Below are 120,178 nucleotides of genomic sequence, written 5' to 3' on the forward strand. Positions count from 1 at the left end.
CCAAAATCTATAAGAAACACCTACTCTAATCCCAGTTGCTTTTCAAAAAAAATTTTTTGTGGTCCTGTGTTATTAATTGAGGAAAGCTATTTTTTGATTACTCGATTAATCAAGTAATCTGAATAATAATTTGTTTATTACTCGATTAATCAAGTAATCGGAATAAGAATTTTTTGATTACTCGATCAATCAAGTAATCAGAATAAAAATTTTTGGTTACTGGATTATTCAATTCTGATTACTTGAATTGAATAATCAATTGCTCGATTAATCAATAAACAGTGTAAAATATTCATCAACATTAAAACGAAACGATTAAATAAGATTAAATTAATAAAAATTAAAAGAGGAGCTTTATTAGACATAAAGATAACATTAAGTTAACCATTTTCATTGTTACAAGTGGTCTTCCACACTACCTATGAGGTGCCACTAATAGTGCGTTAGGTTTTTAACGTGGACCTTCGCCTGTAGCCCTATTATACCACATTTTTTTTATGTATGTACATATAGGTATAATCTCTTAACGTAAATATAGAAACATGTTAAAAACAGAAATTTTTAATTCATTTTTTCGTGCTATTGTGCTTAATTATACTGAGTGCGTACTAGTGCGATCATCCGAATTCGCTAATTGAAAGGCAAACTTAGGAATGGATACAGTATTTCAAATAAGTGAACAGTTTAAAATATTTTTTACATTACATTTTATTTAAAAATATAAATTCAAATTTCCATATTTCGGGGCCCGGTCACTCCAACCGCTTCGGCCGCCCCGACCGCTTCGGCCGCCCAAAACGCTTCGGCTGCCCCGACCGCCGCCTCGGCCGCCCTGACAGCCGCCTTGGCCACCCTGACCGCCGCGCCGCCTTGGCTGCTCCACTGGCGGTACCAGCGGGCTTGAGCTTGGCCCGCTCCCCTTTTTTTCATTCCTTAAAAAAAATATATATATAATTAATTTCATTAATATGCATATCAAGAGACACGGTAGTGTCTCGCGCCAAGTACACGCGGAGCGAGACCGACCGTGACTCTTTTACGCGACGCGACGAGTTGCGAGTACTCGAGATGTTGAGATCTCGATAACGAGTGAACGGATCAAGTTCTAAGTAGGCTTAATCGATAGCTTGGGGTCGAATTAGGGGGGGGTTTCTCTTATAATATTTCCGCTACGTGCCCTACGAGCGGAGATATTGCGACGCAAAGTCCAAATGTGAAAATTTTTATTTAAGATACGTCGTTCAGATACGTCGACCGTCTCTCATGCCATGGCATCATTTCATTGGCTGGAATCGCGTCCTTTTCACTTTTTCGACACTGGCGGTGCCACTAGTATCGCCAGTTTCTCGATGTATACGTGTGTATAAACTGCGCGCAGTGCAGCCCAGTGCAGACAGTGCGTTTAGCGCGCTGTCACCTGTCACAGTCAGTTATAACCTATAACACGGTATAGTGTCCCACGTCAAGTACGCGCGGAGCGAGACCGACCGTGACTCTTTACGCGACGCGACAATTAATATTTTTTCTGATTCAAGGTAATTGTTTTATTTACATGTAATTATCCTATTATTATACGACGCGAAGCGAAACCGCACCGTGACTCTTTTACGCGACTAAGTGCATGTGACAGGAATTATAATAGTTTACAACTCTTGATAAGTCAAAGAATAATAGTTTACGTTTACGTGAGTATTACTTCTGTAGTAACTTATACGAACGATATCATCGTAGTTACTATAAAATCTCCCGTTTATGCGGAGGAATTATCGTATCGTTCGTAAGTTACTACAGAATTAAGTAACGTTCGCGTAAACGTAGTATAGGTTAGATTACCGATTTCGGCGATTTCTTACAAAATTTTACATAAAACGCGAGATTCACTTATGGGAGCTTTCCAGCAAGCGACACAAGTCGACACAGGTATCGTTTTGTCTTTGTTACTCATTGCCAAAAAGGAAAGATAGAACGACGTTTGTGTCGGCTTGTGTCACTTGCTGGAAAGCTCCCTATGTATGCAAGTTTAACGCCTATTGAGTTAATATGAAATAATTTTCCTAAATGTAATAAAAATAACACGATGTTATATATGCGGTTTGCCGTGATTATATATATATATATACACATGTGATTTCTGCCCAGTGCTCTGAATGTTATGTGATTTTCGCCCAGTGCTCTGAATGTCATCTAGTCATACATATCATGCTTTGATACAAGGAACGTGAAAAAGAGCAGGAAAAGAAAAGAACAAACAGAAGAGACAGATTCAAGCTTTGTCTTTTAATCTGGATGAAGACAATGCCGAAAAATCCCCGCAGTCAGAAAATGAGCAATCTGATGGCCTCGCGATTAAGAAGATTAAGAAAAATCCAGATGTAGATACAAGTTTCTTGCCAGATAGGGAAAGGAAGGAGGAGGAAAATAAACTTAAGGAAGAATTGAGGCAAGAATGGGCTAGAAAGCAGAACGCGTTGAAGGAAGAAGAAATTGAGATCACATTCAGTTATTGGGATGGATCTGGCTATCGTCGGAGTGTTATAATGAAGAAAGGTGAATGTCTCAGTGATTTAGAGAATTTTTAAGTTATTAAAATACTCCAGTGTCACTTTTGGAGTAACATTGGCGTGATATATAATGTTCTACTGCATAAATTAAATTTTCACATACAGGTAATTCTATCTATCAGCTTCTTCAGAGATGTTTAGAAGTTCCGAAGCGTGAATTCAGCGAGCTTAAAACAGTAATGGTAGATCAGTTAATGTATGTCAAGGAGGATCTTTCTTATATTACCGCACCATTATACGTTTTACGATTTTATTGTAACTAAGGTAAAGATACTAAGTGATAAAACTTATGAAGCAATATCACAATGTTGGCATGTTATTTTAATGTATGTAATATTGCAATTAGGCACGAGGAAAAAGCGAACCTCTGTTCACATTTGACGTTCACGATAATATTCGTGTTATGCACGATGCTTCTGTCGAAACCGAGGAATCACATGCCGGAAAAATTTTACTTAGGTATATTTATCATTAAAAGAATACTTTGTATAATTCTCTTTTATGTTATTTCTCACTAGATCATGATACGAGAGGAACAAACACATTTTTCCAGCGAGTAGATGGGAACCTTTTGATCCAACGAAAAGTTATGACAAGTATACAGTGTCGGATAAAAATAGGAAGAAAGATAAAATCTGATAAACTTAGATTCAACGAATTGTCCAATTTCGTTTAAAAGATTCAGATTCAAATTCATTCAGTTATGTGATAATATTTAATTCATTTACTCGATTATGTAGCTTTACTAAATTACAGTCCTTTGAATCTGAATCCTTTAAACGAAATTGGACAATTCGTTGAATCTAAGTTTATCAGATTTTATCTTTCTTCCTATTTTTATCCGACACTGTATACTTGTCATAACTTTTCGTTGGATCAAAAGGTTTCCATCTACTAGCTGGAAAAATGTGTTTGTTTCTCTCGTACCATGGTCTAATGAGAAATAACATAAAAGAGAATTATACAAAGTTATTCTTTTAATGATAAATACCTAAGTAAAATTTTTCCGGCATGTGATTCCTCGGTTTCGACAGAAGCATCGTGCATAACACGAATATCATCGTGAACGTCAAATGTGAACAGAGGCCCGCTCTTTCCTCGTGCTTATAGATATCCATTAGCAGGTGGTACTTATGGTCGGCAGTCCAGACTCCGGAAAATCGCATTTTGCAAAGAATTATCTGAAGGAATACGGATACGTCAACAGAGACACTTTAGGCAGCTGGCAGAAGTGCATTGCTGCAGTCCAACAATACTTGAATCAAGGAAAAAGTATAGTTATAGACAATACCAATCCTGATCCAGCTTCGAGAAAGAGATATATTGAGATAGCCAAGAAGCGCAATGTCTCGGTCAGATGTTTCGTCATGACGACAAGTATAGAACACGCGAAACGTAATAATAAGGTAATAGAAAATTAACATTAACCGTCATCGTGTGAAAGAATCGTATGAAGTAATGTTTCCGAAAATTCTAATCGATTTATTATTATATTACAGTTTCGCGAGTTGACTGATCCAAGCCACATTTCAATCAACGAGATTATTATCAACTCCTACGTGTAAGTAGATTTTAGATATATACATCTCTACACTCAAAATTATTTATCTTTGGATATGTAATTATACTTTGATGTTATAGTCCAGTCAAAATACGATTAGACCTAGAAAAAATTGCAACACAAGGTTTTATTACGTCATTGTGTTCAGAAAAATATACTGAACAACATATTCAAATTCCGCCATTTTCCGCTATCCCTAAGTATGTTTTTTATTAACAATTTATAAACAAATTCGTTTTTCTCCACAAATACAATAAATTTCGAAATTTTTGTAGAGATCAAAGTTGTAGAGCAGACAAATATCTACAAAAAATGTTCTTATGAATTTTTTGAAATATCTCATATTATTTGAGATATTTGCAACAAGAGCTACTAGGCTACGCGCGGAGCGGAGCGGAGAGTTCTAACAAGCACACGGCAGTCTCTACCGGTCGCTGCTAGTTCTCTAGGTTCTACAAGGAACTTGAGTTGGTTCTCGATACTAGTATATGTGTCTATGTATATACACACACACACATATATATATATGTACATTCATATTATATATATATGTATATATATATATATATATATATATATATATATGTACATTCATATTATATATATATATATATATATATATATATATATGTATATATATATATGTATATTGTTACGTACGGAAATTTTATATTTTCGACGACGCACGTTAGAAGTTTTGAACGCTTAAACGACGCACGCTAGGTTCGGAATTCCGAGCGAACGCTCAGTTTCCTGTAAATGTTTATCTTATCGGACGACCCCTGGAGGGCTGGGGGCCAGATGGGGCCCAAAACTACGCTTCTAGAATGTTCTAGAAGCTTCTAGAAAACCTCCCCCCTTAAGACGCGATGGAAATGGCGGGAATCTCGCGCGGGAGATTCCGGTCTTTTTCGGGTATAAATAGGGCGGAAAAACGCCGCGGTAAACAGATAGTTCCGAGCTTCGGCTCCTTCCAGATAGTTCCGAGCTTCGGCTCCTTCCAGATAGTCCTGAACTTCACATACTCCTTCGGCTCTAGCATTCAATTGCTCAGCCATTCCTTCGGCTCTAGCATTTAATTGCTCAGCCATTCCTTCGGCTCTAGCATTCAATTGCTCAGCCACATAGTCTTAGATCTAAATCATTTTCCTAAATCTCACTCAATTCCTTAAACTCAATCTTGGGACTTAGTCCCTGTACTTTTATATTTTAAGACTGCGCCTCACGCATAACTTGTACTAAATTTTAAGACTAAAGGTAAGATAAGTTTGAAAAGGAAAAGCTCGAAATCTGGAATCTCATCTCATGTTAAAATTCTTAATCGATCACTTCTAAGATTCGACTCGCAGTTGTCGCTGACAAAGTGCGTGGCAATTGGTTCTGAGCGCTGACGAAGAGTGTGGCGAGCAGATACCCTTGCTGCCGAAAGCGTGGCGATTACGGGGTTGATCCTTGGAAATCATAATTAATTCCCGAAAGTGAATTTGGCCTTTACGCTGCCGATCTGAGCGCTGACGAAGAGTGTGGCGAGCAGAGTGTGGCGGATTGGCTTTTGAGCGCTGACAAAGAGTGTGGCGAGCTATAAAATTCATTTTCGAGGATTCGGACTAGATGACGAAAAAGGGAGGCAGACGAACTCAAATTAAAAGGATTAGGTTCCAGATTAAAAAAGCAGTAATTTCTAATCAAGATCCTCTTCCCCTCCTCCAGCGATTACAACAACTACAAAACGCACCTCCATTTAAACCTATTCTTGTCGACTTCGACATCGATTATCCCCATTATAATCAGATAAATAAAAGTGATCCTCGGTACAAAATTTATAAACTCAGATATCTTTTCGGTCCCGAATAATAACAACAATAATAATAATAGCCTTCACACGACTTGTCCAAATCCCTGGTAAATTGCTTAAATGCATTGACCAAAAAACGGATGAACAACAAACAGAACGTGACAGAACGTGACAATATATATATATATATATATATATATATATTTGTGTGTGTATACATAGACACATATACTATTATCGAGAACCAACTCAAGTTCCTTGTAGAACCTAGAGAACTAGCAGCGACCGGTAGAGACTGCCGTGTGCTTGTTAGAACTCTCCGCTTCGCTCCGCGCGTAGCCTAGTAGCTCTTGTTGCAAATATCTCAAATAATATGAGATATTTCAAAAAATTCATAAGAAAATTTTTTGTAGATATTTGTCTGCTCTACAACTTTGATCTCTACAAAAATTTCGAAATTCATCGTATTTGTGGAGAAAAACAAATTTGTTTATAAATTGTTAATAAAAAACATACTTAGGGATAGCGGAAAATGGCGAAATTTGGATATGTTGTTCAGTATATTTTTCTGAACACAATGACGTAATAAAACCTTGTGTTGCAATTTTTTCTAGGTACCCCCCCTTTTTTCCGTATTTTGACTGGACTATTACTCTTTTGCAGGTAAATGATCGACAGAAGCTTACAATGTGGTACAAAATTGTTCCTCAAAGGGAGTTGCTGCCCAAACTCAGATTGAAGGTCGCATTCAAACTAATATTTATGCAAATATTTATTTTATGATACAAAATTATAAGGTAAGTAGTTATTATTATCCAATCTTCGAGAATCTCTTTGCAGATGCGCAAATTAATTGAAATTAATTGATTTTTTAAAGCTAATTTCCCTTACTGAAGAACTGGTAATGAACGGACATGCTGAACAAGTAGGCATGGGACCAGATGAATGAAGCCAGAAACACTTGAATCCATCTGTACATAAGAGTTGTCAAGAAACTCTACAATTTTCACGCATAATCCGCGATTATTAGTCAGTATGGACTAGAGTTTAATACAATCGCCATTGATGATTCCCTTTAATCGCGTCAAAATTGATTATTTCGCTTTTTTACTTCGTTCTTTACTCATGTTGTAAAATAGTTTTCCGATTGTGTAGAATATTTTTATTTAGAAAGAAATTTATAAAGATTGTTATATTGATCGCAGAGTAGAGAAAACAATAAAACTTAACATTTTACAAAGTAGTGTCACATTTAAACTAGAACATTGTATCGAATAACTCAGACGAATTAGGAAATTCGTTTCTACGTGACTCATGTCTATTTCTGATTGGGGACGATTCGAGAACTCATTGAAATAATTTAATTTCTTTTCACGTTTAAATTTAGGTCACCGTAGATTAAACTTGTTACCTTAGAAGTTATTGTTAAATGGCGCATTTTATTTAATATTCCGCACTTCACTGTTGTGGCATAAAATTATTTTATGTTTCAAAAGATGGAGACTAAGCTTTCGGATTAATCCAGATGTACGCATATATACTGTATATATTTGATTAATTGTTTACTTAGATATCGATGATTCTTGCGCGATATGCTAATACATTTTTATCTATGCAAGATTTCAATGCAGTAGAAACTAGTTAACTGAGAAAAAGAGTCTATAAATGATTCGTAACTCGTGCAATTGCGCTCAACTGGAAACGTTTGGCAGTTATGAAATGTTAATATTTAATATTGTTGTTAAACATAATATAGAAATATTTTTCTAGGAAATGTATACAAGTAAGGTTACAATCATTAAATCGCTCACAGTGCTCACGTACATAACTTTGTCGCGCGCTGCGATTAACTCAATTTATTATAATTTATTATAATTTTTTAACAAAGCGAAAATATAGCGCAACGAACATCGTTACGTAATAATCATTCGTAATTCATTTTCGTGTATATAATAATTTTCGTGTATATAATAGGTGCTTTCCATTTACATCAAAACTCAGATAATTCTCACTTGTGACGTCGTTCTATCCTTTTTGGGAATTAATGAATAATAAAGACAGAATGACATCACAAGTGAGAATTATCTGAGTTTTGATGTAAATGGAAAGCAACTAATATGTAGCTGACCGCAATCTTTGACTCTATTCAAATTTTGTACAACACTTCATTTAGCATTGTATTAATCATTAAGTAGCTTTGAGTACATTTAGTAGCTTTTGTATATTCGTCAGTTTAATCCTTGAAGTTATTAAGACTTGCATGAATTTTTACCGCAAGTCCTCTTACATCTTTTATACGTCTTCTGTAAAATATATAAAAATATATCATAACAGAATTAACTCGCATATCTTGGTCTGTCTTTTTTTTCTCCATTGCTTAACTTCTATTCGCCTCCCGACTTGACGTATACGCTACTATACTCGGCCAAGACGTTATTCGCGACATTTACAAGCTCTCTGTCTTTCTCTTCAATCACTCTAAAAAAAATGTGTCGTCTTGAAGTGATTGATCTCCCTAAAGGATTTAAAAGTTACGCTTTGCGAAGACATAAGATATACGTTAGCTGGAAAATCGATTCACAGCGGGATTAGAAAAAGACGGAATGTTATGCGGTCGGTTCTTCAACAGTATAACGGGTGAACGTTTCGCGACTAGGTTAATCCACTTGCATATCGGTCATTGCGATCTCGCTCTTGTACATACTTGACTCATCGTCATGAGACTAGCTCCATTGTTCGCGAAGATACTTTTCTCTTGTTCTCTCTTCTGCTACCCTAAGGCGCGCGCGCGTGTGTGTGTGTGTGTGTGTGTGTGGTGTGTGTGTGGTGTGTGTGTGTGTGTGTGTGTGTGTGTGTGTGTGTGTGTGTGTGTGTGTGTGTGTGTGTGTGTCAAACGTTTTAACTATTATTAACAACTTCAGACACATTACATTTTTATTTTTAAGTAGTAATTTTTTTCTGTGGTATACATATGTATAGCATTAACAAGGTGTACAACTAAAAAGGTTACAGATTATTATTTTTAAAAAACTAAGCAAAATATTAAATTATTGTTTTCTTTAGAAATAATAGTCCGTAACACCTTTAGCTTCACACCTTGTACATACTGTTTATAAGATTATAAGATATATTGTTTATAAGATTAAGATGCGTAACACTACAAAAAGGCGTGATATCCGTACAAAATTACCTTTTTAAAAAAAAAGGTAAAAAAAGGCGCCAAGTACACGCATAGTAGTGTATATGTATTATGTTGTTACCTCGAAAAAAACAAAGTGGTAGTATAATACCTCCAAATAGCTTTACCCTGTACATACTGTTTATAAAATGCGTAATACTACAAAAAGGCGTGATATCCGTACAAAATTACCTTTCTTAAAAAAAAGGTAAAGAAAGGCGCCAAGTACACGTATAGTAGTGTATATGTTGTTACCTCGAAAAAAAAGAAAGTGGTAGTATTATACCTCGAAAAAACCTAAGTAACAAGTGGTAGACGTACTCTTTGTATCTCGAAAAATCTCGAAAAAATCTAAGCAGTAGTATCTTTATTTCCAAAAAATTATAACCCAAGTGATACACATCACAAAACTATGTTACCTTATCAAAGAAGAGTCGCGCTTCAAGTGATCTATTACAATTACAAAAAAGAAATGATATCTCTTTAAATTACAGCGCCAATTACAGTGAGAACATATATATTGCCTCAAAAAATAATTGTTGCACTACTTTGAAAAATCTTTACATGGTGTCAATTAGAAAAAGAATGTATGATAACAATTTTATAAGATTAAAAAATTTTATTTAAATTTAACAAGGGAATACAAGATATTTAAATACAAAGTTTACATGTGTATTTTTTAGTGGTCACAAAGAATTACAGAGGAACAGTACAAAATAAAAATATTTTATTAAAATATTTAATCCAACGAGGGAATACAAGGTATTTAAATACAAAGTTTATATATGTATTTTTCAATAGAATAAAATATTTAATCACAAAGAATTACAGAGATAGTACAAAATAAAAATATTTTATTAAAATACATAAATTTTTCTTGTAAAAAAACTTGGCGCTGCTAGACCTCGAAATTTTAAATAAATAAGGATAACAATAAATAAAAATAATTCATAGAAGAATGCGACGGGAGTAACAAAATGATTATCAGCGTGGTGTGTATGTGCGAGCGAGTGATATGGGTGTGCGTGACGACGGCGAATAATGCGGCTTATAATTAAGTATAGAATAAGTTTATTTATTTATTTAAAATTTCGAGGTCTAGCAGCGCCAAGTTTTTTTACAAGAAAAATTTATGTATTTTAATAAAATATTTTTATTTTGTACTATCTCTGTAATTCTTTGTGATTAAATCTTTTATTCTATTGAAAAATACATATATAAACTTTGTATTTAAATACCTTGTATTCCCTCGTTGGATTAAATATTTTAATAAAATATTTTTATTTTGTACTGTTCCTCTGTAATTCTTTGTGACCACTAAAAAATACACATGTAAACTTTGTATTTAAATATCTTGTATTCCCTTGTTAAATTTAAATAAAATTTTTTAATCTTATAAAATTGTTATCATACATTCTTTTTCTAATTGACACCATGTAAAGATTTTTCAAAGTAGTGCAACAATTATTTTTTGAGGCAATATATATGTTCTCACTGTAATTGGCGCTGTAATTTAAAGAGATATCATTTCTTTTTTGTAATTGTAATAGATCACTTGAAGCGCGACTCTTCTTTGATAAGGTAACATAGTTTTGTGATGTGTATCACTTGGGTTATAATTTTTTGGAAATAAAGATACTACTGCTTAGATTTTTTCGAGATTTTTCGAGATACAAAGAGTACGTCTACCACTTGTTACTTAGGTTTTTTCGAGGTATAATACTACCACTTTCTTTTTTTTCGAGGTAACAACATATACACTACTATACGTGTACTTGGCGCCTTTCTTTACCTTTTTTTTAAGAAAGGTAATTTTGTACGGTATTAATATACATAATTAATTCAATAATGTACTTCGATTTAGCAACGGTTGTTGCTGCTGCTGCTGGGGTAGCGGCTGTTGTTGCTGCTCCAGCTGCTGCTGCTGCTCCAGCTGCTGCTGCTGCTGCTGGGGCAGCGGCTGTTGTTGCTGTTGTTGCAGCAGCTCTTGGGGCTGCTGCTGTTGCTGTTGCTGTTGCTGTTGCTGTTGCTGCTTACACAAGCGGAAGCTGGATTTCTTGTAGGACCGTTGGCACGATCCCCTTAGAAGTTTCTATTGAAATAACAAAAAAAAAATAAAAAAAATTGGATAACAATAAAACTCTAATGATAAATATTAGTTAAGATTTAAAGAGGCTAAAGAGTCAAAGTCGGTTGTCTACAATAATGAATATGCTTCAAAAGTTATAAATAAAAAAGTATATAAACGTTGCACAAATTGCCAATTTTAAATTTAAAAAAAGAACTTGATTATTAGCAATTTTTATTAATTTTATTATATTCTTCAGTTTTTTCTACCCCTATTTCATATATAATTCGTTAAGATTTAGTTGATTAGTTCTGGAGTTATAGAAATTTCGGTAAATTTGGCACACACACACACACACACACACACACACACACACACACACACACACACACACACACATACATACGTACAGACATTTTTTAAAATTACAAATTTTCGACGTTTATAACATTCTGAACACATTCAGAAAAAAAGGACCTTTGATCGCGTATAAAGCTGGGTCTAATCAACCAAATCTTAAAAAATTATATATGATATAGGGGTAGGAAAGACTGAAAAATATAATAAAATTAGAAATAAATCGATATCTCCAAATTTGCGGAAGTTAGAGCATAAACGAACATTTCTACAAAAAGTCAAAATTTTATTAACAAAGAACCGCTTTACCGATCATTGCCAAATTCAATCCCAACCTTCCTTATATGATACTCTATCGATTAAAAAAAATGCACTCCGATATCTAAAAAATTACGGAAGTTAGAGCATTAACGGACAACAGAAGCGTTACATACATACATATACATACACACACACACACACACACACACACACGCACGCACGCACGCACGCACGCACGCACGCACGCACGCACGCACGCACGCACGCACGCACGCACGCACGCACGCACGCACGCACGCACGCACGCACGCACGCACGCACACACACACACACACACACACACGGACATTTTAAATAGAAGTGATTTTTCGACGTTTTAAAACATATTCTAAACACTTTGCCAAAGATACCTGGAAAAAAAAATTTTTCATGAAAACAAAGCTTCCTCTATGAGAAAGCAAAAGCTTTAAATTTATCAAATCTACTCTTTTACGGAACATTTTTACACGGATGTCACATAAAAATATTATTCTACAGACGTGAAAAGCAATCACTTATTTTATTTTGTTTAAGTAACAATTTTCTTCAGCAAAGAATATTTTCTTAATATAATGTAAGATATACTCTTAACAAGTCTAGAATGTTTTAAATAAATGTGATTATGATGACTTTAGAGTAGAATTTGCGATATTATTTACACTGAAAGAGGCTAAAAACGTTTATATAAATTTATTTATATCTTTGAAACGTATTTGTTAGCACGGACAAACGGTTTTGACTCCTTAACTTCTTTAAACTTTCTTAATAAAGAAATGAAAATAATTTGATGTATTACTTACGAGACGAATTGCTCTGCATAGCGTCCGCTTTCGTGGTCGAACATAAACTCAATAAGATGGAAACACAACCGACCGCGTATATATATATTTTCAAAAAAGGTAAAAAAAAGGCGCCAAGTACACGCGTGGTTTTTACCTCGAAAAAAACCAAGTGGTAGTATCATTAATTTTAAATTAAAAAAAATATAAAATCTATTCTAACCTAGGTGGTAGTAGCTTTAATTTTTCTTAACAAAATTATTATATTACAAAATTGTTACTTTATTCAATCCAAGTGATATCTACCTAAAAAAACTTAAATAACAAGTGGTATCTATTTAAAAAAAATATGTGAAATCTTTTAATACTGCGCCAATTACAAAGAGAGAATATATATAGGTATATATATATATACATATACACCTTAACAAAATTATTATTATATCACAAAATTGCGTTACCAAACTCAACCTAAGTGATATGTTATTTCAAAAAAATATATGAAATCTTTAAATTACGCCAACTACAAAGAGAATATATATATTGCTTTGAAAAATAATTGTAGTGCAACTACTCTTAAAAAATAAAAAAAAATTGTGTTACCTAACTTAACCCAAGTGGTATGTATCTTTGTATTCCTAATAAGGGTCTTTCTATCAACCCAAGTGGTAGTAGTTTTAATTCTTCTTGATAAAATTATAATATTACAAAGAATCATTTTAATCACAAAAAATTAAAGAGGTAACATTATAAAATAAAAATATTTAATTAAAATAAAATAAATAAATTTTTCTTGTAAAAAACTTGGCGCTACTTTTTTAAGGTGTATCCAGACAAACTTGCATAGGTGCATAAGCATATGCATAAAGAGATGGATTGGTCTATTTCCTTTTGCACATATATATAAACCAATCAATTTCTTACGCTTATGTTTATGCGCTATGCAAATTTGTCTGGATTGACTTTAAAAAAGCAGCGCCAAGTTTTTTACAAGAAAAATTTATTTATTTTATTTTAATTAAATATTTTTATTTTATAATGTTACCTCTTTAATTCTTTGTGATTAAAATGATTAAATGATTCTTTGTAATATTATAATTTTATCAAGGAGAATTAAAACTACTACCACTTGGGTTGATAGAAAGATCCTCAGGAATACAAAGATACATACCACTTGGGTTAAGTTAGGTAACACAATTTTGTTTTATTTTTTAAGAGTAGTTGCACTACAATTATTTTTCAAAGCAATATATATATTCTCTTTGTAGTTGGCGTAATTTAAAAATTTCATATATTTTTTTGAAATAACATATCACTTAGGTTGAGTTTGGTAACGCAATTTTGTGATATAATAATAATTTTGTTAAGGTGTATATGTATATATATACCTATATATATTCTCTCTTTGTAATTGGCGCAGTATTAAAAGATTTCACATTTTTTTTAAATAGATACCACTTGTTATTTAAGTTTTTTTAGGTAGATATCACTTGGATTGAATAAAGTAACCATTTTGTAATATAATAATTTTGTTAAGAAAAATTAAAGCTACTACCACCTAGGTTAGAATAGATTATATATTTTTTTTAATTTAAAATTAATGATACTACCACTTGGTTTTTTTCGAGGTAACAACCACGCGTGTACTTGGCGCCTTTTTTTTACCTTTTTTGAAAAAGGTAATTTTGTACTGATATCATGCATTTTGTAGTGTTACGCATCCTCTTCTAACTAGTCTTATAAAGAGTATATCTTACAAACAGTATGTACAGATTGTAAAGCTAAAGGTGTTACAGACTATTATTTCTAAGAAAATAGATTTTTTTAAATAACATGTAGACATGATACAAATAAAACAAATTTATTCTTTATGTTTTTTTGTACTTTTAAGTACTCTGCATTTAAAAATAATTTACATTATTTTCATCCATTTGTATCATGTCTATTTGTTATTTTAAAAAATTTGGCAATTATACCGTTCAATAAAGCAAAGTTTCAGCTTTAAGAATCTGTTTTTTGAATTGCAATACGATGATTTTTAAGGAAGTTATGAGCAGTCAAAGTCAAAATGCTCATTTCTTATTTAATCCACGATAAAAACTTTCAAAAGTAGAGATTTCAAGCTTTAAAATCCTTTTTTTAAATTTAAATTTTGTTCATTTTTAACAAAGTTACAGCTGCTTGAATTTTGCCTATTTTTAAAGATAAATTTAGTGTTCTTTTAAAATACCTGACACATTGAAGATAATGAAAGTGCTTTTAGCATGCTCGGATTTTAGATTTCGAATATGCAACAAAATCAATATGTAAGTATTTCTTCAGAAAAATGCATCAACATTGGTTAGCGCTTAAACGTTAAATTTTATTTTCCTGCGTTAAAAACTAAAGCTACGATTTATTTAAACATTATTGGTGCAATAACTAGGTAAAACATCAATTTAAACATACATGTGTAGTTTAGACAGGATATAAATCCAGGTCAGAATTACAAATTTCTTGAATGTACCAGCATTTAATTATACAGTAAATAATATATTTATTTACAGTTACAATAGATTATACATATTAAATAAAACTTGATTTGGTAAGTATGAAGTAAATAACAACAATATAATAGTTTTATTAAATGTTTATTTAGCAATTATGTTTTCATGTATGTATAAGAAACGTAGCATATTCACATATTCACTTTGTATGTGTGTGTTCATATGTGTATGGTCAGAGGTACGAATATATAATACTGACGGGTTATATTACTGCTTAAAAATACGGCTTAAAAATAATTATGTTACTGTCTCGGTCTTCTGCCTTGTCTACCCCAATGGTAGTTAGCTGACGACATCTTTCTTCTTGTCGTCGTATCTCCGCGGCTCTGCCTCTTGGTCTTCGAACTGTAAATATGCTCATGTACCATAGCGTTTGGTCCAAAGCGTTTGGTCTGCACTATGCGATCGTGTTCTTCTCTATTTTAAAAAAGGTAATTTTGTACGGATATCACGCCTTTTTGTAGTATTACGCATTTTATAAACAGTATGTACAAGGTGTTATTTCGAGGTATAATACTACCACTTTGTTTTTTTTTCGAGTATTATTGACAATGCGATCAAGTGCGATTTTTTGCGCATTTTTATTACAGACGTTCTTCATTACATTAACATAACAAAGTCTATACTTTCAAGGTACATGATGATCGTTTTAGAATGGTGTCTACCTGTGAGATCTTTAAGGATTATGCGCAGTGTTCAAGCTCCCGCACGGAGCACATTAAGCTAAATTAGTCTTCGTTATTTTATTTTTATCTTGCAAATTGTCTTTATTTGTTCTCTCTCTCTCGCGAGCTTACCGATTATTAATATCGAGTCGCCGCAAGCGCTTGGACACTTCTATAAGATTAAAGCGATCACAGACAGAGGCATTCCGGTAAACGAAACGCCGAGAACACCCCAATAGATACAGAGGCTAATACTTCTTTTCTTTTTTTTTTTAAGGATTTCTAATGATATCCGTACCGCACGTAGGGCGTTCCCGTCGTTGCGAAACCGTTTCACGACTCGGAGGCTGCAAATGTAGCGAGTCGAGTTTGTAACGCAAGCTCCGTGTCCCAATTCGTTCTAGATGCGCTCCTCTCTACCTAATGTAATACATTACTCGCGTAAAGTATCGCGCAATTGTAATTGTACGTTATAATAAATGTAGTACAAATAGAGAATATACCGCGCGCGCGTGATGTAAAATTGTAAGAGTAGACCTAAAAGGTAGTAAAATCGTAAAACGTAAATATCGTAGAAAAATTTCGCGAAAAAGCAAAGGCTCGTTCCAAAACAATAGCGGAAGGCTTATGAAATAGAATAAAAAGAAAAAATGATAAAAAATTTCCTCATACACATTCTCCGTTAAGCTCTGATATTTGTATGATTCTTCGTCCTTATGTTAGTTCGTCTATCGATTATCTGTCAGTAAGAAAGCATTTATACTTCTAGTAGACCGTCGTGTTATAGATCTGAAGGCACTGTTCAAAAGTTTATTACATTTCTTGGAATAACGGGTCTTCGCAAAACACCTCTTCGAATGGTGCGACAAGGAGAGTCGTTATAAACATCGACATGACCATTGCACACGCCTCCTTCGGTCTATATCACAAAATTCAAAATAGAGTAGTTTCAACTTGACAGCCTGTGCCACAATGCCAATGCCGTATTTGTCGGGTCTGTGATCGGTTAGGAATTATCGTGAGCTAGCAAAAATCGATGATCAGAATTCAGGCTTATGATACGCAATGGCCGGTGCATTTCCATTAATTATGTCATATCAATATCGTATCATTATATTACACAAACGCTTATTAATTTAGAGGCACATTGCTAAGGGTCTCGGTTTTTTTTCTTTTCAAGTTGCTCCCTACATTAATGAACTTATGACAATTAGCTAATTACGATTATTCAATACGACAGCGATTTGGCATACGATATTGGAAATTGTACAAAGATTCGGAGGATGCAATAGTATTTGAAAATATTGCTTTGTACATATATATATATAGAAGAGAGAAGTGTGTGTGACGAACGAACGGTGGATATCTTTCTTGAAAAGAACATCAATGTGTGTCAAGGTAGTTTAAAGACAATATTTGAGCTCGGAATTTCTTAAAATTAAGCGTAAAAAAATGTCATGTGCATAAAAATAATAAGACAACTCTCTACAGATGTTATAACGATCCTGCTATCGGATTTCCTTATCTAAGCAGGAAAACTTTGGCTACTGCTACACGCTATTTGTACTTCGGCGAAAAAGAGCCGAATTTACGATTCTTGCTAAGAACACCGATTGCGCATTTAGAAGAAAAAAGAACGGTACGCAGCACACACAGTACCTAACAGTACCAGCAACAGATCATTTATATGTTCAGGAAGACCTTAACAGTACTATATATGCTCACGCTTTAATAAACCTGAATTCTACGCACAACGATTGTAATGTCAGAGAAGCATTCACTGTACTCAGAGAGTGTACTTTTTGCCGGAATGTGTAAACGTGATATTTCTTTTCTTTTCTTTTTATATTCACACACAGCACTGGACTATTTGCGTTATTCGCGCTCATAAATTATTTAAAAGCTCTTAGTCTTTTGAACATTAAAGTCCAGAATGCTGCTCTGAGATATGAATGCTCTACAGAATGTACATAGTAGCAAAAGCGTCTAGACCACAGAATGTTCACATTTGCTCTGATGCAAAATATCGTTTTTTTTTCTCGAGCTACAAAAATCAGGCTGATGCAATGGCAGATACTATGTAGATATATAAAAGTTAGCTTTACAACATGTAAAACCTGATAAAGTTCTTAAAAAATCTAAAGAACATTCCCTGAATAAGATCAATCACACGACAATTCAGTCCTCTCTAAGTATCGTACTTTGATCGTAGAACGCATCAAATAATTTCTATTAAGGGAATCAAAATTTTCTAAAGTAATATGTATATAATCAGTGATATATTCTCATGAATCTGTGAGTCCGTCATGGTACCAGCCTGGATCCGGCCAATCAAATCATGTGATTCCGTAGAGTCTAGACACAGACATTTCTCTTCCGCATCCGTACAGATGAGCCACTAAGATAGATCACGAAAAGTACGGAGTGGGCGTTAGAGGTGGGATTACTCTCTCGGAATCAGGCACTGCCTGGAACAGCACGAGTGATCTCTGATCCACTGTCGTGAACTGCATGATACTAGCTATGTTACCACATCGATAACAATAATTTGGGGCTGACCACACTGTGACGAGTTTGTCATTAAACATGTACCTATAACCTGCACGATAAAAATATGCGTCATCAATACATACTTCTGAGATATTTAAAAAAATCTGCGACAGAAATATTTGAGCAAAGACATACCTTCCTGAACTAATTGGTGCGCCCTACAGATGAGTTTAAGATCATTCACTTCCATAAACATGTAAGTCACTTTGCTGCCAAACAGCCAGCCTGCACCACGCGGACTTACTGTCCATGTTTCTACATCTTCTGGATCGGACCAGACCAAATCACAGAAAGCACCTGTAATATGGCAATTAAGCAACAACATTTTATTATTATTGTACAATAACAGTAAATATCCAGTCATGTAACTTTTATTATTATGTAACTTTTGCAATGACATATCACTTTATACAATTAATACCTTTGTGTGGAATCTCTTGATTCCTTTCAATCGTTCTAATTTGATCTAGTGTTCTAATAGCTGGAGACAATCCACCGTGTACACAAAGAACCTGTTCATCAATTAACTAAAACAGAATTTTATTCGAGCGTAATCAAAAGTGAAGTTACAATTTTTAAAAAAATATTTTATACAAATACTCACGGCAGCAGCTGTGAGCAAGTCAAATACCCTACAACAGTACTTCCACGCATTAGCATTGCCGTACTTGTTTTGGCATTCATCTAGAACAGAAAATGAAGAGACCAATTACCGTAAAATCCACATAAACGTGCGTGATTTGTCTAGATTCGTGATTACCGCGTAGTAACGTTATCCTGTCGGACCATTTAGCTTTAAGTGTGAGCGGACGAGTAAACGTTTCTAAGCTATAGTAGCCCCGATCGACAAAATCTCCCAGGAATATGTAATTTGTATCTGGCACGGGGCCACCGTTACGAAACAGTTCCTCTAAATCATAGAACTGTAATGAACAATCTGATGTATATTAATATCACGATTGTGTACAAATAACTATACAGCTACAAAACATTAAAATCGAAAAGTTGTGAGGCAATAGATAATGGAAGACTAATATTGTTGCGACGCTAATTCGGAAGATTAAAATCCGCTAAAACTTTACGTCGATCCCGTAGCGGTGAACAAGGATGCTCCGACTTTGAAGTTAGTACAACATTCATCGCACGATACTGTTATAATTGCAAATCGGAAACGTACCTCGAGTCCAGCTCTTTTGCGATCAACGAAGTCGGGATCGAACGTGTCAGTCGTCACTTTCTGCCAAGCGTAGAGAACCTTCTTTTCCGGCAGCGGTGGTAACACGATGTAGGGATACGAAATCTCCAGATAAGCACGAAGCAATTCAAATTCAGTATATCGCCGGCACGATTACGGTGTTACTGCCGTTTCGCGTACGCGCGTATGCGCGCGTTGTCGCACCTTACCTCGCGACAGCGTGCGGCTCGTGCAAACGTTAACGCGCGGCCGCAATCGCGCGGCAGAAACGCCTCGTGTGAACGGGCTCCTTGATCTCAGTATCAGCTCCCTGCCGTCCCTGCCGTCAATATATATAGGTTAACCTGTATGTAAACACTCACGTAAACGTAGTAAAGTAAACAGTAAATCAATAAAATAAGTAACAGTAATATATAGAATAAGATAATTATAGGATAATTACATAAAACAATTACCTTGAATTAATCGTCGCGTCGCGTAAAGAGTCACGGTCGGTCTCACTCCGCGCGTACTACCGTATCTCTCGAAGATAGGTTAACTGATGTGTGACAGCGCGCTAAACGCACTATCTGCACTCGCGCAGTACACACACGTATATACATATGTGCATATCGAAACTGGCGATACTAGCACCGCCCTGGTGTCGAAAAAGTGAAAAGGACGCGACTCCAGCCAATGAAATGATGGCATGGCACATGAGAGCGTTAGTAGAAGTATCTTAAAATAAAATTTTCACATTTCGACTTTGCGTCGCAATATAATCCGCTCGTTGAGCACGTAGCGGAAATATTATAAGAGAAACCCCCCCCTAATTCGACCCCAAGCTATCGATCAAACCTACTTAGAACTTGATCCGTTCACTCGTTATCGAGATCTCAACATCTCGAGTACTCGCAACCCGTCGCGTCGCGTAAAAGAGTCACGGTCGGTCTCGCTCCGCGTGTACTTGGCGCGAGACACTACCGTGTCTCTTGATGTATCGTCTTGTGTTTTTCAAATGTTTTGAGTGAGAAGGACAGAAAGGACGCGCGATACAGATACGTATCGCGCGTCCTTCTCGTCTTTCTCACTCAAAACATTTGAAAAACACAAGACGATCGCGGATTCTCAGCTATTATATCCTCGAAGTCGAATCACTCAGTGAGCCGCATCTGTAGACGAAGGTGTATATAATTTTCGTCAGCTAAGAACACTTTCCTTGCCTTACTGTGAATAAAGTTAAGGGAAGTTAAGCTGAAGCAGACTGTGAGTTTCTTATATCTATATATTTTATTATCTTTTGGTCTTGAAATATATATATATTTTAATATTTCAAGAAAATAAATATAATTGAAATGTGCGAGCCATTAACAAAAAAGTGTAAGCGAAGCTTCGTAGAAGCTTGGCTTGATGATGATCAATATAAGTCTTGGATACGGAAAGTTCCGTCCAATGATAATTTTTTTCATTGTACAATATGTAATAAAGATTTTTCTTGCAACACGCGCATTTCAAGACATGCGGATTCTGCGTGTCACAAGAATAATGTAAGAAGTACATCTGATGAAATAAGTGACAATGTAAATGTAGAAAAAAATATGTCTAACACAAGAAAATTTCGAAAACAATGGTTAGATATTGAACAGTTTCAACCGAGGGGTAACTCACTCTAAAATCAGCGAGACAACGTTCAGCGTTACATAGACGTTGTGCTCTGTTTTTTCGATATCGGTGACGCTAAAGTAAGGAATCTGTCTTATGAGTCTGTTCGAATAGCATCAACGCAATAGGCGATCGTTATTCTTAACGTCGGAGTTACTACATATTTTTTGTAAGCTAGCGATAAGCTCGTCGTCGCTAGCGGCGCTAAAAGGGACTAGTCCGGTAGCTTCTCGGATGATTTTTTCCTTACCAGCTAAGAGCCGTCCCTTACAGGTTCGTTAACACCTCGATGTTGACGTTAATCGAATCTTTCTTCTTCCGTATGTCCATGTTTATACCTCGGTTTATACACAAAAGGTTTATTTTTGTTTCTTCGGGTGTATTCAAGTCATTAGTATTTTTCAATAAGGGATTTTGATAAACAATAAAAGATCATGCTCTCTCTCTCTCTCTCTCTCTCTCTCTCTCTCTCTCTCTCTCTCTCTCTCTCTCTCTCTCTCTCTCTCTCTCTCTCTCTCTCTCTCTCTTCTCTCTCTCTCTCTCTCTCTCTCTCTCTCTCTCTCTCATATATATATATATATATATATATATATATATATATATATATATAATAAAACCAAATATATATATGAAATAAAACAAAAATATGCGTTCCATTAACTGAAAGGGGTGGATTATTAAATACATTAAAATTGAGTGTATAACAAAATAGATTATACCCTAATAATATTAAGCGCCCGAATATATTTATGATCCGAGTGTAACGCTACTTATTTACGATTGAAAGAAAAACAATAACCAATCAATAAAGAATCATGAAGAATAATCATTTATTTTTATGAATTATGATTATTAACAGATACTGACTTTAAAATAATGTTATATATAATAATTAATGACAGTTTCATTCGGGGTTCATCAATTTTTCGATTTAAATGTTTAAGGAACAAAAAGTTACATTTTTTAATTATGTATTGGCTGAAATTGTTTCAAATATTTTAGAAGTAAATTTTTTGTACCCCATTTTATACCACTCTAACTTTTTTTGTGCTGCGATCATTCACAGATATAAATTTGCATTTGAACTATGCTCAATTTTCGGTATAGTAATTTCATATACACGTATTTATGAATAAAGAATGAACTTTATTTTAACGATCCTAACCTAAAAAACGTGCTAAAAAAAGTACCGACGAATTGAAATCAATTAATTATTGAACGTAAATGAAACTTACTTCCGTAAAGCAATTCAATGACGAGTTGCTGTACAGACGGCGTCATTAATGCCTGATCCCCAAAATTGGATGTGTTTCGAAAACTCACTCTTCGTTTCTTTCTAAGGGAGACAGTTAGAAAGAGACGAAGAGTGAGTTTCCGAAACGCATCTAATTTTGGGGACCAGGTATTAATGACGCCGTCTGTACAGCAGAACACTAAAGAATTCACGAAAAATTGATTAATTTGTTGCACTTGTAAATGGAAAAATTAATTAATTTACGTTGCACTTCGCGTTGCACCGGCTGATTTGTTTATATTGCACGATACTGGACCCTGACACGACATATTCCAAGTTTACCCGACTCGTCACGAAGAGTAAGATTGTACGCTGTACAGTAAGCGATCGAATGATTTTTCCTTATTCGATGCTTATCCCATGGTTATTTCTCTTCGCGGCGCGTTGCGTATGACTACGCTTGTGATTTCTTTCCTTAGCTATTGATTTTAATTTATTTTATTCGTATGCGAATGATTTCATTTTATAGAATAAGAAGCTTATGTTATACATAACAAATAAATTGTATGGGCAGTTACACTGCGTTAAACAGAATAAAGCTGCGCTTATTTTAACAACATCTACCGATTTTTTATTTTGAAAAATCATGATTTTAGAGTGAGTTACCCCTCGGTTTCAACCATGGTTACGCGAATCATCAGATGATGAAAAAATGTGTTTTTGCTCATTTTGTGAAAAATTAATAACAGCTAATTTGTCAAATATTGATCGTCACGCAAAATCCGCTGCACATATAACAATTGCTACACAAAAAAATATAGAAAAAGAGGAATCGGACCAAAAGTTTGTAGCCGATGAATCTCTTCTATCATTTGATGAACGAAAGAAAGTAGCAGAAATTCGATACACTGCGCTTATAGTAGAAAAAAATATTCCGTATAAAAACGTAACAGACATTCTCGCGTTCTTTCAACTAATAGGAGAAGGTTCTGAAATATTGCGAAGTATAACTATGAGTCGGGCTAAATGTCAAAAAATTATTTCGAACGTGTTGTCTCCAGTCGAAACAGATCGTTTAGCAAAAATAATTCAAAATAGTAAGTTTACTATTTTTATTGATGAAACGTCAGACATTGCTAATCAGAAATGGATGACGTTTCTCGTGCGGTTTGTTGATCCTGAAACATTAGATATTCGCTCGCAATTAGTCAAATTGATTGACATTGATGCAAAAGATAGTAGCGCGGATAAATTATTTAAAGCTTTTAAAAATGAAATGTGGAAATTAAAAATTCCATTTTTAAATATTATTGCTTTGTCATGCGACAATGCATCCGTCATGACAGGCAAAAAGTCATCATTTAGCACAAAGCTTCGGGAAATGAATAAAAATGTATTCATATTTTCATGTCCGTGCCATTCCGCTGCATTAATTGCACATGCTGCATGTGCTAAGATGCCAAACTATTGCGAGGAATTTGTAAAAAAAATAGCAAATTATATTAACAGTAGCCCTAAGCGATTTGCTATTTTTCAAGAATTTACCGAATGTTTTTCTCAAGTAACCGCAAAATTCTAAAATTGGCCGAAACACGATGGCTTTCTCGCCATTCGTGTATTCAAAGACTTCTTGAATCTTGGAACACTATTGAATTATTTTTGAGAGAAATAGTAGGCCAGTCATATTAGAGTAATTTAGGGGGTTAACCTTCCAATTACTCTTTTCAGGTTGCAACCACCATGAATCGCTTTGATTTAAGGTGCTGTAAGTGGGATTAATTTTGCTTCGCATAATTAATGCGCATTAAAAAGTTATTAACAATATTATCAACAAAATACGCAATTTTTTTTATTTTTTCTCAAATATCTCGAAAACTAAGCAAGATAGGGTAACTAACTATACGTACCTTTTTTGTAGAGCGTAAAATTATCTACAATAATGATCTGAACAACATTTATCGTCAAGTCAGTCGTTTAGGTTGCACGCGCCGTCAAAGTCCGAGACTCGGATCTCGAAAACCCTCGATTTCATCGTTTTTTTGATGTTGCGTCGGTGATTTTTTTCAGTCATTTAAAATGGAATTAAAAATTCCCAAAAAATCACACATCATCTGAGAACTACAAAGAATACTTTTCAGGGTATAACCGATTTTTTAGACCCTTTTTCTTTAGTTTGTAGCTATGTAAGCAAAAAATTTTGATTTTTTGGACTACTCTTAGTTTTTCGCTGTTTTCAGACCTTAGAATTTATTTGAGACGAATTTTATCGTATGCATCTTGTTGTGGACGAAATTTGCAACAAAAAAGGACCCTTGTATTTTTTTCGTACGACGAACGCTGATTTTTTTATTGACGCGCAAAGTTATCTAATATTGCGTATAGGTCGGATAACGCTCGTTTTACACTAAAATAATTATTTTTTATTAAAATTTACGTAATTTTTCGCATTATTATTGAACCATATTGCAAAGCCGTTTTCAACGCATTCTCTCATGTTTAATTATTTATTAACAAATTGTTTATTTAAAAATTATTATAAACAATTAGAAAAACATGTTATAATCGTTGCACTCGTCGTCTCATATCAACTCGAAAAATGTTTTTAAAAAATTTATTCATATTATTTATAACATTTATTCAAACATACAGACAGTGCATCTTTTGACTATTTTCCACACCACCTTTGAGGTAAAGTCAATGGTGCGTTTTTTTTTCTGTGGTTTCCCCAGTAGGCCTAATAACATGTTTTTCTAATTGTTTATAATAATTTTTAAATAAACAATTTGTTAATAAATAAGTAAACATGAGAGAATGTGTTGAAAACGGCTTTGCAATATGGTTCAATAATAATACGAAAAATTACGTAAATTTTAATAAAAAATAATTATTTTAGTGTAAAACAAGCGTTATCCGACCTGTACGCAATATTGGATAACTTTGCGCGTCAATAAAAAAATCAGCGTTTGTCGTACGAAAAAAATACAAGGGTCCTTTTTGTTGCAAATTTCGTCCACAACAAGATGCATATGATAAAATTCGTCTCAAATAAATTCTAAGGCCTGAAAACAGCGAAAAACTAAGAGTAGTCCAAAAAATCAAAATTTTTTGCTTACATAGCTACAAACTAAAGAAAAAGGGTCTAAAAAATCGGTTATACCCTGAAAAGTATTCTTTGTAGTTCTCAGATGATGTGTGATTTTTTGGGAATTTTTAATTCCATTTTAAATAACGGAAAAAAATCACCGACGCAACATCAAAAAAACGATGAAATCGAGGGTTTTCGGGATCCGAGTCTCGGACTTTGACGGCGCGTGCAAGCTAAACGACTGACTTGACGATAAATGTTGTTCAGATCATTATTGTAGATAATTTTACGCTCTACAAAAAAGGTACGTATAGTTAGTTACCCTATCTTGCTTAGTTTTCGAGATATTTAAGAAAAAATAAAAAAAATTGCGTTTTTTGTTGATAATATTGTTAATAACTTTTTAATGCGCATTAATTATGCGAAGCAAATCTAATCCCACTTACAGCACCTTAAATCAAAGCGATGCATGGTGGTTGCAACCTGAAAAGAGTAATTGGAAGGTTCGATGTCTAATATGACTGGCCTATAGTAACGAATGAAAAAACACAGACTGGAGAACATTTATTATCCATAATGCAAAATTCTGATGTAAAGGCATATTTATTATTTTTAAAATATATTAAAAAATTTTTTAATAGTTTTAATGCATTTTTCCAAGCTTTGGAAACAAGAATTCAATTATTGCAACCAAAATCGCTTGAATTTTTAACTATAATTAGTAAACATTTTATAAAACCAGAAATTTTACTAAATTTAAATAATAATTTTGATTTTTCAAATAAGAAAAATCAAAAATCGTTAAACGAAATACATTTAGGAACTGAAACCGAAAAATTTCTCAATGAATTGAGTATACAAGAGCACGTAGATGTAGTTGCAAATGTTCGAGAGAATTGTTTGCAATTTTACGTTACTGCTGCTCAAGAAATTTGCAAAAGATTACCAGTAAATGATAAATTTTTGTCAAAATTAAAAGTTTTTGAATCAGGTACAGCTTTACGCGATAATAATAGAGAAACTTCATTTAATGATGTTTCTTTTATCGCTCAAACCATCAGCGGATTTGACGACAACGAATTAAAAAAAGAATGGTTAGCTTTACATCAAGATTTTACAGAAGTCGAAAAAGATAATCTTGTAATATTAGATTTTGATGATATGTGGAAACAAATTTTCCAAAGTCATCAATATTCCAATTTAAAATCCCTTTTAAATGCTATTAGATCGTTACCAAATTCAAATGCCGACTCAGAAAGAATCTTCTCCTTTTTACCCGATATAAAAACAAAAAAACGAAATAAACTTTCGTATATAAATGTCAATGCTTCTTGTGTGATAAAGTCAGCATTAAAAGCTAGAAAAGAAACTGCTTTAACCATGCAAATTACTGAAAAACATTTATCTCTAATGACAACAGAAATGTTATATTCTGCATGTCCCAAAAAGCAAAAAAGTCATTTAAGAATATATGCTGCAGATATTGATGAAACTGCTACTCCTTCTACATCTAATATGTAACATAGTAATTTTTAAAATAAAATGTTTTATAGGCAGTATTATTCTTATTACAAACATGATGATGTATCAAAATGTATTTATCATGTTTGTACATTTAAAAATGTATTAAAAAGTTGTCGGACACTGTGTTGGACATTACATCTATGAATAATAATAAATGTGTTAAAACATTGTCGGACACTATGTGTTGGACATCACATCTATGAATAATAATAGATGTGTTAAAACATTGTCGGACACTCTATGTGTTGGACATGAATATAAAAATTGTCGGACACTCTATGTGTTGGACATCAATATAAAAATTGTCGGACACTCTATGTGTTGGACATTAATATAAAAATTGTCGGACACTATGTGTAGTCCAGTCAAAATACGATTAGACCTAGAAAAAATTGCAACACAAGGTTTTATTACGTCATTGTGTTCAGAAAAATATACTGAACAACATATTCAAATTCCGCCATTTTCCGCTATCCCTAAGTATGTTTTTTATTAACAATTTATAAACAAATTCGTTTTTCTCCACAAATACAATAAATTTCGAAATTTTTGTAGAGATCAAAGTTGTAGAGCAGACAAATATCTACAAAAAATGTTCTTATGAATTTTTTGAAATATCTCATATTATTTGAGATATTTGCAACAAGAGCTACTAGGCTACGCGCGGAGCGGAGCGGAGAGTTCTAACAAGCACACGGCAGTCTCTACCGGTCGCTGCTAGTTCTCTAGGTTCTACAAGGAACTTGAGTTGGTTCTCGATACTAGTATATGTGTCTATGTATATACACACACACACACATATATATATATGTACATTCATATTATATATATATATATATATATATATATATGTACATTCATATTATATATATATATATATATATATATATATATATGTATATTGTTACGTACGGAAATTTTATATTTTCGACGACGCACGTTAGAAGTTTTGAACGCTTAAACGACGCACGCTAGGCTCGGAATTCCGAGCGAACGCTCAGTTTCCTGTAAATGTTTATCTTATCGGACGACCCCTGGAGGGCTGGGGGCCAGATGGGGCCCAAAACTACGCTTCTAGAATGTTCTAGAAGCTTCTAGAAAACCTCCCCCCTTAAGACGCGATGGAAATGGCGGGAATCTCGCGCGGGAGATTCCGGTCTTTTTCGGGTATAAATAGGGCGGAAAAACGCCGCGGTAAACAGATAGTTCCGAGCTTCGGCTCCTTCCAGATAGTTCCGAGCTTCGGCTCCTTCCAGATAGTCCTGAACTTCACATACTCCTTCGGCTCTAGCATTCAATTGCTCAGCCATTCCTTCGGCTCTAGCATTTAATTGCTCAGCCATTCCTTCGGCTCTAGCATTCAATTGCTCAGCCACATAGTCTTAGATCTAAATCATTTTCCTAAATCTCACTCAATTCCTTAAACTCAATCTTGGGACTTAGTCCCTGTACTTTTATATTTTAAGACTGCGCCTCACGCATAACTTGTACTAAATTTTAAGACTAAAGGTAAGATAAGTTTGAAAAGGAAAAGCTCGAAATCTGGAATCTCATCTCGTGTTAAAATTCTTAATCGATCACTTCTAAGATTCGACTCGCAGTTGTCGCTGACAAAGTGCGTGGCAATTGGTTCTGAGCGCTGACGAAGAGTGTGGCGAGCAGATACCCTTGCTGCCGAAAGCGTGGCGATTACGGGGTTGATCCTTGGAAATCATAATTAATTCCCGAAAGTGAATTTGGCCTTTACGCTGCCGATCTGAGCGCTGACGAAGAGTGTGGCGAGCAGAGTGTGGCGGATTGGCTTTTGAGCGCTGACAAAGAGTGTGGCGAGCTATAAAATTCATTTTCGAGGATTCGGACTAGATGACGAAAAAGGGAGGCAGACGAACTCAAATTAAAAGGATTAGGGTCCAGATTAAAAAAGCAGTAATTTCTAATCAAGATCCTCTTCCCCTCCTCCAGCGATTACAACAACTACAAAACGCACCTCCATTTAAACCTATTCCTGTCGACTTCGACATCGATTATCCGCATTATAATCAGATAAATAAAAGTGATCCTCGGTACAAAATTTATAAACTCAGATATCTTTTCGGTCCCGAATAATAACAACAATAATAATAATAGCCTTCACACGACTTGTCCAAATCCCTGGTAAATTGCTTAAATGCATTGACCAAAAAACGGATGAACAACAAACAGAACGTGACAGAATGTGACAATATATATATATATATATATATATATATTTGTGTGTGTATACATAGACACATATACTATTATCGAGAACCAACTCAAGTTCCTTGTAGAACCTAGAGAACTAGCAGCGACCGGTAGAGACTGCCGTGTGCTTGTTAGAACTCTCCGCTTCGCTCCGCGCGTAGCCTAGTAGCTCTTGTTGCAAATATCTCAAATAATATGAGATATTTCAAAAAATTCATAAGAACATTTTTTGTAGATATTTGTCTGCTCTACAACTTTGATCTCTACAAAAATTTCGAAATTCATCGTATTTGTGGAGAAAAACAAATTTGTTTATAAATTGTTAATAAAAAACATACTTAGGGATAGCGGAAAATGGCGAAATTTGGATATGTTGTTCAGTATATTTTTCTGAACACAATGACGTAATAAAACCTTGTGTTGCAATTTTTTCTAGGTACCCCCCCTTTTTTCCGTATTTTGACTGGACTAGAAGAAATCCGCTCTCTCAACCGGTCACCCATCCAAGTAGTATACCGGCGCCTTGTCGCTTGACATCGATGATCGAACAGGGTAGTGGTGATCCTCTGACTCTGACGCTTCTTTCTTTCTTATACTTGCTTATTTTGGTGAGCATAAAGCTATCGCATAACAATATTAACAATACAGATATACGATCTTTTTTGCCAGTCAGCGTCGAATATTATTTTATATTAAATATTATTAAATATTTTATATTTTATATTAAAAATGCCATATGACAAAATTTGGAATATCAGAACATTCTTAATAAAAGAGAAATAATGCAATAATTATATAATAATAAATTTAATTTTTTATAAGTTCTAAAGTCTGTCAGCAACTTTTCGGAAATATTACAAATGCAATGTTGTATGTGAAACATTCAAAAATATAACGCGTGCAATGCAAACGTAATAATAGTCTTATCATGTATCAGAAATGTTTCTAAACCATTGCATCTGCAATATTTCTCCCGCAATATTGTAGAAAATTCACTGCCTGCAATTCAATTTTTCATTACCGACGCAATCTTTCGGAGATTTTTCACAGGTATTTTAGATGCGGTGTTGCGTTTAATATGTTACAGAAATATTATTCGTGCAAAGTAAACGTAATAGTGCTTTTGTAGTGCTTTGGAAATGTTTCTGAAATATTGCATCTGCTACATTTTTTTTGCAATATTACAGAAACTTATAAATATTGTAAACAACTTTCTGAAAGATTTCAGACATATTGTTAATGCAATATTGCAAAAAACATGGTGCAGGTACATTTTTGAAATATTTTAGATGCATAGTTGCAAGTGAGATGTTAATGAAGTGTTTCTGCATTGTTTCCGAATATTTCAATATTTCAGCAACATAACATGCCGAGTGGGGAAGTATGTATATGTTCTTTATTTAAATAAGATCTAGAAATATGTACATAATTTTGATATACTTTTGATTGGAAATAATGATTATCTTACTCTGGCGAAGATTTTGTCTAAGTATATGTTTGTGCAATTTTGATTTGTTAATTAAAATTTAGAAATAAGTATAAAATTGGATATCTCTTTACTTGGAGATTATGATCTGTATTACTTTGACATCTTTTTGCCTGAATATAAATTTATGTAAGTTTATGAAATTTAATAATTTTTTAGATTTATGTACATAATTTACACTTTCATACATATTGGAAACCTCGTGTTCTTTGCGATATAAACTTATGACTTATAGCATATTTTATTTGGAATTATTGATTATTAAGTCTGGACAATAATTTCGTCCATAATATAATTTATAATATACTTAATGCCATACTTTATATATGTGGTAATTTTCCAGATAAAATTGTAAAAATGCGAATGTTCGATATACGGGCTCAGCTCTGAGCAAATTTAGGTTTGTACACACGGGCTCAATCTTGAGCAAATATCTGGCTACCTACGTACCTGCTCACAATTGCGTAGGATTAAGAGCTGTTAATTACAATCGTCCATCGGATTGCAGGATGCACATCTGGGCAGTGTGTATCATTATGTGGGCTGTCTTAGGGGAAGGTCACCCCAATAAGAAACCAAAATACACAACATGGACTATGAACAAGGACAATGAGTTAACCGTACCGTCACAGGAAGTTCGGATCCCCAGTGGCCGGTGTGTCACCTCCCCCGAGGGTGGCGCGTCGTCATCGAGCGAGGGGCTGCCGGCGTTGCCTACGGGCGCCGGTAGTAATTCTGCGACCGTGGAAGAGGGCATGCAGATTGTAATATCTACATGCCCTAATGAATTTGCGTGCGCCCCAGACCCAGACCACGCATCACGTACTGGTGAGACTGACGAGGAGACGCATCGATCCACAGAACCTGGGGATGTTTTTGACCGCGGAGTGGCGGTTGCTAAGAAGATTTTGGATCATATGGACCGATCTACATCTGCCACCCCTGAACGGGAACCACAGTTAACCCCACTTGGGGATGATGGTGGTATCGTTGATATCAATATGGATATCCATAAGCCCGTTTTCTCCTCAAGGAATAAGGATGAAGAAAGCGCCATGGATGAAGAGGAAGGATCTAACGCGGTAATCGAACTCTCGGATGAGGATCAGAAAACTCTGATCCGACTACGCCGCCGGAAACAAGAGGTGCGGCCAAAAAGAGGAAGGCGGAGGAGTCTCCGAAGGGTTCCTCCCCTGAAGTTTATCAGTTTAATGCTGAGAGGAAGACCGGTAGTAAGGGCCAGCTTCGTAAAAAATCCATAACTTCCGCTGTTGTGGATTCTCCGAGAGGAAAGGATACGAGGATTGATGCAATAGCCGTCGATGCTATGAAGGACTTTGATACCGATAAGTTGGCAAAAGTCGCATATAATTGCCTGAATAAGATGGAGCTTTCCATCGATAAATGTACGAATATCCAAGGCATGCTTAAGGGACACTTTAGGCACGGTCTCAAAAATGTGACAAAAGTCATTAGGGAATTAATTGAGCGTTTAGATACCTCTGGTGATATCTCCTCGTTCAAGGTCCAAAATACCAATTTGGCTGCACAAGTTCGCGTGTATAGGAAGGATGAGGACGTCAACAAACGGGAGTTGGCCTTAAGAGAGGAAGAAAATAGGAAGTTAAAGAAGGAAGTGGAAGACCTTCGTGCTGAAATAGAGAGGAGAAACTTACGTGCTCCTGTCGTGGAACTGGCTCCACGAACTTCCACCAAACCTGACGAATAGAAGGAACTTAGGGCTAAACGTTCCGAAGATTACCCACCTCTACCTCAGAGAAAGGCAAAATCCAGGTTAATCGCCCATCAGCAATTAATGGGCAGTGTTGAGAAGATTTCCGCTGGATCGGATAATGAAGCTAGATCCGAACAAGAAAATACTGAGGAAAATACTTTTGCCTCCGTTTCGAAGGCCCCTAGAAGGGGCTCTCCTAGTAAGAACGGAAAGCAAACTTCTAGAGCCCGTTATAAATTTATCGCGCCTAGGGTCGAAGAGATCGAAGATGACGTAGGTCCTGCTCGTGAGCTAAGAGTGATGCATGAGCAGATTACTCAACTGTCCTCTCGTATGAACGAGATGCAGGCGATGCTTGCATCCCATTTGGACAGACTACCAGATAAGGTAGAATCAAGGAGTATCAGGAAGGTGAGAAAAGCATCTTTAAGAGTGAGGTCTCGGAAATGTCCGGAACCTCGGATGGAGAGCTTCTCGCTCCGCCGATGCAAGCACCTCCAACCGAAGAGATTTGCCAGAGTCGACGTGGATCTTCAACAAACAGAAACACCAGAACTGACGTCGTGAAGGATGGTCCTCGTCGACGAAGACCTCCTAAAACCGCAGCTGTTTTCATAACGAGTACGGATTCAAATCTCAGCTATGCTGACATATTGAAATTTAAAAAGCGAGGGAAAACATCGCCTTAGATAAACTTGGAATAGAGAGTTCCAGAATCAGGAAAGGAGTTAATGGAGGGGTCATTATTGAGATCCCGGGGGCTGACGGGGCCTTCTCTCTCGTGGTGTGCCACCTTGCCGTGGTGAGAGGGCTCCTTGTACCAGTGATCCACTGGGGCAGTACCTTCGGTCTAACCGTCGGGAGGGCCCGGTGGGGAGGTACAGGGTCTAAGAGTACACCGTACCCTTCTTTCCAGTACACTGGAAGTGAGGGGTACAATGGGGTCCGGCGCCCCCGCCAGGGATTAGTCCCTGACTCCCAAGCGCCGGTAGGGGAAGGCGGCCCCGACTACAAACGCCCGGTCGGCCGGGACCGTTAGGGGGGAGTTTCTACTCCTCCCGCTGGCCTAGAGGAAGGAAAACCTCGATAAAAAACCACGGGGAACGGGGGGCCCCTTATCGACCATTGCACGCCGGTGCTCCGGCAGGTCCGGGGAGGGGTTGTTGGTTTGTTCCCTGGGGAGAGAGGTAGCGGCGGGGGTCGCTCGCCTCGCCCCTGGGCTGAACGCGGGTGTCGGATCTCTCGGGCAATGGCCCGGTCCGGCACTCGTGCGGCCCTGGGGCTCGGCGGGCGCACTTCCCGCCCTACGTCGCCCCATCCCGGGGTTGGGCCACCTACCCATTGCACGCCGGTGCTCCGGCAGGGGGGTGGCTCGGGGTGTCCCTTGCGGGTGGGGGTAGAGTCGGCCGTGGTTCCTCGGGTGGGGGGGTCAAAAGGCCTGCGCTCCGTCCTCGGACGGAGGCGCCGCGACCTTGGTCGCGCGCGCTGCGGGTCTAGATCGCCCTTCCTGGGGGACCGCGAAGTCCCCCTCCTAGGAGGGGGGGGAAGACCGCCTCTCACTCGGCCCGGTACGTGGTGCTGGGTTCGGTGGGGGGCAGGCCCGCGCAAGGGGATTGCACACCAGGGACGTGGTCCCACGGTTCCCCGAGTGCGGAGGGTCGTCTCGGGCCGCTCGAAAGTATTTCGAGGTCGGGGCCGGGGCGACCTGGGTGGGAGGACTCGTCGGGCCGCCCGAAAGTACTCCGGGGTCGGCGTCGACGAGTCCAATAGTTGAGAGGATCGCCGGTCGTTAAACACCGGCGAGGCCGGCCGGGGGCGGTCGTCGGGGGGTTCTTTCCTGGCTTCGGCGGGGGGCGGGGGGCTGGGATCGGGTTCGCTCGGCCGGTTCCCCCCGTTCGTCCGTCGGGGCGGGGTTGGGGCTCTTCGGCGGGTGTCAGCTGGTCGGCGGAGACCCCACGGGCCGGGGGCGGCCCCCAGGTCATGTTGGCCTGGGTGGGCGTCTCCGGTACGGGTGTGGCGAGCCCGGGGTGCCTGAGCTCGGGTAGGTCGGACTCGAGAGGCCTGAAAGCCAACCGGCCTGGGGAAGGACACCCCGAAACCAAACCATCGTTTATATATATGATAATGTCGTCTTACGTAAGTGAATCCTTGGGTTCGGATCCTAAGGGCCGGCGCGATGGCGGGGGTATCCCGGCCCCCCCCCGCGTCGTCAACGAGCGACGGGCTACCCGTGGTGTTGCCGGCGAGCACCACGGGGGAACATGTGATCGCTGAAGGCGATGTGAACATCGCGAATGGGAGGACGAACCTCGGTTCAACTCCAAATCCTAATTTGGAGAAGGGACCATTAGGTAGGGTCAAACCGACCGCCAAAGGCCCATTAAGCGCGAGGTTAAGGAGTCAATCTCCACTTGTGTCCAAGATCTCCAGAGATCCTCCCCAGGACGACATGGACACCAACGAGAGAGAAGGTGTCGATGAAATTTCAAGAGACGCCTTCGCTGACGAAGAGATACAAGGCACTAGCTTTGGGTCTCAACAGACCTCATCACTCGCGGGAGATGAGGTACAGGTCATTAGTAGTGGTGAAGATGAGGCGTCTGGCACGCCCAGGAATAAACAACGGAAGAATAGGGTTGGTAGTCTTGAAAGGATGGAAGGATTCAAGGCTAGACAAACGGAAAAAAGTGAGAAGGACTTGGAGAGGAGTCTGACTGAGAACCCAGCCCCCTCTCTCTCTCAAAGAAAAGGAAGGAGAGGGAAAGGAAATTCTATAGAGAATTCCAGCAAGTCTCCACGGCGAGTCTTCCAAACCTGGTCATGGAAAAGGTCAGCGTATTGGACAACTTCCTTAAAAGGGCTAAGTTGAAGGGCACAGTCCAGGGATCGCTGAACGATGTCGCGGCGGTAGTCTCAGCGGCGACTGCGCGACTAGCGGGACATCTAGGGGAGGGAAACGACATGGAGCGGGACGATGAATTGGAGGAGCTCTGTGGACGGCTGTCTACATTAGAGGAGGAGAACCGTCAATTAAGGGGGAGGATTGAGGAATTCTGCAGGAGAAAGGAAGACACAATGGACATAGACATTGCGTCACACAAAACGGGACATAGTACGCCATCATCTGTGCCCGGAAAGAAGAAGGGGAACAAGGTCAGATACAACTGCCTAGAGGACAATTCGTCCTCGGACGAGGATAACAGGCGGAAGACCGCAAATGACGAGAAGGAGGAAAAGGAACGCAGGGCATCAGAAGAGAAGAGAAGGGAAATTCTGCGGGAGATAGAGAGATCCGGTGCACCGCCAGTGCTAAGGCCCTCTCTGTTAAACAGCAGGCCGGCCCTGCTGGAACCAGCAATACTCCCAAGCGTCGAGGTGGCTGACAATGAGGTCGAGATGGCGGAAGAACTGCCAGATCTGTCAGTGACGTCCGCCACCACCTTAGAGGATATAATCCTCAGTAGGATCACAAATAAGGTGGAAGCTATGCTGGGCCCGGTCTTGGAAAGACTGGGGCACATCAGCACACCCATTAAAGCGACCAATTCGTCAGCTAACAGGAAGGAGAGTTTAAACTCTGGATCAGTGCCAATTACTAGTGGCGCTAGCGGCAAGAAGAGCAATAAGAAGAACAATGCCGTTAAGAACCAAGCGACGGATAAGGGTGAACATAAGACACCAGCTAAGGACAAGGCCGAAAAGGCTAAAGCGAGTGGAAATAAATCCGGAGTTACCGACAAACAACAGAAGGCAGTGGGTAACAAAGGAACATTCGCTAATGCAGCGAAGAAGGGAATATCGCTGGGCAATAAGCCCTTTAGTGGGAACCCACAAGGAGGAAAGACACAGACCAACAAGAGCGGAACTGGGAAAGGGTCTCAGGTACCCCTACGAGGAGGAAAGATCCAGAGCAGCAAGGCTGCCCAAGATCAAAACCCCAAGAATAAGAGGAGCGGTAAGAAACCGCCACGCACGGCGGCAATTACCCTGACCAGCCTTAAGGGAGAGTACGAAGCCTTGATGAAAGAGGCAAAGAAAGAAATATCCCTTAAAGAGCTGGGAATCGAGGGGGGACTCAGAAATAGGAGAGCTCAGACGGGAGCAATCCTAATTGAGATCCCAGGAGCAGACGGAGCCAGGAAAGCCGACGCTTTGGCAGAGAAGATGCCAACCCTCTTCGCAGGAAGGGAGGGAGTCATCGTCTCAAGGCCACAAAAAATGGGGGAGGTAAGAATACTGGACCTGGAGGACTCAGTCACCAGCAGGGAACTGGCGGCCGCGGTCGCCAATGAGGGTGACTGCCATTCCAATCAGATACAAGTGGGTCCCTTTAGGTTGGGGCCCAACGGACTGAAAACTGCTTGGCTGAAGTGCCCATTAAAAACAGCGAACCTAGTAGCTGGAAAGGGCAAGATAAGGGTAGAATGGTTCGATTCCAGGGTGCAGGCCCTGGACGTGCGCCCTCTCCAATGTTTCAGGTGCTTGGAGGGGGGCCACGTCAGGGCTTGTTGTCCCAGCAAAGAGAACCGCAGCGATAGATGTTATCGTTGCGGTGAGAGGGGACACAGAGCGAGAGTGTGCACGGCCCCTCCCAAGTGTCCGGTCTGCTCAGACGCTGGAAAACCGGACAATCACAGAGCGGGCAGTAAAGCCTGCTCTCAAGGTAGGAAAAAGACGAAACCAGGAAGGTGGAACGTCCACGTAACCCAACCCCCGGGTGGGGAACGAGACGAAGAGGATATGGAGTACGAACTCGATTCGACTCAAGCTCCCCTCGTGCGAAGAAACAGTCTGCCCACGATAACCGGGAACGAAGTGGTCCAATTCAAATTCCCGCAAGGAAGGGCACTTAAGAGAAAGGCTACCCCCATTGAGGGTAATAATAGCGAGGACAGCGCGGAAAGACCAAAGGCACAGAGGACCAGAAAGCAGAGAACTTCAGTTATAGCCTCAGGAAAAGACGAGACGGTGAACGTACCAGTGATCACCACAATGCCTCAGGATGAGCTGCCTATCGTTCAGTTGGCAGGCATCGATCAGAATAACGAGAAGGGACAAACAGCGGAACAGTCGACCCATACCCATCTTAATGACGAAGGGGGGAAAGAGAGGATGGAGGAGGAGGCCTCTATCTCGAAAGAATAGAAATGCCTCAAAAAATATTACAGGCAAACCTTAACCACTGCCGTGCCGCCCAAGATATGTTTATATATACAATGACGGAGCGCGGCAGTGGCCTGGGAATAATCGCGGAGCCGTACCGGGTGCCGCCGGATCATCCGTGCTGGGCGGGTAACCCGGGCGGCTCCGTAGCGATAACGTGGAGGTTAACCGAAGAACCTGTCCCCTGCTCCCGTTTGGAGACAGGGGATGGGTTCGTAATTGTTAAATGGGGACACACCGTCGTTGTAGGCGTGTACGCGTCCCCTAGTGTAGACGCTGCACACTTCGACAGGTTCCTCGGGGATCTTTGGGGGCGCATAAGGAGAGTCCTGCCCGATCCTATAGTGGTGGCCGGGGACTTCAACGCCAAATCGGCGCTGTGGGGGTCCCCGGTCACCAACGCCAGGGGCAGAACTCTGGAGAGATGGGCGGCGAGCCTTGGCCTTTGCGTGATAAATACGGGGTCCGTGCAGACGTGTGTGCGACATAGGGGGGCTCCATAGTCGACATCACGTGGGCAAGCCCCCTGGCCGCGCGTCACATCGCGGGTTGGAGGGTGGTCGAGGAAGCGGAAACTCTTTCCGATCACGCGTACATAGAAATGTCAATCTCGACCACCACTCCGACGGTCAGGGCTCGTCGCCGGAAAGTGAGGGAGAAATTCCCCATGTGGGCGTTGAGGAAACTGGATAGAGATGCCTTCAGAGCATCGATCCAGGCCTCGTTATGGATAGACGACTTTGTGAACCTCCCGGAAGACGTCGACGAGGCGGCGGAATGGATCCGGGGCGTCATGACGACGGCGTGCGACGTCGGGATGCCCCGGTCCAGACCCCGCCCAAAAAAGTCGGCCTACTGGTGGACGGAGGAGATAGCCGAGTTGAGGCGCTCCTCCATCCGCAAAAGAAGAGAGTGGCTGCGGGCTAGGCACAGCCAGCAGCCGGATAGAATCGAGGCGGCCGGGGAGGGTTACCGTTCCGCCAGACGGGCCCTCTCTACGGCCATAAAGGTGGCCAAGGACCGAGCCTGGGCGGACCTGTTGCAGGCCCTGAACGAGGATCCGTGGGGGCGCTCTTATCTAATGGTCCTGAACAAACTCAGGGCCTGGGCTCCCCCAACGACGGAGTCCATGAACCCCGAGTTCCTCAAGGAGGTCGTCGACGTCCTCTTCCCGGATGATCCCGCGGAGAGGGCGTTCGGCGGTCCCGCTCCACCGCCTGTGGAGTGGGACGAGGAGCTCGAGGTAACCATGGACGAGATGGTAAAGGCGGCAAAGCGCCTAAAAACAGGTAAAGCTCCAGGGCCGGACGGGATACCAGGCAAAGCATGGTCCTTGGCTACGGGGGAACTGGCCGAACAGCTTAGGAGACTGTATACGAAGTGTCTCAAAGAGGGCCGGTTCCCCCGGGAATGGAAAGTGGCCAAGTTGGTCCTCCTCCCAAAAGCGGGGAAGCCCACCAACTCACCCTCAGGGTATAGGCCAATCTGCTTGTTGGACGAAGTCGGCAAGTTATTTGAGAGGGTTATTGCCGACAGGATCGTCCAACACCTGTCCCGGACTGGTCCGGATCTTTCGCCGGACCAGTACGGCTTTCGAGGGGGTCGCTCGACAGTAGACGCTGTCGAACGCATCATGACCCTCTCGAGGGCCGCGGCGGAGGCGGGCAGGGTGTTATTAGGCGTCTCTTTTGACGTCGCGAACGCGTTTAACACCCTGCCCTGGTCGATAATAAGGGGGGCACTTATTCACCATGGAATCCCCCCTTACCTAATAGCCGTAATATTCGACTATTTACGGGACAGGAGATTGGTTTATACCGATCGGGAAGGAAATATAAGGGTGAGGCTGGTCGTTCGCGGGGTTCCACAGGGGTCAGTATTGGGCCCCTTGTTGTGGAACCTGGGCTTCGACGCAGTATTGCGTATCGTCCTCCCCTCAGGCTGTTGGCTGAATGCCTTCGCGGATGATACTTTCCTGGGGGTTGAGGGCGATGACTGGGATGGCCAACGTCGCAGTGGCGGCAGTGGTGGCCGCGATGAGGAAGGTGGGCCTCAGAGTGGCTCCCCAAAAGACGCAGGCGGCCTATTTTTACGACCGTCGTGCGATGGGGAGACCGCCTGGGGTCTACATAAGAGTCGAGGGAACCCGCGTCCCCGTAGGGGCCCAGATCAAGATACTGGGCCTCTGGCTGGATGGCACCTGGGGCTTCGGCGAGCATTTCGCTCGCCTGGCTCCCAGGGTAAAGGGCGTAGCTGACAAGCTCGCCAGACTTATGCCCAACCTGGGAGGGGCGAGCGGACATGCTCGCCGGCTTTACGTAAACACCGTGCACGCCGTGGCACTCTACGGCGCCCCTGTTTGGGCGCCAGTGACGGAGGGCTCGCGGAAACTGCAGCAGACGCTGCGACAAATGCAGCGTCCGATCGCCCTAAGGGTGTCACGGGCGTATCGCACGGTGTCACATGCGGCGGCAACAGTCCTGTCCGGACTTCCCCCACTACATCTCGCGGCAAATGCCAGAGCCGAAGTACATCGGCGAATTAAGGCAGCGCGATCCGGGGGACCAGTGCCGGACAGGGCACGCATGCTGATAAGGCTCCAGGAGGCGACGGCCCTGCGCAGGGAATGGCAGGAGTACCTGTGCGACCCTACCTTAGCGGGGAAAAGGACCGTCGACGCCATCCGGCCCTGCCTGGAAGAGTGGCTGGGCAGACGGCGATGCGGGTTGACTTACCATATGACGCAGATACTCGCCGGACATGGGTGTTTCGGTGAGTATCTGTGTCGAATAGGGAAAGAGGCCACCACAAAGTGCCACCATTGCGACGAGGAAAGGGACACGGCGCAGCACACGCTGGAATTCTGTCCAGCGTGGGAGGTGCAGCGCCGTGTCCTAAAAGAGGCGTTAGGGAACGACTTATCCCTGGCGGCGATCGTGGCGGCAATCGTCGTCAATGAAGACAAATGGAGGGCTTTCATGGCTTTTTGTAGTCAAGTCATGCGCTCCAAAGAGGAGGCAGAAAGAATACGCAGAGGGGAATATAACCCCCACTAATCAGTCAGTGTTCTTCTCAAGATAGAGATGGATCAAAAAACGACCCATCTAGTTATACTCAAGTATAACACGAGTAGTCTGGAACCTCCGGATTCCCCCCCCCGACGAGGGTGGGGTCCGGAGGAAGAGAGGTCCGACTTCTCCGGCGGGGAATCCGGGAAGTCTGACATCCTCTCCAAACAAAGAGAGGAGTGGCGGGGCGGACGGTGTCCCCACCCCGCCACAATAGATTAGATCAGATGGCTCACTAAGCCAAAGGCGTCACCGCCTATAGAAGGGAGCAGTCAGGCTCGGCGCCGGAGGACGGCCCGGATGCGATAATCAATGTTCCCGGGCGTCCTTCAAATCGGCGCAGATAAGGATACCCGTGAGGTTTTAGTGGGTAGGCTACACGTGTCGCACTTTCCTGGGCACGTGTGGAATCCCACACTCCCCCTGTCCTCTCCCCGGAGGGCAAGGGGGTCTTCCCCTTCAGGGGCTATTGGTCAGGTTGGCCGGTAGTAGAAGATTTCCTCACGTTAATAAAAAAAAAAAAAAAAAAAAAAAAAAAAAAAAAAAACGGGGCCTCCAAAGCGGACGTGTTAGCAGGTAAACTAAGGGAGGTGCTGGAAGGAAGCGCGGCACGCATAACCCGGCCGACCACAATGGGGGAGATTAGGATTTGGAACTTCGACGATTCCATCTCCCCGGTGGACATACTTAATGAAATCTCCATTATCGGAGATTGTGACGAGCAACAGATTAAGCTTAGCAACATCAGGAGGATGAATAACGGCCTACACTCGGTGTGGGCCAAATGTCCTCTTTCCGCGGCGGTCAAAATCACCGATTCTAATAAGTTGAAGATTGGATGGACCGTAGCTCGGGTGGAGTTATTGGCGGCAAGGCCCGTCCAATGCTATAAGTGTTGGCGGCACGGACACGTACGTAATAACTGTACTTTCAAGGAAAACCGGACCGGTGATTGCTTCAGGTGTGGCTCCAAGGATCATCGGATAGATACTTGTAAGTCGAGTCCTCACTGTGTTATCTGTGCGGACCTCGGCAAACAGAGTGGACATCGACTCGGCTCCGTTCCGTCTTGCCTCGAAAGGGGACCGCCTACTCGACGAACGAATATAAGAGATGGCTAAGTTTATTCAAGCTAATTTGAATAGAAGTAAGGAGGCCCAGGACCTCCTGACTCATCACTCGTCTGAACTGGGAGCCGGGCTGTGCATAGTATCCGAGCCTGCTCGCATGCCCGACTCCCAATCATGGTTTTTGAGCCGAAATAGGCTAGCTGCCGTTTATGTAAATAGCCGCATTATAAGTTGTCCCGCAAAGCTACATTTCCAGGGATTAAATTCAGTAGCGATTAGTGTTAAGGATCTGTATATAGTTTCCTCCTACATCTCACCGAATTCGGATGCGGGTCAGTATCAGAACTTTTTGGACGAGCTAACTGTAATCTGCTCAAGCGTGCCTAACAATAGCGGCCTAATTGTCTGCGGCGATTTCAACGCCCATAATTACGCGTGGGGCTCACATTTTGTGGATCTCCATGGAGATCTTTTGGATGAATGGACCGCTCAAATGGACCTCCGTTTTGGCCAACATCAGCAATAGACCCACGTTTATCGGTCATCAAGGAAGTTCTGTTATAGATCTGATCTGGGCTTCGGCAAATGTTATGAATAAAATCCGTGATTGGTCCGTAAGGGAGGATATCGAGTCTCTATCCGACTATTTATATATAAGCTTTAGAATACTTGACTCCGTCAGCTGTGTTCCAATGACTGTTCCGCCGGCTAGATGGAACTTCAAGAAAATGGACGTCGAACTGTACACGTCCGCGATTGACTGGATCTGCGCGGTTACTCCTAGGGATGATAACTCTATGATAGAGGTATTGCCGGACCGCTGGATTTATCGGTGTATGTCCAATGCATGTAATGTCGCGGTTCCTCGCCTCCGCGCACGCGGTTCCGGTCAGCAGACGTATTGGTGGAGCGACAATATCGCGCGGTTGCGGACTGCGGCAATCAGGGCTAGACGGGCATGGTTTCGTGGCCGAACCAGAGACCCAGCAGTAGTCTCGGCAGGAAAGAGATCTGCGTACCCTCCCTTCGGGGTGGGCCTAGGGGAGGGGCACAGCGTTTCTCTTGCCAAGAGCCATCCGTCTTGGCCGGGGATGTGGATCCAAGGTAACTCGGATCCAGGGATTTTTTTTTTTTTGGTGGTGGGTATGTTTCCCTCTATATTAACGGGTCTGGCTGACGGCGGAACGCCCAATGCCGGGCCCGTGTCTTGTTTCGAGTGGAGCCCTCTATCCGGGTAGAGGGTTCCTGTTTGTGTTTTTCGTACACGTTTTGCGGTTCGTGTACGTCTCCCTGTGGGGGTGTGAACTCCCCCGATGAACGGTTCCGCAGCCAATGAAGAGACCCCTCGATGATATGGCTGCCCGCGGCTACTATAATGAGGGGCATCTGAGGCGGTCAAATGGTGACACTTGTGTCTGAACCATTCGACTAGGGACTTAGTTCCTCGGGGGACAAACACTCTCGTTTTCGACCTGTCGTTGGTCTTTTGTCTTTGGTTCACGTTTTCTGTCGCCTCGAGCGTGAGGACTGTTGTGGCATGTGAAGTAGTACCTCGTGTGTCCCATGTGTCGTGACTGTAGTCCGTTGTCCGGTGTTTAGGGAGAGGGGTTTTAGTGGGTGCAAGCCCCACATATCCCGGGTGGCCGGCCCCTGGTAGAATGCGCGAGACATTTCCCCTCTTCCTGCGAGAAACAAACAAAAAAAAAGATGTTAATCCCCGGGGAAAAAAGGATTAGATCTGACCAGATCAAATTTTATCTGGTCAGATAGGCTCAGATATGACTTCTCATGTCTGCGCAGATCTGGTCATATATGTTCATATATAATTATGTATAACTATATATATGGCGTGCAATCTGATTTTCGACGGCTCAGATCGGGCCATATCTGCTCAAATTGGACCATATCTGCTCCGATCGAACCATATCTGTGATTAAATTTCATCGAAACAGTCTAGATCTGACTGTATCTGTTTATATATAACCATATCTATACTCGAATGCGATCCAAAATACATTACGTCTGTCCATATCTGTCCAGATATAAGTCGAACTGAGGTTGTGTTTGATCGAAAACTGTTCGGGTTTGACGATATCTGGCCATGTTTAACTATAATAAATTAAACAATAATGTATAATGTTCGCTTGAAATAAATAACAAGACAAAAGTTTAAAACGCAACATATCGCCCGCGTGAATATAAACAATAATGTATAATGTTCGCTTGAAATAAATAACAAGACAAAAGTTTAAAACGCAACATATCGCCCGCGTGAATATAAACAATAATGTATAATGTTCGCTTGAAATAAATAACAAGACAAAAGTTTAAAACGCAACATATCGCCCGCGTGAATATAAACAATAATGTATAATGTTCGCTTGAAATAAATAACAAGACAAAAGTTTAAAACGCAACATATCGCCCGCGTGAATATAAACAATAATGTATAATTGTTCGAGAGCACGCGGATGCGCGTTTGATGGCGCGAGGAAGACGACCACGAGGAAAGCGGTTCACACAAGTCAAATACGTATAAGTCCACTAAAATAAGTATATTACAATAAAGTCTCAGTATACAATGGATACAGTGGTCCTTTACTTTTAGCAAAGCAAGAAGCCGTAAACGCGCGCACAGATGTTAGTACGGCATGCAGCGGTGGTGAAAGCGTGTTCGCGAAGCGCGATAGCGAAGAGCGAACTCAAAGCGGTGTACACAGCGGTGTTAGCTAGCGTAGTTAAGCGGTTTAGCGAGCGGAGATTCTGTGCGATTGACTTTCGACAAAGAGCCCGGTGCGCGACGAAGCAAGCTCTTTTATACGGGAGCTTCTTCTCGCAATAACCAATTGTTTCGAAGCGTTGTCGGTGACCTCCGATTTTCCCTTGTGATTGGCGGCACAGGGCTATGACACGCATTGAGTCGCGCCTGATTGGCAATCGGCGGCCTACGTCACCGCATCGCGTCGACGCGAGACGAAACATTGCTAACCGGCCGTTAGCAATGTTGTTGTTTGTCACACCGGTGACTGTTTATAGCGTGGGTTTCTCCATCGCGCAAGGACATGAAAACAGCGTTTTGGAAACGTCTTGAAAGGTATTGATTGCGAAATGCCTTTAGGGAAGCCCACGTTATAATGCAAAGTATTCAGAACTTACATATTTGGATTAGGATTTTTATTGAAACGATGAACTTATAGTACAGAGAAGGCACGCGCATTGTGCCCTTTCATTTGACGAGACCGATGCACGCTACGATGCACTCGTGATCTCAAACAATAATGTTCGCTTGAAATAAATAACAAGACAAAAGTTTAAAACGCAACATATCGCCCGCGTGAATATAAACAATAATGTATAATGTTCGCTTGAAATAATATTCACGCGGGCGATATGTTGCGTTTTAAACTTTTGTCTTGTTATTTATTTCAAGCGAACATTATACATTATTGTTTATATTCACGCGGGCGATATGTTGCGTTTTAAACTTTTGTCTTGTTATTTATTTCAAGCGAACATTATACATTATTGTTTATATTCACGCGGGCGATATGTTGCGTTTTAAACTTTTGTCTTGTTATTTATTTCAAGCGAACATTATACATTATTGTTTATATTCACGCGGGCGATATGTTGCGTTTTAAACTTTTGTCTTGTTATTTATTTCAAGCGAACATTATACATTATTGTTTATATTCACGCGGGCGATATGTTGCGTTTTAAACTTTTGTCTTGTTATTTATTTCAAGCGAACATTATACATTATTGTTTATATTCACGCGGGCGATATGTTGCGTTTTAAACTTTTGTCTTGTTATTTATTTCAAGCGAACATTATACATTATTGTTTATATTCACGCGGGCGATATGTTGCGTTTTAAACTTTTGTCTTGTTATAATAAATTAAATGTTCGATGATCGATATTCGTCTAATGTGATATTTGAATATATAAATATGATTTTATTTATATACATAGCAAATTAAATATATTTAATTAAATATCTTTGATATAATTATATCAAAATAAATTATGATAAAGATATAATTTGCAGAAGACAAGTATTTGTTTATAAACAAAAAAATATTAGTTCAATTCAATTCAATCATCTTTATTTCACTCCCCTTCCGGGGTTGGAAAGGGGTTTTTTTCAGGAAAAACGTTCCCAAAAACCTTTACAATTATACCCAGCAAACACGGGTATATTACTGTTATATTAGCTTGATAAAACGAAATGTAACACGCAATATAACACGATTGTATCAGGTTATGTACACGTTAGTGGTAATTTCCCACTCGTATGTATTGCAGTTATATAACGTTAATCGAAGGCATATATAACATGTAATATAATCTTCAAAGATGTTATCAAATGGTTATGTAACATGTATGTAAATTTAATAAAAAGTTATATAACTGTAATGTAAATTATAGAATTGTGTTATGTAACTGTTAATTTCTTGTTACTGAATAAAATGTAAATATCATAAATATCAAATTGCTTTTTTAAAACTAATTTCAACCAAAACTAAATCAAATTTTGATTACTTTTGCATGTAATTAATTACAGAATTTGATATTTATATATACATAAATATTAAGATTTGTAATTAATTACATGCAAAACATAATCAAAATTTAATTTAGTTTTGCTTGAAATTAGTTTTAAAAAAGCAATTTGATACTTATGATATTCACATTTGTAACAAGTATGTAACAATTAAAATTATTAGAACCATATATTGCTCTAAATTAAGTAATAAACAACAGTAATTATATATAAGGTTTTTATATCTTTATTATTATTATATATATATATATATTTATATATCATATATATTAAAATAAACAAATGTTTCGCTCGACAAAGTAACAACTAAATAAATTCAAACGGCCAATTTCGATCATATATATTATTATAAATTGCAATAAAAGTCATATCTTTCTTATAGACTAAGTTGTACACTTCTTCTTCTACATAGAAAACTAATATGAAGAGAATAAAATCTGACAAAATAAAAACAAAATGCTGTGGAGGTAGGATATCGGGAGAAGGTGCGTCGATTCCCACAATAACGAATCTTTTTCAATATCTAAAATCTCGCTCTATTTATTCATGCTCTATGTACAGATAAAATATTTCTTTAATATGTATAAGTAGGTGGTCATGTGAGAATGTGTAGGTTATAACTGTGTAGTGTAATATTCTCATTCTAATGTGTTTTTAGAATGTTAGGGACCTCTTCTTCATGGAACGAATTTTCCGCGGGATAGAAAGATTACGTCCGGGAGTCCCTGGCTTGCCTCTTGGAGTAGACGGAATAGGACTGAATCGGGCCCGAGGAAGTCGAGGTCGTGGAGGAGTCTTGAAAATAGATTCCGTCTGTGTTGATACCGAAATCCCAGGATCGCTCGGTTTAGGAGGTAAATCGATGAGTTGTAGCTTCCAAGGTAGTAATGTCTCTACTTTGGAGAACGGAAGTGGATTTTTTATCCTGATAACCGGCTCAGTGACCGGAATGGTAACAGGGATAAACTTCCACCTCGTCTTGAACTCAGGAGCCGGAATGGTGATTGGGATAAGCTTCCACGGTGGAGTCTCTTCCTCAGAGATTAGGTTAGGACTCTTTGGTTTCTCCTCAGGAGTCGGAATTGGAGTTGGAGTAGATGGAACCTTGGCTACCACCGATTTTAATGTCGCCCGACGGGCCGGGTCAGTATGACCCCAGTTGGCAATCGGGGTAAACCTCCACGTCGTCTTGGTCCTCGGAATAAGCTTCCACGATGGAATCTCTACCTTAGAGATCAGGGAAGGATTCTTCGGAATACCCTCAGGAGCAGGAGCAGGAATCGGAGTTGGAGAAGGCAGCGCCTTGGTCTCCACCGGATTCGGTGTTGCCCGATGGGCTGGGTCACTATGACCCCGAAAACCTTTCCGCGGCAGGGTGTCGGTTGACTTTTACCGCAGCAAGTTAACGCCCTGCAAAGCAGGTATAAACGAAGGCCCCAGAAGGAGCGCGCTTCGTATCAAACGGAGGCCCTGAAGAGCAAACTCCGAATGTCAGGGGCCCTGGTAATGAGCACACCCTGTCAGGGGCCCTGGTAGTGAGCACACCCTGTCAAAAGAGAGTTATGTCAGGGGCCCTGGTAGTGAGCACGCCCTGACTGGCTATCTCAAGGAAAGCTGGAGAAGCCCCGCTGAGCTGCCCTTTATATAGCAGTCGATGGGGAACTTTTCTTACGAGTAAATCCGCCGGCGATGCGCCGCGTAGCGGGCGCGCGTCGAACTGTCCGGCCGATCGATACCGTGCCGTCCCCCGCGCCGCGCGCCTCCCGTCATACTGCCGGCGTCGCGTGCGCGCTGTCGCGCGGTCGTGGCGGACAGCTGACCGCCACAAATGCCAATTAAGATACATGTACATATATATATGTATGTATTGTCACGTCTTTTTCACTCCCGGTCGTACCCGGGGCGTGCGACGGATCAAAAGGGGTCCGGGGAGAGAAGGGTGATGGGCCTCTCCGACAACTCCTCGCACGGCTCGGTAACCCGACGCGAAACTTTAATATTGGGCGCCAGACGCGTAGACACGCGTCCACGAAATACTCCAAAACCGCGCAAATCCGGAAACACAAAACGCAAGGAATCCGGCGTGCGAGAGAGCGGCCAGCTCGACTAATGAGTATGGGCGAGGTTGATAAAAAGGCAGCGCAACATTCGGCGGGGTGACGCGTAAATCATACTCACATAGTTAATGAATTGAGAAAACAAGGTTTATTGTAACGAGTCGTGTAATTGTTGAACAAAAGAAGAATGCAATTATGAAAGGCAGACATTAATTGTATAATTAATAAGAAAAAGGAAGATGAGAATATCAAACTCAGACCTTAGATAAATTGTTCCGATTGTAAATGAACGCAGTTAGATAGCGTAGCATGAAAGATTTTAGTCTCGAGCTTGGATAAGATACAGTAACGGAACAGATTAAATCATACGTTAATTCACAGCAGACGCGAGGGATGCGTCGTGATCCAGAAAATTAAACTTACAACTAACATAGAATATCGGCAAAACGACACAGCCGAATATGACATAACCGGGATAAACGCGAAATCATAGTATCAATAACACGAAGTATCGCGAAAGTGTCGTGGGCCACGCTCGGAGTGCGTGAACGCCACGTCCAAAACCGCACAGAAATTCTGTCGCCAAAGTATCCTACTCTAACGCAAGTATCTTAATCTAACGCGAATATCTTAATCTAACGCGAGCGATAATTGTAGCGCAAGCCACGTCCAAGCGCAACACGTTATTGCCAGCAATACTTTAACGCAAAGAATGAGAGGCAGAGGCCCTCGACCTAACACAAAATACTGTAGCTAACGCGAAAATACGAAATTCTCGCAAGTAACAACGCAAGGTGCTAGAATTAACGCGAGAACACGAAGTTACCGCGAGTAACAACGCAAAATACTATAACTAACGCGAAAACACGAAATTACCGCGAACGACGGAGGAACGCAATAATGAACGCGAATGCCATTCTAACGCGAATCGTATCCTAACGCAAACACGGGCTGAACGCAGTCATTCGTACGCGAAAATCAAACGGGACGCAATAATAAGTCACCGCGAATCATACGTTAACGCCGGAAACAGCCCAACGATTATTTTCTAACGCACTTGACATCCCAACGCCAAGATCCACCGAACGCGAGTAACATTCCAACGCGAATAATCTCTGAACGCACTCATTCCAGCGCGAGAAACGACCAAATGCAATTATTAATCTAACGCAAATAATATCTCAACGCAAGTACCAGCGGAACGCAATTACTTCAACGCGAAAAATAACCGAATGCGAATTAAATGTTACTCTGACGCGAATATCCTAATGCATAAAATTGCCGAACATGAAATATTCGAACGCCATTACTGCCGCGTGTGGAATCTAAGTCCCGACCGTACGAATTGCGACGCATAAAGAAAACGCGCGGACGCGAACGCGAAGGTCGCGAGACGGGACGAATTCCCGATATCGGAACTCGTCATCGACGCATCGACCGTGATCTCCAGAGGCCCGCAAACTTCGGTCAAGATCCCGTGGCCACGAGACCATTCCGGTGCCCCTCGCTATCGTTTTCGATCGCGAAATCTACGCTTGGTCGGCGAGCAACGTCGACATTGAATTATTCCCGAGGCGAGAGCGCAACCCGGAGGGCGGTATCGTGGCTTTACATGCTGAATATTACCGAGGCAACCTCACCGTTCTTCTGCTCTCCCTGGAAGCTCCTCGCCGTCGCCCCAAGGGTCAGGAGAATCGCCAAATCGACCAACAGAATCGCCAAGAAGTATTATCGCGACAACTTTTACGCGTGCGAAGGCTATCGAGGAAGATCCAGGAGTGCTCCCGAAATTTCGCTCGATGGCGGAATCGATTGCGCGCCCCACCCCGGGCGTACGCAGCCGCTCGACGTTAACGCGCGGACCAATTAGGGGCGAGCCCGCAAGCTCGCGATGTATCCTTGCGCAGGGCTGACAATTCCGGCTCCCGCAGGGCGCTTAAGGTTTCCTCGCGCGTATGACGATTTCGCCGGGATCCTTCCCGGTAGCGGACGAGACGCTAACGTCCCCGTGTTTTTCGTTTCGGCCCGGGAGTGGTGGCCATCCACCCCGGAGTCCTTTTTGCAGGTGAGGAGGGCAGGCGAAGTTCATTCCGTTCCGGCGTCCCGGGGCCCTGCCTCTACGGGTCCGTCCTTCGCCGTATCATGCGCCACGCGCGTGTCCTTCCGCGCTCCCTTGCGCCCGCCGGCTTGCGAGTCTCGCCGCGGTCCGCTCGCGTCGATCGATATCCTGGCTCGATTCCTCTCGGTCGAATCATTCCGCATTTTACGATCCGCTGCATCTCCTCAGGAACTCCAGTCTCAGCTCGGTGAGGCGCCACGTATCAATACAAAATAACAAAAAAAAGGATCAAAATACGGAAACGCAATTATAATTATGCCCCTGGAGATCTCTCGCTCTGACTCTGTAAACCGTCCTCGGGCGCGAAACGAATAATTATTGAAAACCCGCGCCTTGTGACGGCGGCGGGGCGCTGCCACGATGCAGCGGAACTGCAACGTCACAGTATATGTACATGTATGTATGTATGTACAATGTATTTACGTACATATTAATATCACCTGCAACAATCTATAAGTTCAGTCTCTAGGATTATCACAATTATGCAGAAGAACAAATATAGATAACCTGACTTAAAACTCAGAATTGCAATAAAAGACGCAGACATTTTTCTTATAGACTAAGTTATCTACTTCTTCTTCTACATAGAAAACAAAACTGAAAAGGAAAATAAAATCTAAGAATATTCGAATAAAAGCTAAAAATGACAATTTAGATACATATACAATTATACATACATACATACATACATACATATAATATATATGTATACACATCTGATGTACAATGTATTTACGTACATATAATAATATCACCTGCAACAATCTATAAGTTTATCACAACTATGCAAAAGAAGAAATATAGATAACCTGATCTAAAACTCAGAATTGTGCAATAAAAGGCGCAGTCATACATATCTTTCTTATAGACTAAGTTGTACATGAAAACATGAAAAAAATAAAATCTGACAACATTATCGAATAAAAACTGAAAATGACAATTAAGATAGAAAAAAATTGAAAACCAAATAATACTCGAAAGTACATACGAAAGATAGAAACCAACGGCTGTGGGATGAAGCAGTGTATCACCGTAGTAAATAGACACATTTGTATTGATGTAATAATCATTCTCTCTCTCTCTCTCTCTCTCTCTCTCTTTCTAAATCTTTTCATTTCGCATCGATCCCTATTTCGTAGCGATACAATGATACACAGGTAAACACCGTTTATTCTATTCGATCGCGTCGCGTAATAATCGCTTCCTGTAAAAAAAACACTCAGGAGAAACAATCGTTTTATGCGAAATTTCCAAAAGCTTGTATACAGCAGTCGAGCCTAAGTCTATTGCGTTTAACGAATCTACGAGTTCGAAACACGAGTTTCTGCTCTCTAAACAAACATTGTCTAGGGCGAACGGTAAAACGTTAGCGAGTTTCGCCTTCTTCGAGATCGCAGACGTTTCCTCTTGCGTTCGAGAAAACGCTCTGTGTATCGTTATGTTTGTGGGATCGTCGTTTTTGAAATTCCTTTTTTGTTCCTTTATAACAGCTTCCGCCTGGTTAGAATAGCGGAATTGCCAAAAATTTCTAACTCAAGTTTCACGTGAAAAAAAAACAATGCGACTCTCTATGATCGTACGCGAAAGTTCGATATATATCGCGTGATGTATGATTGATTCGCGATAACGTAAAGTAAAATTAATTATAATGTACATATTTCGTAATGTAACATCTGCACGTGCTACGCTGAGTCTTTTAAAAAATTTGGATCGAAGCTCCGGTTTCCACTTATCAAAATTTATCAAAACGTATTGTGCACGGATCATAGAAAATTACATGGTATTTTCACAAATTATTGTTTCGATTTTTTGAGTAAAATGTAAGAGAAGAATAATATATGATGTAAAAATTATTTTGTAAGAATTAAGATTAGTTTACCTTTCCTACTGAAGGCATATTTATATGCCTCGATATAACTTTTCTCTGTGCTATCCTGAGATATTTGAAGATGTTGAAATATATCGTTAATAATAATAGACAAATCCTCTTTAAGCGCATCTATTTCTGGCAGAAACGGTAGTCTGCTGAAATGTATCCACCTGAAACGCCACATTGTTTGTCATTAAAATGCGTAAATATAAAATTTTATATTTACATAGCACTTGTCAAAATTCTGACGAATCTTCGTGAATACAATTTCGAAGATATACCTACTTTTTATCTAACGCAGAATTTCTTGATACTCGATTCCAATAAAAATTGGGATGCGGACTCGAAATGGCTACGAATTTGTAAACGATGTCTCTGTGCAGAGTGACCTTGTACCACTCCAGAAGGCCTCCTAGGTCATGGCCGATTATATTACACGTCTTCACGCCGAGAATCAAAATGAATTGTTTCAACTCGTCTATTAAAATTTCGATCTTGTAAGATCGCCCATTGAGCGGCTTGTCGCAGTCGCCGAATCCCTTTAAATCTATAGCCACAACTCTAGAACAGCATTGAAAACATGAATCATAATCAATACACTAAAAAAACGTGCGCTATGTGAAATATTTTATGAATAAAAATTATCGAACGTACCTGTAGTGTTCCGCGAGACATGGGATTTGTTTCCTCCAAGTTAACCAACAGTCCGGGAATCCATGCAATAATAACACGAGCGGTTTACTCTTGTCTCCCGCTTCTACATAGTGGAATTTAACACCCTGCGTAAAGAAAAATGAATGTATAAAAAAAACGGAATTTTTTTCTAATGTCTGAATTATATCAATTTGTTCACACATTTTAAATTTAAAATAGAAAGTGAGCTTTATGTAAGAATTCCTCTTCACGATATTTTGCTTTGCGGCTTAGTGCGAATACAATAGAGATATGGCGCAATTATGATAGCATAATAATACAGCGTGCGTATCGAGAAATGAAATTAAATTACATCAGACTCTTGTGTATACATAAACGGCAGCTCTCCTTTATGGATTTGTAATTTCCCCATCGATGACGGAGGGAATCCTCCGTCTGTTTTCCAGACTAAACAATTTGATATCGTCGTAATTTTTCAAATCTCCCGATAAAGAGACAGGCAATGAACTTGCAGCCGGTGCCGGCGATCCCGCAGCACTACTTAATTGAATATTACATTTGTTGTTCAGCAGACACTAATTTTCTGCGAAAAAGTTCAAAGCACATGACAATCAGCGAAAGAGTTTGTTTAAAGATGTATTGGAATCTCACCGCGGATTATCGTAATTATCGTCTCTCGCCGGCGTCGCGTCCTTTCACGAGCGACGGGCCGTCGCACGCACGAGACACCCGCGAACGCGGTTCACAATCACGATTTCCCACGGACGGGCGCGGTCTTCCAAATGTATATCGTCGCGATCGTGGCACGATGGCACTAGCGGAAGCTGCGAAGCGGAAAGAGACCGCGACTTGCGCGCGCCGCTATGGCGCATGCTATCGAGGTTATATAATTCCGGTAATTGAAATTATGTTATATAACATTTATATAATATCAACGCAACCGTGTTGTATAACACGCATATATTGCAGTTGTATTAATGTGCATTTATTATAACATATAAATAACGGAGCAACATAATAGTTTTATAACCTAGTTATATTATAATAATAAAGTAAAGTTATATAACTGTTATGCTACTACAGTATAACACCTGTTATATTATCTGTTACTCCTACGTTATATATCAGTTATAATTGGTGTTTGCTGGGTACATTCAGTCATTAATCACATACATTTCATATGGCGTTTTCCAGGGACGTACCCAACCCTTTACATATATACTCGCGAACCAATTATACATTCATTATACCCATGATCCAAGCGACCTAACATCATATTTCCACATCTCTCTGCCTCCTTCCTTCCTGGCGGGCCTCTTCGCTTTTGTCCGGCTATCCCCCACCTTGCGTTCGGCGCCTTCCTTCCTTCTTTCACTGTCCTTACTTACTTTTTTTCCTATCATCCTCCTCCTCGTCCGACTCCATCAACAGACTCTCTTCCATCTTTTTTGTAATCTCGTCCTCCTCAGTCCTCTTCCATCTCCCGCCTTCCTCCTCTCTCCTTTCTTTTCTCCTTTCTTTCTCCTCTCTTTCTCTTACCCTCGTCTCCACAGATTTATCCTCGTCCATTTTCACCTTCAATCTACTCCCTTCCTTTCTCCTTGCCTCCAAAACCTTCCACTTATCCTCCTCGCTCCTCATCCTTACTAACATCGTCATCCATTCTCCTCTCTGTCCTATCATACTTACCTCTTTTACCTCCACTTTCACCTTTAATCCATCCGTAAACAGTTCCTTCACCTTCTCTCAATTTAATTCCTCTCCTCCCCATCTCTCTTTCTCAATCCTTATTATCACATTCTTCCTTCTCTTCTCGTTGTCGCTCTTTTCAAACTCCTCCGCCCACCATTTCCTCTTACCAGTCTTACCCTTACTCTCTTCACTATCATTCCTCTTCCTTTTGCCACCGCTTTGTTCCATCCTGTCCACCTTTCTTTTCAATCTCTCTACCTCCTCCTTCATCTCCTCCTCTCTTCTTTTACATTCCTCCTTAACTTCCTTTATCATCTTCCATACTTTCTCTTCCACTATCTTTTCCACCACCTTCTTCTCTATTATTATCTTCCCTTCCATCTTTCTTTGGTTATCTGTAACATGCACATATAATTACTTTCCTCTCCCTTACTCTGCTTTCTCTCCCGCCCCCCTCTCTTTCTCTCTGACCTATCACACTTATCTCTTTCACCTCTACCTTTACCTTTGATCCTTCCGCAAACGATTCTTTCAATAATCACCGCTTACCTTTCTACTACCGTTTTCTCCGTCTCACAGTTCGCCCGCTCTACTACCACCACGTGCGTTTCTTACATGTTCACCTCGCTCTATCGATTCCTTCCTTCGATCTCTCGATCTCGCCGCTTATCCGTCGACACACGTTGCGAAGACGCGTGTTGCGCATCCGCCTTAGTTCCTTCTGCCGCTCTCGCCTCTTGTGCCATCTCCTCCGTCGCCAAATCTCACCGTCAACTTAACCTCTCTCTCGGGCCTCCTCATCTCCAACAGATTTCCGCCGTCCAGCTATATTTTCCACCTCGTCTCCATTTACTCCACCTCCTTTCGGCTTCCTTCACGCCTACCTTGTGCTTCCTCCACCTTCCATCTCCCCTATATCACCTTTTTCCGATACTCTTTTCCTCCCTTTCCACGCTCCACCTGTTCCCCCGCCGAGGGCCACGGGGGATCTCCCCCAAAAAATATTAGTTATTTGTTATAAAAACATTTTCATCAATTCGCTTTATATCTAAAATACAAAAGATAATCACAGAAATATAAGTTATTTTGTACATTGTAAGCTTATAGATGATGGATAAACAAAAGTGAAAAAATTCTCAATTTGATTATTATTTAATAGCTAGATTACGTTAAAAATTTTTGTTGAAGTTATTTGGAAACTTGCATAAATAATTACCAACTCGAATAAGAATTATTAGAAACTTTACATTTTTTACTTTAATTAATAAGAATTATTTACTGGTTTACATGCAAATGTCGGATAATCCGATAGATGGCATTCGATGAGATTTGTTTCTTGTATTTAAAATATGACAAACGATGGTATAAAGAACGGTACATAAATCAAGTGTACGGTACAATTTATATCAGTTGTATCGGAGTCCAAGCTTATAATAAAATGGCACACTTTTGAATTGAATCGATATATTTATGATTTTATAGCGTTTTATATCCCTTTATGATTTTTAATTATATCTGAGCAGATCTGGATACTTTTGGTAAATAATTACATCTCGACAGATCAAATTATATTTGATCAGATCTGGTTATATCTGTTCAGATCGAGCCAGATAGAGACAATTTGCAGATCTGGCCAGATCTGATAAACCAGATCTGGTCATATCTCGGCAGATCTAATTCTTTTTTCCCGGGTCAGTATACAACGGCTTTAATATCAGTGCGCACTGAGTACATCCAATCGAATTCGTTATAAATTAAACTAGGATCAACTTTAGCGATGATTTATTATTGAAATGAGGAAAAGTTGTCAAATATTTAAAAACATGATCAATAAATCTATACAATGAAATGAAGTAATTATTTCGTTATTGAATATTGCAAAATAAAAACTATACAAATAGGAATAGCAAAACTTCATTTTTCATATATTTTAAATATTAATTTATTTTAATAATATTTTAAAACGATTTGGTTATATATCAACATATGCAATATTAAAAATTAATTATAAAAGAATAACATTACATATTTATTAAAAGGAAGTCGAATTCTATTTATCAAAGACTTCCCTAAAGCGGACATCGTTCTATGTGAACAATTATTATCTTTCTCCTATTTTTTGTACAATCCTTCATAATTTTCTTTCTACACTTTAATATAAAATTATTGTGTAAAATCTTGTGTTATACAATGTAACAATGTAGCACATCAAACAAAACTTTTCTATTTTTAAGATTGTTATTATGTCGATAAAGTCTTATTACATAATTTTGTACCAATATCATAATTGTATTACTATTGTAATTTTATATTAAAGCTGCGAATACTTGAAGAACATAAGTAGATTTAATATATAATTATAAAATAAGAAAATTAAAGATTATTAATGTTATCAGAGAGTCGAATGAGTTCCATTGCAATAGCTTCGGGTAAATCATTTCCCACTTGAGCGTCAAAATATTCCTTCAAATCTTTGACTTCCTTTTGCCAGAACGTTTTCGGTAATCTAAATAATTCCGTCATGTTCACGTCATCTTTGAGATTTTCTAAATTGATAGATCCTGGTTTCGGCAATAAGCCAATAGCTGAGTCCTCGGCAATATCTTCGCCATCGATCCTTCGAAGAATCCAATCGAGGACACGTGAATTCTCACCAAATCCTGGCCATAAAAATTTTTCGTCCAAATCTTTCCGAAACCAATTTACGTGAAATATCGCTGGCAATTTGGCATTCTTCACGTGTGCCATACTTAACCAGTGCGCGAGATAGTGTCCAAAATTATAACCAAAGAAAGGTCTCATGGCAAACGGATCGTGCATAATTACCTTACCCTACAAAGTATGTTAGATTCAGTCAGTAACGTTGGTTTGTAACATTGGTTTTTACTTCTACGTATTTTATAAACGTATTTTACACTGAAATCAAAGATTTGTTTTTTATTGCTGCACTGTTGAACTAGGGCAATAAGGTAGAGTGGGACAAGTATACTTTGTTTCACTCTAACTTATTGCACTAGTGTGCACTAGTTCAGCAGTGCAGCAATAAAAAACAGACCTCAAGATACACGGTAGTGTCTCGCGCCAAGTATACGCGAAGTGAGACCGCACCGTGTATCTACGCGATGCGACGAGTTGTGAGTACTTGAGATTTATATACTAATGCAGGGTCTACAATGCGAGTCGTAAGTCATAAGAAATTGACCAATCACAGTCGATTATTCTCCTCAAATTCGACTGTAATTGGTCAATTTCTTACGACTTATGACTTATGACTCGCATTGTAGACCCCACATAACTGGAACGCGCGCTGCTATACAAAGCCACCGTAGGCGAGCGTTATGAGAGAGAAGTTCCTCCCTTATTTTTGTCTAGCCCACAACGTAGTCAAGAGTGGAGAGGATGGGGTGGGGATAAGATACAGGACGATCAAGAAGAACAAACAATGACATCAGAGGGCTGCTTGAGACACTTTGCTCTCTCTCTCTCTCTCTCTCTCTCTCTCTCTCTCTCTCTCTCTCTCTCTCTCTCTCTCTCTCTCTCTCTCTCTCTCTCTCTCTCTCTCTCTCTCTCTCTCTCTCTCCTCTCTCTCCTCTCTTTCCCTCTCCCCCTCCCTCCCTCCATCTCTCTCTCTCTCTCTCTCTCTCTCTCTCTCTCTCTCTCTCTCTCTCTCTCTCTCTCTCTCTCTCTCTCTCTCTCTCTCTCTCTCTCCCATATCGCACAGGCAGGCCTAGCGCGCGCTCCAGTTAGTAGAGAAAAGTCCCCTATTATGAAACAGGATCCTAATATGAGATATGTTAAGCTAAAAGGCCCTATATAGGCCCCATCTGTTGATCCCACCATGAAAAAACCCCGCCATCTCATATTAGGATCCCTATCTCATAATAGGGGACTTTCCTCTATATATTTCAGTGGTATTTTAAGTTTACATAGAGACCAGATTTATATTGAAATCTGCATTTGTTCTTTTGTCCCATTTGATTGAAATAATTAGATTTGGCGCAGCGTCAATATAAATGTTAATATACCTTGTGTTCAGCGGCGGCTGTAGCCTCAGATCTCATTGCAGCACCGATAAAAACGCCATGTTGCCAGTTTCGAGCTTGATAAACCAAAGGTACACCTTCGGGTCTTCGTCCTCCGAATAGTATAGCATCGATCGGGACCCCAGCTGGATCTTCCCAAGAAGGATCAATAATGGGACATTGTTTGGCTGGAGTACAGAATCTTGAATTTGGATGAGCAGCTGGTATTTTAGAACCTTTGAACCAATCGTTGCCTCTCCAATCTACCACCTATAATAAAATAAAAATATTATATATACATCGTATTTTATAATATTGTATATTTGTTAATACATCATACAGATGGCATTGCTATAAAGGGCGCTCACGCTCCCTACATTTTTACGCTCTACGTTATCCTTTTATTCCAAGACTGTAGCTCTCTCGACTCTCGTGCGTATACGCTTGTAATAAACTGTCTAAACATATTTCTGCAATAAACGTGTCTTTTTACTTTCGCCCTGCTGTACAATACTCGCTGCGCTCAACAATATTTAGTAATACACACTACTATATTAAGCTCCAAGCGTTCCCAGTAAATATTTGAGAAATATTTACAAAATATCGCTACAAATATTTATTCTTTACTTACCATAAGTATTATATAAAAAAGTGTCCAAATTAGAAACTTGCACATTGCTTCCTCATCATTACAGATCGCTATCATTGCTCCTATTTTATTTCGCTCACAAAGCTCCTTTATGAGGAAGCTTGTATTTTATTCGATGCATAATTATTAGTATTTATTTGTTTTGGCTGCCTCATAGAGGAAGCTTTATGAGCGAAATAAAATAGGAGCAATGGTAGCGATCTGTAATGATGAGGAAGCAATGTGCAAGTTTCTAATTTGCACACTTTTTAATTTTAAATTTTATCTTTTTATGAATTGATAGAGCTTAGTAGCCCCAGTGGGGTTTTACAATCGACGCAATGTCAAATCGATGTTGACTTTGGGAGTTCAGGCTACAATATCTAATTTATACTACCTAGTCACTATATAGTGACTAACTAGTATAGGTTAGATACAATTTTTAAGTCAGAAAGAGCTTGTTACTAGATATAAATTATAATCAGTTATTCGTGATCTAGCTATTGTCTAGTCATCATATATCAGATATGACACTGCATTGTTATGCAAATCTAATAAAGCAAATAAATTAAATAAATTTATAATGCTAATTATTTAGTATGTTTTATAAAATTTAATTGCATTTATAAAAAAATAATATAATTGCGTCAGTTATAACATATATAGACAATAAAATATATGTATGTTAATAAATCAAAATAGCGTAGCAGCTAGGGTACGAGTCTGATCATCCTGAGGTCCCGGGTTTAAAACCAGTTGTGAGATAGCCAGCAAAATAATAAAACAATATAGTAAAAAGGTAATAAAAATTAATTAATAAAAATTTGTCCTAAGTTTAGAATGTACTCTTGATAAAAAAAAAATTATAATACAAAATTAAATAATTTTTTGTTAGTTTTTATATCTAGTTGCAGTTAGTTTCAGCTAGATAAGTACCTACTAGATAGTATTTCCTATAAAGTCACTAAAAGAAGTGAGCGTTACATTACTGGCTCATCACTAGCTAGAAAAACTAGACAGTGGTGATGTATAACACAACTTTATTAGCTCGTGACTAGCTAGCCACTATTTTCAATTTCTACTCGGGCCTTTTACCGATTATCGCCAAATTCAATACCAACCTTCTTTTAATGATACTCTATATAAAATTACATGTATAACTTATACATGTAACTTTTTGAGCAGAAATCGGTAACTCCTTTTTTCACCGATCCTCGCCAAATTCAATACCTTCCTTAAATAATATTCTATCCATCAAATAACTTACACATTTTTAAAGCAAAAATCGGTAACCCTTTCACCGATTCTCGTAAAATTCAAAACAACTTTATTTTAATGATACTCTATATAAAATTACATGTACATCTTATATACTTTTTAAGCAGAAATCGGTAATCCCTTCACCGATCCTCGCCAAATTCAGAACAACCTTCCTTTAATGATACTCTATATATAAGATTACATGTATAACTTGTCCACTTTTTAGGCAAAAATCAGTAACCCCTTCACCGATCCTCAAAAAATTCAAAATTTTATATAGAAAGAACCCTTTTACCGATTATCGCCAAATTCAAAATACCAACCTTCTTTTAATGATACTCTATATAAAATTACATATACAACTTATACATGTAACTTTTTAAGCAGAAATCGGTAATCTTTTCACCGATCCTTGCTAAATTTAATACCAACCTACCTTTAGTAATACTCTATCTATAAAAAAAAATTAAGCTCGATATCTCAAAATTTGCGGAAATTAGAGCAATCACGTAGATTTTTTTAAACAGAAATCGGTAACCCCTTTATTATTAGCAATTTTTATTAATTCTATTATATTCTTCAGTTTTTTTACCCCTATTTCATATATAATTCTTTAAAATTTGGTTAATCAGTTCTTGAGTTATAGAAATTTCGGTAAATTTGGCTGTTTTTTTATACAAAAATCGGTAACCCCTTTATTATTAGCAATTTTTTTTAATTCTATTATATTCTTCAGTTTTTCTACCCCTATTTCATATATAATTCTTTAAAATTTGGGTAATTAGTTCTTGAGTTATAGAAATTTCGGTAAATTTGGCACACACATACATACATACATACATACGGACATTTTTTAAAATTACGATTTTCCAACGTTTTCGAACATAAGAAACACATTGGCATCGAAAACTAAAAAAACAATTTTTTCTTCGGTCTTTTCTACCCCTATTTCATATATAATACTTTAAAATTCGGTTGATTAGACCTAGCTTTATATACGATCAAAGGTCCATATACGAAGTTTATGAAAACAAAGCTTCCTCTATGAGAAAGCAATATGTATAAAATATTCATATAATATTTTTAAAAAATATACTATATATATATATATATATAATATATTATATATATATAAACATTTATATATATAAACATATATATAAACATTTAATAATCATGACTATAAATTAACATTTTTTGACAGAGACAGACAGGAATCGTTTTATACCTTGTTATTATCTGCAACTTCTTTTTCCATCCCTTCCCAATATACTCCTCCATCGCTAGTAGACGCTACATTAGTGAAGATGGTATTTTTGAAGATAGTTCTCATAGCATTAGGATTCGTGGCCGAACTCGTACCGGGAGCAACTCCGAAAAATCCATTCTCCGGATTAATGGCACGTAAATTTCCTTTATTATCAAATCTCATCCATGCAATATCATCTCCTACACATTCGATCTTGTAACCTGGTAAGGTAGGTTGCATCATAGCCAAATTCGTTTTACCGCAGGCGCTCGGGAAAGCGGCAGCGATATATCGTTTTTTGCCTTTAGGATTTGTGACACCCAATATCTGAAATGGCATACAAATTTCACCTTATTGTTACTTTTACTTTAAAGTCGCATATTCCGACATACGTTTGTAATATAGAAGTAATTTTTAATGCAAAAATCTTAGTAGCCACGTTGGATTATGTAAGCAGACGCAAGAAATCATATGAATTGATTCCTTGCACTATACATCTAAAAAAATAGTTGACATACTCATGTTCGATAATATAAAACGGTAAAATATGCTGAGAAATTTCTTTTTGGTCTTCTTTAAGGGGTTATCCCACTCAGACGTGTTAAAAAATAAGGCTTATTTTTGGAATTTTTTTCTCCGCTACTAATAAAGCAATCGAAAAATCGTTTAAAGAGTTTTATTCTTTATATAATCAGGTACACAAAACAATTTTTTTTTAAATTTAAAATACAAAATGGCGGCGTGGCAGCAGGTCGAACGCGGACGCTTTTTTTTCAATGGTGGGCAGCATAACAATTTTTAAACAGCACCTAGGACAAAATAAAAAATTTTTTCGTTATCTACATTAGTTTTTCTACGGCGGTACACAAGATTATTATAAAATATTGATTTTTCGCAAAATAGCACCAGTTTGAAAAACTTTTTCAAAAACTTTTTCAAAAACTTTTTTTTCAAACTGGTGCTATTTTGCGAAAAATCAATATTTTATAATAATCTTGTGTACCGCCGTAGAAAAATTAATGTAGATAACGAAAAAAATTTTTATTTTGTCCTAGGTGCTGTTTAAAAATTGTTATGCTGCCCACCATGAAAAAAAAGCGTCCGCGTTCGACCTGCTGCCACGCCGCCATTTTGTATTTTAAATTATAAAAAAATTGTTTTGTATACCTGATTATATAAAGAATAAAACCCTTTAAACGATTTTTCGATTGTTTTATTAGTAGCGGAGAAAAAAATTCCAAAAATAAGCCTTATTTTTTAACACGTCTGGGTGGGATAACCCCTTAATAAATAAATACACATATAATTCCAGTAAATGGACTTTGTAACAATTGGTCAAAGTTTATAGCTATCTATTAATCTATATATAAATTAAAAGAAAGTATTTTTGGTACATTTTATAAATTTATTTATCAAATTATAATGATTCGAGTTATAATATGCAATAAAACTTACTTTATCTTAACGCATAGTTTATAAAAAAATTTACATGAGTTTTTGCTTCTAATGTTATTATCCAATACAGTTACTGCAAAAGATTACTTAATGCTTAATGCCAGCAATGATGCCAGCAATATACATTACTCCGAAAAATTTTTTATATACATATAATTATATAAATTAAATATGTCCATATACATATGTTTTCTTTCTTTTGTATAATCTCTATGTATACACAGAAAAAAGAACATTCTTATTTAGAGAATATTGTTGATATTTTTGACATAAATCTTGACGTAAATCTTAAAATGAGATTATACAGCATTAAACAATGATAATAAATTACTTGCATCAAAGCATTATATACAGGGTGTCCGGCAATAATCGTCGAACCTTTTGTATGCAAGTAAAGTGAGTTAAACCGAGTAGAAAGGTCTTCTTATACTTGGGAATGGGGATCTCTTCTCGTCGCGCGCTTCTACTAATAGAGCAGATTGGCCGATCTTTTTCAATTATTGATTTCTGAGTAAGTATTGCGAATTTCGCAAAATGGTAGAAGACTTTTCTACTCGGTTTAATTCACTCTACTTGCATACAAGAGGTTCGGCGGTTATTACCGGACATCCTGTATATTTCAATAAAGAAAAATATATTCTTATTATACAAAAATAATTTTTATTAATGGAAAACAAAAAATATTGGATAGAGAATAAAAGTACTTCAAACCAAGAATATTCATATTATAACGATAAATTAATGTTTATCATCGACAGTTTAATCTTATTTTAAAACTCAATATTCTCTACGTGAACACAAATAATGTTAATTCAATTTTATTATGTTACAATAAAGAAGAAGAAATCGGGTCGTTCCGTTTCCGGTGCTGGTAAGAGTGACAGGTGTGTGTGTGAGCGAGGCCAAATCGGAATATAAAGGAGGTTCAGAGGAGGTTGGAGAAGGCGAGAGCGAGCGAGCGAGGGAGAGTGGAGGTGAGAGAGTGAGGAGGTGAGAGGGAGGAGAAGGGGAGAAATAGGTAAAAAGAGATAAAGGGAAGGAAAGTGGCAAGGCACAGGTGACGGGTAAGGTACGAACGACAGCTGGAGTAGAGGGGCGACGCGACGAGAGAGCCGAGACGCGGGCGGCGGCGCGAAGCCGGGCATAGAGTGTAGCGTATATAGAGGGAGAAGTGAGCCGAAAAGCAGGTAGAGATGAGCGGAGAGAAAGAAAGCGGGATGGAGGGTAAGAAAGGGATTATAAACAGAGTAAAGGAAAGAGGTAGAAGTGAAAGCATGGGAAATTTAGATGATTTATGGAAAAGGAAGAGAGAGGAATTAGATAAGAGCGGGGAGGAAGAAATTTTTGGGAGAAGCAAGAAGACGGCAAGGTCTCCTAAATCAGAAACTGAGATAGGTAGCTGAGGGAGGTAATTCGTGAAATGAGAGAGGACTTCAGGAACATGATGGCAGAGCTAGGGGAGGGTTTCAAGGTGCAGGGGAGGAGGATAAGAGAGGAGATAGAAGAATTGAGAAAGGAATTCAGGGATTAGGAGAAGAGATGGAGAGAGGAGAGGGAAGAACTAAAAAAGGAGAAGGAAAAAGTGGAGGAAAGAGTAAAAAGATTGGAGGAGAAAGTAGAAGGGAGAAAGGAGGAGAGAAAGGGGGAGGTACAAAACAGAAGGGAAAAGGTGGAGAAGAGAATGAGAGTGGTGGAGAGAAGACTGGAAAGGAAGGAGAAGGAGGAAAGAAGAAGGAATATTGTGATAAGGGGGTTGGAGGTAAGAGAAGGTGGAAGGAGGGAGGAGGCAGAAAAGTTATAGGAGAGAATAGGGGTTAAAGCGAAGGCAATAGAGGTAAAGAGAATAGGGGGGGATGCAGAAAAGGGAAGGGAAATGGTGCTACTGAAATTGGAAAACGAGGAACAAAAGTGGGAGGTGATGGAGAAGAAGAAGAGTTTGAAGGGTAGAAAGGAGAGAATTACGGAGGATCTAACATGGGAGGAAAGAAGGGTAAACTGGAAATTGAGAGAGATAGCGAGAAGGAAGGAAAGAGAAGGTAGGAGGGCGTGGATTAAAACAGGGAGGATAAGGATAGAAAACGTATGGTGGAGATGGAATGATAAAGAGGGAGTATTAAAGAACAAAAAGGGAAATATAAGAAGCGAGAGTGGGGGAGAGAAGGAAGAGGGAAAGGATGATGTTGGAGGGAGGGGAAAGAGAGGGAATGCGGGGGAAGAAGAGGGGATGAGGATATAGGGAAGGATATAAGAGAAGCAGAGGATGGAGGCAATCCAGAATACGAAGTCGAAGAGGACAATGAAGGTAAGAAGGAGGAGGAAGAAGAGAACGTTGGAAGAAAGGTCAGAGAGGAGGATAAGGAATATGGAGAGAGAGAGAGAGAAAAGGAAAGACAGAAGGGAGAAGGAGACTTGGAAGGTGGCCTTCTGGAACGTGGCGGGTATAGCAAACAAGGATAAGGAGTTCTGGGAAGGGATAAAGGAATGGGACGTAGTGATAATGATGAAGACATAATTGGATAAGAAAGAATGGGAGAAAGTGAAAGAGAAGATCCCAAGCGAATACAGACGGAGAGTGCAGATAGCGACCAGGAAAAACAAAAAAGGTAGGGCGAGTGGAGGCATGCTATTAGGAATACGGAAAAGGATAGAAGAGATAAATGAAGAAAGAAGGCTGGAAGAAGAAGAAGGAAAAATCGAATGTTAGATAAGAATAGGAGAAGAAATTTGGAGAATAATAGGAATATATGTAAATAATGATATAGACAAGAAGCTAGAAGGTTTAAAAGATTGGACGGAGGAGGGGGAAAAGGGGGTAAGGACTATAATAGGTGGAGACTTTAATGCTAGAACGGATGAGGAAGGAGGATGGGAAGAGGAGGACGAGGGAAGAATAGAAGAAAGAGGGAGAAGATCAAAAGACAAGAAAATAAATAGGGACGGTAGAAAGCTATTGGAATTTATAGAGGAAAGAGGATGGATGATATTAAATGGAGGCGTGAAAGGAGATGAAGAAGGTAAATTTACATACACAGGAGGGAGAGGTGAGACAGTTATAGATTACGTTATAGGAGAGGAAGAGGTTAGAGAAAAAGTGGAAAGACTGGAAGTAGGAGAAAGAGTAGACTCAGACCATTATCCATTAATAGTCTGGGCGAGAGGTAACCCAAAGGGAAAGCAGAAAAGGAGAGAGGGAGAAAGAATAAGAAGAAGAGGAATATGGAGTAAAGAGGGAAGAACGCAATTTAGAGAGAGACTAGGGATGATAGAAGGAGGAAAAAGAGAGCTACAAGAAGAGATAGAAGAAGGAATGTCGAAGATAAGAAAAGTAATAGAGGAGAATGAAAATGAGGATGGGAGAATGGCTAACAAGAACAGAAGAGGGTGATGGGATGAAGAATGCAGGGAGAGAAAGAGAGAAGTGAGAAGAGAATTAAGAAAATGGAGGAAAGGAAAAGGAGAGGTGGAAAGGTATAGAGAAGGAAGGAGGGAGTACAGAGAAATGTGCGAAAGAAAGAAGAAAGAGGAAAGGGATAGGATGATAAGAGAAGTAAGGGAAGCGAGAACAGAAGGAAAGGTATGGGAGTTGATAGGCAGAGTAAGAAAGAGAAGGAGGAGGATAAATGAAGAGATAAAGCTCGAAGAGTGGAAGGAGTACTTCATGGAGTTAATGGGTGGGGTGGAGATTAGGGTAGTGAAAGGAGAAGGGGGAAGGGACAGGCAAGAAGAGGAAGAGATAGAACTTGAGGAGGTAAGAAATGTAATAAAGAAATTGAAAACAGGAAAAGCAATAGGCAATGATGGGATACCAAACGAGACATGGAAATTTGGAGGAGAAGAAATGGTGAAATGGATATGGGAAATATGTAAACGGGTATGGAGGGGGAAAGGCTGCCCGGAGCAATGGAAGGAAGGGGAAATAATTCCAATAATAAAGAAAGGAGAAGGGCGAGAGGTGAAGGACTACAGAAGAATAACAATTATGTCTTCGATGTACAAGATATATGCAGCAATATTAGCGGAAAGGATAAGGAAAGAGGTAGAGACGAAGAATTTGATTCCCGACAATCAAGCAGGATTTAGAAAAGGAATGGGGACGATGGACCAAACATTCGCACTGAACTACTTGGTAAATGGACAACTGGGAAAGGAGAAAGGAAAGATGACAGTATTATACATAGATTTGAAAGCGGCGTTCGACTCAGTGGACAAAGAAGTATTAATTAGGGCGATGAGAGAGAGAGAGGAGTAAGGCAGGGACTAGTAGATAGGGTAGAGGAGGTATTGAGAGAAACGAAGAGTAGGGTAAGAATGGGAAGAGAGAGTGGAGGAACATTCTGGATGGCGAAGGGTGTGAGACAAGGGTGCCCGTTAAGCCCGATACTCTTCAATCTATTAATCGCGGATTTAGAAGACTATATGAAGAAGGGAGGATGGGGAGGTGTGAAGCTGAGAGGGGAGAAGATATACACATTAATGTATGTGGATGATGTAGCGTTGATGGCGGAGGAGGAACAGGACATGAGATCGATGATAAGCAGGCTAGAGGGATACCTGGACAGGAAGGGATTAACATTGAGCATAGAGAAAACAAAAATAATGAGATTCAGAAAGGGTCGACGAAGGAAGAAGAAGTATGACTGGAGATGGAAAGGAAAGAAACTAGAGGAAGTTAAGGAATTCAAATACCTTGGATATACACTGAAGGAAAATGGGGGGCAAGAGGCGCACATTAGAGAGAGAAGAAGGAAGGCGGCGAGAGTAATGAGGGAGGTTTGGGGGATAGGGAAAAGAATGTGGAAAAAGGATTGGAAAAGAAGGATCTGGTTATACGACTCCTTGATATGGACAGTGATGGGGCGGAAATATGGGGATGGAAAGAAAGGAAGGAGGTAGAAGGTATACAGGAGAGATATCTCAGATGGATATTTGGATTAAATTGGAGGACACTAGGATATATGGTGAGAGATGAAGTGGAGAGAGAAGATGAGAGGCAGAGCAAGTAAGAGAGCATGGAAATTTGAAAGAAAGCTGGAGGAAGGCAAAGGAGGGGGAATAGCGAGGAAATGCCTGGAAGAAATGAAAGAGAGATGGAAGAAGGGGAAGATAATAGGAAGGTGGGAGCAGGAGAGAAAAAGTTACCTGGAAGAGATTGGGGTGGGAGCTAAAGAAGAGGAGGAATTGGAAGGTGAAACTTTGGAGAATAAAGAGAAATTGAAACAAAAGCAAGAAAGGATAGAAAAGATCATGGGCTCGAGATACAACCGGTGGTATAAGACTATAAGGAAGGACGGGATCCCGGAATACTTAAAGAAGGACTGGGAAGAAGCAAGGTGGAGTAGGATTGCAAGGTTTAGACTCGGTAATGAAGTTAGGGAAAGTCTATATTGGGAAAGGGAGGAGAACAGAAGGTGTAGAATGTGTGGGAGGGAAGAGGAAACATGGAAACACATATGGGAAGAGTGTACGAGATGGGAGAAGTGGGACGGAGAGGGGTGGCAGGATGTGGTGGGGAGATTACTGGGAGAAAAAGGAGAGGGAGAGGAATGGATAAGAGCAATAGAGGAAATGAGATAAGATGGAGGGAGGAGAATGGAAAAGAAAGAGGGATGACAGTAAAGAGAGTAGGGGTAAGTCTGGTAGGAGGAAATGGTGGGCAGAAGAATATGAATATGAAAAGAATGACGACGAGAAAAGAAAGAAAATCGTGATTATAAGGATCGAGAAGGAGAGATGGATGGGAAGGGAACCAAATTGGGAGAAGGTGAAGGAATTGTTTTCGGAAGGATTAAAGGTAAAGGTGGAGGTGAAAGAGGTAAGCGTGATAGGTCAGAGAGGAGAATGGGCGACGATAATAGTAAAGATGGGGAGTGAAGAGGATAAGTGGAGGGTATTAGATGCAAGGAGAAAGGAAGGGAGCAGATTAAGGGTGAAAATGAATGAGGATAAATCGGTGGCGACGAGAGTAAGAGAAAGAGAGGAGAAAAAAAAGAAAAGAAAGGAGAGAGGAGGAAAGCGGGAGACCAAGGAGGACCGCGGAGGATGAGATTACGAGAAGGATGGAGGAGAGTCTGTCAATGGATACGGACGAGGAAGAAGACGATAGGAAGAAAAGAGAGTAAGAGGAATGTAGGATAGAAAAGAGAGAGGTAGGGAGATAGAGAGAGAAGCGGTAGGGGAGAGGGAGGGGAGGAGGAGAAGGAAATAAGATTGTAGGATTAATACAGTTTATTTTCAGAGTGAAGGTAGAATAAGAAAGTAGGAAGGAATCGAACACGAGGAGGGAGAGAGCCGGAAAGAAAAGGGAAGAGCAGCGACGGAAAGGAGGGAGTCAGAGGGATGCGGAATTAAGGGAAGCTGAAGGAGATGGCCAGAAGGGTGCCGGATGGAAGACGAAGGGAAGAGAAATGAGATGTGAGGTCGCTAAGTTTGTAAAGGGTTGGGTACGTCCCTACAAAACGCCATGACCCCTGTGGCGTTGGCCATGTGTGTTGGATAAGAGGAGGTGTTGGAAAGATGTACAGGGTTGGGTAGGTTCCTAATGGAAAAAAACGCCCTTTAAGACCCCTTGGGGTAAATAAAGTATCTTTATCTATCTATCTATCAAGAAGAAGAAATCGGAAAAAGAAGAATAGGGTCGGTACACCATTTGTGGCCACTGCTCCATTTGTGGCCACTTCGATGAATCTTTCGAATTATTTAGTTAATGATTCATGTTCGCGCTACGTAAATTGGAGGATTTTGTTTTTACGGCATTTGTGTTGGTCAAGCTGCCCGCCGATGCAGAGTACAGAATTTGTTTTATGACAAAACTACGGTTTATAACCGAAGTGTGTGAACTGTTGCATTTTCTTGTGGAAAACGTTAAGGATACGAGGTAAGTTAAACGTTATAATAATTGTGTAAAAAACATAATTGTGAGTAATGTTTGTGTAATTGGCTTGCGGAAAGTCTAAAAATTGACCTCAAAATGCATAATCACGTATTTGACTTCTATTTAAAAAAAAAAAATAGGTGTCGAAAACTAGATCATGTATTAATATAATTCTCCATTTTTGGCTATGGGATGGCCAGAACTGGTTGTTGCAGTGTTCCAGTTGTGGCCAAATAATCATCTAGTATCGTTATTATTCGTGTAGGTATACCTAATGCCTGTACGACGTACGTATAAGTATTTGAAATACTTATACACCGATGTTATTGACTGAGGTTGTTGTGTATCATGTCTGGAGGACAAATTAGGTAAGTTAAATATGCCAAATATTATATTTTTATCGTTTATAATTTGCAACTAAAATGTCCATGAACCGCATTGTTTAAACAATGATTTAACTAATAATGTTCAGGAAATTTGTACAACGCAAATATCAGTAATCTCAAACATCAGAGAAGAAACTTTGAAAAACATTTTAGTTTATCCTAAAGTAAAAAAGTCACCAAAAAAGAAAAATATAAATAAAATACAATTACCTTCAGTGATTACAAGTGATCGTTGATGGTTACAGTTAAAAAAACAAGAAGAGGACAAAAAGCGATTATTGTTAGAGCAAAGACAGAAAACGAAAACAGAATTAGCGATAAAACGAGAAGAAAATTTAAGAATAAAAGCAGAAAGAAAAGAGAAAAGGGAAATAGAGAAAAAGAAAAAACAACAAGAGAAAAAAAGAAAGAAGGATAAAATGATTGCTAAAAAATTACAAACTGCTAATAAAACAAGAAAGTCTTAGAAGTAAAAACTCTAATAGATGAATTATTTTAAACAATGTTAATTTTTTTATATTTTTATTTTACAATTTTATTTGATATTTTATTTTATTTTTTTATTTTTTATTTTATTTTACAATTTTATTTGATATCTCATTTTACAATTCTAATTTAAAAAAGTTAAGTTACTATTGATGACGTATGAACCTTCATAAAATACATAAATTTTTTAAATTCTCGATATTAGTTGATAGAAGTTATGTATGATATGCTATATATATAATATTTTATTAAAAATAAATATTAACAGTGAAAATAAATCATAATTTTTATTATATATATAGGTACCTATTTATTAATTGTTTAATTAGAAATTAACCTTAGTTTCACACATTATGTGGCCAAAACTATAATTTTTATTTTTGAAACATTTATTTAAGTTTATTTGTTTGCCGATCTTAAGTTTCTTATCTAAAAAATTCTTAAGAATATATTAAAGTAGTTAAAAGCGTTACATAACAAAAATAATTTAATTAAAACGCATTTATTTTGTCAAAAATCCTTAAAGTGGCCATAAATGGTGCACCGACCCTATATCATTATCATCAAAATAATCATATTGTACTTTTTATGTGACAATTATAATATTCAAATTAAATTATAATTTGATAATAAAATGGCTATGAGAGTCAGACGCAGTTATCGGTGCGTAAATGATCGAAATCACTAATTTATTCCAAGTAAACTACAATCGAACGTTTCGGCTCAACACTTCGATCATTTACGCACCGATAACTGCGTCTGACTCTCATAGCCATTTTATTATCGATTTTTAATTTCGAGAGTCCTAACTTATTATATTATTTAAATTATAATATTCTTGAAATACAAAAATATAAAATTCTTTTAAAAATTATATATATTCTTGCTTATATATAAAACAATAATTGTATTAATTGCAGGTCTTGATTAAAACTAATTTTTTTCTGTGTACAAGAATGATAATAAGAATAAAGGGTAAATCTTCGGAAAACCCACCTATATGAAATTCCTATATATCTAAAAAAGGCATGTTAAATCGATACTCGCATCTCTTGAAGTCTTCTCGAAAGTCTCGAAGTTTATTGTTGACTCTTTTCCGCGATGCTAATTGGTTCTCTCGCTACGCTAACTTCGTGAGCGGCTGTCATAGCATAATTTTGACAGTTGTGTATTTGTTGTTAAATAGCGCGCGCGTAGCGCGCGTCTGCGATGTCTAGTATGAATAAAAATACCCAATTCTTTTCGGGACAAAAAACATCGAAAATCGAAAAAAAAAAAAAAAAAAAAAAAAAAAAAAAAAAAAAAAACAGAATACGCAGATTAACCTTTGGAAAACCCATCTCTATGAAATAATGGGTAACAATAAGAATACCTAATTCCTATGTATTTTTGTCCTCTGAACATGAATATGAAACTTAAAAATGGCGATCGGACTCGCAAGTTGAAGAGAAACCATCATAAAGGGGTAATAGTGAAGGAGAGACCCATTTCTCATCGATTTCGTTAAACTTAAACTTAATCGACGCGTTTTTGCACAAAACGACCGAATCTGGCAGAAAAAAGTGTCGCTCTGCCCCGCGAAGCGAGATGTTAACAATTAAAGTTGACGACTACATTCACTTGACGTGATGGATCTATACATACATGTATGTTGCAGCCACATGCGGTAATGTAGCATTCCTTAAAGTGTCTAGATATTGGACACATGCTGTAATTTAATCTTCAAATTAAAAAGTACCATACACACACACACACATACACACACGCGCGGGGGGTGCAAGGGGGGGCCTTGGGCCCCCCTCCCGCACCCCCTCTGCCGGTAGGCAGGGTGGACCTCGCTTTACAACTTAGCATGTACTTTGTAAGTTGTAAAGTGATGTCCACCCTGCCTACCGGCGCGGGCGGAGGGGTTGCGGGAGGGGGCCCCAAGGCCCCCCCCTTTGCACTCCCCCGCGCGTGTGTGTATGGTAATTTTTAATTTGAAGATTAAATTACAGCATGTGTCCAATTACTGCCTCCACGCATACATAATTTCCACGCGAAACGAGGTGCCACATAGTTTATACAACTTTCCACGCGTGGAAAGCCCATGTACTTTGCAAGGCAACATATGTCAAGGTCAAGATTATTGGAGAGTGTGATGTTTTTATGCATAATTACGAATATTGATTTAGCATCAATATTCAGCTAACGCTGATTTTCAATGACTTGTTGCGTTTTTCTGTTTTTTTTGCGATTTTTGATGTTTCTTGTCCCGAGCGCCATTTTTAAGTTTCATATTCATGTTCAGAGGATAAAAATACGTAAAAATTGGATATTTTTATTCATTATTTCATATAGGGGGCATTCCATGCGAAGTGATCCACCCTAAAATTTTTTTGTTTTTTGATTGTGCTGAAATTTGCACAATCTATTGCCCTATTGCCCGAAAATAATTTTGCTCCCGGATTCCTATAAAGAAAGGATTTAAGCATCTATCACCCCAAGCTTTGGAAGGTGTCGACATGATTGAAAGCGTAGACCGTGTAAGAATAATAGGCGATGTGTATAATAATATAACATTCCTTTAAAAATATTCGGCTCGGTCCACTTTCTTTATAGGAATCCGGGAGCAAAATTATTTTCGAGAAGCACCAGTAACGAGACCAAATAAATCAGCCGCCTAGCGGCGTCTAATACACTTAAATCAATGCAGTAGGAGCAGGAAAATTTATAATAGAAATTATATTTTTATACACTTGCCCGGCTGACTTATAATAAAGGCGATGGAAAATCGCGAGTTTCGTGGAACGTCGCGGCTCTCGGCTCCCGATATATTGGTGCCCGCCGCGGCGCCGGGCGGCGGCACGGAGCATGAGTTCGCACACAAAATGAGTTGTAACTTACTAAGGAGTGATTTCTCCATCTTGGACTTCCTATACTTTTTTGTTGACAAAATTTTCTTCTTTTTTTTAGTATTTTTTAAATTGAAATCAAAGATGTCGATCTTTAAGAAAAATCTGAATTTATTATTAATGTTGAAAAATATCAATTAATTAACCTTTTTTATTAATAATGCATAATATATCTCGAAAGTGTGTAAAAAATACTTAAAAAATCACTGGTCATTTTTTAAAATCGGTAATGTTTATGATAAATTATCGATGTGTGAAGTTTAACATGACGGCCTCAACGCCGAAACTTTAAACCCCTGTAAGTAGACAACGCGTTGGACAAATGTAAAAAAAAATGGTGTGGATAATTATGGTCAATAGGGCAATAGATTGTGCAAATTTCAGCACGATCAGAAAACAAAAAAATTTTAGGGTGGATCACTTCGCATGGAATGCCCCATAGGTGGGTTTTCTGAAGATTTACCGAATAAAGAATAATAAAAAAAGTAACTTTTGCATTGCTTTCTTTTGCAATAAGTAAACGGGCAATTTTTCTCATTTCCTCAACCTTTATACTTTCTTGTAAGAAAACAATGCAAAGAATATCTTTTTAATTACTTTTTAATTCCTCTTCTTATTATTTTTCTTGTATATACGAACAAAGATTATAATAGATTATAAGAGAAAAAACATATATGGACATATTTCATGTATAAATCAAATTTTTTTTCCCCGTTGTATAGCAAACGTAATAAAGATAACTAATAACAGTAAAGCTATTTTTCTTATCTAATAAAGGAACAAAAAGGATAAATTATGATGGGGCTATATAAAAAAATGGAAAACATACGAGCATATGTTCAGCAAGCCATCCTTCTTTCCTGGCTATCGTCGAACCAATTCGAAGCGCAAAACACTTTTTTCCTAATAAAGAATTTCCGCCGTAACCACTTCCATAAGACACAATCTCGTTTTTGGCAGGTTTGTGAAGGATAATCGTCCTTTCGGGATCGCATGGCCATGAGTGAGTTATACTGACTTTTGAATTATGTTTCGGAACACCCACCGAGTGTAAACATTTAACGAAATTATCATTTCCCAGAGCCTCAAGTACCTTTTCTCCCATTCTAGTCATTATTCTCATCGAACAAACTACATAAGCCGAATCGGTAATTTCTATACCAATTTTAGAAAGTGGAGAACCTACAGGTCCCATACTGAAGGGGATCACATACATAGTGCGTCCTATGTCACAAAATTTATGTTATATTTATATAACATTAAATAATTTTTAATTTTTAATTGTTTACATAAGTAAATTTATGTTATATTTTTAATACATTATTCATATATATGTATAGTTCACACAATATAATACGTCCCACACAGCAAAATATATCACCAAGATATCTGAATGACGGAATATCTGATTGCGCAAGATATCATAAGAATATCTCAGAGACATCTCCAAGATTATAAAAAGCCATGATAATTTTATCTCAGATATGATATCTGATTCTGCATATATATCGGATATCTATGCCTCATTTAAAAGCAGATATGTTATATACAACCCAAATAGCAAGAAGAAAAGAAGAATTCTTTTTAAATTCTCGATTTATGAAATTAATTCTTTTTCCGTATTCATTCTCTGTTCTAAAATAATTCTTGAGAGTTCAAAAGAAATTCATTTTTATGTCATCAATTCTGAGTCCTTCTTCAGATATAAAAGTTCTTTTCATAAAAATTCGCAATAAATTCAAAATTACAAGTATCTCACAGACTCGCCTTTTATCCTAGTGCGTAAAGATTTTTGCTTACAAGAAGGTACTGGCGCATGTAGTCGCGGCAGCGCATGTTACTAGCGCTCGCCCGAGCGAAAATTTTCTAAGTCCCCTCGCGGTATGTTGCTTTCGCGCCGCGGTCGTTACCTCCGGCGCTGCCCGAGTGAAAATTTTTTAAGTTCCCTCGCGGCGTACGTGTGGCTTTCGTCGGGACGAATTGGTACGGCGTCCAAGTCCTCTCGGATTGTTTTATTGGCTACGAATGAACTTGAGTTGATCTTTATAAAATATAAGAGCTAACTGTGAATCGGCCATATATTCGAATGCAATTGTTGCAGAGATGTCTTTTTCAAAGATATAATGTGATATTGAGTAATGATGTCTTGCAGATATTCTGTGAATATCTGAAAATAAGATTTCTCAGATTTGACTTAAAATTGTAGGCATAAAGATATCTGGCTATATCTCAGATATATTTTGCTGTGTGGGGTACATTTGGTAATCGATAACAAATCGTAAATATCCAAAATTTCTGCTAACCTTTCATACAACCCGGAAAACGTTCTAAAATAGCTTTTTCCATATCATAAAGAGAGATCCAATTTCCAAGCTCTCCAATTATACCTTTACGCGGTATAGGAATAGCATCACTTTTCAAGTCTGTACTGATAAATGTACATTTCTCGACACGTGCCACATCTGCAGGGTTAGTCTTTGCCAACCAACTATTACATAAAGTCATAAAATATATTTAAAAGATAATATAAACGTATAATATAAATGTATAATATAAACGTATGTAATAAGAGTCTGGACACTCTGGACCATTTCCTCTTTATTAGAAATAAAAATATGGTAAGAGTTCTGTATATGAACCCCCGTCCGATTTTGATCTATTTTTGCGGGTACGTAGTACGTGCTAAAAGAAGTCGAAAGCCCCAGTGCCAACTTGCAAAAATGACTATTTTCTTAAATATTCAAATTTTTATTATTTTGATAGATTTTGGATTTTTCGACTGCATATACACAATATTGATCCTCTTTTCGCGTGGAAAACCCATATAAAATTAAACAATAATAGACTTCGTTTCGCCCTGTAAGCAAAGGAAGCGAGGTCCACCCTCCAATTGTTGTGTGAGTGAGAAAATGCGTTTGTGGATGCAGTAGGTTCTGCCCCCCTCTCTACGGGGGGCTCCACCTCCAAAAAACTAACCTATAACCCAAACCAATTGTTGTATGGGTGGGAAAGTGCGTGTGTGAATGCAGTAGGTTCTGCCCTCCCTACAGGTGGGAGGGCTCCATCTCCAAAAAACAAACTCAACTACCTCCAAAAACCTAACCTAACCTAACTCAAACCAATTGTTGTGTGGGTGCGAAAGTGCGTGCGTGGATGAACCTGAGGTAGAGTGCCGCACGCTTTGTTTACGATTGTCAGACAAAAATTTTAATATTTAAGAAAATAGTCATTTTGCAAGTTTTGGCACTTTCAACTTCTTTTAGTACGTACCTGCAATATTTTACTACGTGCCTGCAACGTAGCCTGCAAAGTAGATCAAAATCGGAAAGGGGTTGCATACGGACGTCTAGCAAAAAACATTTCACAAAAATATCTTTTTTGAAATTAAATAATTATTAAATACATATTTTAATTTCAAAAAGAAGAAAATAAATATTTTCTTAATTCTAAAAATTGTGTTAATTTTTTTTCCTGTTGTAAAAATCTATGTTTTGATTATTAATTTCTAAATTTTATCACAAAAACCAACCGAAATATATATACAATATATATATATATATATAATATATATATTATATATATATTGTATATATATTTCATGTTTAGTGGATATATATATATATATATATATATATATATATATATATTATATATGCACGCATATATTGTGTATGATACTGCAACTTCGTGTTTGCAAAATGAGATAAATATCTGAAATGTTAAGACTTACCAATTTTCATATTTGGGCAAGCTTTCGATAGTTCCACTTTTTCGGAGAATTTTTAGCATTTGCATGTACTCGATATCAGTACCATTACATATATAAATGTCTTTAGGACTGCACAGTGAAGCGCATTCTTCAATATAGTAGCGAAGTTTGGACGAGATCTCTACCGTACATGCATTTAATAGCGGTATTTTACCGATATAATCAAGTCCATTTTTAGTTGATGGGTTTTTTGCTGCATGAGTCACAATAAATCTCGGATTTCTGAAAAAGCATAATTTTGTTAAAACATGTTAAACAAAGATGATATTATAAATAAAAATATCTCATAATTTTGACTGCAAATGTAGCAAATGTTATTTATTTATTATATTTTTTCATCAACAAATTATTTAATAATTACTTAAAAATTAATTTATAATTAATTTTTTAACGGAACGATATTGTCGTAATAATTATTATTGAATAGCTTTTTAAATTGTAAAACTTTAAATGTTTTTTGATATGCGCACATATGAATATGCGTATGCGGGCGATCACTCATTCAATTTAAAATTCTATAATCATAAAATTAACGGGGGATCGTAAACTTAAGGGGAGATTCTAGTGTAACCAGACGAAAAAAATCGATTTTTTCTTGCATAAATAAATAGTGTAAGGTTTCAAGAATGTATTTGTGTTATTATCAAATTTATAAAAGCACCTTTAGTGAGACGCGCTTTAGATCGATAGAGCACAAATATGTGGCTGTACCGACTTTATAGTTTCCTTGACATTTTACCGTTGTGAGAACAATAAAATTTTGTTTATACCTGTCTAGATTCTCAACTATAGTGCTTTGCCCTATCTGGTATAAATGTGTGTTTGTATTTACGTGTATTTGTGTGCGTGCGTGCGTGTGCGTGTGCGCGCGTGTGTGCGTGTGTGCGTGTGCGTGTGTGTGCATGTGCGTGTGTGCAAACCGTAATGAAAACCGCTGAACAAGAATTCTTCGTGGAAGAGGAAAGCATTTTATGTGCTCGGAATAGCGGACTGAGCGTTACTTAACTGTAAGTATCGTGAAAATATAAAAAACTTTATTTCTTTATTCAACTGTGACTCTTTTGATTCGCCATATTGAATCCGCCATTTTGAATTTTGAAAATTTGATATCAGATTCGGATTCAGCGACTTTAAAAACTTTTATACTGAAATCTTCATGCATTTTTTGGCTGACAGCAAAGAAGTAAACTTTAAACGCGTTTTTATCCAAACTACTTTTTTTGAATTTGCCGTGCAGGATAACTCAAAAAGTAATCAATCAAATTTTGTAAAGTACGATTTGATTCTTTATAATTTTCTCCAAGGATTGAACCTACCGTTATAACTTTATTGTTTATTTATAACATTTTTATTAACAACAGAAAATTGATTTTTTAATCGAAAAAATGTCACTTTTTCTTGCGATTGCTATAACTCTTTCAATTTATTTGCAAGTAGGTTCAATCCCCGCGTAATCGACTGAGCTTTAAAGAAAATATTGGCTTTTTGCTTTCAGATGAATCAGTTCGTTGCTACACTGCACGCCGCAATCGCCGCGCTACCGATACACTACCGACATTGTGCCACAAAGTTCTACGCCAACACGACAAAAATAAAAAAATTGAAAAATCGACATATCTTTTTCTTCTTTAAGAATGCCTTTTTATATCGACAAAAAATCAAATATATGACTTATAGTTTTCTAAAATCGGTACATTATTGAAAAATTAAACTCATCGTCACCATCCCTGAAAAATTAGAAAAATTTTGGCACCAGTTTCAAGAAAATCAATCCATTAATGAAAAATTAAATATTTATCGTCGCCATACCCGAAAAATTAGAAAAATTTTGGCACCGGTTTCAAGAAAATGGGTCCATTAATGAATGAGTAGTTCGCGGTCGGACATTAGATACTTATTATTTCCCGAAAAATTAGAAAAATTTCGGAACCGATTTCAAAAAAATCGGTAATGAAAATTATACACATTGTTGCCATCCCCGAAAAATTTGAAAAATTTTGGCATCGGTTTGAAGAAAATTGGTCCATTAATGAATGAGTAGTTCGCGGTTAGACAGACAGACAGACGTCAGATACTTTGATATTTTCTCAAAATATGTACCTATATTAAAAATTTCTTCAAATTTCTTAAAAAATTTTCAATTTTTAAAATAATACAAATAAGATGACATATTTTATTACAAGTTTACCTTCTTCATATTTACAAAAAAATGAGACATTTTATATATTTTGTCATATTATATTTAACGAAAATGAATATCTAATATTAATCGAAGAGGCTAATATATCAGTCAAATAATTTCTTTCTTTCTTGCTTTGAATTACTTCATTAAATATACATATAACAAAATATAAAAATATTAATATTTGAATGATGCAAGTGCAGGGATGCATTGTAAATTGTAAGTTAGACAAGTATTTCTATTATTCGTTTTAAGCAAACAAAACTGAGATTATTGAATTTCGAATACAAACAAAATATATGCAAAGTCAGTAACAGTAAAAAGTATATGATATTCTCCATACTTTTCTTCGATTTTGCTCTTATCTATGATTTTTTGCATCACATATTTACTTAAACTTTACTTGATGCTAATATTGAACGATTAATACAGGAGACTCGTTTAAAGAAATATGATTTATTCTATCTTCTTCGTAATTCGGAAGACGGTGAACTAATTATGTTTTTACTTGACAACAGTATTTCGGTTTCACAATGCTCGTTATTGTCTTGTGCTGTTGTCTTTATGAATAAATCCGACGATTTTCGAGAAACTCCGAAATTAGAAAAGTGCTTTTGTACTGTGACGAAGGACATACCTAGAGACCCTTCAGAGAGAGACTGGCCAAGAGGCGAACTGTTTCTGTCTCCATTTGCATTCAAACCGGAAATAAGAAAGACGGAGGTATTAATATGAAAGTGTAGAAAAAAAACAGGATCTCTAGGGGAGACCGGGGCGGAGACGTTACCGGGGCGGAGTCGTCACTACAATTATCTTGAAATCTGTATGTTGTGTGAACTCGCCATTAATATTGTAAACACTACTTATGGTGCCCATGTGACCAACGGAGTTTAGTGAGATTATAGGTATGGCATGTTGTGATTTTCATTAAAGCAAACGTGTTTTCGGAGGTCAAAAGTAAAATTTTTTGCGCGTGGAAAATTTTAAATATTTTAAATATTATTTTCTCACCGAATCTCGAGATAAGATTCTGAAGAGTAATGCATGCTGAACACGAATCCAGTGAAAATTTTTTATTTTCGTTGATTTCTAATATTTCATGAGCGATCAAACTTAAAATCTGTGTCTCCGGGGCGAAGTCGTCACCAAGCCATATCATGGAAGCTTCGGGCGAAAATCAAAGTCAAAGAAGCAGCAGTGGTCGGATTCCGGCGAGGATTTGGATAATACGTGCTGCGTGTGCTCAGAGATGACAGAATAGAGCTGACGAGAAACAGCCCGGGAAAAAAAGATTATATATAATTATATATCATCATCATCAGTTGCGCTACAACCCAATGCGGGTCTCGGCCTCCTTTAATTTTTCACGCCACACATCCCCGTTCTGCGCCACATTGCGCCAGTTTCTGACGCCGATCTTCTTTGCGTCACGCACGACTCCATCCTCCCAACGTAGCCTTGGCCTTCCTGGTCTTCTCCTGCCACCTGGCTCCCCGTTGAGAGTACGCTTCCGGATGTTGCCGTCCCCAAATCTCGCCACATGTCCTGCCCACCTCAGTCTCCCAACCTTTATGAGCGTGACCACATCTCTTGAGTCAGTCTTCTTATATAAGTCATCCAGTTCGCAGTTGTATCTTCTGCGCCATAATCCATCCTCACATACTCCTCCGTAGATTGTTCTAAGGACCTTCCTTTCAAACCCAAGCAGAAGCAGTTCGTCTGTTTTACTTATGGCCCAAGTCTCTGATACGTATGTGAGTACCGGTAGTATGAGCGTTTTATAGAGCCTGATCTTTGTTCTCCTGGTTAGGTTACTGTTTCTTAGATGCTTACGCAGTCCAAAATAGCATCTGTTCGCCAAAACTATCCGTCTCTTTATCTCATCAGTTACACAGTTCTGCGTGTTAACCGATGACCCCAGGTACACAAAGTCATGCACGACCTCCAAATTATGGTCTTCAATTGTTAGGTTCTGTCCTAAGTTGTGCGCTCTTCGTTGTGAGGTGGATGACAGTAAGATCTTGGTTTTATTCTCGTTTACTTGTAGCCCCAGCTGTTTCGCCGCATCTACCAGGCTCAAATAAGCTTCCTTTGCGTCAGTTACCGATCTCGCGACGATATCAACGTCATCTGCATACGCCATTAGTTGCGTCGATTTTAAATAGATTGTCCCAGTTGTGTTTATCCGTGACATTCTGACTACTTTTTCAAGTGCGATGTTAAAGAGCATACACGCAAGCGCATCCCCTTGCCTGAATAATTATATATATAATTATATATAAATATATGTGATTATATATGATGCAATTATATATAAATTTTGTCTCTATATGATCATAGATAATTATATATAATCATATATGATCATATATAGTCAATATATATTGAAAAAGAACTGTTTAACTTCGATAATAAAGCATTGATAAATTAAGTGTATATTTTTTCAAACGCTATAGAATCAAAAGTGAAATGATTTATCCCATATATTATAATTTGGCGCTGCTTGGCGTAAGACACTGCCGTGTCTCTTGATACCGTTCTTATACCACTGTTCGTCAAATTTTAAATACGAGAAACGAATCCTATCGGATGCCATCTATCGGATAATCCGAATTTAAAAGTGTAATATCAATCAATCAATATATTTATTTGTGTCAGGAATAATTTCCCATTACAAAGGGGTTAGGCACAGCCATAATTACAATATAACAAAAATAATAATTTTACCTAATTGTCATACAATTACATCGCGATATAAGTAGTAAAAAGAAGCATAAAGGATATCACGCAGACGACAAGTGAAAAGACCACAGTATACAAATCAAAAGTAAAGTGTTACGAATAATCAGCGCAACAGACCTAAACTGCAGAGCGTAAAGTAAGAAATTATACAAATTTTTTGTCGCCGCAATCGTTGCGTCCGTAACTATTACACTATATATAGCGTCTTGAACCTCACAGTCGATATGAAAAAAGCCAAAAAAATAATTGGGAAGTGACGCGTAAAAAGGGCATCGCATAATAATGTGTGGAAGCGTTTCATTTTCACTCAGACTACAAAAATAACACTTTTCTCTGGTATACAATTTAAACGACTTCCCATTCATAACAAAATTACAATAATAATTATTTGCTAATCTAGTTTGAGCTTTGACTTTATACAAATTCAGTGGGCATTTCTGCGGGTATGCCAAAATACCATGATCTTTAGAATTTCTGCTAAAATGAAATTGACTTGATAAAGATTTATCATATTTCGCAAAATCCCGCTCTCTGCAAAACAATGTGTATCGCATAAGAATATCCTCACTGTACGATTGCCATAATTCAGCGTTCAAATCATCCCAAAGAAAGTCATAATTCAAGGGCAATAAAACAGCCTTAAGTTGAAGAACCCAGTTGAACGGAAGAGCCTCTTCCATGTTTACAACATTTTTTGCTAAGCTAATGAGTCTATTAAAGCATTTCTTCGGGAATCTTTTATTTCCCATCTTGAGCAAGCAAATAACCCAACCCAAAGCACGCTTTAAAACTTCAACGGATATATCTTTAAGATCTAATACAATATTTAACGTGCTCGTTGACGTATTTCTAGGTAAGCACAGTAGTTTCTTAAAAAAATAAGTTTGAGCACTTTCTAAAAGTTTTAAGTATCACAGACCCCACATTTGCGCGCCGTACAAAAGGACAGAGGAGATCATGGAGTCAAACAATTTCAGAATACCTGCCCAAGAATCTACTTGTAATCTTTCTATCATTGCTATTACTGTATCCGACGCCACCCTGGCCTTACATATCGCAGCTTCCGCAGATAAACGGCCTACAGAAGAGCTAGAAAAGGTTGTTCCTAAATATACATAAGATTCGACCACTTCAATATTCTTTTCATTACACTTAAATTGTTTGACTTTATCACTCACTCTGCCCGAGCTTCTAAAGATAACTATCTTGGACTTGCTCTCATTCACCTTAAGACCGTTTTTGCTGCAATGCTTGTCAACAGTTTCAATTATATTCCTCATCTCAGCTGCAGTTGATGCGAGTATAACTAGATCATCTGCGTATAATAACATTAACAAATCAAAATATCCATCAATCGGAATTCCCTTATAATTTTCAGATTTTAAGCAATGTACTAAGTCAGCAATATAAAGGCAGAACAAAAGAGGGCTCAATATTTCACCCTGCAAAACTCCCTTTGTGACTTTTACTTTGTTTGTTAGACCATCCTTCGCTTTTATAGTAACTACCGCACACTCGTATAAGCTTTTTATTACTTTTATAAATTTGGAGCTTACTCCTAGATCTGATAATTTTTGCCAAAGTCTCGAGTGAGGGATTGAATCGAAGGCTTTTTCAAAATCGACAAAAAAAGCAAAAACTTTTCTTTCTTTTAAGCGTAATTGGCATTGAATAGCAGCTTGCAGGGTGAAAATATTGTCTAGACAACCCCTATGACGGCGGAAGCCCGTCTGTTCCTCCGGGATTTTATTATTTTCTTCTGCCCAATTCATCAGTCTATCACCCATAATCTGAGTAAAAATTTTTGCGATATGATTAATGAGAGCAATTCCTCTATAGTTATTTGGGTTTAAATGATCACCCTTCTTGTGCAACATAAAAAGCGTAATCTCTGCCCAATCTTTAGGAACCACCTCTGTCGCAAGTATTTTATTAAAAAAAGACACTAAATAAAGCTTCCAATTTTCCGGACACGATTTAAAAAACTCATTTGTAAGACCATCACCACCCGCGGCTTTATTAGATTTTGCTTTCATTAAACTGCGTTCTAATTCCTCCAAGGTTATTTCTGAATCTAACTCTGCGACTTCTACATTCGGTATTACCTGGTTGGAAGCTTCTATTTTAGGGTATTGTTTTTGGTAAAAGGAATACCAGTCTTTCGCAGGTAAACTATGTACTGTACGACTTAGGGGTCTAACGCTTTTAATTGCACCCCAAAAGTCTTTTAAATTTTTTATACAAGCAAATTTGTCTGTAATAATTTGTTTATAATCTTTCTCTTTGTTTCTTAAAAGTGTTTTATATTCTCTTCTATGGCGTATAAATTCCTCGCGAATTGACTTATCTAAATTATTTTTAATAGATTTTTTAAAGAGCCAATTTAATTCCTTTTTGGATGTTCTACACTCCGTATCAAACCATTTCTTTTCATTTTTTTGTGCGTGATTTTACTGTTTACTGTCATATGGGAACTTTTTGCAGCTTCTTTAACGGCTTCTTGCATTTTACTATTTAGTTCATCAACAGTTAAAACATTAAAATTTGCAGCTATATGACGTGACCATAATAGATTATTTTGAAAAGACGACTGGTTATTCGGTTTCCACTTATAAATATCGTAAACTATTATTTACTGTATATCCCCGTAGGGTTCACAGTCTAGTATCTTACGGCGTTTTTGCAGGGACGTACCCAACCCTATCCCACTCTCATCCATTTCCTTTGGACCAACGGTTTAACGTCTCTTCCGAAAGACGGAGCCCAGTTTTTTCCGCACAAGATCTTATCTTGCACGGAGGGCGCAGTTTCTTCGGAAAAAAACTTTTTCCATACTACATGGCTCTAGTGGACTCGAACCTGGTTCCTCAGATTACGAGTCTGGCGCTCTACCACTAGACCACACTGCAGCCCCGGTTTCCACTTATATTTATTACATTTCTTTTCAGTTGAGGTCGTATCTAGATTTTTTTCCCAAGGTAACCAAACATCAACAAACAACGGTAAATGATCTGAGTTAGTAATTATTTCTCCCACGAAAAAGTCTTTAATAAGTGCCGCTTCAGATATATTACACCAGACTATATCATTCACGCTAAATCCTTGGTCGCCAATAAAAGTAAATTTAGCAGGTCTATCACTAATAGAACGACCGTTTAACATTACAAATCCATTATCAGTCATAAATTTTTCGACCTGGACTCCCCTGTTATTTTTTTCTCTATCACATGAAACACTATTACTGTATAACGACGTGCCTTCGATTAAGTCCGCTTGTATATTATTAAATTCGCCTAATCTAACGTTAAAATCGCCGCCAATTAGGAATAATGAACATGGAAATCTCTCTTTAATATCAAAAATAATTAAATTCAGGTCTGAAAGAATTGCGGTTAATTCTAAATTTGGCTTGAAATAAACAGAACAAATAATAATATTAATATTATTATCATTATAAATTCTGGTAACTATCCATTCTTTTGTAACGTTTAAAATTTCTACCTCGAAAGCTTTGTTCGTTAACGTAAGCAATCCACCGCTACCTCTACCGCGATAATTAATGTCACCAGACGCATTTGACGATACATAATTGAAATCATTAGAAAATTTTGCAATTCTTTCCTCTTTAAATTCTTTACACCAAGTTTCTGATATATTTAAAATACATGCGTTTGAAAAATCATCTAATTTTAAGAGATTATTTATTCCATGTGCGTTCCAAAACAAAATCCTGACACCTGTTAGTTTTTTTTACCATTTTTGTTTACAATCGTGTTATCGTGAGTAATTTCCATATCATTAGCAGTGTTAGACGAAGTCATCACGGCGCAGGCTGCCCCCCGGTTCTGGTTCTGAAGTACAGTTGCAGTACCCTCTAAGTCAGCATCATATGCGACAATATTGGATCGGGTACCAGATGAATATTGAGCTTTTCTAGATGGTCTTGCAGATGGCTTCAGTTTCTCCTGCACGCTGTCCCAGTAGTACCAGATTCCGTCTATCTGGATTTTATTAAACCCAAGTTTGATGTCCTCTTTCCCTTCGCCCTTCAGACTTCGTCTCATATCCCTCAGGTGCTTCGCAGTTGCCGCATCAGCTTGCGACAGATCATCATTGATGTAATACGGCTTTGTTCCCAAAATTGCTTTTTTGGTTTTCATAATTGTTTGCTTCGTGGTATAATTCGAAAGTTTTGCAACGATAGTGTTTCGTTTTTCATTCAATAACCTGGCTTCAACAACACAATCTGAGATTCCGAATTCTGTTTCGAAAAATCTTTCAACATCCACCTTAATATTAGCGTTAGAACGATTAATTCCCCTGACAATAACATTGTTGCGTTTTAAAATTCTATCGTGTGCAGCCAATAGGTTCCGAAAATCAGATATCTCACAACTTGTCAGATTTACAGCTGGAGACTGTGTGTTTCAAGTCAGCCATTGAGCTATTTACTTCCGTCAATCCACTGTTTACTTCCGCAGTCGTTGCAGCACGGTCTCTTGCTACATCCGAAGCAATTTGGAAGTGAGCTGCCTCACACGCCGCTACTCTGTTGTCTAAAGACTTTAATAGATCTTTCCATTCTTCGCTTTTTTGATCTATAAGGCTTCGTACTTCAGAGAATTGTTTTTCATTCGAGACAAACATTGTCTGGATTTGATTCGAGAAGGATTTTTCCAATCTCTTCGTCATTTGATCTATTCTGGAAAAAATAGCCAAATTTGGATCTTGGTTCGTGTCTCCGCTTAAACTCTGTGGTGATAACTGAGTTTTCGACTTATCTCCCGTACCTGCCATGTTCATATTACCAACAGCCTCTTTCAGAGCAGAAAATTCCTTCCTTATCGACGCTAAAGGCGAAGCCAAGAGTGATAACAGTAAAACTGGAGACGATAGACCAGACAATGACGATGATTTTTTCTTTTGATACCCCAGAAAATGTACACCAGCACCCTCGTCCCTTTTCCTTTTCAGATATGGCGTCAATGAGGAATCAGAATTGCACCTGTGTCTTCCCAATGCCACCGCATTTAATAGCCTACCTCTTTTGGGTTTTGTTATATTCTTCTTTTGTTCACTATTTCTTGGAGAAGAGGTAACAGGCGTCGACCACGCTTCCTGGTTAGTTATAGGCAATTTCTCTGGCTCGGCCGAGTGGCGAGCATTACTTTCCAAAGCAAGGTTAAACTTAGGAGAAAACAATCGTTCTTGGTCGCTCATTGAGCCACATAACCTCAAAGTCCTTCACCGCGACCGCGATATGCGTGCAGTAGCGGAATTGATGTAAAACTGCGTTGGGTTCTTTTGTTGCACTCACACCAATGCGTTGCATTTCCTGCACACATCCACGACCGCCTACTTCGTGCCGGTTATAATTCGGATTATCTGTCTGTTATCGATAATAGCCATGTGCCTCGTGGCAATTCACGGCGAACTCACGCACACGTGTCACATATCTCCGAAAAATGTTAATAAAAGATATTTTATTAACAATCGAAGGAAGAACCGTATATAGATCGACGCAGAATTTTAGCGCGAGACGACACATATATAATTTCACATGAAAAGCGTCTTTTAATCTTGATTTCAGAAAAGTTTCACGGAGCTCACGCGAAGTACGTCCACACTGGCCAAAGGCTAGCCGCCATCCCCCTTAAAAGTGTAATATATATAATGTACATGTGTTGTGTTTATATATGGTTATATATAATTATATATAATCTATTATATATATAATTATATATATTATAAATCTATTATATATAATTATATATAATGTGGATAAATGCTTTCTTTATATAATTTATATATAAATTATAAGAACTCATATATATAATCATGTCAAATTGTATATAAAACATTATATATATTTAAATATATTTTAATCGCCTGTATAATTATATATAGTCATATATAATTATATATAATATCATATATAAGTACGGAAATTTTGCTTTTTATATATAACGCTACATGAAATTATATATAATCATATAGGGTTATATATACTTCCATATGAATCTTATATGTATCCATACATCAGTGCATATATGATCTATTGTTCATATCTAATTATATTTGGAATTATATATGCTCATATATAATGATATATGGACCCATACATAATTTTATATAAAGTACCAAATTTCATATATAATCACATATAATCATATATATTTATATATAATTATATATAATTATATATAATCTTTTTTTCCCGAGAGTGCATTTCGTGCGAGCGTAGGGCACATAAGTGTGTGCGCTTTTCTTGTAATTATTTTCCGCCATCGTGCTTTTAATTAATGTTTCCATTTTTTTATTAAAAAATAATTAATAAAATGTATCCTATCATTTTTCATGATCGGAATTATGAATTTTCATTTAAAATTCAGTCCGAGAATGGAATGACGACTCCGCCCCGGCAATTTTGACATTTCAATTTTTGCACCTTTGTCGTTTTCACTTTATACCAGTTGAACAAAGCTACGTAGACCAAAAATGTCCTTATAAATTTTGTAGCCAAGGGTTCACTCTTTACAACGGCATACATTTTACTAAAATCATTTGTTTTGTTGTTAAAAATCGGCACCGAAAAAATAATGACGACTTTGTTCTGGTCTTCCCTACTATTTCCTGCATGCAAATGGCAGCGAATTGGCCAGTCTCTCCCTAGAGGGTCTCTAGACATACCTATACATAAATACGAGACATAAATATAATGTACTTAAAGGATTTGTTTTGCTAACGTTTAATCTCAAATGTACTTTTCTTCAAATTCTTTTAATTTACACATTGCATTATTTTATTGAAAAAAATTTTTAATATTATTAGAATAATATATATTATTTTATTGTATTACACTTTTTATAACATCTATAATAATTTCCTTATTTTTCATATTTATAAAAAATTTAAAAGAAGACGTGTTTATAAGTGCAACTTCGCTGCGCAAATATTTACTAATAAAATATTACTATATAGGAAATTAGGCACCATTGCGTCATCTTATTTTTCTAGCAAGTTTTTCTACCGCCATTTGGAAAAGAAATATAATTGAATATCGTTCCTTTTTCGATTCTCATCCTTCTTAAATATCTCAATTTTTATACACGTCTCTTATCGACCTTATGTTTATTTGTTTATTTTAATTTCTTAGGCTGATGGCAGAGAACGAAACGTAGGCTCTTACGTCTGTTGTAGTCGTAAAGCAAGGCAGAGAAAACTGTATACGTAACTACGTAAGTCGTGAAAAGCTATTGTGTTGATAGCTACGACAGACGTAAGAGCCTATATACGTTTCGTTCCCTGCCATCAGCCTTAATTTACGTCTTTATTCTTCTCTATTATGTAAACTCTGTTTAATTGTTAGCTCTTTTACTCTTTATTTTTTGCTTTTAAATTCTCATTTTATGTGAATAATTTTATTGCATTGAAGAAGATTAAAGTACAGTCAAAACGTTTACATTGTTTCCTTTAATATTCACGAGAATAAACTATAAATTACTTCAATTATAACGTCCTTATTTGCTTGTATTTCGCTACTGATTTCTATCTTTCTATTTTAACATCGCTATATACTGATTTCTATCTTTCTATTTTACATTTTTTAATTAATAGCGGTCATTATTACAGCGATTATTCTTTTATTAAAAAACCAAAATAAACAGATACTTACTGGGAGCGACAGATATCGACAGCGGGCGGCATCCTGCAGGCTTTTTCGATTACGAAGTTAGACGGTGCGACTAAATGCGTGGAACGGTTGATCTTCGGAGCATGAATCGAAATTAAGTTGAGAAGATTGCCAGTTGAGATGACACAGCGGCAGTTGATGGAAATGCTCCGTTTGTCGTCAAACTGCCGCGAAACCCGCGTCAAATTCGTCCAGCTGATACCGTGGAATTTTGGCGGCATGTTACCAGTGTCCGTTAAAACGCTTCCTTTATATGTGATTACGGAACGTGTTTGCTCACAGACGAGCCCCAGCGATTCGTCTCTCGGATTGGCCGATAAGAGGAGTTACCGTTGGACTTCCCGATTAATAGTGGGGAGTGTAAAATCGCGACGACCCGGGCAGGTCCACGAACGATGACCGCAAAACAGCCAAGTCGTGACTGGTGCACTTCTGACACGCGCTACGTCACGTCCTTGGTAGCTAAAATCATTCGGCTATTCGGACCAATCAAGATTCAAAGGATATTCCCAACAAGAAGGAGATAAACGCTCGGAAATTAATTAATACACATATCATCAAGATACACTTTTTAAACCGCGAATGATTTTCGATATACAAGCTGCGAAAACTCGAGGGATCAGATGACAGAGTATTCTAATGAATTCAATTATCGAAAAAATAACGTATAGCCTCTGTAGCGCGAACCGATATGTAATAACGATCGAATTTTTCTGGAAAGTAAAAGCGACTTGGGTAGCGCGGTGACGTCGATTAAACTCACTTTCGCATTAAGTTGAAATCGGTGATCGGACGGATTTTATACCGAAAGCCGTTAGCCACTCTCGCTGCTCTATTTTTATATGACTGTCTCGCTTGTCCACTTACTTTCCGCTATCTGTTTCACACAGACGGCAAACGAGTAAGACTACTATCCACGATCCGCATTTCACACAATTATCCAGCCGCCAATGAAAGGGTCGTGCCTTTTATTCGGGCACTCGAGCCCACTCGACACTCCGTGCAAAACAGTGATAAGTGATAAAGACTCATAGGAGAATTTTATTTAATCGTGTTTGCGCGTAGGAGATATGTCGCCCGAGAGACAAAGAATTATAGCAGTGCGATCATATCATCACCATCCACGTGATGTTTACAATGCGCAATATATTTTTCTCGACAGTCATAAATGTCAAAAAGGAAGAAATGTAAGATTATTTAGTAAATATGAAAAACTAATAATATGTAACGCTATATACTATATAATATTATATACTATTATACGTATATGTACTGTGTACACTATGTAAATACCATATCACTTCAATTATTTTATATGCCGTTCTTTATTTTAGGAAAAAATGTTTTAAGTAGAAATTTTATTGTTTCAGAAGAAAAGTTATTGATGAGTTTTCAACGAATTTTTTTGTCTTTTTAAATGTAACTGTTTTTTATATAATTTAATTTCTTTTGTCAGTCTGCATATAAAAGTATTCGGATAAAGTCATTGAAAAATAACACTGTACCACAACAAAAAAAGCACAAGAACGAACCTTGTGGCATTTGATAGTTTTTTGGACAGAAAACAATCCCGTTTGCCAAATTGCTCCATTACGTTACAATTTTGAGATATTTGCACAGTTGCAAAAATGGGCTATTTTAGTGTATTTTGACATTTTACAACTACGATATGTGACGTATCGGAAAAGTTTAATCGCAATCAAAATTAAGTGTGTTGTTAGGACTTTCAGCCCTTAAAAGGAATTTTTTGTGTCGCTTATGGTTAAAAAGATATTGATGAATAACGTAGAGTCTATTTTGCGTCAAAATTGCGACTTACATAGCTATTAAGGATCGATGAAGTATTTTTTAATTATGTTATTCAAATTTAAAAGTTTTTCAGGTCGCTGAAAACTAATCTGACTACCATTATATTAATTTTGATATCTGCCATATTGGCTCCGCCATTTTAAATTTATCAACTTTGACATAAGTTTAGTTTTCAGCGATCTGAAAAACTCTTAGGTTTGATTAAAAAATATTTCATAGATTCTTAATAGCTATGTAAGTCGCAACTTTGACGCAATAGACTACGTTAATCATCAATATCTTTTTAACCATAAGCGACACAACAAACTCCTTTTAAGAGCTGAAAGTCCTAACAACATACTTAATTTTGATTGTGATTAAACTTCTCCGATACGTCACGTATCGTAGTTATAATATGCCAAAATACATTAAAATAGCTCATTATTGCAACTTTAACTGCAAATATCTCAAAATTGTGACGTAACAGAAAATAGAACAATTTGGCAAACGGGATCGTTTTCTATACGTCTAAAAAATTATCGAATGCCGCAAGGTTCGTTCTTGTGCTCGAAAAAAAGTGATTTTTTATTGTATACAGTGTAATTGATGGGATTCTTCGTATTGCAGTTATGTAAAGTGCGCGCGCAGCACATGTAATATACATTTTTTCTAAAATAGCATATAAAAAATAATTGAAGTAATATATTAAAATAGTCCCTCTATCTTACTATACGTAACTAAAATTGTTGCACTTGAAAATCTGTTGAAAAATCTGTTAAAATGAGAAATAAAATGATTTTATATGATAACGTGTTTATTTTGTAGAAAATAATTTAGCTATATCTGACGTGTCTATATTTCTTCAACTTGTATTAAGATTGCTGAAAGCATAGGAGAGAGGGATGTTATGCAAAGAGGGATGTTATGAAGGGACATTATGATATGATAAAAAGAATAAAAATGAAATATACTTTTCTATTGTTAATCACTATTTTATATTTCATAAAAATATTTTATGTTTTCACACACACTAATAAAAAATTAAAAAGAGAATTATACATAAAACTACGTAAAGAAAATGATTAATCTTACAAATTAAAAAATAGGATAGTTGACTAAAAAATATTTTATTATAAAGTAAGTATAATATCCATACTTTTTACATAAAAACTAAAAAATAAATTGGTATAAAATTACATAATTAAAATACATACAAATGTTTCTTATATAATTAAATATATAATTATATTTACACGCAATTTTAATTACATATGCAATTAAAATTACATATATTTTTTAATAATCTTACACATAAATATATACATAAAACATTAAATACATTCAAATCAATGGAAATTGAAGGAGTACAATTTACTATTTTTTATCATTATTATATAAATCTCTCTCTCTCTCTCTCTCTCTCTCTCTCTCTCTCTCTTCCTCTCTCTCGCTCGCTCGCTTGCTCACTCACTATATTATCACGGAAAATATCGAATTTATAAATTATCGCAGCCAGACAGTACATGGACTACGGACCAAAGTCAGGAGCGGACTCTATCGAGGTTACGTTCATAAATCCAAGTGCCAACCAGTAACCTTATGATCGATGAAACATTAAGAGATTATAGATCTATTCAATCTTTTTGATTTGTACAATGTATAAATTTATATATAAATTTGTATATGTACTATTTATATAATACAAATATTTTTATTACTTTTATATATACACTTTTAAAGAGTTCTTTAATAATTTAACCGTATTTATACACATAAATTATTATATTTTAATTAATAATTTACAGATAAATGCAAAGGGGTCGCCTATGATTGTCGAACGATTACTCGAAGAAAAGAATTAATAATTAATATTTATTTAATATAATATATTTACAGACATTTGGTATTTACTTAATATATATTTAATGTGCATTATTATTTGTAAATAAGTATTCTATTTTAAATGCTATTGTATTTTTGGTTATATCTTAATATCGTAAAAGATTTAAAAATTCCTCGGGAATATACGCCGATACAATATAATATTCCAGTCTCGCGTATACGCTGTCGAATTATAAACTTGCGAATGACGAAATCACACATAACAGAAACAAGTACACGCGCGCGCACTCGCGTGCCTTGACGTGTCTGGAGGCTCGCTCGTATGGCCTACACGATATGCTTATCAGCATAAGATTGCATGAAAGTTATACCGTTGGCATGATGTATGCATCGATACCGATTTCGTAAGAAAAGAGAGTTCAAATTCTAATGATTACACTTTCTTATCGTAATTTTACATTTTAATATTTCTTTTCTCAACTTTTTATTTTTTTTTAACTTTCTATGACCCAATATTCTTTTCTTTCTTTTCTTTACTTTTATATTTGTTTTTATGTAAAAGCCATTTAATCTCTCTCTCTCTCTCTCTCTCTCTCTCTCTCTCTCTCTCTCTCTCTCTCTCTCTCTCTCTCTCTCTCTCTCTCTCTCTCTCTCTCTCTCTCTCTCTCTCTCTCTCTCTCTCTCTCTCTCTCTCTCTCTGTCTCTCTCTCTCTCTGTCTCTCTCTCTCTCTGTCTCTCTCTCTCTCTCTCTCTCTCTCTCTCTCTCTCTCACACTCACTCACTCACTCACTCATAGCAATTATGATTTATCGCTACATTGCATTTAATAATGCATTTTATCAAAAAGTGCTCGAAACGCAATACATAGACGCTACATGTTGCTTAATTTATTTACGAGAGAACCCCCTGCGACGAATTGAGCAATTGTTTACGAAACATTATCATGGTCTTTAACCTCGGCACTTCATAATTAAAAGAGGAAATCTCCAGAGCTAAATATTTCAGAATCGAGCATTACGAAACGTCTATATGAAACATTCGAGATTGTGAGAGAAAAATCGCCATGTTTACTACACATTTCGCAAGTCGAAAAAGCGAGCATGATAAACTTACTTCTTTTTGCACAATCCTTGAAATATTATAACTACATTAAATTATATATACACAGTTTAATACTAAAATATTTTAAATCAAGAACATATATATATATATTAGGGTGGTCGTTAGAAAATAGATTTTTGTTGCCGCCCCCTAAATTGGTAGTAATTGATGAAAAAATAAGATCTGTGCAACCCTAAGGATGTCGAGTCATGGAAAAGGATACCTCTCGACGAAAGAAGTCTTAGAATTCGCGTTTTTCCATTTAATTTTTGCTCTATAAATTAGACCCTGATTTACATCAATTTGTTATCTTAATAAATTTTCCTATTCGGTGAACACATTAATGCAAAGCAAGGTCCAATTATATCTGTATAAGCAATTTAAACATTTTCTCTGTGTAATGCTACAAAAAAAACAATTACATTGAATTTTTTTGTCAATTATCCGGAGTATATTTTTATTCAATATAAACAATTGTTATTTCAACGATATTAATCAAATAATAAGTAATTAAAAGTATTCATCTGTTTGAAAAGATATGATGTAAATCAGGGTCTACATATATATAATACACTTCTCACAAAAATTAAAGAAACACTAAATTTTTCTTTAAAAATAGGCAAAATTCAAGTAGCTGTAACTTTGTTAAAAATAAACAAAATTTAAATTTAAGGAAAGGATTTTAAAGATAAAATCTCTACTTTCGAAAGGTTACTATTATTTTTTAATTTCTGTGAGTTTGGTAATTTTTACATATAGAAAACTACGAGCTGGACAAAATAGAAAATTTTCCTCTTACTTTGTGGGCCTGTCACGTGCATAAAAAAAATCTGCGAAAATTTTCGACTTCCTAACGTAAAAGCTTGAAGTTTTCCTTGAAAAATATTTTTTTAAAAATGTTTCTACGATTTTTTGTTACTGAGTTATCGCGGATTGAATAAGAAATGAGCATTTTGACTTTGATTGCTTATAACTATCGCAATCGTATCGCAATTAAATAAACAGATTCTTAAAGCTGAAACTTTGCTCTATTGAACGGTATAATTGCCAAATTTGTTTAAATAACATGTAGACATGATACAAATGGATGAAAATAATGTAAAAATTAGCGATTTTTCCCTTTTCCATTTTGACCCAGAAAACAATTGTGCAGAACAACAACACAAAATTCTTTACGTTTTTTTGTACTTTTAAGTACCCTGCATTTAACAAAAATTTGCCAAATAGCTATGAGATTTTTTTCATGGTAGCCACTATGGTTTTATGAAGCAAAACGTACAAAAGATTGTAAAATTGCTTAAGGAGGGTACGCAAAATTGAGTTTTGGGAACTGTTAGGGGAACGAATAAATCTTACGTATTCTTACGTATTTTGAGTCGTAGAATCCGAAAATGGCCATAAAAATTATGTCTATAGCGGAGAAAACATGGAAAATGCGGAAAAACATGAAATCGTTAAATTCCCAGACGTAATTTTTTTACGTTTTCTTACTTATTTTGAATCGTAGAATCCGAATATGATAATAAAAATTACGTTTGTAGCGAGGAAACGTTGAAGTGAAAGAAAATGGGAAAAATATATAAAATTGTTTAAATCGCCAGATGTAATTTTCTTAATTTTCTTACGTTTTCTTACGTTTTCTTACGTATTTTGAGTCACAGAATCTAGAGCCAGCTATGTGGGAAGACTCAAAATATGTAAGAAAACGTAAAAAAATTATGTCTGGGAGTTTAAATGATTTCATTTTTTTCCGTATTTTCCTTTATTTTCCATGTTTTCTCCACTATAGAATTTTTATGGCCATTTTCGAATTCTACGACTCAAAATACGTAAGAATTATTCGTTCTCCTAACAGATCCCAAAACTCAATTTTGCGTACCTTCCTTAAGGGAATCCTGCAGTGACAGGCGAACTTCCTCGATGTCAATAATGTCAACCTTTCTAATTTTGTTTTCCCTATATCTGTCTTTGTCTAACGAAATGACATCTGTCCTTGTTCGATTGCTCGCCATCTCTCGCAAGATCCGGCAACTACTGTTGCTGCTCTTCTTGTCATTCTGCATCCGTATTTGCATTACTAAAATAAACTTTCGATGGATCTTTTTTTGTACGCATTGAATCTTACTTCTACTTGCACGATATTATTACTACATGTTTTCCCAAGGGAGGATGATAAACATTATGTATGTATAAACTGCAGAATTTTTGTTTTAAGCAAATATTGTCGTCAGGTGACAGCTGTATGTGCCCCAATAAGTAATATTTTTAATTTTTTGGTGTTTTTGATATAAAATCGCGTTTGTTACCTTAGATTTTTGTGCAGACTTTAATTCTGTAAAAGATTTTTGCAATTCTATAAAGCCAATTAAAAGATCCATCTAAAAACAATAATGTCGGTAAATCATACGGCAGCAGCAACCCCTTAAGGGGATCCTGCTGCCGTATGATTTACCGACATAAACTGCAGAATTTTTGTTTTAAGCAAATATTGTCGTCAGGTGACAGCTGTATGTGCCCCAATAAGTAATATTTTTAATTTTTTGGTGTTTTTGATATAAAATCGCGTTTGTTACCTTAGATTTTTGTGCAGACTTTAATTCTGTAAAAGATTTTTGCAATTCTATAAAGCCAATTAAAAGATCCATCTAAAAACAATAATGTCGGTAAATCATACGGCTGCAGCAACCCCTTAAGGGGATCCTGCTGCCGTATGATTTACCGACATTATCGTTTTTAGATGGATCTTTTATTAATTGGCTTTATAGAATTGCAAAAATCTTTTATAGAATTAAAGTCCGCACAAAAATCTAGGGTAACAAACGCGATTTTATATCAAAAACACCAAAAAATTAAACATATTACTTATTTAGGCACATACAGCTGTCACCTGACGACAATATTTGCTTAAAACAAAAATTCTGCAGTTTATACATACATAATGTTTATCATCCTCCCTTGGAAAAACATGTAGGAATAATATCGTGCAAGTAGAAGTAAGATTCAATGCGTACAAAAAAAGATCAATCGAAAGTTTATTTTAGTAATGCAAATACGGATGCAGAATGACAAGAAGAGCAGCAACAGTAGTTGCCGGATCTTGCGAGAGATGGCGAGCAATCGAACAAGGACGGATGTCATTTCGTTAGACAAAGACAGATATAGGGAAAACAAAATTAGAAAGGTTGACATTATCGACATCGAGGAAGTTCGCCTGTCACTGCAGGATCCCCTTAAGCAATTTTACAATCTTTTGTACGGTTTGCTCCATAAAACCATAGTGGCCATCATGAAAAAAATCTCATAGTTATTTGGCAAATTTTATTAAATGCAGGGTACTTAAAAGTACAAAAAAACGTAAAGAATTTTGTGTTGTTGTTCTGCACAATTGTTTTCTGGGTCAAAATGGAAAAGGGAAAAATCGCTAATTTTTACATTATTTTCATCCATTTGTATCATGTCTACATGTTATTTAAACAAATTTGGGAATTATACCGTTCAATAGAGCAAAGTTTCAGCTTTAAGAATCTGTTTTCTTAATTGCGATACGATTGCGGTAGTTATAAGCAATCAAAGTCAAAATGCTCATTTCTTATTCAATCCGCGATAACTCAGTAACAAAAAATCGTAGAAACATTTTTAAAAAAAGATTTTGCAAGGAAAACTTCAAGCTTTTACGTTAGGAAGTCGAAAATTTTCGCAAATTTTTTTTGTGCACGTGACAGGCCCACAAAGTGAGAGGAAAATTTTCTATTTTGTCCAGCTCGTAGGTTTCTATATGTAAAAATTACCAAACTCACAGAAATTAAAAAATAATAGTAACCTTTCGAAAGTAGAAATTTTGAGCTTTAAAATCCTTTTTTTAAATTTAAATTTCGTTTATTTTTAACAAAGTTACAGCTGCTTGAATTTTGCCTATTTTTAAAGATAAATTTATATAGTGTTCCTTTAATTTTTGTGAAAAGTGTAGATTACTTAAAAAATTGGTAATTTGTCAGAGAAAAATTTCTAGTTTGTGAAAGTTAGTAATTAGGTAAAAATGAATTAATTTCTTTTGTAAACTGGTAATTAGTAAAAATAAATTCTTTATTATTAAAATAACACAAGACCACAAAAAATTTTTTTTGAAAAGCAACTGGGATCAGAGTAGGTGTTTCTTATAGATTTTGGGTCACTGAATCCGAATTCGTAAACCGTTTTGCTCCATCACGTCTAGATTTTTAGATAATCGAGAAAAATAGCGGAAAATCTGTGAAAATTGAAATAAACATTTAAAGAAAGAGCAAAAGTATAACATCAAAGAAAGAGAAAAAGTATAACATCAAAATGCGGTCGCAGAACTGATTTAAAAAAATTTGGTAAGTTAAATAAAGTGCAAGAAAGAAGGATGTTAAAAAAGGGACGAATTTCGCCCAAAAAGGTGTAAGTAAAAGAAATAGTGTTTTTTGTAGATCTTGATCTCCTGAATACGATAAAGCTAATAAAAAGTTCGTGGTGCTTGGGGAACACCTTGAAAATTGAGCATAAACGTGGTGTATTTACAGAAATTCGGATGATATATGCTATATCATAAAATGTACTAGTGAAAGATTTGTTGGGGAGAGAAAAGGGGGAAGAAAGAGTGTTTTGTGTGCGTGTGTGTGTGTGTGTGCGTGTGCGCGCGCGCGCGGGTGCGGGTGTGCGCGTGTGTGCGCGGGTACGTGTGTGTGTGTGTATGTGCGCGGGTGCGTGCGTGTGTGTGTGTGCGTGTGTGCGTGCGCGGGTGCGGGCGCGTGTACGTGTGTGTGTGTGTATGTGCGCGGGTGCGAGTGCGGGTGTGCGCGTGTGTGCGCGGGTGCGGGTGTATTTGTGCGCGTGTGTGTGCGTGTGTGCGTGCGCGGGTGCGGGTGCGTGTGCGTGTGTGTGTGTATGTGCGCGGGTGCGGGTGCGGGTGCGGGTGCGGGTGCGGGTGAGGGTGCGTGTGCGGGTACGGGTGTGTGCGCGCGTGCGCGTGTGTGCGAGTGTGCACACACCCGCACACACGCGCAAACACACGCGCACACCCGCACACACCCGTACCCACACACGCACCCGCACTCGCGCACGCACACATGCACACACACACGCACACAAAACACTCTTTCTTCCCCCTTTTCCCTCTCCCCAACAAATCTTTCACCAGTACATTTTATGATATAGCATATATCTCATCCGAATTTCTGTAAATACACCACGTTTATGCTCAATTTTCAAGGTGTTCCCCAAGCACCACGAACTTTTTATTAGCTTTATCGTATTCAGGAGATCAAGATCTACAAAAAACACTATTTCTTTTACTTACACCTTTTTGGGCGAAATTCGTCCCTTTTTTAACATCCTCCTTTTTTGCACTTTATTTAACTTACCAAAATATATTTAAATCAGTTCTGCGACCGCATTTTGATGTTATACTTTTTCTCTTTCTTTGATGTTATACTTTTGCTCTTTCTTTAAATGTTTATTTCAATTTTCACAGATTTCCCGCTATTTTTCTCGATTATCTAAAAATCTAGACGTGATGGAGCAAAACGTTTTACGAATTCGGATTCAGTGACCCAAAATCTATAAGAAACACCTACTCTGATCCCAGTTGCTTTTCAAAAAAAATTTTTTGTGGTCCTGTGTAATTAATAGATGGTTTATAAAAAATAAATTACTATCTATTTGAAAATTAATAATTAGTGGAAAATAATTATTAATTTTTTCAATAATAAATAAATAGTCTCAGATAAATTACTTATATTTTAAAAATTATTAATTGGTTAAATATAAATAATTTAATTATTGCAGTTAAATGTGGTTTAAAAAAGGTAATTATGAAGGAGAGGGGCTTCCTCACCGAATTGGCTAAAATTTTAATTTTGTGTATTTTGGTGCGTAAAACATGAATCTATAAGTTAAAATTGTCGCTCTCAATTAGGAAAAAAGTTATTAAGTACTAAAATTGATAGTTGCGTGGTTAGAATGTCTGTCATACTGATATGATGTAGACGCACATGATAATGCGTATGTAACGTAAAAATACATGAAATTACAGTAATAATACAGTATAACGGCAACCTTTGTATTTATTATACTTTGTATTTATATAGACTTTTCAATATACCAATTATTTTCTGCTTTAAAAAAAGCATAAACTCTATTTCTATTATTTAACTATATGGTTAAGAAAGATAATAGAAATAGTGTTAATGCTTTTTTAAAGCAGAAAACAATTGGTATATACTGAAAAGTCTATATAAATACAAAGTCAAATAATACAATAGCACACAATTAAAGGCATCAGACTATTATGAAAGGTTGCTGTTATACTGTACTAGTGCTGTAATTCCATGTACTTTTACGTCACTATGCATGTTTAATGTACCAGCTCGCGCAGAAGCCAGGTCTAATGATTTGATGAGGGAACTAACACGATACTAAATAGTGGACTGCTCAGAGACTGTGTATTCGCAATGAAGTATATACCAATGGAAGAACATATATCGTTCAAATAAATAGAATACAATAACGTAAGCTGTTTCTTATATAATGCAAAGAAAAAGTAATTAGTCGTAAAGATCCTTTCCGTGATATTTTGTTACGTGTCTGTCTCTTAGTAACACTTATTTCAAGAGAATGATTTTCGTGTTGTTTACAACACTGAGTTGAAGATGATACGTATCTCGAATTATCTGATTTTGATGTCTTGCAGATTTTCAGGAAGCTAATCGTTTTACTTTTATCCAGAAAAGGATCTTAATTATCAAACATGTATAATGAACACAATATCTGTTAAGAACATAGAAATAATATAAGAAATAAGACGAATAGACTTAATGTGCCAACTCAATTGGTCTCTGATATATAATCTTTTAGAAAACAACACTACTCAGTTTCTCAAGTTAACCAGTAATACAAGAGATAATAATATGATAATTATTATTCTCAATCTCAATGAACAATGGAATATATGCAATGTATAGCAGTGTTCATTAACAGTGACACGTTAAGTCCGTTCTTAAAGAAAGCAAATATCGCTCAAATCATTATATCTAAATCATACCTTAAAGTAATCGCTGATGAAACGCTCGCACGAATTTATATGAACTTATCTCTTATCTTCGTTATAAAGAAAACGCTCGTAATAATGTTAAAGAAACGCAAAGAACAGATTTGTCCTTGAATCGTGTTAAACAATTAATGAAACGCTTGTTTACAAAAAGAAACGATTGATTTGATCACACTCAAGTATGTAAGGATTAACATAATGTTGTTAATGAAAAGTATTATCGTTACATTTAATGAATCAAATAGAATATTGAAGGAACTTTATCGACAATCGCCATTTTACCAAAGAAATAGTTTAGAATTATAATTACTGAGCTCAGTATTTTCAACAAAGTCTAATGGATCCAGAAGATTTATCTCATCGTCTTTGTAAGAGATGAATGATTCTCTCGTCGTGCTCTCATATTATCTGAGTACTGTCGACGACAGTGAATACAGTCTCATGATTTACGGCCTCGATCAAGATCGAAAGGGCCTTCTCTCGAGTGAAAATATTGGTCATGTTACCAATCTCGCCAGAGCTTTCCAGAACGTTCCAGTAGAAGCTGCGTCGTCGTTTACCGTCTCTCTCTCTTTCTGTTCCTCGTTCAGTAGAATGGTTGATTCTCGATGCTGAATGTAATACAGCCTTTCAAAAGCGTGTCGTCCTCGTCGTACAGATATTGATGCTTCAATCTATTACTTCTGAATATACGGAATTTACCAATAGAAACAACAACTCTTTATGACGCAATAGCTAACTCAACAAACGATCCGTCGCGGTGGACGTACGAAACGAGAGTGAACGCTCGCTGCGCTGCACGAACGGACACGCCCGCTCCCGCATGCGCATTGATACATTCTCGACCGGTCGCAATACCCGGGCTGCCACGCGGTCTGCGCCGCGCGCGCAGTGTTACATCACATGTGAATTGGTAGCGCTCGCTAACATGGTTGCCCTCTATACTCGCTTGCTCAAACTATATTTGAATCTGATATCGACGAATACACAATCTCTGTCCTTATTCTGCTTTATCTTTAAACAATGCATGATCATGTGCGTCTACATCATATTGGTATAATAACAGACTACGCAACAATCAATTTTAGTGCTTAATAACATTTTTCCTAAAATTAAGAGCAACAGTTTTAACTCTCTCTTTCTCTCTCTTCCTCTTTCTCCTCCTCTCCTTCTCCCTCTCTTTCGCTCTCTCTTTCTCTCTCTTACATATTTATGTTGTACGCACCAAAATATACAAAATTGTGAAGTTTTAGCCAAATCGGTAAGAAAGCACTCCTTCATAATTACCTTAAAAAATAATTATGTTAATGTTACATATAATCAAAGCTATATTACGTAACGATGTTCATTGCGCCATATTATCGCTATATTTTCGCTTTGTTAAAAAATTATAATAAATTATAATAAATTGAGTTAATCGCAGCGCGCGACAAAGTTATGTACGTGAGCACTGTGAACAATTTAATGATTGTAACCTTACTTGTATACATTTTATAGAAAAATATTTTTATATTATGTTTAACAACAATATTAAATATTAACATTTCATAACTGCCAAACGTTTCCAGTTGAGCGCAATTGCACGAGTTACGAATCATTTATAGACTGTTTTTCTCAGTTAACTGGTTTCTACTGCATTGAAATCTTGCATAGAAAAAAATGTGTTAGCATATCGCGCAAGAATCATCGATATCTAAGTAAACAATTAATCAAATATATACAGTATATGTATATGCGTACATCTGGATTAATCCGAAAGCTTAGTCTCCATCTTTTGAAACATAAAATAATTTTATGCCACGACAGTGAAATGCGAAATACAACCCTTACGAAAAAGTAGTACTAGCAATCAGTACTCAGTACTGAGTGATCAGTACTCGTAGTATTGAGAGTATTAGTATGTTAATACTCATGAATACTGCAGAATGGTCAGTATTGTGTCTGTCAGTGCTTACAGTACTGGCAGTACTACAAGCAATAATACTCATTAGTACTTCAAAGTATTGAAGTGGTCAGTACTTTATCAGATTAATATTCGGAGTACTATCATGATAGTACTGCCAGTACTGTAAGAACTAATAGGCACAGTACTGACCATTCTGCAATATTCATGAGTATTAACATACTAATACTGTCAATACTACGAGTACTGATCACTCAGTACTGAGTACTGATTGCTAGTACTACTTTTTCGTACCGTATCTTGGAAATACTAAATTAATAAAATACTAAATTAACACACTGAACTATGAATATGACGTTATTTTGATATCATCTTGACTTTTTGTTCTACTTGGATAGTATTGCGCAAGTACTGCGCCTGTACCACACGTTAGTATCCCATGAGTATTCGATAAGTACTAAAAGAGTACTGGAGGGAGTACTGGGGGGAGTACTGGAGAAAGTATTGGAGGGAGTACTAGAGGAAGTACTGAAGGGAGTACTGAATGAGTATTGGATGAGTACTGGGAAGGAGTACTGACAAAGTCAGTATGGTCGAATTTAGTAGTACTTTGAGTACTTATGTCTCCAGTACTTTCACCAATACTTTTTCCAGTATTAAAACCAGTACTACTTTTTCATAAGGAAAGTTACTGAAAAACCTTTAAATAATTTGAAAAGATAACACGGGACGTTAAATAAAATACGCCATTTAACAATAACTTCTAAAGTAACAAGTTTAATCTACGGTGACCTAAATTTAAATGTGAAAAGAAATTAAATTATTTCAATGAGTTCTCGAATTGTCCCCAATCAGAAATAGATGAGTCACGTAGAAACGAATTTCCTAATTCGTCTGAGTTATTCGATACAATGTTCTAGTTTAAATGTGACACTACTTTGTAAAATGTTAAGTTATTGGCTGCGTTCGCTTTGGGGCTTTCGTGCTGAAAGCATCAGTCTATCTTTATTGCTCATTACATGTTGAAAAAAGATGGAGTGATGCTTTCAGCACGAAAGCGTCCAAAGCGAACGCAGCCATTGTTTTCTCTACTCTACGATCAATATAGCAATCTTTATAAATTTCTTTCTTTCTGAATATAAATATTCTACACAATCGGAAAACTATTTTACAACATGAGTAAAGAACAAAGTCAAAAAGCGAAATAATCAATTTTGACGCGATTAAAGGGGATCATCAATGGCGATTGTATTAAATTCTAGTCCATACTGACTAAGAATCGCGGATTATGCGTGAAAATTGTAGAGTTTCTTGACAACTCTTATGTACAGATGGATTCAAGTGTTTCTGGCTTCATCTGGTCCCATGCTACTTGTTCAGCATGTCCGTTCATTACTAGTTCTTCAGTAAGGGAAATTAGCTTTAAAAAAATCAATTAATTTCAATTAATTTGCGCATCTGCAAAGAGATTCTCGAAGATTGGATAATAATAACTACTTACCCCATAATTTTGTATCATAAAATAAATATTTGCATAAATATCAGTTTGAATGCGACCTTCAATCTGAGCTTGAGCAGCAACTCCCTTTGAGAAACAATTTTGTACCACATTGTAAGCTTCTGTCGACCATTTACCTGCAAAGGAGTAACATCAAAGTATAATTACATATCTAAAGATAAATAATTTTGAGTAGAGATGTATAATCTGGAAAAATAGTATATATAACGTTCTTTGGCTGAATATTTGCTAAAAAGATTTTGATGGCTTGGAAGGGTAGGCTCAAATAATTATATATCAATGGCCTACATTACGAATTACTAAACTGCCAGTAACCACCGTGATCGTGTAATCGTACTACGCTTCTGCCGATGAATCTGGACGTTCAATGCATCCTCTAATCCATTTGTCGCTCCAATATACAGCCACGTAATCATCCTCTACAAAGTAAAAATGTATTGTATAATCAGAATATCCTGATTTTTTTTTTATTCAACGTGTTAAGATTATATTACTTACTGTTCAATACATCTGGAACTGGCAGCAATTCATTGTTATACCAACCAATACACCATGCTGTCTTCCAAATTTTGCAAAAGGAGAAATGATGAATGAGTCGGAAGCTGAACGAAGAGCCAATTTGGCTTGACAGTGTGAGAGATATTAATGTCATTATTAACACTCTCAACCAGGGACAGGGGCTGTTAAAGTAAATCAACTTAACTCTCTTATGTTATGTATCGCCATCTACCTAAAATTACCAGATTCTTATATTGGCAAACCTTGTAGGTTGGCTCTACTTGAGTTACGGTACGGTGCCTTCCCCGCCCTTCTTGCTTGCACGTTTATCACGTCGTGTACAAAATAAATATTGTGTGCCTGATATTGTCTGCGTTCGAGTTTATTACCGAAAAACCCATCAACCACAATAGGTTATGGGCCCAGGACGTTACCACTGCGCGTTGAAATTGTATTCGCGTTCGTTTTTCGGTGATAACGCGCAAATCGGCATTTAGATACAGGAACAAATATGTCCGACCCCGTGCAACAACACGTCGACGATAGCAATCGCGTTGTGGCAAGCATCCGAAAGCTAGCAAGTGATGAACAGTGGGAAACATGGAAATGGCAAATTGAACTATGTTTGAAAGAACAGTGTCTTTATTCGATCGTCGATGGCACGCGACCGTGTCCGGATGGGCCACAGGGCACCGAGGAACCGTCGGAAATGTACCGACGCTGGCAACGAGACAATGCACGCGCAGCTCGAATAATCGGTACAACGCTCGACGAAGAAGCTGCCATTCACGTCCGCAAGAAAACTAACGCAAAGGAAATTTGGGATACGTTGGTGTCAGTATTTGAACAGTCATCTCTGCAAAGGTTATACACATTACTCGACAGCTTCTTCGAGATGTCAAAGGATGACGCTACTTCCGTTACAAAACATACATCTAGGTTAGCTAATGTATTCGACGACATTCTCAATGAATTACATAAAGGTAATCCGAATGCCACACTTCCGTTATCGCTGCTTCACCATCGTATTTTCAAAACGCTCGGCCCTGAGTATCAATATTATCGTTCAACCTGGTATCGCGTTCCGGAAGGTGAGCAAACGACGAAGCTACTGATTGAAAATTTGCGTTCGATTGAAAGTTCGGTCGCGTCGTATGGAACATCGCAGATGTCTGGCGCTTTCTACGCAAAATCTAAATTAAAGGATTCACAGAAGAAGAAGCAAAATAAATCAACATTAGATTCATCTTCGACAGAACATAAGAAAGAAAAACGTTCATGTCTATACTGCAAGAAAGTCGGACATATCATCGCCAATTGTCAGAAACGCCTGCAAGCAGAGCAGAAAACTGCAACCAAAGCCGACTCCAGCAAAAATAATTCCGAAGCCGATTCGAAAAAGGATAGCAAACCAGGTACGTTCTTCGCCACTGGCCTGGCAGTCAACGCAGACTTCGTCCCTGCTGAGTCCTGGATTTCAGACTCCGGTACAACGCATCATATGTCGGCGAACAAGCAACACTTTGTCACGTTCGAAAAGTTTCCGATCCCGCAACGCATCCAGACAGCCGGCAATGATTATATTCTGGCTTACGGGTCCGGTAGGATTAACGTCGAGATGTGCATAGGTGATAGGTGGTCGCCTGCTTCAATGAATGACGTCTGGTATGTACCTGAGGCTCGCCATCAACTTTTCTCCATTCGACAAGCTGTTAAGTACGGAAATGACATTACGTTCGATTTCGATGGTGTGAAAATTCGATACAATGGTGAACTCGTCGCGACCGGTGAACTCGTCGGTCCTGTGTACGTCATGAATATGCGCGTTCGTGCTCCGGATTCGCCCATGGAAACTAGCTTCAACCGAAGAAATACTGCAAGGATGGCACAAACGATTAGGCCATCAAGATAAACGTTATGTGCGCGATGTACTATCCCGTGTAGGTATACCGGTTAAGTGTTCTGACGCCGCGTCCTTCTGTGATGGTTGCGTCCTCGGTAAATCACATCGCAAACCGTTTCATCCGCGTCGAGATCGTCCGCAAGGCGTCGGCGAGTTGATTAATGCCGACGTAAATGGTCCGATGTCGGTCGATTCGTTCAACGGTTTTCGGTACTACGTGGCCTTCAAAGATGACTTTTCTCGCTACGTTCGTATATTTTTCATGAAAGAAAAATTAGAAGTAGCTACGCACCTAGAAACGTTTCTAAATGAGTGTGATACCGCAGGACATAAAGTGAAAACTTTCCGTTCGGACTGCGGTACTGAATTCGACTGTGCTAAAGTGTTGACATTATTACAAAAGCGCGGCATCGAGTTTCGTCCTTCGTGTCCATATACGCCTGAACAAAATGGCGTCGTGGAACAATCAAACCGACACGTTGTTGAACTGGCTCGTTCGGTGCTTTCGGTCAGTGAGCTATCAAAATCATTTTGGGCTCATGCCTGTGACACGGCAGTATTTCTGATCAACCGCACAGGAAAGTCAAGTGTTCACGGTAAGGCGCCGCTCGAGTTGTGGACCGGCAAAACATTTAACAGTTTTGATTACTTGCGAATTTTCGGATCAAAGTGTTACGTGAACATTCCAAAGAAGTTTCGCTCCAAATTTGACGACAAAGCAGATCTCGGTTACTTCGTGGGTTACGTTAACGACAAAGACGGATACAAGGTATCGGTACCGTCAAAGCATCGTATTGTGAAGTCGCGCGATGTTGACTTTTGTCCAGAGAAAATATGCACAACAAACAACAAAGTCTACCTCGAATGTGAAGATCAGTGTGAGGAGACTAATCAAGACGGGGAAGCTCATAACATTGTTGAAGATATTAAGACTGAGGCATCTACCGGTGACCCCCAGGAAACCAGCAATTCGAGCTCCTATAATACCGCCGACGATTCATCCGAAGAAGAAGATAGAATTCAGGACCAGGTTCGACGCTCCGCACGTACAGTCCGTCCGCCCGCAAGGTTTGATGACTACGAAATGGGTTATCAAGCTCATTGTTCCCAAGTGAACAGTGCCATGGCATGCTTGACAGAAGCTGTTCTCGCGGATCTCGAGCCAACCAACTTTAGCGACGCCATGAAGAGTCGCAATTCGGACAAGTGGTTGAGCGCGATGAAAGAAGAAATGAACGCTTTCGACGAAAATGACACGTGGGACCTGGTGCCATTGCCGCCGGGTAAGCGCGCTATCGACAATCGTTGGGTACTTCGCGTGAAATACAAACCAGACGGATCAATTGATCGGTACCGTGCTCGTCTAGTCATTCGCGGCGTATTTCAACGTGCGGGACTTGATTACGATGAGACTTTCAGTCCGGTTGCTCGTTACGACTCAATTCGGGCCGTCATCGCGACTGCAGCTAAAGAAAATCTCTTCCTTGGCCAATTCGATGTGAGAACTGCATTTTTATACGGTGAAATTGATGCCGAGATCTACATGACTCAACCACAAGAGTTTGAAGATGGGTCCGGTCGTGTCTGTCGTGTGAAGAAATCGATATACGGTTTAAAACAATCGCCCCGTTGCTGGAACGACAAATTCCACTCGTTTATGGAGAAGAATGGATTCACACGGTCAACGGCAGATCCCTGTATCTACATTCGACAAAACGGAGCAGAAATATTGATAGTCGTAGTCTACGTTGATGATGGTCTTATCGCGGGGTCGACGCAAGACACAATCGACTCGTTTTTGGAATCGCTAACTTCAGAGTTCAAAATCACGATAGGTTCTCTCGACTCGTTCTTGGGAATGCAAATCGAGCAACGTAAGTCTGGATTCTTCGTTTCACAACGAGCATACGTTGAGAAGATTCTGCAACGTTTCGGCATGGCTGACTGCAATTCGATAAAGACACCTGCTGACAATCAACAATTAGACAAATCGCTCGATGGTGCTCTTGACGATTCCATTCCATATCGTTCAGCAGTGGGATCTTTATTGTATTTGGCCTGCGCTTCTCGTCCAGACTTGGCATATTTAGTCTCGAAGGTTGCTCGATCAATGGCTGAACCTACTGCATCCGACTGGGTCTCCGTTAAACGCATCTTCCGGTACCTTCGCGGTACTTCTGATCTGGGTCTTCTCTACACTTCTACTGGTGATGGATTGTATGCGTATTCCGACGCTGATTTCGCAGGAGACACCAAAACACGACGATCAACGAATGGCTTCGTCTCACTAATTAATGGTACAGCAGTATCATGGACTTCTCAGTTGTAGAAATCGGTTTCTCTTTCGACTACTGAGGCCGAATTTGTTGCTGCAAGCGAGGGTGCAAAAGAATTAGTGTGGCTTAAAAGGTTGTCGGCTGAAATTGGTGGAACCAAAAATATACCTATTCTATTCGTCGATAACGCAAGTGCAATCAAACTTGTAAAGAACTACGAATTCCACAAAAGATCCAAACAAATTGAAGTTCGTTATTACTTTGTTCGGGAACTTTATCAAAAGGGTGATATTAATGTTGAGTTCGTGCGTTCTGAGAATCAACTAGGAGATATGTTTACAAAACCTTTAAGTCCTATTAAGTTTAAAGCTATATGTTCTAAAATTGGACTTTGTATTTAATCTACAAATCTAATTCGTTTAGTATCCCTTCTTTTCTTTTGTTTGTCAGTTAAGTTTACGGGGAAGTGTTAAAGTAAATCAACTTAACTCTCTTATGTTATGTATCGCCATCTACCTAAAATTACCAGATTCTTATATTGGCAAACCTTGTAGGTTGGCTCTACTTGAGTTACGGTACGGTGCCTTCCCCGCCCTTCTTGCTTGCACGTTTATCACGTCGTGTACAAAATAAATATTGTGTGCCTGATATTGTCTGCGTTCGAGTTTATTACCGAAAAACCCATCAACCACAATAAGGGCCGTTGAATCGGGACATTATACAGAACTTCTTCGATCACCTCGGCTATTGTCGCGATATATATTCACGCCAAACCGCATATATAACATCGTGTTATTTTTCCATTTAGGAAAATTATTTCATATTAACTCAATAGGCGTTAAACTTGCATACATAAGTGAATCTCGCGTTTTATGTAAAATTTTGTAAGAAACCGGTAATCTAACCTATACTACGTTTACGCGAGCGTTACTTAATTCTGTAGATACTTACGAACGATACGATAATTCCTCCGCATAAACGGGAGATTTTATAGTAACTACGACGATATCGTTCGTATAAGTTACTACAGAAGTAATACTCACGTAAACGTAAACTATTATTATAATTCCTGTCACATGCACTTAGTCGCGTAAAAGAGTCACGGTGCGGTCTCGCTTCGCGTCGTATAATAATAGGATAATTACATGTAAATAAATAAAACAATTACCTTGAATCAGAAAAAATATTAATCGTCGCGTCGCGTAAAGAGTCACGGTCAAGTCGGTATCGCTCCGCGCGTACTTGACGCGAGACAGGGGGGGGGGGTTATTGGTTAGCTTTCTCGGGTGAGGAAATTAGGTGTCTTGTACCTGAAGGTGATTGACACAAGCGATGTAGATCCAGTCAAATAATGTCACTATATCACCGCGATGACATACGCGTTCACAAAAACTCGTGATATATCCACGGCACACTGGTATACATCCACGATGCAACATCTGCGCCATATTGTACTCTCGAACACGCGAACTATCGATCCTGCGCCATATTGCACTCTCGAACACGCGAATCGATCCTTAAATCACAACCGCCTCTCAACATCATCAATGAGCAATCGTTTTACCCGTTTTTCGAGAACACCTCGCTCATATAACTTTGTCGATTTTCTTAAAAAATTTAAAAATAATATATAAAATGTCCCACTGTTTATCCTTAATAATACGAATCAAATCAACATCACCCACATATTTCGCCTCCCTCAACTCATTGTCCATATCAATCCTATAGTCATCAAATTTCCGACACCGGAGTAGAACGTGATATAAATCCTCCCTCTCATAGCCGCAATCACATCGCTCATCATCAATGTATCCCTTCCTCTTCAGTGAAGACCCCAGATTAAAATGGTTGGCTCTTAGTCTATTAAAAACAGTCACAAAATATTTCTCAGCATTAATCTTGTGAAACCACGGCTTCGGAAGGTCGTCATAGAAATGTTGGAAATAGAAGGCTCCCTTGTGCGCAGAATCTTGCATAATCGATCTCTGAGTAGATACCCACGCTTCCCTCTTGTCGTGCATCCTGTAGTCACCGACTGGTCCTCTATCATGGGGTCAGACTCCTCCGATGAAGCCTCCTTAGCCAAATCATCTGCAATCTCGTTTCCCGCAATACCCACGTGTGAAGGAATCCAAACAAGAATAACCCTCTTGTCAAAGACAGTCTCAAGCTCGTATATGTACCGTCTAGCCTCCACAACATAACGGTTCTTATATACATTAATATGATTGTTGTGAATGGATTGCAGCGCTGATTTACAGTCGGACAGGATGACAATTTCCTTATTCCTATTCTCTTGTTGTCTAATCATAATTTGCAGTGCCGATTTAATGGCGAAGACCTCCGCGGTATAGGAAGAACATAAGCCCGGCAGGCTTATTTTGTATGCTTCTTCTTGATCCGAAATAACGACGCTGGCACCCGTAGACCGTTGGGACTCATCATATGATCCATCTGTGTATATAATTTCCGGAGAAACGGATAACTCATATCTCTCAGCAATTTTATGGATAAGTAACTCATCTGGGAACCGCACCTGCCTCCTCGTCGCTCCAATCGCCAGGTCCACACATGGTCGAAAAGAATGAGCGCCGTACGAGCCCCGGAAGACCTCGTGCTGTCCACCGGATCCAACATTCGTCCTAAACCTCAACTTCCCCCAGATTTCCGAAAGCATGGAAAGTCTGTACGTTGGTTGACGAAAACGACAGAAATTTTCACGGTCCAGAGTACGTTCCAATTTTAGGCATAGCCCATTATTGTTGTGGGCAATGGCTTTAGTTACGAAGTTCCTACCAAGCATTATAGCTCTATCTCTTAGTAGCATGACTTTGGCTTCCGCCACAATGACGTTGTTGGGTGTGCTGTTTCTATAGCCCAGAGCCGTTCGGATTCCCATATATTGGGTTTTCTCCAGCTTGATCCGGAACGTCTCGTCCCTGAGGAAATATGTAAAGATGCCATAGTCAATGACGGAACGCACTAGGCTCTTGTAGAGCATCAAGGCCGTGTTGACCTCCATGCCTTTTGAGACCCTACACAGGTATCTCATGATTGAGTTGGCCCGGTCAACCTTGCCCCTGACCTCCTGGACCTGGCGGTGAAAATTGAGGCTGTTATCCAGCCAAATGCCCAGAAATTTGGCGCCTTCACAATTGAACACGTCGCATCCTTGTACCTTGATGCTCAGCTCCTTATCGACAAATCCAGCTCTGTTGAACTCGACCAGGACGGTCTTCCTAGGCTCCAAATCCAGGCCAATCTGCCTCAATGTATCTGCGATGGCATTAACCGCCTGCTCGAGAAGATTACGGTTGCGTCGTCGGTCCCGGCCCGACACATACAAGCCAATATCATCAGCGAACTCCATCATTTCAATCCCTTCAGGGAGAGCGTCTCGCAGCATCTGGGTGAATAGAGAGTACAACGCCGGACTAAGCACGGCGTCCTGCGGGAGGCCCCTGAATACAGACCGATCTTTGAACTCACTTGAGTTGCCAATAAATCGAGCTCTTCTCCGGTATAGCCAATTGCGAATGAATTTGGAAATACCGGCAGGACAGCCAAGCGGCACCAACCTGTCCAGCATCATATGGAACTCCACACTGTCGTATGCCGAAGAGACGTCGAGGAAGGCGGCCAACGTATACTCTCTCGCGCTCAGAGCAGCCCGGATGTCCGATGTGATTCTCGCCAAATTGTCAGCACAAGATCTACCTCTTCTGAACCCATTCTGGGACAAGCTAAATTTACTTTCCCGCTCGGCCCACCAGATTAGTCTTTCGTTTATCATACGTTCCATTAGTTTTCCAACGCATAAAGATAAAGAAATAGGACGCACTTTTTCCCGAATAACCTTGTCAATAAAAATGACCTGATAGCACAGCCAATCCGCGGGGAGGGTTCCTGTAGCCCACACAATGTTGAACAATTCCAAGAGGCAGGACCTACCATCCTCCGGGAGAAGTCTCAACATCTTTTACTCCATCCCATCCATACCCGGGGCAGAGTCCCCCCGAATCATTTCTAGCGCTTTATCCAGTTCGGGGCGCGTAAATGGAGCATCGAGTTCCTTATCCGCATTATTATAATCTACCCCAAAAAGGGGTTAGTGCCCACAAATGGAGGGGCAAGACTATCTATAGTTTTTCTAATTTCCGCTTCTCTGTCTTTGGTTTGCCACTTATTCCACTCTACCCTTTTACGAGAATTCTTCAGTATCCGCATAGTACTCCACACGTAGGAGAGGCTCGTAAATTTATGTGAGCCAGGGTTTATCACAGGCGGACCGTCCCCACGGACACCAGAAGCCCGACGTACCGCTGCCCTGAGGACATCAGTGAAGGATTGATAATACGATGCAAAATCCTGCCCGAAGCGGGGCAAGTCGGACAGGAGCGGTTGCAAATTCTCCCTAATGAGCTCCTGATATCGCGACCAATCCGTCCTCTTGGTAGATGTCTTGTTAGAAAGCTTTCTGTATACCTGGGTATTATTATCAAGAGAGAAGCAAATAGGAACGTGGTCACTATCATACGATTCCTCCAACTGAGAATACTCTATATTCCCCACCATATCGCCAGCAGTAAACAGGAGGTCAATATTGGAGTCCCTCTGTCCGCTGTAACTAACACGAGACTTAGTATCAACGTTCACACATGAAAAACCCTTATTAGCCATCAAATCATGCAATATCTCTCCATTCTTATTTGCGATTTCGCAGTTCCATGCAGTGTTGTAGGCATTAAAATCGCCAAGTATATTAGCGTGTCGTTCAAGTTACCGTTAACGGAATTAAAAACAGGATTAAAGTCCCGTAGGAACGATCCCAGCCCTTGGGTGCCTGTATACAGCAATGGTGTTAACGTTGTTGATAAGATTCGAGGTTCTAATTCCAATTACATCGTATTCCGCTGGTAGGGCTCCAGCAATCTTTATCAAATCAAATGAGATATGTGATCTAACGGAAATCGAAACTCCACCACTGCCGAGGATGTTGTTACTGTGGAGCGTTTTAAATCCAGGAAAGCATACCTTAGTGCGTCCAGTACATCGGGTCTCTGTCAAAATAACTGTTGAAAAATGCGCCGTATATACTCATGTGTGCAGTACATACGCGTGAGGACTGAAACTTTGCAAAAATCCCTAGTCAGTGACTCTAGAGACCATCAAGTTCAGCGATTACGAGCACTGCGTTGCTCGCTCTCTCAAGTTCGTGGTCCGACACGTGTAACACTCATATCCTTTTGCTACAATAAACCTGTCAGTATATCTTCGCGAATTCATCCACCTGCCCAAATCCCAACAGGTTATGGGCCCAGCACGCTGTGCGAGGTGTGGAGTGCATTTTTGAGCGTTTCGCGAATATCTGAGTGTGTGAGTTTGTCGCGACTCGAGGAATACCGTCACTGCTGTGCGGTCGTGTGTGCACGTGATCGAGCGTAACGGACAGCTCGGTGTGCACGTGTACAGCGGTATCGTTCAACTGCCGATTGTGAGTTCGGCCGCAAACGTATAACGGGTGGTACACGCGTGTGAAGACAGTCGAGAGCGCAGTTGTTGTCTAAGCTTAGACCAAAGATGAGTGAGCCGACGCAAGTTTCGTTTGTGCACAAGTTGAACGGCAGCAACTACAAGCTGTGGAAATTCCAAGTAGACGCTGCTCTGCGTGGAAAGGGACTGACGAGATATGTGACGGAGGTCGTGCCGGCCGGTGCGACAGCGGCACAGCAAGATGCGTTTGACATCAACGATGGCAAAGCAATGTCTTTACTAATCTCGTCCCTCGAAAGCAATGAAGCGCAAAACGTCCTGACGTGTTCAACGGCAAAGCAAATATACGATAAACTCGGCGCAATCTATGCCAAGAGAAGTGAAGTGAGTGTTATGACACTCTACGAAGAATACTTTGCGTTAAAAATGGCCGAGGACGAGTCAGTTACGACCTACGTATCCAAAGTCATGAAACTCGCTTCGGAGATTGAGGATCAGGGAGAGAAACTCTCAGACAACATGAAAATGTCAAGAATCATCAGTAGCCTGCTGCCGCGTTTCCAAAACTTCAAGACGGTGTGGTACAACATCAAGGAAGGCCGCGATCTGGACAATCTGCTGTCACGTCTACGACAAGAGGAAGACCAGTTAAATAAAACCAGTGGCGCAGATGACACAGCGTTTGCCGCACAGAGAGCTGGTCAAAGGCCAAGGTCGTTTTCTAAGGACAACCGAATTTCAATCGCCGAGCAAAAAAGGTCTACAGAGTGCCATAACTGTGGCGAAACAGGACACTGGCATCGTGAGTGTCCACAAAAACAGAAGAAGGAAAACACGGACAAGAAACAGCCGGTTGCCTTTGTAGTGACGCCGAGTGAAATTCGAGATGTCGCGTTGAAGGACGTGTGGATTGTTGACTCTGGTGCGTCGCAACACATGACAAGCCGAAAAGAATGGTTTAGCGAACTGAATGAAAACTCTTCGGGAAAGTACGTTAGAGTCGCGAGTAATGAGAAGCTCCCAATTCGTGGATATGGTACGATAAGTGCGTCGATGTGGAATGGCGCGCAGCTGGGAAGCGTGTGTATTAGAGAATGTGCAGTATGTGCCTGGTCTCGGGCCAAACCTCTTCTCCACCGGAACAGCAACGTCACGAGGCTTCGTGATGGTTGAAAGGGAGCGCGGTTGTGAGTTGCCATATCCGGATGGAAAAATCGCAGTGATCGGTGTCAAAGACAGTCTGAACCAGTATCGACTGGGGTTTCGTCTGAAAGATGAAGTGGCGGCGAACAGTGCGACAGTAGCGTCACTTCGCAGATGGCACCAAAGACTCGGGCACTTGAACGTGAGCGTAGTAAAAAAACATGGTAAAGAAAAACGTTGTGGACGGTGTATCTTTCTCAGACGAAGAAAAGTTCTTTTGTGGAGACTGCGCTGTAGGAAAGATGCATCGAGTTTCCCATCCGCCAGTGAAAGAGCGCGAATGTCAGCCGGGCGAGAGACTTCACGCAGATGTCTGTCAGTGGGAGTGTCAATGTGATGTCAGTGGGAGGATACAGATACCTTTTAGTGTTTAAAGATGAAGGCACGGGTTTTCGCTATGTGCACTTCCTCGCGCAAAAGTCTGACGTTAGCAGCAGGATCGATAACACAGGCCCACAAAAAAAAAGAAGTATATTGCTCTGGGGTTGAGACCACATTACTCCTATGTATTTTGACCCGCTGAACACGAATCTGCAATAAAAAATAGGGGTCGCCCAGAGGATTTCAAAGATAACCTCAAAAAACCGTAAAAAACCACGTTTTTTAGTGGTAAAGGCTTAAAAAAAAGAATATGATTTGTCTCAGGTCAAGACCAACCAGAATTTTATTGGTAAACCCACAAACACACTTGTGTCAGTCTTTCCTAATGTTTAGACTATAAGAAAAACTGAAGACAGCAGCAGGCTGAAGGCGAATCTGAAAATGGTTATACCTTTGAGAGCGGGAAAATTTGGCAATACTCGCACAGTTATCGTCTGTAAGTCCACTTTGGTGATCAGAAGATTTTATACTGTAAGGGAATTTAGTGACTGAAAACCTGCATGAGGCCTTATGAAGGTGATCTTATGAACGAGAATTAAATTGGTTTACGCTTGCGTATGCGTTTGTCATCGAACGACCTATGTAAAGGACTAGCTGGTTACCCGGGCTTCGCCCCGGAAGACATATGTAATAAGACACGCAAATAGTCTCTCTCTCTCTCTCTCTCTCTCCCTCTCTCCCTCTATCCCTCCTCTCCCTATCGCTCCTCCCCCTCTCCCCCCTCTTTCTCTCTCTCCCTCTCTCCCTCTCTCCCTCTCTCCCTCTCTCCCTCTCTCCCTCTCTCCTTCTCTCCCTCTCTCCCTCTCCCTCTCTCCTTCTCTCCCTCTCTCCCTCTCCCTCTCCCTCTCTCTCTCTCTCTCTCTCTCTCTCTCTCTCTCTCTCTCTCTCTCTCTCTCTCTCTCTCTCTCTCTCTCTCTCTCTCTCTCTCTCTCTCCCTCTCTCTCTCTCTCTCTCTCTCTCTCTCTCTCTCTCTCTCTTCTTGTGATCTATTCGGAACACTCTGATCGCGGATCGATACTACAGAACTCTACTTTTAAGTGATTAAGCGATTGTAGATAGCACATGCAGCGTACGTGTGTTAGGTGTACTAAGCAGATTGCTGGTAAATTTGCTTCATGTGCTGAGTGTCATAGAGCATTTCATCCGGGTTGTGTCAAAGCTTACGTCGGTACGAAGTCTGCTGGTGCTTGTTGTAAATTACAATTTTTAAATATGCCGGTTACTCCGAGTGAGGATCGCCGTGTACTTTCCTCAGATTATTGTGATAAAGTATCTAACATTGTTGATGCCTCACTCGGCGGTGCACGTACGCATTCCACTACGCATGACACTGTGCATGACACTACACATGACTCTACCAATAATCTTTTGCGTCGATTGATTGAGCGGATGGAAAAATCTGATGCGAAGTTTTCTGATTTCATGGATAGGTCAGATGCAAGGTTTTCTGCTTTCATGGAAAGGTCAGATGCGAAGCTTTCCGCTTTCATGGAAAAGTCAGACGCGCAGCTGTCTGCGTTTATCCATCACTTAAATCGTCTTACTGACACTGTCGCTCAGAATTGTCAACGCATAGCTAAATTGGAGCAAGAAAATGCGAAACTTATTCGTGAAAACCGAGACTTGAAATCTGCTCAGTCTTTTCAGAGAACTCATGGTGGAAATGAGTTGATCATATCTGGTCTACCATCGGCATTATCCGTTGCTCCATCTGAGCTCGCCAAGAATGTGCTTGAGGCATTAGAAGTCCCGGACTTATCATGCCATATTCTCGGCGTTAGAGCTGTTAAGAAAGCGCTGTCAGTGACTTCCACAGTTGCTGCATCTTCTAGCTCGATCATTGTCACCTTGGCCTCGAGTGCCGTTCGCGATCTTGTTATTTCCAAAAAGCGAGCAAAGGGTGTACTTAAACGAAAAGACGTATGCGGTGGTAACTCAGATTGTAACATTTATGTCAATGAGTTGTTATCCAAGAGCACATATGATATATTACAACGGGCTAAGAGTATTGCTAAGGAGAGGTCCTATAAGTATGTCTGCGTAACGAACGGCCAGATATGTGTTAAATATTCCGATGGTGAACCTGTTATCCATATTGATTCCGATACTGATCTTGTTAAGCTCGTTTATCGTTCGGCATAATGCAACATGTAAATTTTCTTATCCGTATTGCTCAAATTTAACGCTAATTCCCTTTGTGGACATATCGACTTGCTTGCGCATGGAATTAGATAACATCAGTTTTCAGTTTTTGCTACAGGGCTTAGTGCTTTCTTACCTTGTTATTAGTTTGTAGATTGCGATGCGCTTTAGTTCTTGGTTTTATATACACTATTTAGTTCGCTTAGAATTACTTGCTTCTTATCATATTCTATTTTCATTGTACTTATTATTAGTTAAGTTGCGCTAGTTCTTGGTTTTTATAGTGTATATTATTGAAATTGGTTATATTTTATTGCACCGTACTCTACACCCTGTCAAATGTTTTTATGCAGGATCATTGGTTGCTCGTCTTATGAGAGAGAGCATGCTTCTGTCAAACTCACATCAACTTCTGTCTTTTATATTTTTATATTTTTTGTATTATTCATCACTTGCCTAAAGTCTTTCGACTATGGCATAATAAAAAGCAATCAATCAATCAATCTCTCTCTCTCTCTCTCTCTCTCTCTCTCTCTCTCCTCTCCTCTCTCTCTCTCTCTCTCTCTCTCTCTCTCTTTCTCTCTCTCTCTCCTCTCTCTCCTCTCTCTCTCTCTCTCTCTCTCTCTCTCTCTCTCTCTCTCTCTCTCTCCTCTCCCTCTCTCTCTCTCTCTCTCTCTCTCTCCC

General features: G+C 38.5%; 3 protein-coding genes and 2 long non-coding RNA genes across 13 annotated transcripts; 2 read left to right on the forward strand and 3 right to left on the reverse strand.

Annotated features, from left to right (window-relative positions):
• Window positions 1-690: 690 nt before the first annotated feature.
• Window positions 691-56,472, reverse strand: LOC139776816 (epoxide hydrolase 3-like). 5 transcript variants are annotated; one of them, XM_071713775.1, is made up of 7 exons: window positions 53,403-55,907; window positions 53,051-53,175; window positions 52,682-52,957; window positions 52,406-52,566; window positions 31,373-43,466; window positions 10,950-11,187; window positions 691-932 (listed from the first exon to the last, which is right to left on the reverse strand). In XM_071713775.1, exons 1-5 carry the CDS (start codon window positions 53,460-53,462, stop codon window positions 43,282-43,284), a joined length of 807 nt encoding a protein of 268 aa, XP_071569876.1. In that variant the 5' UTR covers window positions 53,463-55,907; the 3' UTR covers window positions 691-932; window positions 10,950-11,187; window positions 31,373-43,281. The 5 variants fall into 5 exon arrangements, with proteins under 5 accessions (XP_071569876.1, XP_071569875.1, XP_071569877.1 ...); XM_071713774.1 differs by having other exon boundaries at window positions 53,051-55,907; XM_071713776.1 differs by lacking the exon at window positions 10,950-11,187 and having other exon boundaries at window positions 43,336-43,466; window positions 53,051-55,907.
• Window positions 931-4,613, forward strand: LOC139776817 (uncharacterized). Of its 4 annotated transcripts, XR_011719193.1 has the most exons (4): window positions 931-2,547; window positions 2,667-2,825; window positions 3,686-3,967; window positions 4,061-4,613. It is a non-coding gene; the product is annotated as an uncharacterized lncRNA (long non-coding RNA). The 4 variants fall into 4 exon arrangements; XR_011719195.1 differs by having other exon boundaries at window positions 931-2,825; window positions 3,672-3,967; XR_011719194.1 differs by having other exon boundaries at window positions 931-2,825; window positions 3,683-3,967.
• On the forward strand, window positions 6,391-8,263 carry LOC139776820 (uncharacterized). Its single transcript, XR_011719197.1, has 2 exons — window positions 6,391-6,714; window positions 6,795-8,263. It is a non-coding gene; the product is annotated as an uncharacterized lncRNA (long non-coding RNA).
• Window positions 15,211-28,382, reverse strand: LOC139776813 (serine/threonine-protein phosphatase 6 catalytic subunit-like). Its single transcript, XM_071713768.1, has 8 exons — window positions 28,317-28,382; window positions 19,765-19,827; window positions 19,538-19,660; window positions 19,121-19,283; window positions 18,965-19,044; window positions 18,782-18,887; window positions 18,496-18,657; window positions 15,211-18,409 (listed from the first exon to the last, which is right to left on the reverse strand). The coding sequence occupies exons 1-8, from the start codon at window positions 28,380-28,382 to the stop codon at window positions 18,219-18,221; spliced, it is 954 nt and encodes a 317-aa protein (XP_071569869.1). The 3' UTR covers window positions 15,211-18,218.
• Window positions 56,473-56,668: 196 nt separating the features above from the next.
• LOC139776815 (phosphoenolpyruvate carboxykinase [GTP]) lies at window positions 56,669-91,301 on the reverse strand. 2 transcript variants are annotated; one of them, XM_071713770.1, is made up of 8 exons: window positions 91,143-91,301; window positions 90,362-90,841; window positions 77,724-77,984; window positions 76,297-76,481; window positions 74,823-75,217; window positions 61,881-62,228; window positions 58,768-59,034; window positions 56,669-57,574 (listed from the first exon to the last, which is right to left on the reverse strand). In XM_071713770.1, the coding sequence occupies exons 2-8, from the start codon at window positions 90,598-90,600 to the stop codon at window positions 57,116-57,118; spliced, it is 2,154 nt and encodes a 717-aa protein (XP_071569871.1). In that variant the 5' UTR covers window positions 90,601-90,841; window positions 91,143-91,301; the 3' UTR covers window positions 56,669-57,115. The 2 variants fall into 2 exon arrangements, with proteins under 2 accessions (XP_071569871.1, XP_071569873.1); XM_071713772.1 differs by lacking the exon at window positions 91,143-91,301 and adding an exon at window positions 80,956-82,196 and having other exon boundaries at window positions 90,362-90,480.
• Window positions 91,302-120,178: the final 28,877 nt, after the last annotated feature.

This window comes from Temnothorax nylanderi, unplaced genomic scaffold (genome assembly GCF_030848795.1).
Source record: "Temnothorax nylanderi isolate EJ_2023f unplaced genomic scaffold, tnyl_v1.0 TNYL_tig0130_pilon, whole genome shotgun sequence".
Taxonomy (NCBI): domain Eukaryota; kingdom Metazoa; phylum Arthropoda; class Insecta; order Hymenoptera; family Formicidae; genus Temnothorax; species Temnothorax nylanderi.

Bases quoted from the DNA above. Each gene is read 5' to 3' on its own strand.
- LOC139776813 (XM_071713768.1), bottom strand. From the start codon at position 28,382: ATGGCTGAGCAATTAAATGCTAGAGCCGAAGGAATGGCTGAGCAATTG. The intron at 19,828-28,316 runs GTATGTGAAGTT...CGTTCACACGAG, and splicing joins TGAATGCTAGAGCCGAAGGA to GCGTTTCTGCCGCGCGATTG. The intron at 19,284-19,537 runs GTACGTTTCCGA...TGTTCATTACAG, and splicing joins GCAAAAGAGCTGGACTCGAG to TTCTATGATTTAGAGGAACT.
- LOC139776816 (XM_071713773.1), bottom strand. From the start codon at position 34,772: ATGTTCACATCGCCTTCAGCGATCACATGTTCCCCCGTGGTGCTCGCC.
- LOC139776815 (XM_071713770.1), bottom strand. From the start codon at position 90,600: ATGCCGCCAAAATTCCACGGTATCAGCTGGACGAATTTGACGCGGGTT. The intron at 76,482-77,723 runs GTAAGTCTTAAC...TTTATGTAATAG, and splicing joins TTGCCCAAATATGAAAATTG to TTGGTTGGCAAAGACTAACC. The intron at 59,035-61,880 runs GTATAAAACGAT...ATTTTATTATAG, and splicing joins AAGTTGCAGATAATAACAAG to GTGGTAGATTGGAGAGGCAA.